Raw genomic sequence first — 137,399 nt, 5'->3', positions numbered from 1 at the left:
AAAAATCTCAGAATCAGCAGCCATGGCAACCAACACCGAGTCGAAAGGAATCTGAAGATGGACTACAAGAAGTTCTGGAGCTGAGAGCCGATCTGAAGACCCGGCTGTCTTACACAGACCAGGACTCCACCATCACAGGAACCCAAGAAGAGATCAATAGCCATGTAATGAAATGCTACAAGTGGATCAAGGACGGCAGGATGACCGATGTTACTGCACGTGATATCATGACGCAGCAGCAGAAATAGACTATTACCGTCAGTACTTGCAGCAAGGACAAAACTAGCCCAGTAGGTGAACTAGCTGAAGAATTGAAATAAAAATTTGAAATCTACCGCCCACGGACAGGATTTCAAAATGTAATCCCTGAGGTTATAAAGGAGTAGCATTAGACGTAGAAACACAGACTTGATCGAGTGCTCTCTAGGATCAACAAAGAGCTCTGAGTTCAAGAGGCAATTTTAGTTTTCTTAGTGTACGAGCTTATGCTCAACCCAGCTTTCTATCAATAAAGTTTTAGTTTCCAATACATCATGAGTCACTAGTTCTCCCGGCGGAGCTTTAAACGGCTCCTACCGGAGGTAATTTTTTTTTTTTTTTAAGCACAAAGGCAAATGGCAAAGGCCATCATAACAGCTTTCTATCATAAATTTATTTTTTGAATCTTCTCAAATTAGTCAACTAGTTTTTATAATTAAAAGTTCAGACCGGAGGTAATATAATTTTTTTTTTTTTTTAAGCACAAAGGCAAATGGCAAAGGCCATCGTAACATGAAACCAGACAGAAAGGCTTCCATATCCTGAAAGGGAGGTATCTGTAATCATAAGCAATAAACACCCATATGACATACCAATGTAATAAGCTGGTCTTTCTACGGTCTGGTTTCCACTGGCCAAAAAAAAAAAAACCTATTTTATTACGTAATTTACGCTATAAAATAAACTCACATGTAGAGTTTGGAAGAGTATTATAAATGAAATTGGTTGACATATAATTCAAAGTGTATTTCTTTTGACATGGGCTCAAAGCCTTAACACTGTGGAGCTTATTTTTTTATTTTTCCCAAAAAGAAAAGAAAGAAAAAGTGCTGAAGTTTTAAAACTCAATGTTCTACCAATAGGGTGGGTCTAGTAAAAGGGTCAGCTCTCATAATGTGATGAACTAAGGTTCGAATCTCCTATCAGGAGAAGTGTGTCCATATTTAGTGTCCAATAATAATAGAATTACCTCCAAAAATAGAATACTTATGTTTTTAAAAAAAAACTCAAAGTTCCAATACCTGTTGGGAGTGCATGCGCATGTGAGGCCAAAATAGCATTGCGAGATCTGTGCGCTCTTACTGTGACATTCAAATTCAAGAAACAATAATAATAAGAAAACAAACAAACAGACAAACATTACATTATAAATGTCAAACGAGAAGTCGCCGTATCTACGGAGCTTTCGTACAATGGCTGTGCGTGTTTTTTTGGTTTCTGTCTAGGAAATTATTTATAGCTCCTAACTAATTAAGAATTAAATACGACTCTAAAGAATTTATTTTTTTATAAGACACAGCATATTCTTTTGGTTTTTTTTTTCGGTCTTACAATCTCACGCTCAAGAAAAAAGACTTTAAGAAAGAAAGAAACATGCACATTATTTCGTGAATTAATAATTAATTAAGGTGTGCATAATCCCTTCTCATTGATTTTTGTTTTTCTCAAAAGAAGCCCAACCCCTCAAAGAAGACAAGACAGGGAAGCAACTACTACTAACACCCCGCGCTTAACCCTCAAGCAGCAATCCTTAGTTTCTAATTGTGGCTTCTTCTTTTTTTCATTTTTGTTACCTATTCCATGTTAAATTTGCAACTTTAAGTTTAAAACTTTAAATAGGATTTAAAAAACATGTAGTGCGATGAGGACTTATTAGGGACACAATTTTCCAAGAGTGAAGGCAGACAAAAAGATTTACTTTGTTGTTGATTAAATATACGAGCCCAGTCTATTTTATATCCTAAATTTATAATTTTTTAAAAAAATATTTTTAATTATTACATATATTAAGGGATTTATTTATAATTAACAACTAATTTAACTAAACTTTTATTAAAAAAAATTCTCATATTTTTTGTTGGCAATGACAAAAACAGGAGGAAATCTTTGACAACGAAAATAAGCATGGCAGGAAATATATTGTGTGGGAAAATATACCCAATATTATGATGTTATTTTTTAGATGCACTTAGCATGTGACGTATTAGCACCATTTACTTTTTCTTGTAGCAAGCACCTTAATTTTATCTATAATGCATGTAAATACCGGATGTAACTAAAAAATAATATAAATGAGTTGGATGTATGTAAAAAAATAAAATCAAAATATTGGATCATAATAAGATTAAAATAGCGAATACGCTTGAAAGATAAGATTAGCTGCCGATTCACCTTTACCATGGACTTCGGCCCCGTTTGTCATCAGTTTCAAAATTATTTATAAGTTTGTTTTACATAAGTTGAGACAAATATTTTCTCACATATTAATCTTGTACTACCTCATGTCTTTGATATAAGACTTAGTTGACTAATTTTGAGAGATTAAAAAAATTAGTTAAATTGATTATTTGTAATAAATATATATTATCTTTTCTAGAATACTCTTATTAATTTTGTGTATTATCTAAAATTATTATTTGATGGAATACTTAACATATATAATTATTATAAAAACTATTTTTAAAATAATAAAAAATAAATAAAAAATTAGAAATCAAGTTAAAAATTAAATTAGTCTTTATATTAAGAAGCAAATGTAGCGTTGCAGAAATAACGATTGCTTCATGTCCACCGCTTCATCTCGGGCAGACGATGATCCAACGGTGAGCATTGAATGCTTTCACGGAGCAGGAGCATCTCCTAAAACGACAACGTGACTGACACAAAGGGAGTGCCCACCACGTCATCCACTGGAACCCTCAGAGCTTAATATCCCACTGCGTGGCTCTTTCGCTTCCCCAAAAAAACGCGGATCTAAATGCACACGCCAAACACGTTACCAAGACCCCTCTGCCCTTTTCCTTTCCACCCTCCTTTAATTAATCCCAAATTTCTCAGTTAATCGCATTAAAATAAGGTCAGCCTCCCCACTAAATGCAGTTCACGTGCTCCCTCGCGCGGGCCCCACACAGGCATGGTCCCCCGCTGGATTCACGTGCATATCATGTGATCCTCACGAGTCTCGTCCCGCTCGCCTCTTCCGATGGGCTCAGATGGGGACACGTGGAGAACATTGAGCGGACACGCGGCACGTGGGAAGTGTGAGGCTCTGCTAAACGTGTTGGATTTTCGGAGAGGGCAATGATGGGGGGATGCCGCCCATGATGAGTGAAGAATGAGAGGGATTTATTGCACGCTCAGGGGAGCGCGTGGCAGAAGTACGGTTTCCTTAGCTTTCTTTCTTATCCGGAAGCAGCGGAAGGAGCGTGCTTTTTATTAAAAGAAAAGCGGTGAATCTTGGTATTACGTTAATCTTGGTTTGAATGTCGTTTCTGGCTTTTGTGGAGTGCGTGGTATCATACTCGTAGTTTCATACGTTCCTTTCGTATCCTCGTTTGCTTCTCCAGCAAGGACTATTTTCAGTGTTCCTTTTGTATTCTAGGAGCAACTTGTGTCACAGACTAATATCAGCCGGCTGTGATTTTTATATGTATAAAAAGAAAGATTACTTTTTTTCCTCTTGATTTTACCCGCATAAAGTAGATAGGGGTAGAAAAAAACAGTGAAATTGATCCTTCTTCTTTTAGGGTTAAAATAAAGCTATAACCTTTGGATTTTTATTTATGATTTTTAAAAGAATTAAACTGATCTAGCACTTTAAAATATTCTTTTAACCATTTAAGGGGGTGTTTGGCAAGCTCCAAACCACGGTTTCATAAGCATTTTTTCGTAAAACGAGACAAACTCCTCCGCATATTTACTTCGTAAACCGTAAAAGCACTTTTAAAATCATGATTTGGTTTCTATCCAAACACTCCCTTAATATCTTAAATTGTGCGTTGGGTACTTTGAAGAGTTTTTTTCATTAGCACTCAATCTAGTAAAGTAACGAGCACCCTAAACTTTGAATACTAAGTGCTACTAAAAATTAGACTACAAAAAATTATTTCTGATACTGAATGTACCAAAACTTAGTTAAATATATTAAATGTTACTGAAAAATGTTTTGAGAGGATGGATGTTATTTAATCCTATTTAGAATTTTCATAATTTTTAGAATTTTTGAATTTCAAGTCAAGCTTAAATTTTTACTCTTATTGTTTACTGATGTTATTTGCAAATAATTGCCTTAAATTTGATAACTAATTGTAATTAAATTGATTTTTGGGATCTAATAATCACTTCATCTAAATTCTAATGTAATTTATGTTATCCAATTATTTTCTGAATTGTTGTAAAAATGTCGTGCTTTTTAGTTTCTGAACATTTGCAGATAGATTTGCACAATTCACTCTCTAAATTTCATCAGCGGTCTAACTTTAGTATTAAAAATTCTGATTTATTTTTAACTAAAGGATCTTCGTGTCACACACAAGACATTATGATAAATCATTCTATTTAGGGCCTATAAATAATTCAATTTTATTACAAAAGCTATATTTCACGTTGATTTATTGGAGTATTGCTTATTAGTATTAAAAAAATACTTTTATTCTTCAATCATCCAAATAAAAGTAGTTCTGTTAAGGTAAAAAAAAATTTAATCCACAAATCGAACTCAAGATTTTGGGTTTATTTGGTATAAGGAAAATGGAAGAAAAAGAAAGAGAAGAAAAAATTTAATAAGTTTGTTTTAAAAAATTGAAAAGGTGTGATTATAAAATTTTGATAAAAAGAAAATGTCAAACAAAAGAGTAATTAAAATTAATCAAAAAATTTCAGCTCCACTTCTTCAATTTTTTAAAACAAGCTCTTTAAAATTTTTTCTCTCCTCATTTTCCCTCATAGCACACGTACCCTTCATTTCTAGGATATTCAACGTTGTTATCGTATTTAAGTATTTAAAAAAAACACACACACACACACACATGTTTCATCAAAAGACAGCCTACAAATTTCTAAAAATGCAAGTTTAAAAGCTAATCCTAACTCATGATTATTCTCTTGAGCAAAAAAGCTTTAAACTACAAAATGAAACAAGTCTCCTTCAATTATATTTCTATCTGTCTTATGATGCACTCCAACTACAACTAGGGCCACTTTTATTAGTACAAGGATCTCTGCTTTATCCATTAAATCTCTAATTAACTAATAAGTAATCACAACGCTTTGTAAGTTAAACCTCAAACAAACCAAACCGGCCTGCTTGGTTTCCCAGGAATACTTTCTCTCCACCTTTCAACATAATCATGATTTCATTAATTAATGATTAAGGAACTGTGATTGTTTTTCTTTTTGCTAACAAAGGTGTGATCATGTTAACATTAATCAAACAAGTTGCTAGCCAATTAACCCCACCCTGCATGTCACCCCTTTTACTTTCCATATTATCGTCCTTGCACCTTCAACTTGAGCCACAACTAATAATAACAATACAGAAAACTAACTGAAAAAAAAAAAAAAAAACTGCATGGTAGTTCAGGAATGCTTAATATAAAACCCCTTTTGATTTTTATTTTGATATTAAATATAAGATTATAATTTACCTTGTCTCTCATATTTATTTTTTTTAAGATAGTCCTTCTAATAATAGTAGTTATAACTAATAAATTTGATTATCAAAGATATTTTAGAAAAAACAACACATATTTATTACAAATAACTAAATCTATTTATTTTCTTAATATACTGAAATTAGCTAATTAGTTTTTATATTTAGAAGCGGAGGTAGTATAATGAAACATGGCTCCCAATGAAGACATTATTTTGACAAAATTAAACGATATTGTTTATATATATTGCTCCAAATTTTCTTGAATATTAATATTTGGGGTTCCCACGAAATAATTGTCTCTTGCGCGTGGCTATACGATTGTATTTTAGTACTACTAGTACTGGTTGGTTACTATTAACAGTAGTTAATAAATTAACCTTTCGTTATGATAAGTAAAATTAAGGATAATATTAATCGTTTGACATTTTTAAATGGGTTCATTCTGGTCGTTAATGATCAGTGATCAATTCATCGTACAACGAGTTAAAATTTTTATTGCTTAATTAATAGCAATAATGTTCAGAGAATTATTCATTAAGAGAAATAAAAGTATACAGCTTACATTTTGAGTTTTACGAATAATGTCGACTATCTTGTTAACTTTATTTTTCCCAATATACTTGGCAGTTAAAATTAAAGTTTGTGCAATTTATTTTATCATTACTTGATTCAATAGTTGGCAAAAACAAAAACTATTATTGACTCAATAAGTTTAGGTTGAATGATACAGAGCTTTCAAATATTTTCCTGGACCACCGAAATTGATTTAAAAAAAAAAACATAACCCTCGTGGACTTTTAAATTCATGCCTATAATCTTCTGCCATCAATTATTCCATCATTTTCTTAACGAAGTTTTGTATGTTATCTAATTAATACTTTCTTAAACTTTTTTTTTTCCCCAAATCATCCTCTCGAATCTTTTGTCATGTGTAGATAAGTATCTACACTTCAAGTTACAGGTAAATAAGTCTCTTATTATGTTAAATTATTTTGTAAGATATATAATAGATAAATTAACAACTTACAAGAATGTTACCTGAATATATATATAATAATTTGAAGTCTTAAAAAAATTGTAAATTCTTTTAAATGATTAAAAATTAGAAAAAGGTTATTTATACACAAATTAATTTTAGGGACGCATGCATAATTTAAGCATGAGTTAGATAGTTCACAAGACGAAAGGGAAAGTATTTTTTTCCCCAATTAACGATTAATGTATATATTTATATATTCTGCAAATGTGTTTTTAATTTTCAATTTTTCGTCGGTGCCACCCATTTTTCACTAAAAGGGCGAGTATTTTTCTCAGTGAAATCTAAAAGCAGTGCTGATTTTTAATATTGCTCAATTAATGATTCACATGGTCTCAGAGTTGGGGAGAGTTGAACGGAAGTAAATTACTTTCCCCTAACTGGCCTCACATCCAATTTATAGGTTTATCCACAAAGGAGGGAGACAGGTGAAAAATCCATATCACTCCCTGGTGTGATTTTTCCCATTTCTTCGCGTTTTGCTGCTAAAAACATGATATTTTTCGAAAGTTTTATTTTTGAGCAAATCCGTTCATTACTATATATTATTTCTCATAACTAATATAATTGCTAGACAATTAACTTATGACTATTAAAAAAAATTAGTTAAAGTAGTTATTTGTACTCCATTCATTCCTTTTTATAAGCAATACCAGATTTCATCACGTAAATCAAAATATTAATTAAAATTGGTTAAAGATAATAAATGTATAGAAATTAGAAGTTTTTTTTCCTCTCTAAAATGCCTTTATTTGTTGGGGGGAGAGGGTATAAAAAAAGAATAAGAAAATTATTATAATAAAGAGAATCATGGAAGAGAGAATGTGTGATGGAGAGATGATAGTTTGTGAAATGAGATAATAAATATAATGAGTATTAAAATAAGTAATAAGTGGGGGCAAAATAGGAAATTTACTATAAAAATTTAAGACAACTTGCAAATGTTGTCTATATTTAGGGACAAGAAGGAGACGGTAGTTATTGCTTATAAAAAAGAACGGAGAAAGTAATAAATATATGATGTTTTTCATAAAATATTTTTATTAATTACGGGCATTGGAGCTGCTCATTGATTGCAACTCATTAAATATGTATAATTACCTCAAGAATTACTTAAAAGCAAAATAGATAAATATTGAAGACAAAATAAAATAAATTATTATCTTTATAACCTACGTAGTAGTTATTTACTCCTCCGGTCCTTAATATAAGACCCATTTAACTAATTTGATTAGATTAAGGAAGTTAGGTAAGTTAGTTAATAATAAGAAAAGTGACACATTTTTCCTAAAACATCATAATTATCTTTTTTAATACCCCTCTCCCTTTTTTACTTGATTATGGTTGAGAGAGTATCCATAAGGGTAATTTAGAGAAAATTGATAAATATGAGAAATGGGTTTTATATTTAGGATCAAAACCAACTCAAGAATTAGGTCCTATATTAAAGACCGGAAGAGTAGTATATAATTAATTACTTACTCGTGTTGGAATAAAGTTAGTTACAATGGGAATTCACCATAGAGGGATGCATGAAAATGGTAAGAGAAAGGAGATGAAAATAACAAAGAATGTTCATGTTCTTATTACAAAAATACTATCCCAGTCCTATTATTTATAAGAATTAGTTGATTGATTTGAGGAGATTAAAAAAAAGTTAAGTTAGTTATTTGTAATAAATATATACTCCTCCGGTCCTAATTATAAGACCCAATTGACTTATTTGAGGAGATTAAGGAAGTAAGTTAAGTTGGTTATTTATAATAAATAAATGTTGTTATTCCTAAAATATCCTTGCTAATTAAGTATATTGGCTAAAACTATCATTATTAGAAGGATTATCTTGGAAAAAAATGCATAAATATAAGAGACAAAATGGATTGGGTCTTATAATTAGGACCAAATAAAAAGTCAAATTGGGTCTTATAATAAGGACCGGAGGAGTATTGTTTTTTTTAAAAATATCCATACTAATCAAGTGTATTAGTTAGAACTATTATTGTTGTTAAAAGGACTATCTTGAAAAAAATACATAAATATGATAGACAAAATGAATTGGGATTTTATATTTAGAATCAAAATAAAAATTAAACAAAATCTTATATTAAAATATATTTTGTTGGTAAGATAATTTATTTCACCTACCTGCAAGTCACATGCAGTACTTGGTGTACAAGTTATTGCGTGCAACTATTACACACGAGGATCATGAACCTATATAATAATAATATGTCACCCATTTATTGTCTTGCCAAATCTCACGCACATTGAAGTGCTAGTAAAGTAATTGTTTCATTAACCAAAAAAAAAAAAGAAATAGTAAAAAAATTCAACAACTCAAACCCAAAAATCTCCAGTCAAAGAAAAACAGACACAAGTAAATTTGGTCCCATTATTTATTTTTAAATTCTGGTACATAAGATTATAGGAGTCTTTGACACGGATTAATTAATTTTGTCCGGTTTCTTCTAAAAGATCTGGAAACGTTGAGTTTAGATGATAAAGAGGAAACCAGGAAACCACCAAAAAAAAAAAAAAAAAACTGAAATCAACGTACTCGTTGCCGACTTGCCCTCTCAACATCCAACCTAGTAACTATGGTTAATTCTTAACCTCGTTTGACCTGACCATGGTTTAGTGTCTTGCAGTTACAAGTCAGATTAGGGAGCGCACTAGCCGCAGGTTCTCTTCGCGTTCTGTTCTCACTCATTGCGTTTCGTTTCATTTCATTTCCCTCACAGTCTTCTCTTCCTTCTTCCTTTTTCTCTTTGGACATCCAAAGGAAGGAGCGAAATTAATAATATATAAAAAGAAAAATCGTTTTCCTTTTCATTTTTGATTCCTGAAACACCTGCTGTTTTTCCTCCTTCGCGAAATGTCTCTTTTTTAAGTTTTTGGTTCCCTTGAGACTGTTGCTCTCACTGCTGTCTCTTTTCCTGTCATTGCCTCGCCTTGCTTCCTTGTTCTGAACTTGTCGGTGTGAATCCCAGTTCTGAACGCAGAGTTCAAATGTTGGAGATCTAATTGAGGCGTCGTCATAAGCTTCATGTGGGTTGTTCGATTTGAACTGACATGGAAACCGGGAAGATTTTCTCTGGCTGGCTGGGTTCTTACTCTGAGAGGTGAGAATCAATCAAGGGGTTGAATATCTAGAGATTTTGTTTTCTAGGGGGTGATTTTATTTCTGATGGAACAGATGAAGATTGAGGTGGGATTAGGAGGTATGTTGTGGAGCGAAGACGAACGAGACATGGTCGCGGCGGTTCTGGGCGCTCGAGCTTTCGATTACCTGGTGAACCACTCGGTTTCGAATGATAATCTGTTAATGGCCGTCGTCACCGACGAGAATCTCCAGAAGAAGCTGTCGGATCTCGTGGAGCGTCCGAACGTATCGAATTTCACCTGGAACTACGCCATTTTCTGGCAAATTTCTCAGTCGAAATCCGGCGAATGGGTCTTAGGTTGGGGCGATGGGTGTTGCAGAGAACCGGATGAAGGAGAAGAAGACGGATTGAAAGGAATTCTGAGCCTTCGCATGGAGGATGAAGTTCAGCAAAGGATGAGGAAGAGAGTGTTACAGAAGCTTCACACAACCTTCGGTGGTTCCGAAGAAGACAGTTACGTATATGGATTAGACCGTGTGACTGATACTGAGTTGTTCTTTCTCGCTTCTATGTACTTCTCTTTCCCTCGTGGCCATGGAGGTCCAGGTAAGTGTCTCGCGTCCGGTAAACATTTATGGCTCACAGATGCACAGAAATCTGCAGTTGATTATTGCGTCAGATCATTCCTGGTTAAATCAGCCGGAATCCAGACCGTCGTTTTGATCCCCACTGATATGGGAGTGGTGGAACTGGGTTCTGCCAAGTTGGTGAAAGAGAACTTAGAATTGTTGCAGGCAATCAAATCGGAGTTTTCCGTTGAATCCGCCAAGTCGTCCATTGCACCACCTCTTCTTCCTCCTCCTCCGGCTCCCGTGACGGCGGAGAAAAGAGATGAACTCACCATCTTCCCGGTCTTAACAGTTTCTGACAAAGCCGAAGTAGTACCGAAGATTTTCGGGCAGGATTTGAACAAGACGAACCCAGTTCGAAGCACCCAATTTAGAGAGAAACTTGCTATTAGGAAAATGGAGGATAGGCCATGGTTAGGAGCATCAGGTCATCATCACTCCAATGGGGTTCATCTTCATCCTCGTAATGGTGTTCATCCTTCAACCTGGACAACGACATCTAACAATGGCGTAAGGCAAACCAGTCCTGTTGAAACTTTTCCTTCTAGATCGTCGACGAGCAATGCGCCCGTTCTGGACCTTGTTAATCAGCCGCAAAGGAAAGCACCAATAATGCAGATTGATTTCTCAGGAGCCACTTCCAGGTCTGCCGTGACTGCCGTGAGACCAAACGGCGGTGAATCAGAGCAATCTGATGCCGATGCTTCATTCAGGGAGGACCTGCCAGGCGGAGCCACCACCGACGAAAGGCGGCCGAGGAAGCGAGGAAGAAAGCCGGCAAACGGCAGGGAAGAACCTCTGAACCATGTGGAAGCTGAGAGGCAAAGGCGTGAGAAGCTGAACCAACGGTTCTATGCTTTAAGAGCTGTGGTGCCTAATATCTCCAAAATGGACAAAGCCTCTTTGCTCGGAGACGCCATTGCTTACATCAACGAGCTTCAGGCAAAACTCAAAGCAATGGAATCTGAGAAAGAGATCAGAATGGGAAGCTGTTCAAGTTCAAGGGATCCATCAATGGAGTCCAACAATCAGCAATCTCCTCCTCCTCAGGTGGAAATCCAAGCTTGTCAGGACGAGGTGGTTGTGAGAGCAATCTCCCCAGTGAATTCCCACCCAGTTTCATCAGTGATCAAAGCTTTGAAAGAAGCACAAGTGAACGTCGTTGATTCAAAACTGGCCGCTGCAAATGAAGCTGTGTTTCATACCTTCGTGATCAAACCTCAAGGACCTGATCAGCAGCTGACAAAGGAGAAGCTGGTTGCTGCATTTTCCCGCCAATCCAATTCTTCATCGCCGCAGCCATTATCATTGACCGGTTAAGGGAGAGCCCAAAAAGTAAGAAAAAATCGCCATTAACGTAGGTCCCCGTATAGGCATGATGATACATAGAGAAGAAGAACAAGAACAAGAACAAGAAGAAGCAGTCTCCTGGAAAGCTTCCTCAGAAATTTTGTTACAGCGGGGGGGGAAGTAAGTAGCAGTTAATTAATTAGAATGATCCCTCTCAAAATTTTAACCAAGCAGAGCAGCAAATTTAAGTCTGTCTATAGTTTTCATACACAGGGTTATTAAATATTGTAAGCAGTATTCCTGCAAGTTCTTTCTATTTTCTTCCTTCTTTCCCAGTTCAGCTCTACATGGTTAAAAGCTTCGTTTTCCCTTTTCAGTTCTAGATGCTTAAGTTCTTGTATTCATCCAAGATCTGTGCATAAAAGTATTGGTAAATTCTTCAACTGCTTGTGTCACCTTAGATAGAATTAGCTAGATCTGAAGTACACTTGAATCACTTCACAGAGATCTTTTATTCTGGTCATCCTTGATATATATATATATATATTTATATTTATATGTTGCCCTTTTACCGGTTCACCGCTGGTTTGGTTTCCTTGAAGGAGGGGACAAGAAATTAATTGTAAAAATCGTGTTTTTATTTATTAATGGTATACGCAGTTTCATGGATGGAGGTGCCATGTCATGTTTTGTCTTGTACCAGATTGCTCTCTTGCTTCCCTGAGCCTGTCTCTGCGATCACATATGAAAACCAGCACGTGCACTAACCCTAGTGATTGAAAAAACCAAGGAAAATTATTTTATCTATTTGCGTGTAAATTCAGATATGTCTTTTTTTTTTTTTAATGTATATACTTTAACAATTTAAACTCGCTCCTTTCATAGAGAACAGACTCCACATTACGCGCATATCTACCCACTTTAATGGTCATCGTGGGTATATATAACTCATAAGGATGCCATTGTTCTTAGCGTAGCTTATGGTAACCTGCTCTAACCCGTTGAGGGGAATAAAAGTGGATTTTTTTAATTAGAAACGAGAGATATGGTAATTTTGAGATGAGCCAGGCTTTGCTTTTGTGAGCTTTTATAAGTACAACCTTGGTGTCTTCAAATTCTAGGAAAGGCTATCATCTGCTCAAAAGTGAGGTTTCCTGCAATGGAAGTGTCAGTCCTGTGGGCAGCCTTTTTAACCTCTCTTTCCTTCTCTGTCATTTATTTAGCTCACCGTTCAAATCAACAATTGACTACTGATGACAAAAATATGTGCATGAAGAATTATTTGTAGCCATGATTAGTGCGGGACATGAGCCATCCATAATCTAGGAAAATGTGTCTCAGATTGTATTTTATATTTTCTATCGAGAGAAATATATTTTTAGCGAGATTTTTTATGGCCCGCCCACTCATAAACAACAAATTCAGGCAAAAAAAAAAAAAACTCATAAACAACAAACGTTTTTAGTTTTTTTTTTTCCATTTAAGATAAGGTGCCAATTAAGAAAGATTCTCTGGTAAAAAAAAAAAAGATGGTAATAACTAATCGAACCAAGTAAAAATCCTAAACCTGAACCTAGCATTTTATGTAAATCAGCATATCGTAATGTCTAGAATTTCTAGATGTTATCCTAATACTCCTCCGGTCCTTAATATAAGACCCATTTAACTAATTTGATTAAATTAAGAAAATTAGATAAATTAGTTAATTATAAGAAATGTGACACATTTTTTCTAAAACACCATAATCAACTTTCTTAATACCATCTTTCTTTTTTCTACTTGATTATGGTTGAGGGAGTATCCATGGGGGTAATTTAGAGAAAATTGATAAATATGATAAATGGGTCTTATATTTAGGACTAAAACCAATTCAACAATTGGATCCTATATTAAGGACCGGAGGAGTATAAAATAAAAGGATATAATATACTTCTAACATATAGTAGTATTTTTTTGATTGGTTTAGGATTGTTCCCAACATCTTAAGCAATCGGGAGAGAGACCTTTACTTTGATGATGCGCGTGAAAAGAGAATGGGGATTAAGGAAGGGGAAAAGCATAAATACTAAAACTCATCTCAAATTGTAGGCCGTTGCTTTAATTTGATGTCTGAGGCATCTCCTTCTTCTTCAGTAAAGAAGCTTATGCCATCAGAGCACCAGATAAAGCCAAAAAGTTGGCCTATCCTTCCTGTGTTACACATTAACAAGCAATAATTTATGGTTTTAATGCTCCAAACCTGTTAGGTTAGAGGCTTAATTAAGCAGTTGGTTTTAATATATTTTTCGTTGCTGTTGTTTGGATTAGTTTTTAAACCACTCGTGGCTTGAGGCTTTTGTATCAAAACACAAGTCATATTATAATAATCACATTTTATCATAATTTAAGTATACAAACCATAATCCGTGGAAACATCAGTTTTGTATATAAAGGGATGACATGCGCATAAAGTAAAGATAGCTTGGATGAGAATATTAAAATGAACGTGTGATCATGTAAAAAAAAAAAAAAATTGGTAACGAGCAAATTCATAGGAGAATTGGCATGGCATCTATTGAAGAGAAAATGATAAAAAATCATTTAAGACATTTAAGATATATTCAGAAAAGCTTATTGAATGTACCAGTGAGAATGGCAGATTAAACAATACATGTCCTTGGAAAAGAAGTAGATAACCATCTAAGATAATACTCAGTGAAACCATTGAATAAGATATTTTGGTTAACAATCAATTTAAAATTTTAATTATTAATAGAGTGTAACGACATCATCATATAATTCATATAGCCCGTCATATTTAGTGGGATAAGATTCGTGGTAATCATCGTATGCCTAGAAGTCAAATTTTTAATGATCTCGTGCGATTCATGTAGTTGACTCTATTTAGTTGGATCGCAATCACGCGTAAAAGTAGAATTATCATGAAAAATATGATTATATAAAAGGAAATCAAGAATTGATTCAAGAAACGAGTGAGACTTTTCATTTTTGCAACGAATAGTGAAAGGGGTGGTCCAAGAGGGGGGTGGGAAGGCGTGAGGTCGCGGTCATAGGCATAATGAAATGCAAAAACGTTCACGTGCTGGCACCTTTCATCCAATCAATCTTGTCATCCCAAACAATCATGTGGTGCATGTGTTCCCATTTATATCTCCTTATTTTCTTTTCTTTATTATTTTTTTTATATTTATAAATTACAAACGAAACTTTATAATTAAAATCGAAAATAATATATGTATAATAAGAATAAACATTTGATGACAAAAACCCATCTTGCATGCCCTTTGTTATTTGCCTGGGGAATCCAACACCCACACGCTCCCGTCTTTTTCTCTTCCTCTCCTTCCATTTTCAGGTCTCTGCTTCTTTCTTTTCCGCATTTTCTCACCCTTATTATTTCCTTCAACTTCACGTCCCAATCTTCTTTCTCTCTTCTATTATTGTTTTTTTTTTCTCGCCATGTTTTCTTTTCGAGATATATTCCATTCTCAAACCTTAGTACCTTTTTAATCATATTTATAAAATACTTTTAACATGTTTTGTCATCAAAGTAAGAAAAAACTTAAATGTTGTTGGTTTTGTTTTAAAATCTAACAACTTTTCAATTTTATTCCTATTCAATATATACACTTTTTAAATAAAAATAATAAACCGCATAATGATAAATTAAGGGTAGAACTGTACATTCAGACAATATAATAATGTTACACGGCTGTTATATATATGCGTGTGCCTTTTTTTCCCCCCTCTCTTGTCCTTCCAAAGACTTGTGCAAAATTGGTATCATAATCAATTATTTCAACACTCGTCATAACTAAATTCTCGTCTTCTCGCCATCCAGCAAAAGCAATATATAATTGATAAAGATATAAGAAACACCCAATTATATATATAAGTAGGTGTGTGCATGTAGCAGAAATTGTTGAAAATAAAAATGAATGTGGCAGAAATTAAACCATTTTCCTATTCATGGTTGACTTGGATTTTATTTTATTTTATTTTTAAAAAAAAGTCTCAAAGAATCGTGGCTTACAGGCCACGAGATATATATGAAGCGAACATGTTTGACAACATTTGGTGTTGAATTTATAATACAAGAATAATGTTTTTTTTTTCGCTGAATAACACTGCACGCCTATGGAATTAATACTGGACGATATTCATAGTAATCAAGCTTTTTAGATTTGATAAAAAGTGTTCAGTTCTAACAATTTATCATGATTGATGTATTTTTAATTATTTTTTAAACTCCCGAATATAAATACATTCCCGGTTAGTGCTCATGTGTATAAATACTGTCCGAGTGGTACACATTTCGTAATCTTTCTTATTCCACGGTCTTGCTTAATTGTATTTCCTTTGTCCCTTATTGTAAGATCTATTTTTTTGAATAGATTTGTCTCTTTTTATAAGATTCTCTTTAAGTTTGTCTGAGTATTTAATATATTATTACTTATTTAACTCCTAATTTGATGCATTTAACATATGCTTTTTCTTTATTTGTCTCACTATTACTTTCTCACATTTACTTATTTATATAGAGGGGTGTATTTGGAAAAAAATTGTATTTGCTACATATTAATTGTTTTAAACTAATTTTAACAGTTTCTTAAACCGCATAATTTAATTAAAACGATCTTATAATAAGGGACGGAGAGAGTAGTTATGTAGCATAAATACCGTCCACTAATCCAGATTTAAGCATTATTAGATCCAAAAGTTGGCCACGTCCCACCTCTTAACGATCAAGTCAAGCAAACACGTTGCACAATTATCTGCACAAACTTATCTACAATGAACTGTAATTACTCAAAAAAACGAAACACTTGGTCCCATCACATATATATATGCCAATTCAATTTATATATTAAAAAAAAAAAACTCTATCCGGTCCTTCCCATCAGAGTTGCTGATTAATTTAGAGAGATTAAAAAGGTCAAATAAGTCAGTTAATTACAACAAATGCGACATATGATTTAATTTCTCTGAATTCGGTAAAAGACATGATGATGAGTTTACAAGGTAATTAAGAACCGGAGAAGAGAGAAAAATATAGTTAGCCAGCCTAAAATAAAAAGGAATATTGCTCACAATATAGCAGAGCACGTACAAGTTCAGTGGATTGCTGATATCAAGTTGAAGCGCATCATTGTTGAATTTGTACAAGCTAAAAGGTCCACCGCTTCTGGATAAGATTAGATTACATATCAACTAATAAGTGAGTAGATAATTTAATTTGAGAAAAAAATGATAAATGTAATATACCGGGTATATTGATGTCTTATATTTAAAATTAGATGATTTAACTTCTTAACCAGTCCATATATTAAGAATCGAAATAACTCACAAAAAGTTGAGGAGAATGAGGGGAACGTGGGAATCATGTTGAATGTGAGGCAGCTAACCAAAATACACACAAGGCATAAGAACCAAAATTTTTAGGGGCCACGGATTAAAGAGGGAACACAAGCCATAGTACACTGAACATGGGAGAAAAAGGTCAAACACACTTGTGTGGGCTTTTTTTTCTTGGCCATAATATCTTCATCCCACTTTTTTTTTTATGTACCCTTTCAAAAGAAAAAAAAAAGAACCTTGTGTGATGTCTGCTCAATAGTAATCAATCATAAGATGAGTAATAATAATCATAATCAAGTGTTTTTGGTGGGGTTTCATTTGGTGCTTCTTTCTTTCACAATTCACACGCTTTCTTATTTGAAGGGCTTTCCTTCTTGTGTCTTTTGCCCTTTGGAGGCTGTGAAGGATCACTGCCTCAGTAAGGGGTGTGGGGTCTTTTTTGTCGTTAATGCTAAAAACGACACCCTTGTCCCCACCATTTTGTCTCGTCATCTATCTCCACTCAATTCTTCTCCCTCCTCTCTTTTTCACAACGCAGACCAACGTTAATTGCTCTTTTATGAGCAATAAATTGATGTCAGCTTTATCTTTCAAGCCTCAATTGCTCCAAACAATATTTTACCATGCTCCTGATAGTAAAAGGACGAACATTCCAATACGCAGAATGAAACATAGATTCTTCTCCTAATCATTCACAATTATCCATCTTATCCTCTACCTCCTATTGAGAATTTAAACTTGCAACATCACACATTCACACTTAAAAAAAGGTTTCAGTTAAAAAAGCCTAATCTTTTTTAAGATATGGATAACAAAAAAAATATAGAAGTTTACTAATACTATCTATCAGTTTAAAAAGCCTAATCTTTTTTAAAATATGGACAACCAAAAGAAAAAAAAAGAAGTTTACTAATACTATCAGTTAAAAATCCTAATCTTTTTTAAAACATGGATAACAAAAAAAAAGGTTTACTAATACTCCTCTGGTCCTTAATACAAGGCATAATTAATTAATTTGAATAAATTAAATATGTTTGTTAAATTAGTTAATATGCATGATATATTTTTTCTTAAATACCCTAAGCATAGTAATTCTTAATTTTCTTTCCTTCCTCTCCTACTTGATTATTATTGAGGGAATATCAAAAGAGCTAATTTGCAATAAATTGCTAAACATGTAAAATAAGTCTTATATATAAGACCAACATTAACTTTTTAATTAAATTCTACGTTAACAACAAGAGGAGCAGACCTTAATGACCGGCCAATAGAATTTAATTAATTTCAATTTTATCGGACATTTCATAATATTTTGGTCCTTGAAGATTTCTTCCCGGTCCTTTAATTTCATGATATTCCCAGACCTGTTTTTCTTGTATTGTGAGCCGGGTCAGGGTCAGCAAGGAATTATCGAATAGAAGCAATTATATTATAAAATATAAGATAAAATGTTCCAAATACAAGTGTACTAAGAGAATTCCTTGAAGATAAACCCTTGGAAAATAAAGAAATGTCATATGAAACTGGCTAATTAAGAAACATGATACAAAAAATATTAGATATGAACAAACATCATAAGCAAAAGGAAGGAATTTCCCAACAAGTATGAAGTGATGAAGAAGAAAGAGATATGAGTGAATTGATGATGAGCAATAGAAGGGATTGAAATGGTGGGATAAAAAGAGGGCCAATTCTTGAAGACGACACCTATGGTTTTGAATCCGATAGGTGTTGGTTTTGAAACCAACAATGTGTTGATTTCAAAGCATGTGTTTCTCATTTTCTCTTTTCTAAATCACAAAACGATGCTCTAAACATATGGTGCATGCATGCTCTCCCTCTCCCACCAAATAGTCCGTGATTGGATATTTCACCTAACCCCTCTGATTTTAAAAACAAATCTGATATATACGAACAACATGTTTCACTACTTCCACAACACCACATGTTTTTCCACTCTTATAATCTGTCATATGTTTTCAGAAATATCACGCGCTTTTCAAAGTCCATGCGCTTAGAAAATATTACTCATACATGCATCTCAATCATATTATGTATTAATTATATATATATATGTCTGTTTGTGTGAGAGCTACTTTTAGGTGAGTTTGCATTAAAAGTACTTAGGCCCTCCTATACATTGTATGTGGTTTGAAAGTGAGCATTATGGCTTGAAGTGTGTAAATTAATGAATCTTGCATTTTTTTTATACAATTTAAATTCACATGCGCACAAAGATATTAATGTCAAACTTAAGTCTGAAATCTGATCCAAACATAACAAGTATCACTGCCGTTGAGATTAGAGTTGGGAAAATGGGTCAAGCTCATTTAGGCCCAAAAATTGTGATGACTGAGCTTAAATGGGAAACGGGTTTAAAAGGGCTAACCCTATAGGATCGAGGGTCTAAACGGGCAGGCCTGTTTAGGTCATTTATTTTTGTTTGTTTTTTTTAAAATTTTTTGGTGTAATTTTAATATTATTAATTTTTTAATATTGTTAATGATATTTTGAATATTTAATTATTATTATCATTTCAAAATTAAATTTTACAAAATGATTTGATTTATTTGGTTTTAGACAATAATTTGTCCAATTAAATTTTAAAAAATGAGTTAATTTGGACTTTAATAATGATTTGATTTATATTATATGTGTTGATATTTTTAAACTAAATAATTTGATAAGAGAGTATTTTTATGGTTATATTACTTATGATTCTATAATTTGAATTAGAAATTTATGAGTTTTAACAATAATACTTCTCAAACTAAAGTAAAATAATAACTAGATTGTAAGAAAGAAAATGCAGCTACAAGTAATTGTTTTATGATCTGGTTGCTGTTAAATTAGAGATGCCACGACCACGTCATAACAAGACATCATAAAAACCTATATAGATTAAATTTTCTTAGAAAGGAGAATATACAAATGTAATTTTTTAGCACGCGAAAGGGAAAATGCTTACAGAATGAAAGAATTTATTGCCCGTGTCATTTAGACTAAAATTAAAAATGGGTCGAGCCCATGTGTTTAGGCAGTAAAATAATTGTTGTCATGGATTTGGGCTGGGCTTCAATTAGATTTGATGGCCTTAAATCATCAATGCATTTCTTCTTCTTTTTTTTTGAGTAAGAAGCTGCATACTATTCACAAATCAAAAGGACAACTAATAGGAGTTGGTTCAAGTGGTAAGTAGCTTGATACTGCTTAAGTGAGATCTCGAGTTTGAGTCTCAATGTATGCAGAAATCCCTGTTGTGAGACTCACAAAACTCCGGTGAACTGGTTAGGCAACCAAAAAAAAAAATCAAAAGGAGAAAAATTCCCCCTCCTCCTTCTTTTTATTTTTTATTTTAAAGGCAAGAACAATTTTATTCAAAATAAAATAAAACAGTAGTATTTAAAAAAAACAATACATATAAAATTAAGTGCCATTACAGAACTTGAAAAATGTAATGGGGTTTAATGTTTTGTACTGGTTTCATAATTTGATAAGAAGCTCACGACGCTATCATGCTATGTATCGTTTTACTTAAAATCTGATTAGTGATTAATTTTTATAAAATTTCAAAGTTCACATATTTAAATAATTTTTTTATTAACTTCTACTTTTCAGAATTTCATATTAATACCAAAATTCATATTAATACCAAAATTAAAGGAAAATTATATGCAATCCATTCAAGATATACAATAGAACTTATGGCAAATTTTATTGTATGACTTAATTTTTAAATTATTTTGAAAAAAACACATTTATGCACAATAAAATTTTATAATAAGTTAAAAACTTATTTTCTATAGTGAATATAAACTAACATAAATGTAAAAGCATAATAAATAGCGCTCTCTTTTAGCCCGAGAATCCGACCTTTTGGCGCTATTTGTCCGTCGCACTTGTTTCTTTTGGCGCTAATATAGTAACACTGCCCATGACAGTTTCATGCATTAGGTCCGACGATTTATGTCTTTCGTCAATCGCTGTTTTCTCACGTCCCCATGGAGTCGTCGGCCGTTCGGCGGTGCAAGCGATGCGCAGGTTCTTGGCGGTGCTCCGCGGTGGCGTCGCGGGGAAAGTCGTACTGCAAGAAGCACCTGGCGCAGAGGGAGAGTTACGACCTGAAACATAGAACCAAGGAAAAAGGAGGAGAGGAGGTGGAGATATACCATGATTCCAGCTCCAGGAAAAGGAAGAATGCTGTAGTCTGCAGGGAATCGGAGGTGGCAGTGTCAGATTCCGAGTTGAAACGAAAATCGGTCCGAGTTCGAGAGTTGAAGCTCTCGGCTAGTTCGAAGCATAACAAAATGAGTGATGGTAGAAGAGTAAATAACACCATGAAGGCAGCGTTGAAGGTAAATTCCGATGAAGAGCGGGGGCGGAATTATTCCTCGCTGGAGAAACATTCCATGGTTACGGTAGGTCTTAAAGAAATGCTGCTAATTTCGGTTCCGGTACGGGATTGAAAATATGAGCTATTTTGTTCGCATTTTTACGGGTTATATTCTACAGCAGCATAATGCTCCTACAAAATAGGAGAGGGGATTTTCTGACGCAAAATTCCTTTTTGAAAGAGTGCTTTTAGACCTTTAGGTGTAGTAAGATGCGACCACATGCTTCGCCAACAAAGCATGTGATCATTGCTTATTCCGTCTTGAAAGCACGAACTCTTTAGTTGTATTGAAAAACTTTTTAGAGCGGAGGTTTGTTCAAATTTGAAGAGGTATATTCACCCTAAGGTGAGAGACTCTGGTCATCGAAGAGATCACAGGCCGGACTGAAGCCTCTTTATAAGACTGAAGTGATCAACTTGTCAATAAAGTTCAGTCTATCATTTTCAAATCCTGATCATGCATAAATCCCTACACGGCCCAAGGCTCTTGAATAAGATGATCTGGCTTTTTTCTGCCCGCACGGTCATTATATTTGAGATCTGTTCTTTGGTGGGTATACTTCCCAAATCACCTAAATATCTTGCTTTGCTGTCTGGACGATGTTCGAAGGCAAGGATTGAAATCGGGTTTAATCCCTAGTTTACATCTATACCAATGGTTCCCAAGAGTCCAATCTATGAAGACACATACTTAATAAAAATCGTGTTAGTTGCAGACCCGCGTCCCCACGTAGAATCAATAAAGCTATTCAAGATCAGAAGACCCCGTTTAAATTTAGACAGAGTTCAGAATCTATAGGAAGGATGAACTTCTTGTATCCTGTCTCTCAGTTGGGAGGATTATGAGGAATTTTCTTTATTCAGGGGCATGAGGGGCAACATAGTTCCTCTAGTGATTAGGAGGTACTGTTGAAGACCTAGGATCGAGGGAGGCTTGGGTCTCGGAAATATGGTGTTGCTTTGTCAATGAAACAAGTGAGGTGCTTTTCCTTGAAAGGTGAATGCAACATGGAATAATGTAGTATAGTATGAAATCTGGTTAAATCTGAATGGTTGGATGCCAATTTGGGAATTAATGCTTATGTCTCAGAATATGGTGTTGCCTTGTCAACTAGATGTTCAAGGTATATTCCCGTTAGATGTGAATGCATCATAGCATGGAGTATGCTTGGTTGTGATGCCAACCTAGGAATGAATGCAACTGAGTTATTGATTCTCCTAACTAGATATCTTTCTAACTAACTACTAACTAATTCATTGACTAACTGAAACCAATTGCTGTTACAATAATTCCCGTGTCAAATTGTAAATCTTCATGAGGGATGAAGAGGTGCTATTGAGAGTTGTCCAGTTGATATTTGGTTGGATGAAGACCTATTTGAATAAGCGTTCCTTGTTGCCTGGTAAAATTTTATCATTGCTTTACATGCTCAAGTAGGATGATAAATATCATTTTTATGGCAAACATTGATGAGTTATACATATGCTGGGAGTCATTAATTGCAATAGTGACGAATTTAATTTTGACTTTCTCCGTAATGTTGGCTTCTCAGGATTTGCTCAGGAAAACAAAGGAGGGTGGAAGTTTGATGTGTCATCAGTGCCTGCGGAGTGACAAGAATGGTGTAGTCATCTGCTTAATGTGTGGCAGAAAACGCTACTGTTTTGATTGCCTCAAGAAGTGGTAGCATTTATTCGTATTAATCTTAATTTTTACATTTCTTGTTCATACTGATGAGTATTATGTAACTGTAATGAAGGAGTTGACTAGTTTTTTTGCATTAATGTACATTAAAAGCTTTAAGCCTTCTAATGTAGCTAGCTGCTCATTGCAATGAGATTAAATAGGTACCCAGGAAAAGCAAAAGAGGAAGTTGAGAATAGATGTCCATATTGTTGTGGCAATTGCAATTGCAAAGCTTGCCTGCGAGAGGTTCCTGTGCCAAGGGTAGATGATTTCCTTTCTTATCGTGGCTTCTTTCCATATGATTTAATCAAAATTGTGAGGTTGAAAATGTATCATCTATATGCTCTCTCTTAATGTTGTCTAACTTCGCTTCTTCCTTGGACAGCATCCAGAAATGGATGACAGTGCCAAAATTGAACGACTACTTTATTTGCTATACAATGCTCTGCCCGTTCTTAGGCATATTTATAAGGAGCAGAGCTCTGAGCTAGACACTGAAGCAAAAATGAGAGGTAACTTATTTGGGGATACAGACATATATAAATATAATTTTTTATTGATTTTTTGTTCTTGTTTCTGGTGTTAGGTTATCAACTGCAAGAAATTAACATAACAAGGACTAAGTTAGATGGAAGTGAGCGTATGTACTGGTATGTTCATTGCTGCTTTTTTTTTTTTTTTTTGGGGGGGGGGGAGAGTAATGACGCTTTGAGGAAAGAATTTTGTTATTGCTTTGAACTTGTACCTGTATCTTTTTCTTCACCTTTGGTTTTATCTGGGTTCTTGTGCAATGGAATGCTTTACTTGCCTCACCCATTCAGCTGATTTGTGGATACTGATGCAGTGTTTTTTTTCCATTAAGCAACTACATTTGCATAAGAAAAGGTGTTGATGTAATACAATCCATGTAAAAACTTGATACACGATCAATGAAGCTGTGAACAATTTCAAAGAGAAAAAAAGTATTATAAGCTTTTGGGTCCATTCAAAACTTTGGTGAATTCCATATATTACATTTTTGAATTGCAATATCAAATTTAATGTTCTTGTGCCTTGGTTGTGGATCTATGATGAATGGCAGCGACAATTGCAACACATCGATTGTTGGATTTTACAGAAGCTGTCCCAACCTCGGTTGCTCTTACGACCTATGTCTTGCCTGCTGTCAAGAGCTTAGAAATGGTTGCCAACCTGGAGGCGTAGAAGCTGAAACATTGCGTGAACAGTTTGCAGAGAAAGATGGAAACCAAGATTCGATAAGTAGCAAGACTCGTACGGAAGGATATGGTTGGGAAAGCCAACTCTTACCTAATGTGTTTGATGTCCAAACTGATGGAACTTCTCCATCTCCTGAATGGCGAGCTAATAGTGATGGTAACATTCCATGTCCTCCAAAACAGCATGGAGGTTGTGGCACTGCGTTGCTAGAACTGAGACGCACTTTCAAAGCTGATTGGGTGGTGAAGCTGTTAAAGAATGCAGAGGACCTCACAAGAGCCTACAGACACATGGACGTTGATGTTTCTGCGAAATGCTCTTTATGCTGGCCAAATTTGGTTGAAGGGAAATCCAATTATGAGGTCAGGCAGGCAGCATCAAGGGATGATGCTCAAGATAATTTCTTATACAGCCCGAATGCCCTTGACACGTCTGATGACGAAGTTGAGCATTTCCAGAGGCACTGGTTAAGGGGAGAACCTGTGATTGTGAGAAATGTTCTGGACAGGACATCTGGCCTTAGTTGGGAACCAATGGTTATGTGGAGGGCTTTCAGAGAAACAGGTTCTAGAATGAAGTATAAAGAGGAAACACGAAGTGTAAAGGCCATCGATTGCTTTGATTGGTGTGAGGTATGCCAACGGATGAAAATCAATCTGAATAATCTTATTATATATTGACAATTTGATTTATCAACATCTCACTGTTACGCAGGTGGAAATCAATATTCACCAATTTTTTGTAGGCTACCTAGAGGGTCGAATGCATAAGGATAGATGGCCAGAAATTCTGAAATTGAAAGATTGGCCTTCATCAACCTGGTTTGAAGAGCGTTTGCCCAGGCATGGTGCTGAGTTTCTCAGAGCTCTGCCCTACAGGGACTACACTGACCCAAAATCAGGCCTCTTGAATCTTGCCAGTAAACTTCCTGATGGCTCACTAAAACCAGATTTGGGACCCAAAACGTATATTGCTTATGGGTTTCTTGACGAGCTTGGTAGAGGTGATTCGGTGACAAAACTCCACTGTGATGTGTCTGATGCGGTAATCTCTGCACATCTTAATTTCTAGAGGGAAGCCAAGGTGTCTATGTTGTATAGTTTCTTTTCCTTTCCTTTATGCCTTTTACGTATTTAAAGATTCAAGAGTGGATGTATTGTTGTGTTGCTTGTCTATTAAGTCTGCACGTGTCAGTTGTCCTCTGCCAATCATTGATAACTCTATTTGCTGGTATTTTGACTGAGCACCTCGGTTGGAAATTGTCGGTCTCTTATGTGCTTGTTGCCAACATAATCAGGGTTTCATTTGGATTCCTCAAATATTAATTGCATAGGTTTTATAAGTTTTATGGATTAGCTTTTACATGAGCCTGAGATTAATTTCTGAATTATGTTGTCATCGGATGACGGAAATGTCAATGAAATTAAAGAAATTCCTTTGGGTGAAGAAAAATTTATAGGGTTGAGCATCTTCTAAACTTTACGCTGGGGCAAATAATAATTGAATGAAAGTTGGAAGCTGAATTTACTGGTTGTAGTGTTTTAATGGTAAATTAATTGATGGAGCCTAAATTCTTTATTTAGAAGGATAACTGGGTTATTGATTGGTGGTATTGACATATGTTGGATTTCAAGGTTTGTTTTTTAGCCATGCAACCATGGGGCCTTGAAGGCCTTATTCTAATACTTGTACTAAAATGGATGAAACATAGCACCCACACACTCATTCTCTGTCTGTGCGACCGCGTGCGCGCCTCAAAGCGTCCACTACTTCTACCTTCATCTACTAGTTGACCAATTTGAAGACTGTTTAGTTATCGTAACTTCCCGAATCTTCCGCGTCATAGAAACATAACATCTATTAAAGAGCCCGTCTGTATTCAGAGTTCTTATCTCATTCAGCTAGCTGCGGTCATCTGTATACAATTGTAGCTGATATCGCATTATAATTTTGTGATGGAGGTTTAGGTTAATATACTGACCCACACAACCAAGGTAAATATAGGTGCTTGGCAACAAGAAAGCATAAAAGAATTGCGGGAGAAATATGCAAAAGAAGACATGCAGGAACTATCCTGTGAAGCACGCAGTGATATTGATGAAGAACCCAAAGCAAATGATGGGAAGCCTGAAGATGGAGTTAACAGTTTTTCTTCTGGTCGCCAAGTAGATGAACATATTTCATCAGCATCGGAAGGCTCAACTGTGAAGCCAGAAATTTCATCAGCAGTGAAAGAGTCAACTATGAAGTTAGAAAGTTCATCGGCATCGGAAGACTTTACTGTGAAGATAAACATTTCATCAGCATCAGATGGCTCAACCGCGAAGTTAGAAACAACAGACACAGAACAATGTGTTGAGAGCAGAAACTGCTCCGCCTCCTGCAGAAATGTTGCCGAAAGAAGTTTCTCTGGAGAAGATGATGTTAATATAATATCTGCTGAAGTTTCAGATCATACCAAGACTTTCGGACGGAAACATGAACATACTCAATCTGCGTGTAATTTAACCTCTAATTGTAAGAGCAATGTTAATGACAGAACGAAGACTGATTTTCTTGGCATTTTGTCTGATGATCCAGAGTCCCAAAAATCAAAACAAGGTCTGGTGAAAGATTCTGTAGAAACTAATCATAAAGCTGCAGTCGTCTATGGTGGTGCTGTTTGGGATATCTTCCGTCGTCAAGATGTACCAAAAGTAATGGAGTATTTGAGGAAGCATAAAAAGGAATTCCGTCATATCAGCAATCATTCTTTAAGTTCTGTGAGTAGTATTGCCTCTCTGTATTCACTTTATTAACCATATATGAAGAGCTAAATCCTTTTATGATGCTGGCTTCAGGTTATACATCCCATTCATGATCAGACATTTTTCTTTAATGAGAAGCATAAGAAACAATTGAAACAAGAGTTTGGTATGATGGCCATTTGATTTGCCCGGTTGAAAAATCAGAAAATTGGAAAGCATTACCGCATCATAGTTATTGTCCCATGCTCTGTGCTCAATGTAGGTGTTGAACCCTGGACTTTCGAGCAACATCTTGGTGAGGCCGTTTTCATTCCCGCTGGATGTCCCCACCAAGTGAGAAATAGACAAGTAATTGATCTTCTAGTGACAAGCCGTATATTTGGATTTCGTGCTAGTATAATATACACTCTTACACATTTGAGGGTAAAAATTGATTTCTCGGTCTACCTGCTTTGGGACCCTCTGATCGTTGGTCTCAACACCATAAGCAAGCATATAATGTCACTAAGAGAAGCTAAGATGCATGTCAGAGGGTGGGAAGTTAAATAACTTTCGGTGATTTCTTTTATTTAATTAATTATAAAAATACAATAGTTACTGTAGTTTAATGAAGTATTGGAAAAAATAATCAAGAGAAAATTGGTATTCACTAACGTGGAGCGACAAAGTATTTTGATTTTTTTTATTTCTTCATGAATCAGATTAGAAAGCCGGAAAAAAGAGAGATTCCTATCCTTTTTGTGATCAAATACCTCTTAACACAAAATCTAGGGGAAAACTAACAGCAGGAATATCTTCGTGGGCAAAATGAATAATTTGCTTCTGTTGAAGTGAATTGCAAACAAGAGCAACTTCTACTAAAATAAATGATAGCATTATTTTTTTTTTCATCCGTTGTGCATTTGAATGTTATTTTCTCATAATTACACTGCTTTTAACATCATTCTTTTTCATCAACCAGTCTTGTATAAAAGTGGCACTTGATTTTGTTTCCCCGGAAAATGTTGAAGAATGTTTACGACTAACTGAGGAGTTTCGTTTGCTCCCAAAGAAGCACACAGCCAAGGAGGATAAATTGGAGGTCTGCTTGTTTATTCGCTGTCTCATCTCTTAGCTTTGCTTTTAAGTGGTCTGGTTTTGCATGTTCTCATATTGCCGCTTTTTCACCGAAAATGCTTGTATTATTATAGCTCTTGCGCTGTGAAAAGAAGTCACCTACTAAAATATCTTGCGCCTTTGAAATTGCATTGCATCCTACCCATTTTTCTTCGTTTCCAGGTTAAAAAGATGACACTTTATGCTGTAAGTTCGGCTGTTAGAGAAATCAAAAGACTGATGAAGTCTGCCGAGTAAGATTGGTTCTATGTCCTCAACATCAGCTGTACTTCTAATATCTCGTGTGTTTACGGATGGCTGTTTATATGAATTTTACTCTCCTATTAACAGTTGAGTTCGTGGTCTGGTGATGGATATACAAGACTACCAAGTTATCCACTGCTAAGATAAGGTGAATAAGTGATCTAGAATCTTCCACAGTATTGCCACATGCAAGGATTTGTTTCATGTATAGAAGTATTCTATCAACAGAATTGTTATGCAATGTCAATCAAATCATCAGAGCATGTTCTTACTTGCTGAAGTCCCTTATCAACACGTGGAGTATTTGCAGGTGGCAAATAGATAGGAACTGACCACAATAAGCAGTTAAACACATGCATGGCCCAAAAGAATTGTGAATGATGAGTGAATTTGTAAATAAATAGATGAACTTTACCCGGATTGTAGTTAAAGATGGACACGAAAATGGGATCTACTCTTCACTATCTTATTCTGTGCTTTGGATAAACTGCACTTCAGGACATTCTAGCCCTTGATGAATATGGCACAATGATGTCCTTGCAATTTTTCTCTTTGTTAAAATATTAATCTTGAAACTTGCTTGGCAGTGAATAGCACGTATTGAATGATATGGAAGTTTATAAGGCTAGGTACAGCTGGAATTTCTTATTGTGCAATTGTAGTTTGTTGTTATTTTAATAATTCGATTTGATCTGTTAATGATAAAGAATTTTCTTGTAGTTGACCCTTTTTCTTTAAAAAAAAATTGTGCAGCAAATTGTTGGATAGTTATGATTAATTGAAGAAATAATACGGTAATTTGATCACTAAGAATAATAATAAATTATTTGATAATAATAAAACAAAGATGTCTAAAGATATAAGAAGTTAAAATTTTGCGATCAAAATTTGAAAATCAAGACATTACTTGTTCAATTTAGTATTTAACTTTTGTGAAAGTATCTTTCCCAAAAGTTCTCATCGAACAGCTTATCAGCTGCTATTTATAAGCGTTGGTCCTAATAAGAATATTGCGCAAGAAAAGTTTTTAAAATCAAACAAATATTTTTCTAAATCTCTTGAATTTGAAAAAAAAAAATTATCAGAGCAAGTCTCTTTTTAGAAACTTTCTTTTAAATGAGAAGTCTTTGAGAAGTATACTGAAATTTATTTACATAAACTAAATATTTGAGAGTTATTTTGCCATAATTAAATGATATAATATTTTATAAAACTATAACCAGCTCAACAATAATTTAGGACGTGATGCAGGACGGACCTGCAAGATATTTATTTTTTAATTCATTTTTAAATATTTAGATATATTATTTTATTTTTAGAAATAAGCTCTAAATCCCTAATTTCATTCTTTCTGAAGCTTTTCTCTTTCTTGAATTACCACTCGCGCACTCTCGCATCTCCCTCATCAATCCTTGACGATTGCTAACAGGTCGCGACACTCGCCTCTCTTTCCCGGGTACTTTTTCGGTTTCCCCCCTCCTCCCTCTCCTGTTCTTCCCTTCTTTGTTTTTTTTAAAGAAGAATCTCAATTAACTCCAACCAAAATACCTAAATCCAAATTAGGCTTACATTCTTAATAAATTTTTAATTAGGAATTTGTTAATATTATTAAATAATGAGAATTTTTTTAATTAAAAAGATTGATTATTTTATCCCTTTCAAATGACCTTTTATTTATTATGATTATTCATCAACAACAAAACATATGAGTAATTTTATAGTATTTCAAATTTCTATACACACACTAAAACAATTAAAAACATTTTAATAAAACATTTTAAATTACAGATATAAATAGCCTTTAAATAAATATTTGTTTGTTTTCAGTTCTTATAATTTATATTAGTTTTATCTATTTGATTAATGTTGGATCCAACCGAAAATGTAATTAAAATATTTTAAAATCTAAGGATAAATATATACAACCTAAAAAAAATTCTTTAAAAACTATATATTATACTAAAAATGGTTTGTTAAAATATTTTAAAGGGTTAGTTATAGATACATAATTTCAAATACTGAAAAATTATTTATATATTTTTATCTAAATATTAATAATAAGAGATGATGAACTATTTAGGAGGGATGAACAAAATAGTCAATTTTTAATTTTAATTGAAGAACCGTATTCTGATTATTCAACAATATTAATTTTAATTAGGCCTCAAATCCTGATTAAGAATTTATTAAAAATGTAGGCCTGAATTTGAATTAAATTTCAAACACCAAAAAGTTATTTATATATTTTTCATCTAAATATTAATAATAAGAGATAATAAACCACTTGAGAGGGATCAAATAATCAATTTTTATTTTTAATTAAAAAAAATTCTAATCATTTAATAATATTAAAAAATTTCTAATTAGACCTCATGTCGTCATTAAGAATTTGTTAAAGGCTTTAATTATTGGGATTTTTCCTATTTTTTAATTTATTTGGCAAAACAGGATCAAAATGACGTCGTTTCTCGTTCGGTCAGTTCACCATAACATATATCCTCGAAGACCTGCTTTTATCTTCGTCGTCGCATCGGGAGTAGTAGACGCCAGCGGAGCTCCGTTAGCCGCCGTCGACCACCCAGGTTCTGTTATATATTTCCCCATTGCCTTGCTTTTCTTCTTCTCCTGTTTTTTCTTGCTGCCCCTCTTTCTTTTTTTTTTGTTGTTTAATTCTAGTCTTCCAGATTCCGTTTCGGATCTCCTCTCACGATTTCTCTATTGAGCTTCCTGGTCTCAAGTTCTGTTGAAACTTGGAACTTTATTTTTTTTAAATTAAAGATTGATTGCTCCCTCTCGATTTCTCTATTTCATATGCAATTGGTTTTCCTTTCCAGGTCGGTTAATAAATGCTTTTGTTGGTTACGACCCCAAGAAGCTGAGATGAGTGTTGCAGAGCCTTCGAAGAAGGGTTCTTCTCTTCCCCGAATTGTTAAGTTGGACAAGGCATTGAAACTGGTAAATGCTTTTTTTTCATTTTTAAATTTCACCGTAACATCCTTATGAACTATAATGATTTGTTATATATTTGTGTTGTATGCTTGTTGATTGATATGTTTTCCATATCTATATTGCATGTTCATTGAAGCTATAATTTAGGCATGAGTAGAATCGCGCATTTCTGACCCTTAAAAGTTAATAATGAGATGGCATGTTCAATCGATCATATGTTTATGTATTTAAAATTTCACTATGTATAGGTAGCGGTTCAGCATCATAATTGTAACTGTAACATATTAGCCTTGAAAATGGACTTATATTGCTTGCTAGTGTACACTACAGTTGTTTTGACAGTCATTGCAAAACCTTGAAGCTTTTGATATTACGGGCTTAAGATTCGCAATGGTTTCCAGGAGTTTTGCTGAATGATAAGCATGGAATTGGTAATGACATTGTTGGTATATGATATTTGGATTCTTATGACTTGTGGGAAAAAGAAATCAAGCAAAAATACATTTCAAATATCTAACATTTTAATAATGTCACAAACTGCGGTCAAACATTTTTGCTTCCTAAGTTCCTTTTTGTGAAGGTTGAGATTTGAGGTTCAGAGGGTTTGATTATGGTCAGATGTTGTGTGAAATATTGTAATTTGCTGGGTAATGCTGGTGATTAATTGTTAATCATTCTAATTGGCAGGCCGAGGTATGGGTAAATAACATGAGCAAAGTTGAAGATGATGAACCAACAGATGCCGGCAAAGAGGGTCGGCCTCCTAGGTCTGTGCTCAGTATGAGTTCCATCTTTAAATTGTTCACCATGTCAACTTTTGCAAGTTTGTATTATAAACGTTCTTTCACCATTATAACTGTTGTTGCAATCTGTATAGGCTTGGCCTTGGTGCAAAAGTTGTCCGCCAATCCAAAGTGGTGCCCTCAGATGACCCTGTTGAACGGAAGTTATATGCTAAGTTGGATGCCAGAAAAAGAAAAGCTGCTGAGGATTCTAGATCATCTCAAAGAGATGTTGAAGATGAAGACGACAACGCGGACGAAGATAGCAGAAGTAGTTCATTTATGAAAAAGGCAGCACCACGTCCTTTGCCCTCAATGATTCTGGGAAATAAGAAGAGGAAATAACGAAACATTTCATAGTTGTTCCTTGCTACCTTTGATGGCTATATAACTTGTTAACTACATTCGGCTTGATGGCTTCCACTGAACGCCTTGCATTTAGAAACTGTATAGGCATTTACTGTAATTTTTTGGGTAAGGTAATGATATTTCATGTAATTTAGGTTATATGCTTCATGAGATTAATATCTAATTGCAGTTTTGCGTCCATTTAACTGATGAGCAATACATTATGTTCGTTTATGTTGCAAATTCCTTAATTTAAATATATGTATGTACATATTTCTTTTCTTCGAAACTAAGCCAAGTTAATCCCTTGTGGCAGCCTTGAGCCCCGCATTGGATAAATTCGTCCGCGTAAGTGATGTGAGTGTGTATAAGCATGTGTCATGATTATAAGCACGTGACTTGTAAATTACATACTTATTTTGTATTTTGTGAATTACAATAAAAAAATTATTTGTAAGCCATTTTAAATGGGTTTTAAGTGTTTATAAAGAGTTTTATATAAATGAATATTAGAATTTTTGTTATATATTTATCTCGTATTTTGCAAATTACAATTAAAAAGTTGCTTTTAAAAACTCCAATCTTCGTTTCAAGCAAGTCTTCAAGTCATTCAGGTTGTTTGGGTATTATTGGCATTTTGTGATTTTTCTCTTCAACTTTTGGTCTAAAAACAAGAACCCGAGCTAAATTGGACTCGCTATTTATTATTTCCGACCTTGTTAAAGCGTTGGGAAAATAGGGCCAAAAAGAGTGCAAAGAGGATTCCCACCAATTTTAAGAAATGCAAAATCATGTTATCAACATATGAAACTCTACAAAATCTACAATTTCACCAGCAATTCGACTCACGCTAGATTAAGTGAAGCACAATGGACAGAAGTATAAAAGTGTTATTCTGTATTTTTTTCAAGCATTCCCAACTAAAATTCTGTTTGCTTATTTGAATATCCACCTTCGCACTATTCTAACCACTAATCAGAGAAGTCAGACATGGCCAAGAGAAACACTGCTTAGGAATCTCCAAAATTCTCTAGCAGTCTTATCAAATTCTTTCCCTTGAAGCATAATGTATAACTTCCCTACGTTCCTTTACCTTCACCAGGGAATTTATCTGTTGGGATGAACAAGTGGTGATCGATTATCCTCTACATGTTGATGCGGATTTAATCTTCCTGCAATTTAGATTGAAGTTGAGAGGATTCACTTTCTAGGCTTTCACTTACACAACTGAATACAGTGTCTTCCATCAGTTCTGCAAAAATAGCATCACCCATCTCAATAATAACTGTTGCAGCATCACCCCGAAGGTCCATCCATGTTTCACTTCTTGCCACGTCTTTTTGAACGATCTGATCCAAAGTATGTGGCCGAGGAAAGGGAAGGAGATGCCAGCACACTCTTTGCCAGACCATAAGAACAACCTTCTTCATATCTGGTTTTGGCCTCATGCTAGGTTTCAGGAATGACGCCCAAGGGAGTATCCCAAAGTAATGCCGACAAACATCCACAAGCACTTCATTGATGCAATCAAATAGGAGTTTCTGATCATGACAAATGTGTTTAGGGAAAAACCCTGCCTCATCAAACAAGGATTGATCCAGTATTTGGTTTGAGGAAAGGTCCTTGATTCTCAGTTGATCTATATTTAAGCCAGAGGAGTGCAGAACTGCTTCAACGTAGTCAAATACCAACTTGCTTTCTTCAGTACAAAGTTTTCCTCCTTCAATTTGATCCAAAGGTGAAGAGTTATGATCTTCAAACTGAATATGTAAGGGCTGCACTGGTACTTTATCTGAAAATCAATAGTGAATCTAACGTTAGGTTAATTTTAATATAACAATGAAGATATGCAACGGAGAAGTTTACGGGCTGATTGGCCATTTTCTTAAAGCAATTGTAAGTTTTGTTTGCCTGCAGGGGAAAAAAGACTTCATGCAACCAAACAATTTTCTAAAATATACTTAGAAGTATTATGAAATGAAATATGATATAGAGTTTTCACTTGGAAACCAGCTTGCTATTTTCTATCTCGTATTAAGATGGAAGTCAATGAGACAATTAGAAATAACATATTGCCACAGTTTTACAGATTGAAAAATAGTGCTTTTTGTGTTTTTGCTAACTTGTTTAAAGAAGTGTTCTAATATTATCCTTGTGGCTCTTGCGTGAACGCATACCAGGTTCAGATATGGTATTCCCAGGGCTGATATCAAATGGTGTCTCAAGAACGGACACAGGGCTCGGTCGCTCAGATTCATCTGAACCACTTTCCATCCCTGCAACTTTCCTTGTGATTGAAGAGTGAGAAGGAGATGATGATGGAGAAGAAAATAGCTGTTGATTTTCTTCTGAGATTTCCTATAGAGTGGAATAAAAGATAGTGAGACAGTCAAAATGGCATCTTGCTGTGATGGAATTGTTCCGCCAAAGAAAAAGACATGAATTTTTTTTCCCCCTTGCTAGGAAGCCTATCATCACTTATCCTTACTACACTTCTGGAACGAGCATAAAATTAACCTTGATTCAAATGAAATTTTGATTCAGCACAAATTCTTGTAACTAGCATAGCAGGAATATATATATATATATATATATTTATTTATATACATAAGTTTTATGCAAAGAAACGTTAAGACGTTACCTGATTCAAACATAGAGAAGGTCTTGAGCCATGAGAAATCTCAGAGTCACATTTTTGGTCCTTTCTTGTTATTAAATCTACAGATTTACAGGGAAAATCCAAATTATTAACCTCCCTAGTAGATCCAACAATATCTGCCCTAACTTTGTGAAGGAACAAATAATATAACATTTTAAAAATAGGCGCAAAGTGAAGTTTTTCATAGCATCCATCTATCACTTAAATATATGTACTTTGAACACCATACCTTCAGGAACTATCTCATTCCTAACAGGATGACAACAGGTTCCTTCCACTTTATCATCATGAGTAAGAATAGCTGGGGGATTTAGATTCATAATGCACGACGGCTTCTCTGGATTGTTTGTTGCTTGATCTGGATGACCAAGAGCAACGGCATGAAGATCCTCATTAGCCTCCTGAATGTTTTCCGTAGTAGAAAATCTTGTCTGTGCAGTCACAAAGCGATGTTCATGCTCCCTTCCAGGGCTTCCAATGGGAGAAAGGTTGTACTCAGGAAGAGCTAGAATTCTCCCCAGGGTTTCTGGGATCTGCCGACTTGAAAAATCCATGTTTTCATCTCCGTTACCCAGAATCTCATGCAGATGTTTCTTGGCCTCAGTGTACAAGTTGGAATCCTTTTGCTTGAGACACCTGTCATTTTTCAGTTCCGTGGTCACCTCAGTGTCTCTCAATTTACCAGCCTTGTCTCCTTTCTTAGCATCAGATGTGGGTCTTGCTATTTTCTCAATGAAGAAATGGTCCTTATTGGGAGATTTCATTCCATTGTTGTCTTTTCCAAAGACTTTGCTGCCTTGTTCCATATTTTGACACTCAATAGAGTGTTTTTGGGAGATCCCTCTAGGGTATCCATGCCTCTCCTTTCCCATAGCATGTTTCAATTTCCTTTTTATCTCTGCGAGAGAAAAATGTGAACTAACTCTAACATGGTGACCTTTGGGATCGTTTATATCATGAGAATCTAAGGATGAGGCAAGACTGTTGTCAGTTTCTGAATATGGCAGGTCCATGTGACTGGGTTTGAAGATAACAATTCTCTTGGAAGACCCAGTGTTGTCATTTCCTTTTGCTGGGCTTTTTTCTTGAGGCATTACCTTTTTCCAAAAAACGTTACGCTGCTTGTTGTTGACAATCTCTGTGGTTTGTCTCTGATTGCTAGGTTCTTGTTTGGACATGTTGAAGCCAGTAATGGGTTGTATTCTTTGAAATCTGTCCCCTGAGCATTCCCCAGCTCTTGAACATGTTTCCTTAAAAGTGAGTTTGGATCTTGTAAAAGCCTAAGAAATAATTCCTTATCTGAACTTATAACCTGAAGTACTTGCATGAGTTCCTGTGAGCAAACGAGTTTTTCATCTTCTGGCAGATTTTTTTCATCATATATGATCCGGTTAACAAAATCATAGATTGCGTCTTTGGCATTGTTTTCGGCCGTAACATTCTCATTCGGTTGAGCAAGAACTTCGCCATCATGGTCACCCACCACAGAACAAGCATCTTTAAAACGAGAAAAACCATCCATTATATTGTCCAAATCAAGACTACTTTTGGACTGATGCCTTGAATGCTGATTATGTGAGAGCTCTGATTCAAAAGCTGCATCAGACTTCAAACTCTCTGCATCCATATCATGGCTTTTCTTGCGAGATTTCTTTTTTCTCTTGGAATCTGTCTTCAGGGGACTTGGAAGCCTTAATCTGGATTCTTTTGATTCTGCTTCAACACTACGTATATTCTTCTTCATATCCTGGTTAATCAACATCTCTTCTTCTATGAGTTTCTTCACGCAAGGCTTAACAGCATCAGTTGTAACCGTTGTTCTCTTGCTCTCTCTACCATCCTGACAGATTCATGATTCGTAATGTCAATGAATATATAGACATCCTGTAACCAAATTACTTAATATTTTATTAATTTCCTAGAAAATTTTCAATTTTCTGTGAGTTTCAGGTTTGCATAAGAATATGGATGTAAAGACTTACAAAGTCGCTCTCACAATCTTCATCCAAATTGCTTAACATCTCAAACTTATTCTTCGAATGCACAATACCTGTGTAGTAAGGAAATAATGAGGTTCAACAATTATTTCAACTCCTTTTCATGAGTTTAAAGAGGATGTACCAAAAATTATTCACCAACCATGCTTCAATTTTAAAGAGTATTCTCCACGAAGCAGTTCACTTAAAATAAATTGGAATACAGAGACTAGAAACAAAATTGCTTCTAAAGGCGAATGTGACTCTAGAAAACTTGTGAAATATAAGACAAGGTCTGTCAAATCGTTTATCCAGCCCAAATTATCCACCATCTTATATATACAAGTCTTGCTTGCTATATATAATATATTCTTGGCGGAATAATTCTCAGGTAATTTAGAATATCTGTCCGTTTTGGAACACAAACACATAAATTAAGTACAGTTCTCACTTTTCTCGCCAACAGCATGCTTGCTGCTGTACCGAGCATCCGTAATCAACTTCTGAGCCGGGCGACCATGGCGGAAATCAAATATACTAATCAAGCCCCACATGCATCCCGAATGATCCCTCTTATTCCTCTTAGGACGTTTTTGAGACCTCTTTCCCATTTTGGTCTCGAACACAACTTTCTTCTTTATCACTTGGACCCTGCTCTTGCAAAACCTGTTTGATTGACAAAATCATGAAGTAAATACACATGACTGATCTGTCTAACGCCCTAAAACTATAGGACTGTGGAAAACTGCCATATTGTCCGTGAAGGGGAGGAAGAAGAAGAAGAAGACACTCGTATGGACGCAGACAAGGTAAGTTCGGTGCATAAACATGTTTTTTAAATTCATCAATTGATTGCTCAGAAACATTATGATAATTTTCAAACTCGATCACCCGGCTGACGGGGAACAAAGATATGGATTTGCACACAAAATGGTTGTAGCTGGAACTAGAAGTAGAAACTGATTACCAATTTTAGGCATTAGATTTGATGAGAACGGAAAAATCATATGAAAGTTGAAAAATAGAAATATGAAATGGGAACCTTTGACTCAACAGTCAACATGGTAAAGAAGTAAAAGACGTATGCTGATGAATCTGCTAAGAAATCACCTTGTTGTAGCTTCCTTTGGAATTGAAACTGTCAGCAATCAACCCTATTCCATCTGAAGATAAGCCCGGGCAAGATCACAACATCGTCTTCAAAGCTTAATTTGTTCATAAAAATGATTAGCACTCAAGAATTCTGATCAACCAACCAAAACAAGGTTCGATAATTACATCGAAAGCTCCTATCATATACGATTCCCACAATCGGCAATCCAAAGCAGATTTTCTTCTGTGCAACCTTCTCGATGACCGATGAATGGGGCATTCAACTTCTTCAACTACTGAACAAACAGGGGATAGAGCAGCGGAAAACTCCAACTATTGCATCATCCTCAGAAATTCTAACACATACGGCCAAAAAACATCATTTTAATCCTTGACATTAGCTCTCTCCTGCTTGAAACTTAAAAACCCGGGTTGAAATATGCCTTGAGAAGTACCTCATGACAACACATTCTTCCAGAACAGCAAATTCAGTACCATACAAGTAAGTTTATCCCCTAAAAGAAAAAGACTAAGACTTTAGCTTTTGGGTATCTTTTGACAGCCAAAAAGAGATGGAAATGCTCATCTAGCACCGACCCCTGATTTCTTTACGCAAGATTTTGATACGGGTAGCCATTGAAGACTCATAAAACCAAAGCAAAAAGAAGAAAGGAGTATACATGACGAGAAAGATAGAGAGAGAATTGGCGATGGTGAGAAAGAGGGAGGCATTAGAATGTCGTTGTGGGTGACAGACAGTAGAAGAAGAAGAATACGTGACAGTTGGGGAACGATGGATTGGTGGGCCCATCATGCGCATACGAAAAAGTTTGAGGTGTCACCATTTTCTGTTTTTGACGTTTTTGCAATTTCCTTTCATTTCATTCATACGTGCTCCACCATCGGAGAAGTCACCAGTCTCCCCCACCACAAAACATCGTCCCTGCTATTAGTGGGGGAATTGTACCCAACCCATTTCAAAGAATAGGCAGGAAAATTTGATGGTTCTGAATTTTTTTAAAATATAGTTTTAATTTTAAAAAGTCATTAAAAATGTAAAATTACACCATTTTATGATTCTAAAATACCAGAATGTCTACTACTTCAACAATCTTTTGGTATGTCAGGGATCCGAACAATATTATTGTACATATTACATATCCGTGTCAAAAATGAATGTCAATATATTTATATTTATATATTAATAATAATTGGTGAATAGCCCTCCGGTTGAATAATTAGATATATTTTCATGCATATTACATGAAATTTGAGGTGAATACATGGCTGAGAGCTGTAATGATGATATACTTGAGAAGTTATTTTATTCCTATAATTTATTTTATTTTTATAAATAAAATAAAAGTATTAAATTAAAAGGAATAACTTTTTTTGCCAACTAGAAGGAATAAAATTTAAAATCTAAGATATATTAATTCATTTTTTTGGATTACATTGTACAGTATATGAGCTAAAATACATCATGCGTATCCATACCAAATTTAAAATAAATATTATAACTTACCATGTGTGAATAATTAATATGATTTTTATAAGGAAAAATATTGTGATTTTTTTTCATATTTTATATTGATGATGATGATTTGGAAGAAATGCCTTTTTTTAAATTAAAAAAAAAGTCATGCCTATACAAGATAATACCTTTTGACCCTCATTCGTTTTTTTCACTTGAACGAAAGAGAGAGGATAGAGACAAGGACGCCAATTTTGATGAAAAATACATTATTTAATAAAATCATAATATACAGACTTGTAAGTATATCGTAACGGAATAAATTGTACAATTTTTTTGCGATCAAATAAACTGTATAATGTTAAACTTAAGGAAACCTTGTTATTTTTATAACTTAATTGTCAATAATTTTAATAAAAGTATTATATTTGTACGCACGCGTGGGGTGTATATGCAATTTTAATGTGGCCTTGTCACGATTTTTGACTTATATTACCGACTTTTATAATGGAGATAAGACCTGGTATTATAATTAGTGTAAATTGATGCAAATATTATATATATTTTTTTAATCAACAACGAACTAAAACATATAAATATGGTCCTTAGTGATAAATGGTAAGTCAACCATATTAATACTATTCGTGATAGGCGAATTAATAGAAATTTAATGATTAATGAGAGTCTAAACACATTTTTTGGGTTTTCTTAAACATGAAATTAATAGGTGTGTGAATCATGAGAACTTCAATTTCATATCATCAATCATCAATTAACAACATATCTATGCTATGTATACAAGCATATACTACTTCCGATTTTATTTATAAAATCTCGTTTGTAGACTACAAACAAGATCTTATAATTAGGATCGGAGATAGTAGTTTGAAATGTCTGTATTCTATTCTATTAATCCAAAATATTGGGGAAAAAATAAATTTAAAAAATGAACATAAGTAGACATCAGGTGAGATTATATATGCCAAAAATGTATTTTTCTACCATAAAAAACTAAAGTTAACACAGCTTAGAAAGGGAGGGAGATCATCTGGGATACTCAACAATAAAAATGAAATAAAATATGAATATTGCTTAATATTCAAACCATGTTGGCATAATTGAAAAAAAAAATAAGGGAAAAGAGGTAAGTGGAGTTTAGTGTAAATCAATATACCATAATTAAAGTTTAGACCCAATTAACTTTGTGAGGTGGGCAGTATTATTATGATGTGGGTGGTAATGTAATGAGTGGGATTTTGAATTTTCATTATTGCCGCCTTCATATTTTGAAGCAATTTCATTATCTCTTTTTTAATTTTAAAGATCAAAGAAAAGGTGAAAAGAAAAAAGAAAAAAAAAAGTTTGATGCTGTGATTTTCTTGTATGGACCATATTCATTATGCCTGGTCCTTTTTCTTTTGAAAGGATAAAATATAAAGGGTTTTCCACTTTTCCTTTGTGTTTCCCTCCTCAAATTCTTTGGGGAAAAAATCCCTCGATGAACATGAGAATTGATGACTGATGTTGAGGTAAAAGCTAATTATTATGATACGATTTATGTTCAGATTAATCATTTAAAAAAAATATTCAACTTAATACAAATTTATTTGAGTGATATATTAAAAAGCCAATTTTAAATTGTTCATAGAAGGGCCCAAGAAGGGACTGTAATCTTCTGCTGTTTTTCATCAATATCTTTTTATATTTATTTCTCTTGCTATTTTGATCTCTACATCTAAAAAAGAATTTGGGAATACCTTAGATCCTCTTTAGTATGAAATATCATAAATGAAATGTAAGAATTATAATTGGGATTGAGAAAATTCAGCAAAAGAATATTAAATATAAGTGATTGTTGTTACTTTAAATTAGGAAACTCATATAGATGAAAATAAGAAATAGCATGGAGAGGTGGTATTTTGGTATTTCCCAATTTCTATTTGTGTAGGTTTGTTTAATTTCATGTAATAACTAATCTCGCATACTAAATATTTTTTTAGTAAGCTGTCTTTATTCCTATCACAATTATCATCTCTCATTTTTAATGCTACGTATTTGGAGGCCTTAATACAAACGAGATATAAGTTAACTTATTTTTTCTTGACAAAGGATTTGATAGTCAAATATATGCACAGCAACAAATCAAAACACGCTTTGAAAAATACAAATACAAAACGAAAACTCAACAAGAGAACAAGAATATATCACGAACTTTAATGTCAAGTTCAAGCAATCTCTTCATAAAAATGGCATACGTATACAACAAACTTAAGGAACTAAAAAAATTATTATAATTATTAGTTGGCGGAAAAATAATTTATTGTAGTTGTGAAAGTCAAGTTAGCAATTATAAAAACAAACTATGCATACAAAAATCTAAATTTTGCAGCCCATCCAATGCACTGGGACACCAATTTTCTGTTTAGTTGGTGGATATGGGAAGTGAAAGAAAACATTTTAATGAGTTTAACTTAAAAAATAAATAAATGGGATTATAAAACTTTAATAGAAGAGGATGTAAGAAGAACGGTAAGGAAAATTAATGAAAACTCTTAACATCATTTTTTTTATTTTTTAAATTAAAATCATTAAAAAAAATTCTATATTTCTCTCTATTTTTCTTGTAATAAACATGTCATAATAACTACCCATAAAAGTTAACGCTGAGTAAATATTAGTTGGATAATTTTACTCAAAGGCAGGTGGGTGGAACTGGAAGGTGCATGAAATAGAATGGTATAAGTAAATACAAATATATAATTATAACAAGCTAGACTATAATACCCTCTTAAAGGTTAATGAATACTGATTTTCAATTTTGGAGCGATTATATTCATCATTTTCTACCGACAAATACGAAAGGTGTGGGGCACACACTTCTAGAACGTTTTCCAATGCTAATATATAAATAAAAATAAAGAAGAAAAATGTGTGCCTGTGCGTGTGTGTGTGTGTGTGAGGACCATTTGGACCTTAAAGAACAGTGAATTGGGCCCCCCCGGCGTCAAAGCATGTGGGCCCACCCATATGGGCCCCGCGTCGATGCCGATTTGTTGTCCAATCCTAGGACGTGGTCCACTGCAGGACAAAAGTTGTCCTTTTTTCCCTGCGTTCTATTTATTTTTCATGCTGAATAAATCAGAGAACCTCGAATTGTTAGCTAACTTACATATTTCTTAACCGAAAGAATTCACTTGTCAGTAGAAAGATTTGGATAAAGTCTTATTATATGTATATGATATTCCTTTTTGAAGGGAATTGGTACCCATTTGCCATTACAATTAAAATTTTTCTCATATATTTATTTCATGTTCTGTAAAATCATAATTGAAAAATTATTTATAAGTCATTTCAAATGAGCCATAATTCCTTTTATACTCATTATAAGCACTATTTAATAAATTTGAACAGATTAAAAAAATTAAACAAATTATTTAATTTTAACAAGTATCACCTAAGTTTCCTAAAATATATTTGTAATATTATATTATATATCAATTTATATGCTCAATAAATCAGGTTGAAAAAATAATAAATATAAAATGGACTAAGATGCTTTAATTCAAACCACTTTTTTAATAAGTTCTTATATTCTGAATCAGAGGCGTTTTCTTTTCGGTTGGCAAGAACTAATTTCTCTCTTCTTTTTTTTTTAACTAGCGATGGAGATTGCTTTGATGAGAGTATATATGGATTAAAATATATGGAGTGGGTAGTATTATTTTGTTGGCTTGTAATTGTACTTGTGTGCGTGTGGTAGGGAATACATATTATATATATTTGTCAGAACCTAGAAGTAAATAATAATAATAAGAGTGCCAAGAAGGAATAAATTATAGAGTGATACATATTTTGTTTTGTTGTAGGCGTGGCAGTTACATATTTTATGCTGCTTCTTGTTTTCAGCAACAATGTCTTTCATTTGGGACCACTCCTATCAATCATAAATATGCAGAGTTTGACCTTTCAGTCTTAATTGATTTTAGTTTTAGTTTCTCCGATATATTTATGAAAAAAAAAACATATTTGCTTTGAGTTAAACTTGGATATGATCCATCACCAGTAACATGTGTGATTTATAAGATAACGAATATATAATAAATGTCAACAAAACACATGTATATAAAAAGGAAAATTAATATGAAGTTCCAAACAAGAAATGTGATTACTAAAAATGTCATAATAACAATAGAACAGCATGTAATAACAAGTTTCAATATAATAAATGACAACTATTTATTTATTATCAGGACTCATTGATAATATTTTTTTTTGAAGCCTCGTTATGATTCTTCTTAAATAAAAAGTGGAGTGAAAATATGTAATTATTTGGTGGTGCAACCATATTCGAGCCTAATCTCAAAAATTTAGAATTAGTTAGAGTTTTTATTTTGATCTTAAATGTAATATCTTAATTAATTTTTATCTTCTAAATTTACAAATTTTTTAAATTAGTCTTATTAATTGTGTGTACAAAAGGGGATTTTAATCAAGGAGACAATAATTAAATAAGATATTGGAAAAGTGGTAAAAAAAACTGCAGAAATAGAAAAATTACACACAGGAATCGGTTTATAAAAATTGTAGTCAAAACTTATACTATTATCATCAAAACACATACTAATGTTATCACAAGTCTTCATTTACAGTTTTTCTATTTTGACAGTTTTTTTTTTCAATTTTTGATAAGATATTTTTAAAAAAATAATATATATTTAATATAAATAATTAACTTTAAAAAAAAAGTAACAAGTTGGAAATTGAAACGGGACTCGTGGTCAGCCTTTTCCATTAAATTTAATAGCTTTTTGAAGATATAAATTAATATCTTAAATCGCTGGTAAAAAAAAAAAAATCTTAAATCAAAGAAGGGTTCAAATTGTGACGCGAGATAATGTCACATCAATATTCAATAGGTCGGGTGGGCAAGATGGGGCAAAGATAAAACGATGATATGTCCCTCCGGGGACATCCGATAAAACGGTGATATGATGGCCTAACCAATGCCTAAAGGCCATGGCCTCATAATATATCACAAATTCAATGAGGTCTTTTGTTCTTCTTTGACAAAGTCCATCTGTGCCCTCCTTGCCCCGTCTCCATCCCTTTTTCAGACTTTATCCACACAAATCATGACATTTTTTCAATTGCGCTTTGTAATAATTACATTAATTTAGTACTAGGATATTGCACCGTATTAAAGGAAGAACTTATCAAATTTATAAACTACTCCCTCTATCCTGGATGTTCCTGATTTGATGTGAGAATTAGTGTTAATAATATATATATAAGACGTTATTTTTTTAAATTAATCTTATTGATATTCTCTGAACAATAATTAAATAGAAGAGAGAGAAAATGAATTAAAAAACATAATTAAAATATTTTAGGAAAAAATATATCATATTAGTTAATTTAATTAATATTATTATTAATTATATTTTATATTAAAAAAGTTAGACGAGTGTATTTTACTTTTAAGACTTCTCGACAGGGAACATATGACAATGATTCGTCGCTCAAAACTGCAGACTACGACACTTTACTTGCAATGCGTTTCAATTTGAGCCTCATAACAGATACTCCCATCATATAATAAACTGCCTGGGAAATGATTATTAAAAAATAGTGCCTTTAGAAGTTGGATAATTAACTTGTAAATATTAAAAAAATAATTATATTGGTTATTTATAATAAATGAGTATTATATTTTATAAAATATCATTACTGATAATATGTATTAGAATTAAAAATCTCTTACGGGAATATAAATATAAAAGGCAAAGTGAATTAGGATAATATTTTTATGAATAAATTAAATCTTTAACTAATTTTTATACTTAGGATAAGAGATAGTATTGAATACATCTTATTTTATATTAAAATTTATTTTCTAACGATACCAAAGCAGGGTATATAAAGAACAAATACATCTCATCATCAAACGGAAAAAGCAAGAAACCGAGAATAAGTAAAAATAAATAAATGAAGCATACCGTTCCAGCAACTAATCGTTCATTATAATTTATTTTTTTTTTGTGAAAAAAGTGAGAGAATCTTTTTTTATTCAATGTTACTTTATCCGATTGGACTTTGCATCCTATGCCATTCCAATCCCACCTTCCAAGCACTTTGATAAAGACACTGCCCCTGCCTTTCCAAAATTAATACACAAAAAGCCCACTCTTTCGTGATTAGTCTTTCTTTTATTAAACAAATTTCCCCGTTACTCTCCTTTGCAAAAATAATCACTCCGAACCAAATTAAAATTTTAATTTTTTTAATGTTTTAAGTATATTTTATGGTCAAATTATATTTTCTCTTTTGGATTCATTGAAATTAATTACGCAGATTATTGGTTTATTTATTGAAACTACAAGTTTGAAAAACTTAAATGCTTTTATTAAAAATAAATCTTATTATCAAGATATTATTGCCTTTTCAATTAGAATATTAAGGGTTTATGTGGGTGGAAAGCAAATTATAATTTTAAAAATAATTTTACAGTATATGAAATAAGTATATGAGAAGAGTTCTATTTAAATTTGAGTGAAATCACTTTAATTTTGGTGTATCTCAAACACACTCTAAATAAAATATATTTTGATATTGTAATATAAAATTAAGTGAAGTAAAACATATAAATTATTATTATTTATTCACATGAGTTTTGTATATATAACATATTTTGTCTTGCCAATAAAAAGAGGCTGGATCAGATTCAGATCAATGGCAATAAAATCTGAAGAAAATTTAGAATTCACTTTAAATTATTTTATAGTTTCTAAAGAACAATGATTAGGTTATCAGGATTAAAGGATACTGTACATGATACTGGTGATCAGGCTTTAGGTGGATTATTTTCTCTCTCTTTTCTTTAAAAATAATTTAATATTCGGCCGACGCTCTTGTTTTGTCTTCTTTTCTTGTTCTTGATGCTTCACCGAAGCGCCTTCGTCGTCAGCCTTTAAAAAAAAAAAAAATATTTCGGTATTTCCTGTCTTTAGTCTTTTGATTTGCGGAACCAAACCAACTATTGCCAATGATTCTAATAGTACCTCTTAAAGTACAAAATCAATTAAAATAAATTAAGGGAGTGTTTGGAATTTTATAAAAATATTTTTAAAAAATATTTTTTCACCAATCAAGATAAACTACTCTTTATGTTTACTTCATGTGCTGTAAAATCATTTTAAAATTATAGTTTTATTTCTATTCAAATATCTCCAAGATCAAATATGTACTTAATTTTTAAAGAAGGTTTTAAACACATATTTTTCTTAAAAAATGAAGTTTATAGAAAAATGACAAAAATGCAAATTTTAAAATGATAAATGGATAACTGTAATGTATTTTAATCTATTAAAATTATTATCAAAAAGACCTATTTGTCTTTTTTAAATTCAATAGTTAAAAAAATTTAAGCATGAAAAGTACAAAATTTTTTTTCTGGGCTTTCATTATTTCCTTTATAAGCACGTATTTCGTCGTACCTTAGTTTCTGAAAGGCACAATTTTTTTTTTTCCCTTAAGAGCCAAGAAATTGATCAATTATTCCATATGAACGCAAGCTGTGTTGAGTTTATATGAACAAGATTTTGTCATAAAAATTGAATTGAAAAATCTGTAGTTTACAAAGTCTTATGAGCTTATCTGTCAAATCAACTTCTTCAATGATGGACATAATCTTTTTTCCACGGACAAGAAAGGGAAAAAAATGTAGAGACGAAGAATTTTTTTTAAAAAAAGAAATATTCGTGACGATGTTGTGGTCAACTGTGGGCTTTGCTAAGCCCATAGTATATTTGGGCCCTTGTTTATTGACTCCACAGACCCAATCTACCCAAATTAGGCGGTCTTTACTTTCTCCAATCTCCATCATCACATTAGATAATGATAGTGTTATCATCAACAATGCTTTCCTCAGGCTGTCAAAATTGATCATTGCACCTGGAAAATTTCACACCGGCATGGTTTATAAAAATAAATACATAAATATTTTCAAAAGATTATGTCATGCCAAATAAAATATATTTTTCTAAGATGAGCTTTATATTTTCTATTATTTGAAATTGACTAAGGCGGTTGAAAGAATAATATAGATATTGTTCATTTGTAGTGCAATTTTTTTTCCAACCAAAATGTAGTGAGGGTTTGAAAAAAAGGGGGAAAAAACATTGGGTGACTGAACTGTCAAATTAGTCATTTCGCTCTTTATTTTATGTTGTTGTATATCCTTCTTCCAAGCGTGGCCTGACCTAACAAAAAAGCAAGTTACAAGGGGGCATTGGTTGTCTTCCTATTCCTCACTCTTTTATGTGGTATCTCCGATATTAATTATAAGATTTCATTTATAATCTACAAATGAGATCTTATAATTAGTATCAGGATAAATATAATATAATATAATAAAAAATGAAAAAAATCAAATAAAGAGACTCAAATTTTAAGGGGAATTATGGTTTTTTCATTAAAATAAATATAAAAAATAATTTAATTTAGCATGTCTAATATCATACTCATAATAATTATTACATTATATTATTCAAAAATAGTTAAGTAGATACTGTTCTGGTACTTAATGTGGGCTCATTTGGAGAGATGATATTGGTCATATATACAAGATCTATTTCATATGTTTATCAATTTTTTTCTAAATTAATATTATTGGTATTTCTCAATAATAATCAAGTAGGAGAGGAAAAAAGGGAATTAATAAAAATGCTTAGAGTATTTTAGAGAGAACATGTCATATTATCTAATTTAACTAACGTTCTTAATTTATTTAAATTCGCTAATTAGGTTCTACATTAAGTATCTGATGAGTATTATGTTTTGAACTAGGGGTAATAAATAAAGATGAGTATGGAGGATAAAATGGATTGAAATATTATATTTTCAAACTTAACGCCCAACTAATTCTTATATAATTACTTAAGGCAATATTTAAAATACAGCCGCATATACGGCAAGTGGCAGGAAAACTACTCTTGAATAGTGGCGCTCCCTGGCGAAATCTATTATTGCATTGTTAATCCATAATCATTGACCCTTCGCCTCAATAAAACTCTACTTTTTTAATTTAAAAATGGAAAAATTGTTGGCCACTAACCACAGCAAATAAACCCAAATACCCAATTAATACACTAATACACGCACATTGTTTTTGTCCTTCTTCCCTTCCAACCATGACCTGACAAAACAAGCAATTTACAGGATGGCATTGATTGTCTTCCGGCTTTTTTACCAATATACGATAAACAGTAAAACAATATATCAAAATGCTGTACTTTTGAAACTATTTATCAATATACTGCACTTAAAATCGTTTTTGGCAAAAGCGGTTTTAAAATTACACACAAATCGTTCTTGGCGTGAACGATTTCAGAAATCGTTCACACCAAGAACGATTTTACTTTTTCCTGTTCATTCTTTCACATATAAATCTCTGTTAATTTTACATGCAAAAATAAGAATCCTTGACAATGCTCCCATGAGGCTACAACGTCTATATTGGATTAAAATTGAAAATCCTAATTTTTTTAATTTTTTAAATAGAGCTTGATGAAATTTTCTGTCATTTCCTCTTCTTTTTATTTTTCTTACACCAAACAATATGTAACAAAAAAAATTATGCTTTGATTGTAAATTTTTAATTGTAGCAATTAAGTTGTAGGACTAAATTATTATTATTATTATTATTTTGGTCACGGGCATAAAAGTTTCATGCCTAATACTTGATGTCTCGTCAATCGAACAAATGTCACACAACTGGCTTTTTTACCAAAATACTACAAAGAGTAAAATTATATACTAATAGGTTGCACTTTTAAAAGTATTTACTAATATGCTACACTTAAAATTGTTCTTCAGGGAAATAATTTTTAAAGTCATTTATCTGCTGAACGACTTCTTCATTTAACAAATGTTTACGCCAAGAACGATTTCTAAAATTGTTCACGCCAAGAACGACTTGTGTGTAATTTGAAAGTCGTTCTTACCAAGAACGATTTTAAGTGCAGATAAATGCCACACAAGCTTTCATGCACATCAAGGATAGATTATGAAGAAATTGTTCAGCAGATAAATGACTTTAAAAATTATTCACCTGAAGAACGATTTTAAATGTAGCATATTAGTAAATACTTTTAAAAGTACAGCATATTAGTATATAATTTTACTTTTTGTAGTATTTTGGTAAAAAAGCCTATCGTGTGGCATTTGTTCGGTTTAACGAGAAATCAAGTATTAAGCATGGACCTTTTATGCCTGTGACCAAAATAATAATAATAATAATTTAGTCCTGCAGCTTAATTGCTACAATTAAAAATTTACAATAAAAGCATTTTTTTGTTACATATTATTTGGTATGAGAAAAATAAAAAAAAAGGAAATGACAAAAAATTGCATCAAGCTCTATTTAAAAAATTAAAAAAATTGGGATTTTCAAATTTTAATCCAATATAAACGTTGTAGCCTGGAGCATTATCAAGGATTCTTATTTTTGCATGTAAAATTGGCAGAGATTCGTATGTGAGAGTGAACAGGAAAAAGTAAAATCGTTCTTGGCGTGAACAATTTCTAAAATCGTTCACCCCAAGGACGACTTGTGCGTAATTTTAAAATCGTTCTTGCAGAAATTGTTCACGCCAAGAACGACTTGTATGTAATTTTAAAATCGTTATTGTCAAGAACGATTTTAAGTGTAACATATTAGTAAATAGTTTTAAAAGTATAGTATTTTAGAATATAATTTTATTATTTATCGTATATCGGTAAAAAACCCGAATAATATTATATCTTTCGAGTGAAGCGAAAAGAATAAATTAAAAAAAGTGAATGGACAAAAAGTATTCAACGGAATGAATGAACAAAAAGTGGGGGGGGGGACACACAAAGGAGGCCCACGAAAGGATTAAAGTGGGCCAGACATGCATACTAATGATATGAAAAAAATCTTATTAAAAGAGGCAAGATCTGCTTTTAAGAATTACCCAGTCCAACTTTTATAATAGGAAATGTCATTAATAATCTCTAAATTTTTTGTTTATTTATATTTAAAATCGCTCACAACTTTAACTCAGTCCTTTGTGAATATAAATACCACTTTTAATTTTTAGTTTTTAGGGTTAATTAATCCGCAAGTCCTTATAGTTTCAACAAATTTTGAATCAGGTCCCTATAGTTTTTTTCTTTTTATCAGGTCCTTATACTTTTACCTTTTTTTAATTAGATCCTTGTATTTATTTTTCTTTTAATTAAGTCCTTATAATTTCACTAAATTTTTAATCAGGTCCATGCAGTTTTAATTTTTATTTATTAATTAAATATAAGCTTAATTAAATAGATTAATACTGAAATATAAAATATTAATAATTAAATTAAATTAATAACTATGTAATAAAAAAAGTAATAGAATTAATTAATTCAGGAAATTTTTTTAGAACAATTAATTTTTTTGCTGAAAAAATTAAAATCATTATAATAATTCAATATCTTTATAATATTATTGTTTATAAACTAATATTAAATAATATATACTATTTTATGTTTATATAATAGTACTATTAGAATTTATAAAATAAAAAATAAAAAATTCAGGGACTTAATTAAAAATAAGGTGAACTTATAAGGACTTGATAAAAAGAAAAATAAATAGAAGGACCTAATTAAAAACAGGTGAAAGTATAAGGATCTGATAAAAAAAAAACTATAAGGACTTGATTCAAAATTAATTAAAACTATAAGGAGCTATGGATTAATTATCCCTAATTTTTAATATAACATATAATTAACCAATTTGGAGAGATTAAAAAATTTGAAAAATTATTTAATTATAATATATATTACACGATATTTCTGAAATATTATAACTTAAAAAATTAATTTGGAGAAAATAATAAATATGAATATTTTAAAATATTTTTTAGTTTTTTTAATTTGTTTAAATTAATCAATTGTGTTTTATATTAAAAGCCATGATAGTATAACTAATATTATTTTGAAAAAAAAATTACTTATAATTGTTGCCGGAACGTTACGCGTTCCCGCTTTGCACTTTCCCCAAGACCTCAGCCATACTCTTGTTTAAACGCAAAAATCAATTTAATTTTGTATACAAAACCCTATACCAAAATAATTACCTATACGATTATAAGATGAAAGGAATTATAAGATTATGTATTGGTTGGAAGGCAAATGTATATTGGGGATGAAGTATCCCATAAAAATTGATAGAAGCACGGTGGGTGACTTCGAGGATGACGAGGGAACAGCATAATTATAGAAATCAATAAGGATGCATTTGCCATGCTTAATGAATCACACGGTTGGAAATAAAGTTAGTGATGTGTTGTTTTGTCGGTTTATTAGGTTGTGGAGGTTGGGGATTGGATTTAATTAGGTGGTGTCCTCATATTTTGTTGGGAGTGAGTTTATTAGGTTCTCATTATATTAATATGGTCTCGGATATCCCATGCTGGGAGCTTAGGTCTCGTTTGATAGGAAAGATTAAAAATTAGAGATTGAGACTGAAAAAATCCATTAAAAAAATGTTTAACATAAAATATTACTTGTTATATGGGATTAGTCAAACCCATACATGTGGGTTGGGGAATACTATAGAAGAAAGTGGTATTTCCCAATCTGACTTTTATGGGTTTGTCTAAACCCATGTAACAAGCGATTATTCATACTCAATACTCCCTCCGTTCCTTATTATAAGAGACAAATAACCGAAGTACGTTGATAAAAAAAACAGTTAAAATTAGTTGAGAACAATTAATGTGTAAAAAGTATAATTTTTTTTCCAAAAATGCCCTCATTAATAAGGAGAGAGAGCATGAGAGATAACAATTAATTTATTAAAAGAAAAAGAAGTGGGAGGGAGAGAGAGTGTGAGTTGGAGATAATAAATATAGGTAAAATAGTAAATCAACACAAAAAAGTAGAGACAATTTGTAAGTATCTCTTATATATAGGAACATGTCATAAGCATCAAATGTCTCTTATAATAAGGAACGGAGGGAGTACTATTTTAATAATTTTTTTCAATTGTAATCCTAATTTATATCCCTCATTTTTAATGTTTTGTACTAAATAGGATCTTAGTTTATGCAATATTCATTTGGGGGGCAGTAAGGTAAGTAACTGGTTAACTCAAATCAAGACTTTGCGTTCAGAATGCTTCTCCTCTCTCTTATCACTTATGGATCGTTTTTAATAAGATGAAATTCGATGGTGTGATTTTATCCTCTTATTATTAGGTTCGCGTGGCCCCCATGCAAACACGTTGCCGGACACGTGCTTCTCGCAGAAGGTTGTCCTGCCGAGTAATCGTTATTATTATTATTTCTTCAAATGGGCAAGAACGGATTAAAACAAAATTAAAATGAGATTAGTGTTAAAAAAATAGATGCAGCCAAGGGTGGATAGGTTGTAAAATGGTTTAGGGTGTGTTTGGATGAAATCAAACCGTGGTTTGGAAAAGTGATTCTGGAGAATAGATTCTGGGAAAAATAGATTCTGTGAAGAATAGATTTTGTAAAAAAGTGATTATGAGAAGTGAGAGTGTTTGGATAGTTGTTATCAGAAGCACTTTTTATATATACAAATTACTAAAAAAAAGACATAAGTTAATATGATAATTACAGAAAAAAAAGATTTTATGATATATTTTAATTTGAATGAATAAAATTGTTAATAATATGTTTTTTACCAACATAATTAATAATACATAAGATAATATAATTAATAAATAATTAATGTGCATATATATTTATAAAATATAAGATTAAATATATTTATAAAAAAATATGTTTATAAAAAAATAACAAGATACATATCATATAGGCCCTCACACTCTCCCTTTTTTCTCCAAAAGCAAAAAAAATTTGCTTTTTCCAAAACCATGGTTTTGGAGTCAAAACCATGGTTTTGGTTTTTGGAGGGGGTGTTTGGGTAGATTATTCCCCAAACCATGGTTTGGATCCCCAAATCATGGTTTGGGGTGTAACCCAAACACACCCTTAATCAAACGTCTCACTATCAAAATGACAAAGGTAAGGAGCTGGCCTAGCCCCCACATCTGCTACCTTTTGTAATCCCAAACTAAAAGAGTTGTTATTATCATCTCAGGTTGTTCTCTTATTTTATTTAGGCACCTTACCACAAATGGATGAAGTTGTATTAATTTGATTGGAAGTTTTGAGTTCAGTACTAAGAATGTTAGTGGTATTAATAGATATTTAGTAGCACAAGATGTTAACCTCTTGGTAATAAGTTATACAGGGCAGGTGGATCAATTCGAATTAGAAAATTAAGTTTTAAAGTAAAATATTCTAATATCTCCTTTATATTTTTATCTTAATTATATAATTAAGCTCTTCTTTATTTGAAATATATATATCCAAATCTAAATTTTATTCTGTTAAAAAATTCTAAAAAAAATATATTTTAAAAAATTAAGATCCATGTTAGATAAATTTTACTTGCTAATATACAATTCATCTTAACATTTTTCTCATCTTAGGACAGAAACTCAAATAATTTGGTTAATATAGACATAAAAATTTTTGATTAAAAATTTAATTAGTTTTTAGTAAAGTATTTGATTAAATTGTTTACAAATGTTTGTGGTAAAAACATATGTTAAAAAATTTTAGATTTTAAATTTAGATTATTTACATAATCCCTAAATCTCACATCGTTGGTCAGTAGAAATATGAGTTTGAAATATGATTTTATCTTTGCCCAAAAAATAAAGATTTTATCCATTTATGATTATATAAAAAATTATTTTTTTTAAATATATAAATATTTAAATAATTCTTATATTAAGTAGGAGTATCTTTTTCAAAATAATAATTTCAGAGGAAAACTCAGCCACCAAACCAATAAATAGAAATAGAACCTCAAATATATAAAAAAAATATTTGTAAAATATCTATTTTGATTTCAAACGACATCTATAGACATTTTTAAAATAGAGGGAGTTTACGTAACGTAAATAAAACACAAAAATGGTTGGTGTATGCGCTCTAAATTTTATTTTATTTAGTCTTTGCTGCATGATGAAGAGAGTATTTGGATGAAATTAAAACTATGATTTTAAAAATATTTTTACGGTATACAAAATAAATATGTAAAGAAATTTATCTCAATTTATAAAAAATTATTTTTTAGAAATATTTTTGATACTTCCCAATCACCCGAGGAAGAATAAAAAAACATTAAGATGAGGCCAGAAAGGCCAGATCGCACAGTCAACGTTTTCTGCCCTTTTTTTAATTATTAATTAACTCTTCCCCTTGTATATAAGGATGTTCAACCTCGCTTTTCTTCTTTGAAACTCGAAGGCCTTTGTCCCGATGAGCTTTGATGTCTGTCTTTGATCTCTGCATTTCACGGGTTTTGTTTCTGTGGCAAAAGTTGCTCAATCAGACTTCCCGAACTCGAGCTCAACGTGTCCAGGTAGATTCAGTGACCCCAAATATTGGTAATTGATCTTCTCTTGACCAAGTTTATGGATGACACGTAATCTGAGTTCTGAGGTTTGGATAAAGTTTGGTGTTTTCTCTTCAGTAAACCCACTTGTGAAATGCAGACAATCAAAGCAGTAGAAATAAGGACGGTGCTTTAACCACCTTAAGTACCAAAACAGATGCAGGAAATGGAGATTTTTTTTTTTTAAAAAGAAAAAAGATTAACTAAGAGTGATCGTAAAGTTGGCCTTTTCTTTTTTTCGGGTTTCGTTGTTGGAGGAGATTCAAGCACCGTCTTTCTCTTGGATTTCCTTTCTACTGCTTTCCTTTCATGAGTTTTCTGCATTTCACTTGTTCAGATCTTAGAATTTACTGAAGAGAAAACGTCTGACCTTCTTCTTTTTTTCAATAAGCATGTTGAGATGGCTGATCATGACCAACTTGCTCATATATTCTAGAACCTGTAGTAGTTTATAATGCAATGAATGATTAACTTTTCGTTGTTATGGTGGGTGATGGCAAATTGAAGAAATTCACTTAAAGGGAAGTTCAAATTTCACGTTGACGGAATTGGCTTAGGGATAAAATGGGTTGCAGACCCTCGAAGGAAGCGAAAAACAATCTTAGACCTAGCCATGAAGAATTTTCTCGCCTTGCTTCAGAAACACCATGTGGGTCAAGAAAACTTTAATATTTTATACTGTTAATTTTTGCTTGTACCATTCTATGGATTAATATGATTCTTTATGATGATTGGAAATATTTTGGTATGTTGGCTGATCTTGATGTTGTGGACCAGTAGTTTGTGTTCGACAATTCAGGAGGAATAACATGAGCAACACTTAGATTGTTTGGACTGTAGCCCTCTGATATATTTGAAGTGTCCATGTGTAATTGATGATGTCACGTAATGTTGTCCTCTTTCTTTAGAGTGTTAGTGATTCATGGCTTATTGATACAAATGCCAGCACCTTTATGTATTAGCTAGTGTTCCCCCTCCCCCCACATATTAGTGTTTTGGTATAATGGGAAATAGTTTATGGTGTTCAAGAATCTTAATATGTGATATCATATCAAAACTGATAATCATCTCTGTAAAACAAAGGCTGATTTGAAATTATTTTATGTTTGACAGTTACTATAAGTGACGTGGAATCCTTGTATGAGTTATACAGAAAATTAAGCGCTTCTGTTGTCAAAGACGGTTATATTCGGAAGGTAATTTTTGAATTTCAGTCTCATCAATGTTCATTTTGACTTTTGACTTTTCATTGGACAGGAACAGGGCAGTGCCAATATATCCGTGCTTCTTATCTGTTAATGTTGCAAATAACAATGACCTTAGCAACTAGATTTACAGTTCAAAATAATGACATATTTCCATTATGGGGGCATACAGGAAGATCTTCACTTCGCCCTTTTCAGAAGCAGCGACAAGCGAAATCTTTTTGTGGACAGAGTATGTGAATTTACTTCCACCATGTTATATTTAAATAGGCTCCTGGAAGAAATAGATGTTAATCTGCATTGCCAATCTTGTTTCCAAAAGTCATTGCTAATACTTAAATAAGGTTAAAAGTTACAAATAAAGTGTTCTCTGTCTTGCTAGGAGAAGTAAATGCTTTATGAGAATATGTAATTATTATTTCTTTTATAATGCAACAGCATAAATGTTATTTGGGAATTAAGGTTTGTAACGTGAGGAAATTGGAGGTAACTTCAGATTTAATACAGCATTTTAGACTTCACCTTATGTTTGCTTAGTGGGCCCTGGGATAATGTGCTTGCCTTACTTTTTTGTCCACATATTCTCTGTCTAATTCTTTAATTCGGTCAGCTTATGTATTTTCTCTTGATATGCATCAAGTCAGTGGAAGTTGTTATATGTTGATTATTGAAATATTGAATTGACCTTTAGGTTTAGATTTTCAGATTTTGTCACTTTCCACGTTTTATTTCTACCAGTTATGCATCAAAGTTTGTGGTTGTATTTTCAACAAATATAACTTGAGTATAGTGCTGTGCTCTCATCATTGCACTGGACATTGGATTGACTTTATAAGCGTATATCCCTGCCAGAAGCCATATGGTTGGGCTAACCGCAAAACCATCTTGATAAAAGCCATGCATGTTCATTGAAGAATCTTTTTTTAGGTTGAAGCAATAAATCAAAGTTGTGCAATTGCAACGCTAACTCAGCTGGTACGATGATTAGCTTCACTCTTTCTTATGAGATATTGACTTTGTGCAGATGTTTGATCTTTTTGATGTTGATCGCAATGGTCAAATTGAATTTTCAGAATTTGTTCGATCCTTGAGTGTCTTTCACCCAAAAACTCCGGCAGCAGTCAAGATAAATTGTAAGTAGTTAATACAAAAAAGGTGTAAAGTGTCTAGAAAGTCATGATGCTGGGGCAGTATTGACCGTGCCATGTTTAATCATATTTCAGTGAAAGATAAGACAGAAGGCATCATTCATATTCATATTGGTGTTCCAACCACATTTATGACTATGTCATTACTCAAGTTTGCAAAATTTTTTTCACAGATGCATTTAAATTATATGATCTGAGGCGCACTGGCTACATTGAGCGTGAAGAGGTACCTTTCTTTTTTGGAATTACCGTTTGACTGCAAATTGATGTAGGTCTTGCATATGGAATCTTATATGAAATATAAGAAAGTACTGATAAACATACTGGGGACAGAACTAGGAACATAGTTATAACATTAAATTGCAACTTGACCATTTGGCAGATTGCTCCATAAGCCAAGCGACCTACACATTTGCTTCTTTGTAGATAGATATGCTTTATTTTTGCACAAATCTCATGAGACACGTGTTGGTCATCGTGCTTTTCTTGCCTGAAAATTTGTCTCTGTATTGTTGTGTAGGGCAAAATGGCTTTACTTCTGTTGGCCAAAATAAAAAATGACTATTCCGGCCTTATGCCAGATTACCAACATCTAAAGAGGTTTTATATGTTGGTTCTTACAAGATCCTTCCCATGTCTAGATTCTGTTTCTTAAAAATCCGGTGATATGTTAGCTCGTTCTGATTTCTTGGCGAGATATGAGTAGAACTGGTAGCCAACTCTTAATAAGGTTGAATATGTGACTTACGAGTAGGAAGCTAGCTAAACCCCGTAGTTCTGTTGCTTATGTTCTGGATTTTGATGTCATTTGGACATAGTGTCCACAAAATGGTTTACATGGACAAAATTATTATCTAGGGTTTGTTTTTTTTTGGCTGATTGTTATCACAGTTGTGAAGGAAAACATTAGGAGAACTACATCGAAGAGATGTCTTGTTTCTATATAATTTTTTGGTTTTATTTTGTTGTGAAATTTTGTGATACTCTGAACACACCAATTTGGTCTTATTTGATAAACTTTGAAAACTTGTTCTCATGAATACTCTTACAGTTGAAGGAGATGGTGCTGGCAATCTTGACTGAGTCTGATCTGAAACTCTCTAATGATGCGGTTGAAACAATCGTGGAAAAGGTTTGTGTTGTCCTTCAAACTCAAATTATTAGACTAAAAATCCTTGGCATAAGGTACTCACATCAGTTGTACTGGTACTTGAGTCATTGACAGACATTTGAAGCAGCAGACACAAAAGGCGATGGGAAAATTGATCCAGAAGAATGGAAACAATATGTGGAAGACAACCCATCATTACTGAAGAACATGACTCTACCTTATCTGATGTATGTTCGAGAATCTATGGGAAGAGACATGCCTTTTTGCCCTTTTGTTGTATACGGCTCTGAATTGCTTTCGGTGAAAGTGTTTTCCTGCAATATCTACGAGTTGCCAGTATTATTAACATAGGCATGAGTTAGACTTTATTATTAATGATAAAGAGAATGCGAAAACTTCATCACACAACATAGATATGGTCAATAATGATACAGAGAAAGTGAAAACTTAATTAGCAAATTATTTGTTGCTCTTTATGATGGAAAAATTTTATGTCCATTTTGATCTATAGCACTGATCTAACTAACTAGTTAATTTCAGGGACGTGACTGTTGCATTTCCCAGTTTTTTGATGAACTCAGAAACTGAAGAATCACAGTTGTAGCTCCGACATGTAATGCTTAGCAGAATTGGCATTCCTTGTGGCTTCAGTTGCTGAGATATGAAAAGGTGGCAAAAACGCAGCAACTTTCTCAGAGGCAAGAAAAGTAGACAGCTCGCAAATATTTGACTCTTTTTAATCTCTGTGTTAGTGTATTTGAATGTAATTTGCTGGTCAAAAAAGTGTATTTGAATGTAATATTTCTGAAAGATGATATGAAGCATGAGAGCTAAAAAGGATTGACAAATTCAAGTGAAAAGTTGGCCCAATCCTTAGATGGACTCTGTATTGTCCTTATGTTTCACAGAATATACAATAATAAATAAATAATAATCAAAAGTCAGCATTAGGGCTGATCAATTGGAGGAAGAGATGAAGGCAAAGAAAAGAAAGGTCAGTTCCCCATGACAAATGGGCTATATAAATATATATATATATTTATATTATGGTAGAGGAAAGAACTTAGTTGTATGAGTAATGGGCCTTAACCTATTTTTGGACAAAGTAATGGGCCCTAACAATATTGATTTTTTTCATCCTAAAACAGTATTGTTTAATTTTTTTGGTTATGTATTAGAAACAATCCACTGTTGGATGCGAAATATAAACATCTCTTTTGATGTGTATTTGAATCTTGATTTGCTATGGTGTGAAGGGTTAACCTCTTCCATTAGATTCAAAACCTGTTGATATCTTAAACCCTTTCAAAATAATGTTCATTGAAATTATTAGCCTTATTTTGATCAATAGCCATATGTCAACCAGGCAGCATTTTCATCTTTTCATGTAACGATAAAAGGTTTAAAGCTCATTTGGTAGCGGGGAATGAAAAGAAAGGAAAAAGAAAAGAAGGGGAGCCATTTTGGTTTTTTTCCTTTTTTTTTGGGGGTGGGTTGTGTTTACCAGAATTTTGGTGGGATGAGTTATTTCATTGTTTCACTGGTTCCAATTCCTAAAAATCATTTTTCATCCTCTCTGAACAGGCATTTATGTTTTTTTTTTGTCTCTATTTTCTAATTTCTATCATATCAGGTATCGTACGGTAAAATATTTTCTGGCATAAATACTAAACATCATCTTCCCATATTTTGTTTTATTTTATCAAAATATTTTCTGTGAACCAAACCCAACGGAAGCTGAAAGATTCTACGAATTGTCAATATTTGGATCCATTTCATAATGTGCAAGACAAAAAACTTTAGAAGTTTCTTAAATCCACCTAATAATTAAAAGTCGAATTTTTACAAAAGCCCTTTTCATATGACGAGGCAAACAACGTTTTCTCCCCTCACAATGTTGCTTCCCCCACCCGCCCTTATTAATATTATGTGATCCTTTTTCAAAAAAAAAAAAAAGGAGACAAGGTAACAACGTCGGTGCCTCGGTGGCCCCATGAGAGGTGGCCACGCAAATTGATTGGATGACAACGGTCCATTTGCGTGTCACTCGCTGACTGGACCATCACTTCCGATATTTTCAAGTCTTTTTTTTTGGGAAAATTTCATTGTAGGACCGCAGAAGACAATTAATCTCAAAGAGCTCCCAAAACTTTCTGAAATCTCACTGCAGGACTAAGGGGCCAATCTGATATTAATTCCACAAACGAAATGACGCCACTGCCCCTAGTAGAAACTTATTTCCTTGAGGGAACAAGTGCGGGAGAGCGCATTTGCAAGGGGAACTAGCCAATTTGCAGAATAAATACATATATTCACACGTGGAATCAGTCCGTTCACATGTAGACTGGTTCAGTTGAAGCATGTGTCCGTGAGGAAACAAGTGCGGGAGAGCGCATTTGCAAGGGGAACTAGCCAATTTGCAGAATAAATACATATATTCACACGTGGAATCAGTCCGTTCACATGTAGACTAGTTTCACCTGATGCATGCGTCCGTGAGGGAACAAGTGCGGGAGAGCGCATTTGTAAGGGGAACTAGCCAATTTGCAGAATAAATACATATATTCACACGTGGAATCAGTCCGTTCACATGTGAACTGGTTCACCTAAAGCATGTGTCCGTGAGGGAACAAGTGTGGGAGATCGCATTTGCACGGGAAACTAGCCAATTTGCAGAAGAAATACATATATTCACACGTGGAATCAGTCCGTTCACATGTGGACTGGTTCACCTGATGCTAAGGGTAGTGGCGTCATTTCATTTGTGGAATTAATATCAGATTGGCCCCTTGGTCCTGCAGTGAGGTTTCAGAAAGTTTTGAGAGCTTTTTGAGATTAATTGTCTTGTGCGATCCTACAGTGAAATTTTCCCTTTTTTTTAATAAGATTTTCCACTTCTCTCTGTGAACTGAAGCTTGGAGGCCACTCCGGCTCGTGAGTCATAACGGCATCTTCGTACGAAATGAAGATGTCACGAAGCTTCCTTTTTAAAAAATAAAAATAAAAAATAAGAATATCGACCCTCGAAAGGGTTACTTCTTCCTTGTAAGACGCGCCTCTGTGAACAAGTTGCTGCTTGCTTCGTCATTGCCACAAACGCAAAAACGGGATTAGGTGACCCATTAATTTAATTGTAAAGATTTGATTTTTCGGGAAGCGGTTTTGGGATTGGCGTTCTACGTATGCATATAGAGCTAGGCGGCTACACGCGTCTATACCGTCTTCCGTATTTGTGCTTCTCAGTCAGAGTCAAATGGGATTTTTTTCCTTCTTTCACGATCTTTGAATGAGAATTCTACCTTCAAAACCTTTGGCTTCGTTCCAATCTGTACCAAATATACAAAACCCATTTCTGTTTGTTTTGCTATAATTGGTGATCAGCCTAGCCTGAAGCTTTCCATTTTCTTGGCATCAATTTCGTCTGGTAAATTTCTTCTTTCTTCGGCCTTGGAGGGTAAGAGTCTGCTCTCTTCTCCTCTCTGCGTTTCCGTGTGTTGTTCGATTCCTGATCTAATTGCGCAAGAAGTCCCTCTAGTTATTTTGGGGTTTCTTTTGGGGAAGAAATGAGGAATTAGGTCTTGGGAGTCTGAATATCTATTCCCCCCGGCCCCCCAAAAAAAAAAAATTCATTTATATCGTTGGAAGTTTCTTCTGGGTCGTGGTGATTATCACCCAGCGTCCCTAATCTTACAAACATGGCTGTATTATTGTGTAACTTATTGTGAATTTGAGGTTCAGGCTTAAATCACAGCCTCAACTTCGTTTGTTCAATCCTCTTGTTCATCACCTGTGAAAATGTCGTCCACTGGTGTGGCTGCTCTTAGTCCGGTTCGCATTGAGCTGTTGGCTCCAAATGTATTCCGTTGCCCATCACACTTGTCCCTGGATGATTCCATTTATATTTTTCTCTGTTTCTCGGGATCAGTGACTCCCATGCGTGTTCTGGAGTGTGATACTATTGAGTCTGTAAAACTCAAAATCCAAAATTGTAATGGGTTTTTAAAAAGGAAGCAAAAATTGGTCTGTGGTGGCCGGGAACTGGCCCGGAGTGATTCTTTACTCCGGGACTATGGGGTAACAGATGGAAATTTTCTGCATTTGGTCGTCAACTTGTCGGATCTTCGGGCGATCAGTGTGAAAACTTCTTGCGGCAAGGAATTTACATTTCATGTGGAACGAGGTAGGGATGTCGGGTATGTGAAGCAACTGATTGCCAAGAGGGAGAAACAGTTCTCTGATCCTGAACAGCAAGAAGTTCTGTGTAATGGGGAGCAGCTTGAGGACGAGAGGCTTATTGACGATATCTTTCTCAAACATAATGATGCAGTGTTGCGCCTGGTGATAAAAAAATCTGCCAAATTTCAGGCAAAGCCCCTTGAGAAGAATATTGAGTTGTCTGTTGTGGCAACAGGGTTGAGTGATAGGAAAAATTATGACACTGTTAGAAGCAGTAACAGATATGATGTTGATGAAGAAGCTTCCAGGGATATTGTGCTAAGAAAAACTCCTGATAAACATGTTCTTTTGGATCCAGTTATCCTTAACCCTAAGGTTGAATTAGCTTCAGTGGTTTGTGATATGATAAACTCAACATATGATGGCATAGAAAAAGGAAATTATCCAGTCAGATCTGCTGAGGGTACCGGAGGGGCTTACTTTATGATGGATTCAACGGGGCAGAAGTACGTATCTGTTTTTAAGCCTAGGGATGAAGAGCCTATGGCTGTGAATAACCCTCGGGGTTTGCCTGTGTCATTGGATGGGGAAGGCTTAAAAAAGGGTACAAGGGTTGGTCAAGGAGCATTCCGGGAAGTTGCAGCTTACATCCTGGATCATCCAATTAGTGGGCGTCGCTTGTTTTTTGGTGATAAGAAGGGCTTTGCTGGGGTTCCCCCCACAGTTCTAGTTAAGTGCCTCCATGATGGATTTAACAATCATGGGGACCTGACTGCTAAGATTGGCTCCTTGCAGATGTTCATGGAGAATAATGGAAGTTGCGAGGATATGGGCCCGGGTGCTTTCCCAGTTAAAGAAGTGCACAAAATTTCCGTGCTGGATATAAGGCTGGCAAATGCAGACAGGCATGCTGGGAATATTTTGATTGGTGCTGAAGGAGAAAATGACGGGGCTGAATTGATTCCAATTGATCACGGATACTGCTTGCCTACAAGTGTAAGTACATTATTTCATGCTTTATTTTTGGGTTTTAATGCATGTGGTGTTTATTTATCTGAAACCACCCCCCGGGGGGGCCAAAAAAAAAAAAAACACTGCAAGGTGGAAACTTTTTCATTCTTCCATTCTGGGTCATGGACTTTGTTTTTATGGCCAAATGCTGGATTATGGACTAGTTTTACTTTCCAGAATCCAGAATCCAGAATCCTATTGTTTCCAGCCTTACATGACATGTTAGTTCAATTTCTATCGTAACTTGGAGGGGACACGAGGGGTGGTTAGATCGATGTAAACTTCATTTTCTGCTCAAGAAATAGATACCTTAGTCTGATTTCTATTGTTATTTTCCTAAAACATTTATGACAGCCAGATTCCCATTTGCATGTTCTAAACCTTTTCATTAATATTCCCATGTTCTTTAGACAAAAGTTGGAACTTTGGAAAGGTCCACCAAACCCATATGATTCATTGGCTTTTCCAAGTCCTGTTTGAACTAACATATATGACATGTTTACCATTTCTACAGTTTGAAGATTGCACCTTTGAATGGCTTTATTGGCCCCAAGCTCGCCAGCCATACTCCCCAGAGACTATTGACTACATAAAGTCACTGGATGCTGAAGAAGATATCGCTCTTTTGAAGTTTCACGGATGGGACCTCCCCATTGAATGTGCTCGAACTCTTCGAATCTCGACCATGCTCCTGAAAAAAGGGGTGGAGAGAGGGCTGACACCCTTTGAAATTGGAAGTCTGATGTGCAGAAAATCCTTGAACAAGGAATCAGTGATCGAGGAGATCGTGCAAGCCGCGCACGATTCGGTTCTACCTGGAATGAGCGAAGCAACGCTGCTTGATACTGTTTCCCATATCATGGATCAGCGCCTTGATGAGATTTCCAGTTCACTCTCTTGATTGTAGTTAAATCATGTATCAGGCACAGGGTTCGTACACAAGTTTATTCTGTACATGTGGTTTAGTACATACGTATTACTCATATGATTTGATTTTTTTTTAGGTCATGACAACATTCTTTCATCGCAATGACTTTCTAGGTCTGGAATCTTTTATTTCCCACATTTCACATATATCTTCAAGTTTGTGTGTTTTTTATTTCTTTCCCAACCTTGAATTCCAGAGATGCCTGAGGAATCCTTTACGTTTGATATTTGTAGTTCAATATGATTATGTTAAAAAAATTCCCGTGCGACTCTTCGTGTTAGGACTTGAAACTCCAAGGTTGGGAGAAAAGTTGCAGTGTTGTGTTGACAGATGGATGAGGCAATTACATCACAAAATCGGCAAATTTCTTTCTGTTGTGTACCAAAATGCCCACGGATGCACTGTAGCAACTTAAAAAAAAGAAGTAACAATAGTGAGTTTTTAATTATACATTCACCACCAAGTTATTGTTTTTCTGAAGAAAATATGGAAGTAAACATTTTCTATAGCTTTTTAATTTTGCTCGAGCCCTGAACATTTTTTTTGTAGTTTACTATTGCAATATTTTACTCTAACCAAATTCTTACGAAATGTTTTTTAATTGAGAACATAGCGACAACAAATGCCGAAGGCTGCACAAATTTTTTATGCAAAAATGCTCTTTCAGAGTGCGGGAACAAGGTTGGCAAAATGTAAGACTCTTTCCTTCTAATCAAGGAACAAAAATCGGATTGGATACTAAACTAGCTGAAATAGTGGTTCAAGGGTCAGTTGGTCGGACCGGTATCAATCCGCAGTCCAACTGATCATATTAAAATAATATAATTTAATTTAAAAATAATAAAGTATAACAACATTAACAATCACTAATAACAAAATATAAAAAAAAATATAATAATAATTTGATTGTAACAATCACAAAGTATAACAACATTGAGAATTTTGATCTTTATGATTCATCATTAATTAAAATTAATAATCATTGATACTAAAATTATCATTAAAATTCATTTAAATCTATAGGGGTTGATATATTAGAAGATGCATAAGAAAAAATAGGACTAATAACAACCTAATCATACAAATCGGTTTATTACCGATTCACACCGGTTTGACCGGTTTTTTACCAGTTCAACTTCCTCCTGGTTTAGTATCCAAACCGAACCGATCCACTCACTGATTCACCAATTTACCAGTTGAACTAGGTGGTCCGAATCGATTTTTTGTTCACTGCTTTTAATAGATACCATTTTGCTTTCTTATTAAAAAAAAAAGAAGGGGGTGCAAGAAGCAGGACTATTGCTTGTAACATGTCACTATTGGCAAGAGGCTACTAACGATGGGTAGAATGGAAGTTAAAAGACCCATAGCTCTTATTACTAAGAAATCAACCCCTTATGGCGAAATAAGAAAGTCAATCTCTAAAATCAAGACTTTTTAAGGACTAATATTTTTACGGAGTAACCTTCCATGCTCTGAAAAGTTACCATATAATCTTTTCAATGTCGTAAAGGTGTTTTAAAATTTATTGCTGCCTCTAAATAAAAATCTTTGTAACATCCAGAAAAAACAAAAAATTTTGAAAAGTATGAGTAGTAATTGAAGACATTATTATAATTGATTTTTATAATTTTTTTTTAAAGAGTTACAATCTTTGAAAATTTTAACTGTAATTAACATAAACCATGGGTCTTTTAACTGTTATTTTTCATTAAATGAGACTGGAGAACGAGGCAACTTGCTTGGCTGCCAGCCCCTTTGCAGTTTTGACTTCTCCGCCTTCCAGAAACCATGCATGCACCTGGGACTCTGAACAAAACTGAGACTATAATATTATTAAACTTATTATTCGGGGACAATTTGTCAGGTCAACGTATGTGCTGGAAACAGCCTCAAGAAAGCAGCCAGGCAATTACGGTACGGATGAAAATTGCAAAATAGGTTTTTCCATGAAGCGCGAGTTTTAAACAAGTTCAAGCACCAATTCAAACAACACATTCAAACCTCCTTGGACGGTTAGTGAACTACTTTTAGTTTTTTCAATAATCAGATGTAGATTTTTTTTTTTTTTGGCCTGGAAAGAAGCAACTTGCTGCAAATAACTTTCCCTCTTGTATATGAGCACAAGTATCTTTGGATCCACCATAACACAAGCATAATCCCTATGTACAAAGACAGAAAGTAACTCCATCTATAACAACAGCAACATCTATATAGGACTTATACAATAGCTAATTAGCCATAATTTTCTCAACTACAAACAAATACAAAAAAGCTTGAAGGTTCATACCATGTCTTCCTTCTTCTCAGCCATTGAGCAACTGATGATCTCTGTTTTGCAGCTCCGCCAGGGTCTAACATAATCCAGAGGAAGACCAACAGGCCACGCAACTCTATTCTCCATGGGACTTGATTGAGTGTTTAGGCATTAGGTTCTCTCAGAAAAAATAATGACACGTGGAAAAACTTGTTTAACAGACTCAACATATATAGTGCTAAATTGTTATAAGATATCCACTTGTCACGTTTTTATTGGAGAACCTCATAGTAAACATGTGAAAATTGAACCAAAGTTTTGTCCTTCGCTGTGTTTATCAAATTTCATTCTTCAATTGTGAATGTTTCCCCTGTAAAACTCTGGTTTGTCTTCAAATGGCGACAACGTCAATCTCAGCCATGTCAAGAGTCGCTATCACTTGCTGGGTTTCTTCATCTTTCGCTTCAACCTTGCATTAGATTATAGACACCAAATAAATACAGTATCCACATGGAAGATACCGAGAACTTAAAGAAGCAGATCATGAGGTAGTATTTGAGGTTATACTGCCTACCAATTACCATGCAGAGTTGTGAAACTAAACTACATATAAATACCTCTTAATGGAGCGGTCATTGAAACCAAATACGCCTTTCATTAATGAGTTTATATCCACAGACTGCTCCTTCATAACCATATCATGGTACATTTTTGCTGCCAATTTCAGTAATTTGTTCTTCCACTTCTTCAAGAGGTTGATCTATATTGAGCTTAAGTTCCCCTTTCTTGATGACAGTAACACCAAATCCATTTGCTTTGGCTTCTCGGAAAGCATCCTGTGATATGTAATTACAGCTCAGAAAGAATTTCAAAATAAAAATACCTTGAAGAAAAATGAGAAAAGCTGGTTAGGCATGAGAGATATCCTTATGGACCAAAGAAATGAAAGCTGAAACTTCTAAGATCAGGAGAGATTATAAGATGCACTAAAAATATCACATTGCGAAACAGAAGGACAATAAACTAAAAAACAGTAAGAGAACTATGGCTTCCTCTATCCAAATCTGCAATAATTTCCAGCGGACAAATGGAAAAAATGGATATATGGAAACCTCAGCATTAGTATGAAAGTTAAATATAACATGATATATGGAAACGGGAAACCTGAACACTAATATGAACAAACTCAAATATAATACTTTTGGGGGTTGCGCAACAACGAAGGCCTGGCCATTTCCAAGCATATCCATATGAGCCTGAATGATGTAACAAAGACTTTTACAGTCACCAGCATCTTGGAAAGCAATCACATGAAGTGGCTTAGGTTCGACTTCAAGATCATTAGCCATCTCTAAAGAATAAAAACCTACTCTCTGTTCTCCATCATCAACTGTATACAATTCGATGCACTGGAATAAAATTTAAAAAAAAATTAATGAAATGACATTAAAAAACCTGAACAGGAGGATACGCCAGTCAATTACCTTAAAATACAAGATACATACCAGTACATAAGGAAGATCTAACCACCATAGGTAATCTTCTTCTCTTTCGTCTGCATATTCACGATATTTGCTCACCACAGCTTGTGGTCCAAACAATTCCATTTCTCTTTTAACTTTGTTGAGCTTCTTTTCTAAAATACTTCTGTTCCTATCAGGTATCCTGTTCATCAATTCAGCAGCCTCATCTATTTCTTTTTCGGTAATCCATCGATCCAAGTCCTTCCCAATGTCTTTCATTGCTGATTTAACTTCTGGATCTGTCTCAGCATTGTAAGATTCCAAAAACCCTTGGGACCATTTCTTTGTGTGCTGCCAATATTCCTTCCCTGATTTTTTGCCAGCTTTGACAGAACCATCACTCCCTTCAACAACAGTCTTTGAATTTATCTGATTCTTATCGTGAACTTTCATTAAATCCCTGGTTGCTACGTAGTCTCTAACGTTTTCATGAGAAGATACAGCAGCTGAATTTTCAGCAAAGCCATTATCATCATTCTTCACGGGCTTCATCTTGCTGGTGGAACTTTTCTTTCTTTGTTCGAGAAAGTCATTGAGGAAGTCAGGAATTTTCTCAATTGGTGGCCCCTTCCAGCGTGGTATGATTTTCTCTGGTGGATCATATAAACTAATGCCATCTAGAGGACAAATAATTAAAAAAGAAAAAAGAAAAAGAGAACCATTAGCAAGGTGCTTCAAATTAATAAAAGAAATGCTGGCTAATAAATCTTAAAAAATTGATTATGCAAAAATAAGCCTATAAGAAATCAAAGAGCATTAATTGCTACTTTCCAGTTTATGCACTAGAACTGGCAGCAACAAAAAGGATGTTGGTTACTCAGAAATCAAAAGGTTCATTAGATTCTAAATAAAATTCTCATGGAAAACTAGCTACTACCTGCTCCATAATCAAGATTTTCAATATTTGAATGAAGCCATTCGTGGAGGTAAGAAAGCTTTGTATTTTCTTTCTCCACCTTTTCTCAAGACCTCTGAAAAATGCTTCTTTATCTTTATCATTTATCAAATAAAAGGGTCACGCCCAGCCAGTTCATTATCACGGACTTTAAAGACAATGTCTCTAAGATGCTCATTTTGCATCCAATCAAATTCTCCACCATCTTCAAGCGGTTCCATCTCAGTAGTTATATCTAAAGGTTGATCAACCCTCTCTTTTGCGGCCACATAGTTATCTCTAAATCCAGCTCTGATTTTCTTAATTATGGGCTCAACTTCATCAAAGTTCTTCTCCAACCAACTTTCTGTCTTGCTGATAGATTTGTCTCCGTATTGACACCATTAACTTCACGGTCTAAAGAGGTCTCAGAATCCTGTGGATCTCCCACTTCATGTTCAACCTCAGAATCTTTGATGTAGTCATTTTTCATTATATCAAACTCCTTATCCTTCTGATTAGAATCTTCACCAGCATTTATGGAAGGCGTTAAATCTGACATCCCAACTACAGCACTATTTCTGGGCACTCCAGTATTCATCTCCAACAGTTGGCTCTCTTGACTCCTAGAATCATTATCAGTTGGAGATCTCAAATCATCCATATTATCATTAATGATTTGCATTCTGGACTCTCTTCTAACCTCTTGTTTGTCATCTTTCTTTGAAAGGTATGCCTGAGCTTCTCTCACTGATCTTATGACCAGTGGTTTATCGTTTGTAAAACTTTCTTTTGTCATACACGAATCATCAATGGTTGTATCTGGGAGCTGGCTGACTTCCTCATCCTTTGGCTGCACGGTACTTTGAGAAAGTTCTGTTTCCTGTTTATTGGGTTCTTTATCATTCGAATCCGCTACATTTGAAGCTTCCAGCTTAAATCTATCTGCAAGAACTACGTCATGCAAAAATGAACTCTCCAATTTTTCCGTAACATCTATGCATGGTGTTTGCAGAGTTGCATCTATATCCACTGTTTTACCCACAACATCATTTTGATGCTTACTTGAACTAGTATCATCTTCAGTGAGCTTATGGACAGCATCCACCTCATTAGAAGTTTCCCCATTGAGCAAGTCATCCATCTCCCTACTGGTGCTACCTAAGGACTGAATTTTTCCTTCAATTTCCCGAGCCTTCCTAGCCATATCTCTGATTTCTTGAACTTTAGAGGTCATCTCATCAGATGTGGCTGTCGTTTTAAAGGATGAATTCCCAACTACAATTTTATCAGCAGAGGCTTTGGCTTTCATGATGTTATTCTTGAGCTTTTCCTTATCTAACTTGGGCTTTTCAATGTGTAACATTGATGGCTCTGAAGCTTCTGAAATACCTCCACAGTGCCCTTCAACATCTGTTTCTCCTGTCTTGACTTTATTTTTCTCCTCATCATTTCTTTCTCCATTTCTGTGTATTGAGTTTCCTTGTTTTTGAAAGTAAATAGTTCTTTCAGTGCCCACATGAAAACAAAAACACACAACACTCTGCTACCAACTCGTGAAAGCTTGGGGAGCAAGTCCCGTTGACTGGCAAAACCTTGGATGGTGTTGACGAAACCAGTCTCCTCGCCTTGAACCACAAACTTAGCTACAGAACTATTTTTTGGTATGACATTATTATCATTCTCCATCTCCTCAGCCAATCTTTTGGCAGACAATATTTTGTAATTTACATCTGGAAAGTCCTCAATTTCTTCTGGCCGAACTTGTCTTCTCCTTAATATTTCTCCTTCATCAACTGACACCCGTTTAACATTCCCTGAAGAATCCTGATAAACTGTAAATATTGGATAAGACCCTATGCCCCAATTCTCAACATCCTTCTTGTACTGATCTACCCAATTCTCCAATTTATCCATCAAGACAGATTCGCCCAAAAGTTTCGATTTTTCTTTTTCTACCATAACGTTTTCAATCCCATTGTGATCAGACACTCCCTTAGCAACTTCTTTTTCTTCCATTCCATTATTATTCGAGTTCTCCTCTAAACTGCCTATATCACTAAATCTATCAGATTTTGGGTCAGTGAGATTCTCATTTAGACGCACCTGCTGGTCCTTAAGGAGCTTCTTCCTCAGCGAGTTGCGGCGTTTGGTGGGTCGGCCGAAGTGCGCCCAAGTCTGAAAATTTCTGCTGCTAGAAATGGATGCATAGATTGGAAATGCGTTTCTGTGAAATCTCATGCATAGCTGGATTCCAGATAGATTAAGTTTTTGGATCGAAACATTAAGAATTCTCATCGAAGAATATAGAGAAGCTATAACGAGAGAACAGTCAAGCTATGGAACTATGGCACAATCGCTTGCTTGAGTGTGAATTGAATCGCGTGACATGGAGCGATAGGCGAGAATGGTTTTGCAGAAACCTCAGAGTCGAAGGTCTAAAACCTCAGAAACGTAACATCAGCTTTTGGCTAACATTCAGGTCGCCCGTCGTCCTCCTGGCCGAGGGTGGAAAAGCCGGTACGTCGTCGTATGTTGCCTCGAGGCTCAGCCTTCGGGTTACTCTTGTTTAAGAGGTGCTCTCGGATGAAAATAAAAATATTGATTTACAAAAAAAATATTTTTTTGGTAATCCAAACCCTTTTTAATCAATTTTTCGTTTGATGAAAATCATTTTTATGAAAAAAATGGCCAGAAAATTTTTTGGCATAGTACTTCACAAAAAGTAGAATGGTAAAAATATTTTAAAATCGAAACGCTCCCCAATCATGACGTCGAGAATTATTTCAAACTGATTTTGCAAAACTGATTGTTTTAAACTGAGTTTTCCCGAACTCATTTTTTCAGGAATAGCCAAACATGCAATAAACACTAGTAACTTCTGGGGCCAAGGGTTAAGGAAAGCTTCTCCACGAATTTCGCGTATGATTACAGGATGACGGATATAAATCCAAAAGAGATGAGGATATATCATAGATGCATTATCTTTCAGGTTTATAAAACCTTCATCATCTGCTGTAACTCGATACTTTTCTTCAGAAGCACAAAACTTAAGGTAGAACTTTTACGCGTTTGTTATCAGATTCTCCAATAAGAACACAAGAAGTGAGGCTTCTTCCTCCTAATTTCATCGCTGCATAATGCGGAGTGAAAAGTTATTTTACATGTCATGGGGTTATTTGAGAATCTGATAGCAAGCACATGGGAAATTTTTCCTGAGTGTAATTCATTCCAAATTATCTACAAATAGCAATCACATCACTCCTTAATCTCTCCATTTAACTACAGAGATTGGGTATGCACACTCCGCCTTCAGGATTTTGCTGTTCTTTCCAGATCCTTCCAGTGACTCGTAGCTTCAACTCTTTCCTGTCCCCACCTGAGAAGAAAAGTGCCATGTTTCTGTACACAATGAGGCCATCATGGCTGTCTCTAACTTTCTTATGGCTGTCTCTTATGCTTCTTGGGCTGCCCTCCCATATTTGTTTACGTCCATTCCCTCCTATCTCCAGACTGTAGCTGTAGCTCCGAGCTTCTCTTTCGTCGCCCATGAACCGGAGAAATGCCATGTAAACAGGAGCCATACCAAGCTGAAAGGCTTCAAAATGGAGACAGAAGTACTGACCAAAACAGTGGAAGACCTGCAGAGTAACAGAGACAACTGCAAATTAATTTGGATCATATCTTAAGATATACAAGTTCGTTCTGCTGCCTGCATGATATAAATGAATATGAGCAAGAAATGCATAGCTGAGAACATTGTATGAACCAAGTTCAAAGAGGGGAAACTATACGCAAAATTCATTTTCCTTTTTGATTTTCAGGATCTGCTACAATATACTCACCGTTAACATCCATGTAGCATTTTCTACTTCCACAGGATTAGATTTGACATAGCGATGGTTAAATGTGCATCCTGAATGCATATCAACCCTGTGGTCATCCCGTAAATGAGCAACGAGATATGGAATATCCCCAACAACAGAACAGTCTGACCCAGCATAGGGGCAGTTGTATGGTCTGAAGTTACAAACAGACTCGTGTTTGAGTTTGCTATAATAGGGAAATATCTCTGGACAGCCAAGTGAGCCGTATCTGCAAGGCAGTTCAAGTGATTCTGCTATTTTCTCCAGCGCCAGACACCTTATATCCCAGTTCCTGTCTACAGGTTGGACATCGATTGTGTACCCTTGTCTTACAAGTTGAACAAAGTGTATGCCCATTGTGACACTGCGGAAAAAATTTTGATCAAATATCAGTGACTGCATTATGGACATCCTTGATCCCATTTATCAACCTATAGGCATCGTTATAAGAACCATAAAACATAGTTTTAAAGATAACTTTTCTCCCTTTCTGGATAGTTTTAAGTATCATTTTTACTTTTTCTGAAGCGGGCATGAGCTTTAAGTATACTCCAAAACTCACATCACTTCTTACAATACGAGAAAAAACTGACAGGAATGCACCATCAGTTGCTCATATGGACTTCAGCACACTATAAGTTAAAGAAATAACCAGAATGTTAACACACTTTAAGCTAGAGTAATAACCAGAAGCTGATTCACAACGTTGGATTCAGAACTTTGGCATTATAACCCCCTCAACGTCCACATTCTTATATCTAGCTTCACGCTCTGTACACTCCAATGTAATATTAAGCCTAACCTGGGCATGAACTATGAAGCAGGGAGCTGAAGGCCCATGTTATAGCCGCTAATTGCTGTCTCCAAAGAACCTAAGTCACAGAAAGGTACTTACCCATCACTTATAACTCACAAGATCACGACTCAACACAAGCGTGAGGTCAAGAATATTAATACATCTTGCCCATTAAACAGTAAAACCAATCAATTTTTAATCCCTTATAAGCCACCCATGGTAAACCCTTGGAATAAACCTTCTTCCTCCACTCTTTTGCAGAGTAATGTGAATACGATTGGGTTGAAGAGAGGTAAGCCTCTGCCATGAAATTGAGGTTTCTAAGTGAAGCACTCATCTGGCAGTACCAAAGGGATAATGGAACTCGCGAAATTCCACAGATCTGGATGAATGGGAAATGTTCTTTAGGACTGAAACTTTTCCCATTACTAACCATATAACTTTACCTTATCCCCGGAACATTGAAGTCGTCCAGGAAGCAAAAATCAAATTAAGGATCTTACTTCAACCAACCACAGGTATTCAAAAGAATCAAATTTTTAAAACTGAAATACCAGCAAACACAAGTTTTAATTGCGAATTCCCTCCATCACAAATACCTAAGATTTCCAATGCAACCATGATCCAAAAATGCTAAGCTCACAGTTAACATAAAAGAAAATTTATAAAACTGCTATATACATAACCTAAAAAAATACACTAGCAAATAAGATGGTAACCACACAAATCGCATAAATGGAACACAGAAAGCAACAAAGTATCAAGTCAACAGAAATAAACAGCAGGATCGGAGGAACCCTTTGATGCAGATGGATTAAATAGAAGACCTGATGGATTGGAGGATACATTGAACTGGTGCAAACAGGGCATTCAAGCAGCTCGTGGACACTGGTAGTACCAGGACCATTGTTATGCAGCTTCGTGATCGAAGAAAACTGATGGGGAATATGCTCATCATCATCCATAGTCAAGGATGATACAGTACTATCAAGGCTACTGGATTCCATTCTATCACCTAAAAACATATGATCAGTTCGATCGTGGGTATAACTCCCCCGAATCGCCCAGCCAATTCAAACACCAGAGGACCAAAAAACGATATCAAGAAGAAAATCGAAGTGGGTCCGAGAGCTCGCGATACTTGAGGAAAGAACACGAATTTAGAAGATGCCCGGGGGGGGGGGGGGATTTTTTAAACTGATTGATTTAAAAAAAAAAAAAACCAAATAGGATGCTTTTCTTCTTGGGTTCTCCCAGCACCCGAACAGGGGTTTCCAAATTCAAGGGATTTGAGTAAAAGCAGAGAGGGCAAGGTTAGAGAGGAGAGAGAGAGATTCAATAGGGAGAGAGCGGAAGCAAGGGAGGGAGGAAGGGAGGGAGGCAATTATTATTGGGATTGGCACCCATAGGAGCAATAAGAGCAGTGATTTATTAGTGGGACAGGCAGATGATGGAGTTTTATACTTTTACTATTATTACAGTGATAATAAGTGGAGGAATAACTTATTTAATTAAAAATTAATTGCCTAACACTAAAAAACAAAGATGCCAATTAACTGCATTTTTTTTTTCCGGCGACAAAGATGCCAATTAACTGGATTTGGTTCCGAACTTCTGCGATAGATTTTCCACCTTAAAACTCATAAGCATAGCCTTCGCTCGACGGCACGGCTACTCCTGAAGAGCGGGCATGGTTCCCCCCCCCCCCAATTTGAGTGTCATTAAACATGAAATACTTCTAAAAAATTATATTAAAAAGATAGCTTTTTATTATAGTACGAAGTTTTTGTTTTTGCCACTACTTTTAAAATTTGAACTTTAGATCCACTAACAAGTTCATTATGTATTTTTCTTATTTTTGATAGTTTGATTTAAAGTTACTAAATAAATATATTTTTAATATATTTTTTCATTTCTCCAACATTTCTTTTCAAATTATCCTTCTATTTGAATATGATAAGTTTTGTAAAATAAAATAACTTTATAGTAATTGAAGAGACATGATTGTAAAAGAAAAAGAATCCCCTCTTTCTTGATCTTATACAGCAACATCTCAGAAGCAAACATGTAGAAGAAAATAGAAATGAACAAATCTTTTGATCAATTTCAATTTATTTGGAAAAGAAAATTAGGCCATTAATAATTAATTATTTAATTGCAACTAAAAAATGATTAGATAGAATAAACTAATTAGTAGCCCAACATTGTCCCTCAGAATAGGATTTAAATGTTTAATTAGCATAACTAGCTTGCTAATTAGTGCTCCAAACTTGATCCAAGCCAAAGCGTAGGTCAAAATGATCGGCTTATTGACTTTGAATTGGTATATATGTAACTCAATTCAAACTTTTATTTAATGAAATGTCATCAATTTTAACATTCTTCCATTTTTTTTATTTGACCAGAGACATTCTTCCATTTATCATAATGCTCAAGACTATTTCCAAATGGTCATCGGGATTTTCAATCAACTTATTATGTAAAAATAGAAAGAATTATAACTGTTATATCACAATACATTTACTATTTGTTTATTGATGCCACCATCAATTTGTTTTTCTTTTCTTTTTTACAGTTAATTTACTTTTTTTTGAATTTTGTATGATTTTATAAAATTTGCTTATAGAATTTCAATTTGCTTATAGAATTTCAATTTTTTCCTATGTTCACTTGACTACATTGTTTTAAATTTTAATCATTTTTATGGGTCAATTTTAGAATACTCAATCCATCATTATTTTAATTAGGATCTATTAACTGTTTTATATAAATTAAGAAAACTGATTAAAATTAGTTGTGTCAAAAATTTGTATAAGTTTGTTACAATTATTCATAATTAAGTTAGAGATTGAAAAAATTAATAAAATCACATGTTCATAAATCACAATCATAAACATTCACTCTCATGTCGGCCTCTTAATTTATATCCATGAGAACAAAAGAAATATATTATAACTAATTTTAAGAGTTACTCCTCCGATCCTTATTATAGGACTTAATTTTTAAGTTAATTTTGTCCTAAATATAAGACTTATTTCTCATATTTATCAATTTTTCCTAAATTACTCCTATGGATACTCCTTTAACTATAACTAAGTAAGTGAGGGAGGGATAATATTAAGAAAAATGATTATGGTGTTTTAGGAAGAACATGTCATATTTCTTATAATTAACTAACTTACCTAACTACCTTAATATAATCAAATTAGTTAAATATATTTTATATTAAGGACAGGAGGTCGGAAGAGTACATTTTAATACAAAAAAAAAATTAACTATCAACATCCTCAACATCAAGCAAGCAAAATTTAATACTATCTCTAGTTCTTAATATAAAGATTATTTAACTAATTTGTATAAACTAAGAAAATTAATTATATTAGTTATTTGTAACAAATATAAGTTGATTTATCTAAAGTAATTTTTTAATTATGATTATTAGTCTTAGATGAAAACCGCTATAATATATGTAATTAATAATGATACTTTAGAGAATGAATTATAAATTTAAAAAACAAAGTGAACTGAAATATTATATTTAGGACTAAATTCAATTATTAACTAGCTTTTATATTAAAAAATAAAGGTAGTAGTTAAAAATTCAGACCTTTTCACACTTACTACGTCTTATATACAAGTAACGGCATAATATTCTTGGTACATGTGATTCTTCAACAACGTACCTTGTCTGAGGTGAATGAATTCTTCTTATCTAGCATTTCTCGTAAATTTGTTCCCTTAAATATAAAATCAATAAGGATAATATATTAAAATTAGATCACATGAATTAAGGATTAATCTTCTTCATGTGCAGGCATATGATCTCAACAGTAAGAGAGGTTTGCGACAAAAAACATAGGCATCAGATATGACTTGGAATCAACGTTACTTGAGAGCCAAAAATCAGGACACAAGAGTACGAAAGATTCTATAATATAAAATCATCTACTTTCGGCTCTCGAGGCAACGAACTTCCCAAAGTAATAACAAACAAATACCCTTGTGAGCCACCACAAGTGATCCCCAAAACCACCAAAAGCTTCAGTATGGTGCCAACGGGCAAGGGCATATCACTATTTCCCTATTTACTCTCCACCATTCTCTTCATTTTTGTTCGCATCAAACATTATCCTGCTAGATAAGACTAGTTACAATTTCTTCATCGATCCATATAATAAAGATTTGACAAAGTTTTAAATTGATTGTTGAAAATCTAACACAACCCTCCTCTTTTATTCCTCCTTCATTCCAGTTTGGGATTAGCTATAATATATAGGAGGAGTTACAATTAAGTCCTAGAAAGGATTTAATTACACTGAAGTCCATTGATAACTGAAGAGCATGTAACGACAAGTTTCAGAGTAAAAAATGATAACAAGTTCATGATAGTCATTTGTCATTGAAACTTCTTGGTAATTAAATTTCTTTCTTAGGACCTTACGATAATTCTCCCTAAAATCTAGGTGGAGTTGTTTGGTAATGTAATAGATTAAGTTAAGATTTAGAAAAGAACACACATAAAGTATTGGAATTAGGAGATGAAGTCAGACTACAAAATGAAGTGAATTTCAAAAAGTTTTGGCTTAAAGTGATCATACATCAGGTAAATTTTGAGATCTGCACAAAAGAGAAATAAAAGTGAGAATAGTGAAACCCACTCATAAGCCTTCTTTATCTTCTTGCACTCTTCTACTAGAGTCCCTTATTCAAAAGAGAATCCTAACTTGATTGTATGATTGGCTAGCATCCATCTGACGGTGGGATAGGGGAAGCAATTTAGCACTAACTGAACTCATCAAGTCCACCACCACCAGTACAGTTGGGATGCTTATAAATGTGGGATAAACTAGGTGAGAAGCCCTTATGTTATCATTTAATTTAAGTACTCTTGGCACTGCTAAAAGCACCGCCCCAAGAATTTCTCAGTTCAAGCTACATTTACTAATTTGTCATTTAACATGGCTGAATTAATCAGATTTCTTTTCTTTTCTTTTTTTCGCCCCTTAGATTAGTTAAAGAGACTTGGCATTTTGCAGGTGTAAAGTTTGATTTTCCTCTTGCTAATTTTTCCTCATAGGTATCAACAAAGGCATCTCAATCTCCGTTCATTCTAAAGATGGGCAAAGTAAGCCAAGACTCACAAGAGCCTCAACTCTTGTCAAATGGCAGTTTGAGGTTCAAAGAGTTTCCCTAAAGGCACAATATGATATCAAAGTATAATTTTGTAACTCGATACAATTAGTCCAAATCGTAGTCATCTAGCACTGGCACCTATTATGTACAAAAGGTTCTTACAAAAATTGTGGAAATATGCTGAGAAAATATCACACCAACTAGCCCCAGAATGGCTTATCTTATTCCTTGGTGAGCCAAAACCAATCTCTAAAGTGGAATGAATGTACAGATAAGTAGTTGCATAAATGAGTAAATTTCCTTAATCCAACAAGGCAAGGTTTTACTTGACGTATCCGACCCTGACTTTTGACTACAAGTAATCCTACATGCTCAAATTGAACCCAATCTACCATTGGTTCGGGAAGGCCTCTCTGTATTTTGCATCCTCACTAGCATCGTGCTGCCTAGTGGTAGCATCCCTAGCCCGCGAACTCAGAAGCTTCCCGGCTATTCTGTCTTTTGATGTTACTTTCTTTCGAAGCATGGATGCAAGAATTCTCTTGTTGTCTCTGGAAGATAAATTCCCTTCATTAGTCACATCCCCATCTTGTCCAAGCGATGCAGATCTGGAAGTAGAAGCCAAAGCGGCATTGCGTAAAACTGATTTGTTGTGTTCCCGAATTTTGGCAAGTTTTGCACGCTTCATCGTCTGTTTATCAATTTTTCGCTTCTTTGCCACCTCTTCATCTATTTCACGAACATTCTTCACTGCTTGTTTAGCCAAGTGCTCCGCTAGATCAATCCCCAAATCAACATTTACCTTGTGTTCGGATGTGCTCTGATTGAGTGGCTTTCCTCCATCATCCATCTTGTGTTCAGATGTGCTCTGATTGAGTGGTTTTCCTTTATCATCTATCTTGTGTTCGGATGTGCTCTGATTGAGCGGCTTCCCTTCATCATCCCGAGGAAGGATAGGTCCATGAAATGGACAAACTCTCAAGTCTCTTCTCTGACATAGCCCTCCTTTCCTCAAAGGAGCACGACATGGTTGGATCTCCTCTTGCTTCTCTTCATAAAGTGCAGCATGAACATTCAATTCAGCAATTTTATCAGCTGGGATAACAGCATCAGAGTCCACCCTCCCCCAATGATTTTCAAGTTCCAATCCACGCTGGTTAGCCATAAAAACCCTGCTTGAACCCCAATCATCCAAGTGAGAACTCCACCTTACCACAGGAGCTTCAGCCAGAAGTTCGCTCCTTGGAGAGTTTGAGTCTACTTCATTCCTTCCATGAGCTAGGCGCTTGGCGTTAGAGCTGTTAGACTCTTTATCTCTTGAACTGAGAGCACTGCCATTCACTTTATGGGTAGTTGATGCCATGTCAAGATGTATGTCTTTATTCTTGGGAGCCCTAGATGCAACTTCATTAGCTACAACATTACCCTCCTCCCAAAAATCTTCTTCCTCACTATGTTTTGATGAGTTTTGAAGAGAACATCCAGCCTCTTCACATTTCTTTTGAACTGATTTCAGATGATTACGAATGTCAATGAATTCCTTCAAAGTGGAATCTCTAAATCTATTGTCAGCTACTTCAACTCTTACTAGAACAGAAATCCATTCTTGGACAGAAATCAAATGCTTTGTCATTAAAAGCTTGTACAATTCCCTCAATGCATCAAAAATCACCTTGTTATCACTGTTCTCATGAACTTTCTCTCCTTCTTTTATGGCATCAAGACGCATCTGCCGCAGCTCAGAAGAACCGAAGAACTCTTCCACTTCATCATCTAAGATATCATCTTGCATAAAATCCTCTGTTGAGTTCAAAATTTCCAAACATTCTCCAATCTCATCCACTGTGGATAGTATTTCTCCCTTTATTGATGATAGATTCTGTCTCAAATGTTCATATTTGTTCAACAAAATTTCTTTCGACCTTCTCTCTCTTTCCCTCCTCTCTTGTTGCATCCGCTCCACATTGGCCTGTATGTTAGGAAATTGAAGCCTAAGGGTATTCTTTAGGTAATCATGCCCTAATCTGAGCTGTCTGTAATGAATCCCAAAAGAGTGGTTCCATTTTTCTAAGAATTCAATGGCCTTTGAACGTAAAACAGATGCAACAGCTGGGGGAGCAGGTAGTGGCAGATTTCTTCTGAATCCGATGCTCAAACTCAGTAGGTGGTCCAAATTCTCAACAAGAAGGGTTCTAAAAAGCTTTGATCGCATGAACAGTTCATCAATTATTAGAAGTGTGAGGTACCTAACCTGCAACATGCATCTATCAAGGTCATAAACTTGTTTTTCGTTATTCAGATGATAAAGGAGCCTCAAAAGTTAAAGCCTTTAATATGGAGAACCACTTAAATGTCCCTAAGAAGAGCACCAAAGGGTTTAAGCTAAGTACTACCAATCTCCGTAATTCTCATCAGTGACTTGAAAAATGATTGCAATGATAAATGGCAAGAACCAGTACAATGACAAGAAATCATCTTTTATTGACAACCTCACATGATGAAAATTTCCTGACGTTTGAAGATGGCAGATGGAATGCTCAATTCATGAGTCAAATGAAGACTGCCTAGCTCAAACTTGTTTAAACTTGTTCATCCAGTAATTCAGAACCTCTGGATTGTCAACAACAAATGATGTTTTAATCATATAAACGCACTCGTATCTCATGTCATATAGACGCATTGAGAATGATAAACTTGTTCGTATAGCAATTTGAAAACGGCAAACAAAAGACCCAACAAAAAAAATTCAAAGATTCAATCTCCCATAACAGACATGATTCGGACGTTCACGACTAAAGTTGCAAATTTACGGAGCATTTTCTCGGTATTTAAAGTGCCAAAATTGAATCAAGCCCAAATTGAATAACAAAAAACCAAAAAAAAAATTGACTAACAGAATCAATTCATCCACAAAACTGCAAAATTAAGTGTAAGAACCTGAGAGTGATCTCGCTTCATGAGGTCTGTAAGTGTTTCGGCAGCAATTCGGAGCTCCGAATCCGAGAATCGGACCACCGACTTGATGGCCCGAAGGAGACGGGGATCGACCTCTGGCGAAGTCGAGGTTGTGGCCTTCTCTATCAAAGACCTCACCTTTGTTCCCCGACCCCTTCTCTCCTCCTCTTCCATTGACGATCAAATCCAATCGATTCAAAAATTCATTAAATTTCAATTTCTATGACAAATTTTATTCCCGGAAAAAAAGCCCTAAATTTGAAGTTCGCAGATTCATTGACGTTTTTTCGCGGCCAAACGCCGTCCGTGCGTAAGAGGCATGTGAAAATGTGACGGTGTGGAGAACTGCAGAGGACTTGAGCTGTTAAAGCGGGCAACTCCTGGGTTGATCCCTTGACGGGCCCATATTCTAACGCTGAGCCCGTCTAAAACTAGATTGGCATTTGACAGACAAACCCCTTTTTTCTTTAAACAAAATAATAATTACATTTCTAAATATTTTAATTTTGGACGATATTTACATCTAATTCTTTATAGTTATTATATCAAGTTCTTCAATCATACATGATCATGTGTCCTATTTTTAAAATATTAATATGTGATTACATTTAATTATAAATTCATATAAAATAAAATAAAAAGACACGTACTTATGTGATTAGAGAATTTAACATAATTCATATAATGAACTTGACCTAAATTTTTTTTATTATTTTAATTTTTATAATTATATTATAATTTTTATAAATTAAATTTAAATTTTTTCTATGCTTTCGTGAAGTGATATAATTAAACTAATTTTAAAACATACAAATACAAATATATAATCTGTTTTATATAATTCTGTTTTATCACTATTTTACATATAATATATTTTATACAATTAAATAAAATGAAGAATCAAACATCTAATCAAGTGACCAACATAAAATAAAGATATATTTAAATTATGTGTAAAATAATAAATTCTTTTTTATAAAATTTAAAAAAAAATCATTGATTGGCAACCTAGCTCTACATGACGGGTTATGGACTGACACTTGGCACGTATCAATTATAAATGCCGACATCAAAACGGACTCTTATTTTACCAATGTGAATCCGTCATTTTTTACATCTTAGCACGTCAAGTCTACCATTTCTATGTTAAAGTGGGTCACACAAGACAAATTAGAAGAACTACACGGAAGAATGACTCTAAAGAGAAAAAAAAATTGACAGCAAATAATTACAAATTTGTGAAATAACAAGGTAGAATAGTGGTTTTTTTTATTAAAAAAACAAAAATAGTTAGTTGCATAGCTCAATTGTAAATTATAAATTCTCAATTCCTCGCCTTAAAAGACTTGTCGTGAATAAGTTACAATAAATTTTGAAAAATTTAGACTCCCAGTTCATTATATTGGTTTTTTCTAATTTGACATATATATCTATATATATAAGCAAATCCACCTCATTTGAGGAAATTAATCCGATTTGAAGTGGACATCTCCATGTAAATTCTTGCTTTGAGGTAGAGATTATGAATGGGATGATCCTGCAAAGATAATCTCACCTTGAGAGGTGTGTTGCAAGTTGCCTACCTTCATTCTCTTCAATAATTGAACCCTCCAAATCCACATTTTCACATGCCTGTATGAACACGCCAGAGCACTTCTTAACAGAAAAAAATTAATAAATTTGAAAGAATATGTGTGAATAATATATTTTTTTAGGGGTTAACTTGTACAAGTAAATTGAAGATCTGTAAAAGTTTTCGTGTGGAAATTGCTAACGTTTACCTCTTGGTCCGCTCAGAAAGATTAAGGGTGTGTTTGGATGAAATCAAACCGTGGTTTGGAAAAGTGATTCTGGAGAATAGATTCTGGAAAAAATAGATTCTGTGAAGAATAGATTTTGTAAAAAAGTGATTCTGAGAAGTGAGAGTGTTTGGATAGTTGTTATCAAAAGCACTTTTTATATATACAAATTACTAAAAAAAAGACATAAGTTAATATGATAATTACAGAAAAAATAGATTTTATGATATATTTTAATTTGAAGAAATAAAATTGTTAATAATATGTTTTTTACCAACATAATTAATAATACATAAGATAATATAATTAATAAATAATTAATGTCTATATATATTTATAAAATATAAGATTAAATATATTTATAAAAAAATATGTTTATAAAAAAATAACAAGATACATATCATATAGGTCCTCACACTCTCCCTTTTTTCTCTAAAAGCAAAAAAATTTTGCTTTTTCCAAAACCATGGTTTTGGTTTTTGGAGAGGCTGTTTGGGTAGCATTTTTCCCAAACCATGGTTTGGGTCCCCAAACCATGGTTTGGGGTGCTATCCAAACAGAGCCTAAAATAAATAAATTAATAGGTCCATAAAATATGCAAGGAATGTGGAAAGTAGGGGCAGTGAGGGAGGCAAGTGAAAAATTAGGAATCATTGTGATTTCAATTTCTAAAGAAAAAGAAAAGGAAGGAATAGTGTTGGGTGCACTACAACACTATCATCATTTTACTTAACAGCTAGAGTCCAAACAACAAGTTAACTTTTTTGTTTGAAAAATGCAAAGGGGGGACTAGAGCAGATGAAGTTTGATGTTCCCGAGGCCAAAAACGCACGGGAGTATTATTTTGTTCCCCTCCCACTTTGACCCGTTTATGGACAAAGTGCTCCTCCTATAATATCACTAAGAAGGTGGGGATTTAATTTAGCACTATTAACATTGATTAATTAATATTTAAATTCTCACTAAAAAAAATATTCACGTTTAAGCTCGAATACTTTGAACAGAATTATCTTTCATAAAAAATACATATGCTTCAAAAAAAAAAAAAACAGCATGCATGGGCATATATAAACGGGCCTACCGGGTGCTCACATATTTTGACCTTCCACCCCCTTCTCTCGTTTTGCATCTTCCCTGCGTTAACTTACACGTGCCTCCCTCTCTGTTTTTCTTCTTCATTGTCTTGTCTAGATAAAAACCAAACCGTAATTTTAAAAATATGATATACAAAATAAATATGAAAAGTTTGTCTCAATTTTTTTAAAAAAATATTTTTTAAAAGCACTTTTGGGTGTCCCCAAACACCTCTTTTTTTTCTCTCCATTTTTACTTATGTGGGCTCCATCTACTGCAAGTCTTAAATAAACTATACTGTTTATAATTTTAACCTTGAATAGTACAATTTGTTTATGGAAACATGGGGGATGGGAATAAATTAAGCAATATGAAATCCTCCGAAACATGGTAGATGAAGACGTAAGGAAAAACTTCATAACATTATTGAGATGAAATTTTTGATTAATTATATATTTAAAGATTTGGTTATTGATAGAATGTAATAAAATTATAGTAGTACTACCTCTGGTCTTTGATATAAGATCTTATTTAACTTTTATTTTAGTTCTGAATAAAAGACCTCAATCTACTTTGTCTCTCATATTTATGTATTTTTTTCAAGGTTTTTAATAATGATAGTTATAGCTAGTACATTTGATTAGCAAGGATATTTTAGAAAAGACAACACTTATTTATTACAAATAATTAACTTAATTTATTTTTTTAATCTTTTCAAATTAGTCAACTAGCTCTTATAATTAAGACTGGAGATAATATGATCTGTATAGTTGACCTCGTTAAGTACGATAAAATTCGTTATTGTTGTTATTTCATGCCATGTATATATATATATATATATATATATCTTTCAATTTTATGCTCTTTTTCAACACAGAACACTAATGTGCATCTCTAATTAAAATATTTTCAATCATTTAGTCGCCAATTAAATGAAGATTGAGGTCAAAATAAAATGAAACCTCAAATTAAATTTATTATATATGATGAACCAATCTAGATTGCTTCTCCATTCACAAGAGATGTGCATGATTTGTCAGAAATGTTTTTATTTACTTGTAGAGATAATTGAGAATCTAAATTCCACACACAATTGTGATCATGGGCCCGTGGTGCCAAATTTTCCACTAACAAATTGATTTAAATCTTAAGCGGGGAGACCTTAGGTTAAGAAAAATCGTAATTGGAGAAACGAGACAAGGTAACTTTATTTAAGGTGTGTTTGGATTAACGTCAGGTAAAATTGACTTATAGTCAAACTGACTTTTGTAATTGAGGTTAGAGTAAAAGTCAGCTAGTGTAATGTGATTTATGTTTGGATAGGTGTTTATAAAAAGTCAGTTGAAAAAATTAAAAGTTGTTTGGATGATTAATGAAAAAGTTAGTTTAGTTATAAAATGATTGAAAAGGACATAGACTTTATTAAGTAGTAGTATTTGAAATCTTATGTTTTTAACGTGATAATAGTTTAAAAAATAAGTAGAATTATTATGATAAAATATAAATAGTTTATTTGTGAAATTATAAAATAAAAATATTTGTTACGGAAAAAAATTTGAAAACACATTATGGATAATTAATTAAATACACGTAATGGACAAACCTGAATATAAATTAAAATTCATTTAGTCTCTAATTAAAATAAATGAAATCACATAACTAATTAGATCATAAGCTTTGCATAATTTTCCTATAAATCAGTTAGAAAAGTTGATTCAAATTGTGTTGGATAAGTCAGTTAAAAAAGTTTTTTTTTTCTGATAAGCCAATTAGAAAAAAAGACCTATCCAAACAATCTTCTGAACCACAATAAACTGCAAACCTCAGTTTCACGTTTCTTTATGTATTTTTACAATCCAGACGAGGCCTTAGAATTGGACCTCGCCAAAAGTAAGAGAATATTGATCGTTGAATGTTGATTCTCAAAATGAATGATGACGATGATGATATATAAGTGGTCCAACAAGATTAAAAGTATGCGGACAAGGAGGATATTTCTAGCATAACACGACCCCACTTGAAGGGTACGATTACTTTAATCCTAGGTTTCTTTTTATTTATTAGGTAGCCCTCAATATATACACTTTTTATATGAAATTTATTTTTATCCTCTGCTCGTTCAGACTCTTAATATTTAGTTATACTAAGAAAACTAAATAAATTACTCCTCCGGTCCTTATTATAAGACCCAATTTGACTTTTTATTTGGTCCTAATTATAAGACCCAATCTATTTTTTCTCTTATATTTATGTATTTTTTTCCAAGATAATCCTTCTAATAATGATAGTTTTAGCCAATATACTTAATTAGCAAGGATATTTTAGGAATGACAACACTTATTTATTATAAATAACCAACTTAACTTACTTCCTTAATCTCCTCAAATAAGTCAATTGGGTCTTATAATTAGGACCGGAGGAGTAGTTAACTATAAAAAATATGATATGATTTTTCTGAAATATCAATGTATAATTTTGGAGTCATATCAGTTATAAATTATTTTTAAAAATGATAAACATGATAGATAAAATAAATTTAATCTCATACTTAAAATTAAATCAGACTTGCAACTAACTTCTAAGAATAGGAGAGAATATAAATGCATAATGTTTGTGATTTAAAATTTAGAAGGTGTTTGACAACCATTAAAAATGTTTTTCCGCAAAACGATACAAATTCTTTCATATATTTACTTTAAGAGTATTTGTCCAAACACCCAATTCAAATCAGTAACCATGGTTTTAGGTTAAAACTATGGTTTTTGTTGGCCCAAAAACCATAGTTTTGTCAAAAGTGCTTTGAATCCGCTTGTGGCAAAAAAAATAGGAGTGTCAGATGGTTTACCAATGGATATGACACATATACCCTCAATTATTCATTTCTTTCATTCTCTTCCGCCTTCGGTCCCTCGCTCTCCATTCCAAATAGCTGGTTCCTTTCTTTTATGCTTTGCCTTGCCTTGCTCTCTCTCTCACTGCTTTCTCTCTCTTCCCAGGTAAGGGACGTTTAGCAGAAGTGAGAAGACACGCTAATTGTCCCGTTTTATGCTTCTAAATTCATTTTTGTTACATAAATAAATAAATTTAATGGCCAATTCTCTTATCTTATAATATATATTCACCAATCGGTCATTTTTCTCAACTCTGATGTGGCCTTGTTTCTAATATCTTTTTTTTTGACCAAGCTTGTTTCTAATATCTTTAATCTTATATCTTATAAATGTTTTTACACATGTAGTGACAATTAATTAATTATATTAAAGATAAGAGGTAGTATGTTGTTATAAAAACCAGCTGTGAAAAAATATTATAGAATTTCATGTTTAAAATCTTGAAAGCAAATTAATATTTTTATGTTAGAAAAAGAAGTAATCATTTTTCTATAAACATATTTAAACTTATAACTTATAAATATATATACATATATTAATTATTTATTAATTATATTATCTTATATATTATTAATTATGTTAGTAAAAATTATTTTATGAACAATTTTATTCCTTCAAATTAAAATATATTATAAAATCTATATTTTATGTAATTATTATATTAACTTATGTCATTTTTAGTAATTTACATATATAAAAAGTGCTTTTGATAATAACTATCCAAACACTTTCATTTTATCAGAATCACTTTTTCACAAAATCTATTCTTTACTAACCATGGTTTTTTAAGAATTTATTTTCCAGAAGCTATCCTCCAAACCATGATTTGGTTTCATCTAAATATCCCCTTCGTAAAACATAAAAACACTTTTGAAATCATAATTTGATTTCCATCTAAATAGCCTTTTAAACTATATGGGAAAAAAATAATACTCTCGCGATTAATTTTTACTCTCTCAAGGAATAATCAAAAAGCGTGAGATGAGGCTCGTAAAGTCGTACAAGACCCCTACTTTTTTCTTGGTCAAGACCCCTACTTTTTTCTTGGTCAATCTCTCGTCTAATGTACTGGTATAATTTAATTTTAATTTACGAATGTAAATGATTCGATCCACAACTGGTCATATCACTATGCTCCAAAACTTACAGCTAAGTTGTTGAAGTTTCATGAGCAAGTGTCGGATGTGATCTGTATTTAAAGAAGAAGAAAAATTGCTGACTCGCCACGTTGAGGAGGATGATTGGTTATAAAAAAATACTGGATTATTTGGGTGGACAGGAAAATCCAAACGAGCCACCGGAAGCCGCCACGACAGTAACATCTAATAGCTTTCATTTCTGTTTTCCTTTTGTTAATTAAATGGACAAATATTAACAATATGAGATTACAAGAAAAGAGACGGAACATGGCACAATATTTTCAAGATATAGACCTCCCAAGTAATTCACATTATCTATTTTCTTAACTAATAGCCGCTACCCATCATTTTAATTTTACTTGATACATTGACTGTGCCAATTTTCTTAATTCCAACTTATGAATCAATAATTATATTTTCCAAAACTGGAAAACTAACCTGGAGTCCTCACAATTTCTACTGATATTGGTTCTCATACTTTAATTTTTCAAACGGATACATTTCAGTTTGGACCGCTTGGGAAGATGGAAATAACAACAACAAAATAATAAAGTGCCTGTTTGGGAGGACTTAAAAAATTCTCTATAAACACGTTTTATGTAAGTCGAGACAAAATTCTTCTCACATATTTACCTTGTATTCTGTAAATTATTATTAAAAAGCAACTTATAAGCTATTCCAAACGGGTCCAAAATCACTTGGGCTGTACAATATGTGACATTGGTGCACGGTGCTGCCACAGTCAATGAGAAAATCATACTCTCCTCTTCTATTGATGCTCTCCATGATCCCCGTCAGCCACTTGCTTTCATTCATATCATTCCATTTTTTAATGTATTCTTTTAAATTAGAGGAACAAATAATAACAATATGAAATTACAATAAAGATTAGTAAAAATTTTGCAGTCTAGTGTGGCATTGACCTTCCTAGTAAGTAGAAGTTTGCAGGTTCTAATCTTTTTATAACCTCGGTCATTAATATTGGCTCTTTTAATTAAAAAAAAAGATCAAGTTCAGGAAAAATCTCAAAAAGAAATATCTTTTAAATTTTAAAATTTTAAATAAATTTTGTTTATCTTTTTTTTGGTCATTAACATCATTTTTGTTTACTACACTTTAATGATAATTGACTACATTTAAAAAACAAATTAACGATGTATATTTGTAATAATTCCTGATTTTAAAATTTAAAATTCAAGATATATAATTTTTTAGATTTTCCCTTAAACTTATGAGCCTTCTTATCATTAGGGTACATGATTATTTATATAGTTTTTTTTTTTCCGGTGAGCTTGATAAAATATTACTCTCTCTGGATATTCTTACAAATGATGCTAGGATCTTGCTTCATAGGGATTGGGTAGTACAAGTTTTTCACGTTCACAGGCAGGACAATCATACTGCTAATTTCCTTGCTAAACTGTCTCATAAGATGGAGAGCAATTTTTGTATCCTTCATCAACCTCCATCTCTGTATCTAGGGGAGGACAGTGATGAGGAAGGATAGCTGTAATTGTTTTACTTGTTGTAAGTAACGTTATCCAATTTTTAATTCAAAAATTGACAATATATTTTTATAATAATTTCTGATTTTAAACTTTAAAATTCAAGATGTGTTTATTTTTAGATTTTCCCTTAAACTTGTGAGCCTTCTTGTCATTAGAGTAAATGATTATTAAGCTTTATAAAAGATTACTCTCCCCGGATATTCTTACACTCGCATGAACTTAATTTCATGACATTATCTTCATTATCAAACAACATTAACATCTTTTTTTATATAAATTTGTTTAAAACTATCCCTATTTTGAATGTCTTTTAAATGATGTATACTTTAAAAAATGTCAATATTCGTAGCAATATAACATCCAAATGCAGCATTTGATGCAAATAAGCAAATTAATAATTCGGTAGGACCATTATGCGATAGAGTAACGAGTCTAGTTACTCTCAATTAGCTAATACTAATAATTAATAATAGTACAACAGCAAACACAGTGCACGTAAATTGCAAGAAACTTCCAACTCGTTCTTCGCTCCTCTCTCTTCATCCAAATCCGAGGAAGATATTATCTCAGCTACTCCAATCTAATTTCGTTTTTGTTTAATTCAAAATAGACGCCAGTAATTCAAGGGAAAAAAAAATAAAACTACAGGGACGATTTGTCCCCATTAGCCACGTCATAGGTCCGGCTTACGCGCACCCACGAGGAGCAAACCCGACCCTAGAACCCGCCAGATCGTACACGACCCGGAAACCTTGTTGCTGGATGTTCCCGATTATCGACAAGCTGCCCATCGTTCCCGCGAAGGCGAAGCAGAAGCTTCCGTGGGTGTCCACCGGAATCAAATAGTTCGTCGCCGGAAGTGACATGTCAGCACCTCGGAAATGCAGCACCACCGTGGGCACCTTCACCTCCGTCTGCCCCGACAGATCGAAACAAGTGTCGAAGAGTGAGAACTCCGGCGCCTTCTTCAGATGCGACGCTCCAACCCTGAAAGCGTTCCTGAGGGCGATGTAGGCGGGTCGGGTGAGCCGGGTCACCGACGTGCCGGAATCGATTATTACGCCGCCATTCCCGGTGGGATCGAGTCGAAAGAGCGACGGCGAAATACCCCGAACGGGTGTTCCCCCAACACTGATCCCGAGGAGTTCTACAAAGTAGAATGTGTCGAGCTTAGGGTGACTGAGGAGAGGAGTGAACCGGGCGGTTCGAGGAATGGCCATGTCGCCAAATATAACTGAAGACGGTTTGGCCGAAGAAGAACGATCCACTAAGCAATACGAGAATTTCTGGCCGAAACGACGTCCCATTTGTGCCGGAAACGACAACTTCCCACGGCCGAGACCCAACAGTCCCGCCGCGCCGATGAAGAGTCCCTCATTGTCGTGACCGCATCCGAGGGCAACGCCGGGGACTTGAGTGCGCCGAAACGTCAGAGTTTCAGTGGAAAAATCCCCCACAGTGAACGAACCGTCACCGTAGGAAACCTGATAGAGACAGTTCTTTTTCTTGTTGCATCCAGGAGAATCCAATCGCCGGCAGAGAGGGGAGGCACATGAGATTCCAGCGAACGACCGAGATTTAGTAGGGTCGAATACTGGGTCTGTCTGGGAGTAGCACTTCTGGCAAGGAGAACACTGGAGCCAAACGACGTCGCTTCCGGTATCCAGCACCATGTACACGTTCCTCGGAGGAGTGCCGACGCCCAAGCGCGTAAAGTACTCTCCACTGCCCTGAGTCAACCCAGATATAATGGAGCTGCTGAAACCCGGCCTGCCCAGCCGGCCAACGAGGCTCTGGTCCACAGAAGCAGCATTAGAGGCCATGGAAATGAAGGATTTGACCCTAGCAGCATCTCTTTGCAGCCGGAGGTTGAAGAGCTGTTCTGGGGTTTTGTTGAAAGACATAGAATCCACATGATGCAGTTCAAGAGAGATCACAGATTCGGATTGTGGATCGGATTCGGATGTCTCTACAACATCGGATTCGGACCATGAGGGTGCGAGTGGGGGGGAGAGAGAGTGGAGGACTAGAGGTTGGGTCTGCAAGGGAGATGAGTCGACGGAGGAAGCGGCGGGGAGAGAGAGGAGCAGGGCGGCGAGGGAAAAGAAGAGCATGAGATTTCCTGCCCTGGGTTCCATTATTGGGGAGACGAGAGAGAGTGTGTGTGAGAGAGAATGGTGGGAGAAACACACAGATGGCAGAGAATAAATAGTGGAAGATAGGGGCAAGAAAAGGGGTAAAGCGGCTCCAAAAGAAAACTTAATAAAAAAAGTGACCCTTGGTAATAAAGAGAGTTTGGTGTCAAACTAAAAAAATAAATAGTGGTAGTTTGGTGAGTGGTGTTTTAACTCAATTATTGCCCGTTGTATAATGGCTTTAGATTTTTCATTCTGATCTGATGGATATATAATTGGATTTAATTGCGGGACGGTTGACTATTAACAGTTAACAGTCCAGTAATTAATGCCATGTTGTTTTATTATCCAAGGAAATTACTGGTCTAATTTTAGTTTTTTATTCAAAGAAATAAATAAAAAAAAATTAACTATCGCTCTGTTACTTTTTTTTTTAATTTTAATCGTGACTGTGGCAATCTACAATGTGATATTGGATGACGGCTCTGAACTGAATTTGTCTCATGCATAAAAGTGGAAAATTAAATTCGTAACACTTACTTAACATATGAAAACACATGGCGTTTACAACTTTACACTAACTTGAATTTGTCATTTTGAATTTATTTTATAAGAAATCAAATAAATAATATTCATCAAATCCTAAATATAAGATCCATTTACATTACAAAATGGATCTTATATTTAGAATTGGAGGGAGTATCTGTTTGTGAGCAATGCACAACATTCTCATACGACTAGCTTTATGTTTAATCGGACAATTACAAATATTATCATAATCCTCAGTGAATGTTAGGAATTTTACCATGCTTTATATATGTGTGCGTACACGTGTGTATGATTTGTCTTGTAAAGCAGTAATTATAGAGTTAAATAGTGATATTAATTGTTTATTCGAGGAATGTGCTTTTATTTCGTGATATGAATTTTTGAATTTCTTAGATGAAAAATTGTTTATAGGAAAAATATATTAAAAAGGTTGAACAACGTGTTGCATTTTAAATTAATCATAGATGAACAAGAACCAGGGAATTAAACAGTATAATTTCTTTAATCAAGCTCATAATTTATCATGTCATTATCAATACATAAGTATCAATGACACATAATTCGTAACAAATTTTATTATTCGTACAGTATGAACCATGCAAATGTAAGTTGTTCTTAAAAATTTTGTCCAGTACACGTGAAATTAAAACATATCTGGCATAATATAAAATTCATAGGAAATCATTCTATATATATATATATACTCCTCCGGTCCTTATTATAAGACCCAATTTGACTTTTTATTTGGTCCTAATTATAAGACCCAATCCATTTTGTCTCTTATATTTATGCATTTTTTTCCAAGATAATCCTTCTAATAATGATAGTTTTAGCCAATATACTTAATTAGCAAGGATATTTTAGGAATGACAACACTTATTTATTATAAATAACCAACTTAACTTACTTCCTTAATCTCCTCAAATAAGTCAATTGGGTCTTATAATTAAGACCGGAGGAGTATATATTATGTTCAATTCAAAAGAAAAAGTTGCAATTTTGCTTCCGCAACAATAATTCAATTATCTGAGTGAGGGTGTTATGCTCTTATCTGCGAAGTCACGAGTTGGAATTGGCATAGGACCGAAAGACGATTTGGTTAGTTAATAATATAAGTATTATTATGACCGAGGGACAGGAGAACAGTTGACCTGAGCTGTCTAGCAAGACATGGAGCACTAATCACCTGTGCGCCTCTCCATAATAGGCTTTCAAGTAATCATATCCATGCGCACACAACATAACATTTATTCATGAAATCTAATTAATTAATTTGAGTGGATTAAAAACATTAGTTAAATTAGTTAATATGATATATTTTTTAAAACATCCGTAATAATCTTCTTTAATTTTCTTTATCTCTCTTCTATTTGATTATTGTGAAAGAAATATTAATAGGGTTGATTTAAAAAAAATTGACAAACATATTAAATAAGTCTTGCGTACACGACTAACATCTACTTTTAAATTAAGTTTTATATTAAAGACCAGAGAAGTATATCTTAAACCTCATATAAAGTAAGAATACTCTAGAAAAGACAATATATATTTATTATAAATAATTAACTTAACTAATTTTCTTAATTTATTCAAATTAATCAACTAGCTTTTATATTAAGAAGATAATGTAGTGTAAAAGGTAGTTAAGGAGATTATTTTGTTGCTAAATCTTACACTGAAATCCACTCTACATTCTTTGGCAAAAAAAAACTCTATATTCTAAATTTATATTCGTTATAAAAAAATTATTCTTATTATTACACACATTAAAAATAATTTTTTTAATATTCATTATAGTTGCTCAATTTTTATATTTAGCATGGATTATAAATAGGAAAAATGATAAAAAAATAAATTGAAAATTATTAAATCTCAAATTAGGTTTGGTAACAACACTTTATTTGATATTGACAACAACAAATTTGTAAATGACAGTAAATTTTTATTAATTTTCTTTATCTAATATTTAGTACTCCTCCGGTCTTTAATATAAAATTTATTTAACTAATTTGATTACATTAATGAAGTTAGATAAGTTAGTTAATTATAAAAAATATGACATGTTTTTTCTAAAATACCACAATCATCTTTCTTAATATTCTTCCCCTTCTTCTAGTTGATTATAGTTGAGGAAGTATCCATAAAGGTAATTTAGAAAAAAATTAATAAATATGAGAAATAGGTTTTATATTTATGACTAAAATCAAGTCAACAATTAAGTCTTATATTAAGGATCCAACTCATCCAAGGAGTAATTTCTAGTTTCTTTTTTTTGTCATTTTTTTATAAATATATTTCATTCTCATTTTATGCGAAGGCTCATGTGAGTCATGATGAATAATGGTCCAAGAAAGCGAACTTTCCCAACAATCTTCCTACAATCAAGGAGGTATATTTCCTTGACAGATTCTTTGCTTAGCCTCCTTCTATGTCCTGAAGAGGACCCTTGCAATTATTACCGCAGAAGTCCCTTCTCAGAAAAAAAAAAATGAAAAAAGAAAAATCACATGATTGTGTATTGATTTTTATTTTATTTTCCACAAATAATTAAGAAACTCACGAAGTTGGTCTCCAGAAAGCATTTCAGAAATTATGTTGTTCATGATTCTAATGAGTCTCTAACGCCGCCTATATACATACAATCCCGTGATCATTATTGATTTCTTCTACCCACCACACCTGTAATAATTATTTTATTCATTTATTTATTTATTTTGCTTCCCCATGTTGAGTAACCATTCTCTGCTCTATAACAAAATTATTGAGTGAATACTGAAGCAAATGATACACCCGATCTTTTTGCCAAATGACTTTGAAAACGATATCCTAATTTTCCATTCCATGAACTTGGATTTTTTTTTTGCCAGACATGAACATGGATTCATCACACTTTTTGAAAAAAAAAAGTTCGTATTTATTATTTTAAAAATTAAAAAAATCTAGTTTTTTTTTTCAAATACCTTTTCCTGCAACTAAAATTTTTCTTCTTCTGTTTTTGTCTTCACTTCTCAATCCCAGCAGTCTTCACTTCTCAATCCCAGCAGTCTCCACCGGGGGAAGCGGAGTGAGACGAAAGGGCCCCACACGACCAAGACTTCTTGGCATGAAACAAGTTTTATATTTCAATGGACAGCTCATAATATTTCCCCCTCAACAAAGATACTCGTACATTGCGGAAAGGAAACAGTAATTTGATGTTCTTAATTAATTACTGTTTCTAATCTTTACTATAAGAATTAATTAACTAATTTAAATAGACTAAAAAAATTAGTTAATTTAGTTTTTTTTAAATAAATAGGTATTGTCTTTCTTAAAATATCCTTACTAATCAAGTGTATTGATTAGAATTACTATTATTGGAATGACTACTTTGAAAAAAAAAGATAAATATAAGAGGTAAAGTGAATTAGAATCTTATATTTAAAATCAAAATAAAAATCAAACAAATTTTTATATTAAAGACAGGAGGAGGTAGTGTCATACTACTAATTCTTATTATCAAGACTGTCTGATGCCCAAAAAAAAAGTTTCTTATTGTTAAGACTGTCATGTAAGAAACAGTGTGGCTTTTTATTTGTGTGAGTGTGACACGTGCTGAAATTTAGTATTCATGTCAAATTCAACAAGAGATTTTGGGCACTTCAATTTTTTCATACCAAGCACCTTAAGAGTTAAGACAAGGAATCAAAAAATCAAAAGAATTACTCTTCCGGTCCTAAATATAAGACCTTTATATACACTAGTATAAAGGTTTTATATTTAGGACCGGAGGAGTACTTAAACCTACTAAGTTTTTTTTTTTTTTTTAAAAGAGTGACTCTCCAAATAAGGTTGACCCAGCAGATATTAATAAATTTAGAGATGTTGTAGACCCTTTTTTTTTTTGCCAACGAGACATTTTAACTTCGAAAGGTCTAAAAATCAGTCAGTCAAGTTTTTTTTTTTCTAAGTACAACATTTAGATATTAGAGATAATCCTATTTGAACTAGTGGGATCTCTTCTAATAGAAACTTTAACTCGAGTTCGTTGGTTGAATCAATAAAGGTGATCACAAGATGACGTCCTCCACTTTTCTTGTGGGCCATCAGTTTCGTCCTCTAACTTAAATGTGGGCACATTTTCTGACATAAATTCTATCTTCAATTTGTCATCTCTTTTGCTAGAACTTGTTTTTATTGGTTGAATCAATGAAGGTTATCACAAAACGACGTCCACCACCTCTCTTTTGGGCCATTAGTTTCAGCCTCTAATTTAAATGAACCTCTTGGCCCAATGTTATTGGACCATTAAGTTTATTGAGTCGAGTCGTATGCGGCCCATAGAGAAGGGTTCCCTAAAGGAACAATGGAACATGTTGGGCAATGGACATGAATAGGAAATATAGATTTCATGATAGGCAAAGTTATGAATGTTTCTTCCGGCAAAAAAAAAAAAAAAATGAATGTTTCAATCAACGAAAAAATTACTCTCTAAAAAGGCTTATATAATTGCCCTGACACACACACACACACACACACGCACACACACACATATAGAGACACACACATAGTTGTTATCTTTTTCGCAAGCTATAACAAATCTAAATTTTTTTCAAAAATTATAACCATCTTTATAAAATTTAAATATACTGAAATATAAACATTGAATGAATAAAAATAAAATCGCACAGTACTTCAAAAATTATGTTGATGAAATTTCTCTTATGTATTTATCTCATAGAGAATAAAATTACTCAAAATAAGCTTATCTATATTGGCACCAAGATTCACCAAATTCTTGATAGATTTCTTGCTTTGCAATATTTGGAGATTTATGAACATTCTTCTGCCTTCTGTTTTTTTGTATAAGCATTCTTAGAAAATTTTAATATCATAGGATATTTCTTAACCAAGATGCCCAACCCAAAGATGTGCAGTAATATATTATTAATACTTAATATCAGGTAAAAAAAAATCCTAATAATAATTTACTTCATAGAATTTGTGTGTTATTGTTCTTTTTAACTTGACAATCTTAACACATATATTATCTTCGATCCTAATTATAAGACATCGTTTGTAATCTACAAACGAGGTATTATACTTAGAATTGGAGGTAGTACTTTCAAATATACATCTAAACAGATAAGCGCAAATTTAAATACGTGACCTCCCTCACAGAAAAGAAGGGTTTTGTGCCATTGAATCCATGAAAATAAAGAAAGGTATTAATAAATTATTTGTTCATTGAATATAAAAAGAAGATGCACTCATTCTTTCTTCTCTCAATGAATGACTCAATGAACATACATTTTATTATAGATTCATTAAAACAGACACATGAACTCGTTTATTGGATGACCTAGTATAACTGTTGAAGTGGTATATTATATATAGCAATTTTATTACAAAAAAGTTTAGTGCACTTATCAGCTTTTTAAATTAGTAAACAGTTATCATCAAAGAAAGTGTTATTGACTATTCTCTAATCTTGCATTCATTGTATTATATGATTGTTATGTTACGATATTAAATAAGAAATCATTCTTATTTGTCTAGTAAATATCAATTTCATTTTCTGGTAAAAAATATCAATTCCATTTATTTATTATTTTGTTAACTTTATAGTATTATATACGGTAGTTTATTACGGTAAAGAAACCAAATTCATGAAAGAAATGCTAAAGTATATTACAATACATTTGCAAACAATAAATTTAATAAAATCCTAGATTTTCTTTCTAAACTTATGATTTGTGTACGATGTTCAAAACCTATACTTGTATATATTGCGGTACTATGTGCAAGTGCTGGAAGTAGAGGAAACGTAAACCATGGCAGCATCACCAAAGTATTTGCTTTTCGTTTTGTCTTTGCTACATCTTTTTTTAAATTCTTATAGCTTTGTTTCTATACACCATGATGCCTCTTCCGGTCCCAATCCAGCCAGTAACAAGTCTCCGTTTTCTGTGAAAAGTCTCAAGGTTTACAATTCTTTAAACTATGAGACTAATAGAAAAGTCCCATCAGGTTCAGATCCTATTGAACCTCCACCAACTCCTCTTTTGAAGCAAGCTTCAGTTTCTAATGATTATAACTCTTTGAACTATGAGATCAACAGAAAAGTTCCATCTGGTCCAGGAGTCATCGAACCTCCGGTTACTCCTCCTTTGAAGCAAGCTTTCGTTTCTAACGGCTACAACTCTTTGAACTATGAGGTTAATAGAAAAGTCCCATCTGGTCCTGGGGTCATTGAACCTCCGGTTACTCCTCCTCTAAAGCAAGCTCTTGTTTCTAATGGCTACAACTCTTTGAACTATGAGATTAACAGGAAAGTCCCTTCTGGTTCAGATCCAATTGAACCTCCACCTACTCCTCTTTTGAAGCAAGCTTCAGTTTCTAATGGCTACAAGTTTTTGAACTATGAGATCAACAGAAAAGTTCCATCTGGTCCAGGAGTCATAGAACCTCCGGTTACTCCTCCTTTAAAGCAAGCTTCAGTTTCTAATGGCTATAGCTCTTTGAGTTATGAGATTAACAGAAAAGTCCCATCTGGTCCAGGGGTCATTGAACCTCCAGTTACTCCTCCTCTGAAGCAAGCTCTTGTTTCTAATGGCTACAACTCTTTGAACTATAAGATTAACAGGAAAGTTCCTTCTGGTTTTGAGCCAATTGATCCTCCTATTTTTCCTCTTATAAAGTAACCTTCAGTTTCCAATGATTATATACATGTCAATCTACTGTGTTTATGTAGTTATGAAAACTTGTATGCGAAATAGAAGGCAATATCATATGCCAATGTGTATACCTGATCTAAATAAATGAGATGCTTGCATTTGCCGAAAAAAGTTATATTCCAACAAATGTTAAATAGACCCTGTTCTCTGAAACATATAGTTTCTCTATTTGTTTTATTGGGGAATAATTTCACCTTGCACTTGCAAAAATAGAGGGATGGAAAAACCTTTCTTTTGTTTACGTGGAAGATGGTCATAATATTTAGTTTATTATTAAATGCATAAAGTCGTTTCAAATTATTTCCATAGGAGCGGGAGAAATAATGGCGAAAACAAACAATTGGAAGTTGGATTCCACAAATATGATACAAAGTGTTATATATATAAATATATATATTGACAAGTGAGAAGTCAAAGTGAGAGATTAACGATGCAATTTCCATCGGGAAAAAAAAAATGCTATTTCTAATATAATGAACCATTTCAGATATAAATCAACTTTATATCATCCACTTAGAAAATGTGTTTTTGCTAACGTAATACGTTTTGAAATAATAATAAGTTAATAATTATAAGGGTGATATGTATTTTAGTTTATTTAAAATAAAAATAAAAAATTTGGACCCCACTGAGAAAAATGACCAGGCTAATTAAACAAACAATCTCAGTTTCATACTACTTTCGGTTCTATTTATAAGACCTCATTTGTATACCATAAACGAGATCTTATACTATGAAGGATTTTTAAATAAACTCAAGAAATTGATAAATAAATCAAATGAGTAATTAAATATTCATAAGCATATCCTGTATAAGTCTCACTACTTTGAAAACGTGATATTTAATTCTGCAATTGATAGTACTATATCCGAACCTATTTATAAAAAATAAGTTAAATTTAAATAGAATTTTATCTTTTGTAATTAAGCTCGGATGCAGTACATAATAACTATGAAGGGAAATTTAAATAAATTCAATAAATTGGAAAAGAAATGAAATCAATTAGACAATCCTCTTTTCCCCGCTAGTAGGATTAGAAAATTGTCAGCTTGATTATAGAAAATTAGTAATATCAAGAAATTTTTTTAGCAGTCTTACTTATAACCTTTTATTTTTTGGGTAATAACATTTTATAAAGAATATGTTTAATATTTTAAGATATTCCACAACCAAAATTCATAAAGACATCTATTTATTCAGAATTGGATTTCTTCTTTTATGGATCGTCATTTTTTTAATTAATATGGAGATATGTAATAAATTATTTATTCATTGAATATAAAAAGATGAATTCATCTTGTTTACTTTTGAATGAATCAATAAATATCATACACCGACACCCCTACACACACTATAATACATAATCGTATAATTTTTTTAATTTAAGCATAAAGTGACTCTACATTTCTTTTTGTTTATTCATTAAATCTTACACGTAAACCTAGTTCATTCTTTGAACTTGTACATCACACAAAAATTTAGTGCATTGGTTAATCAACTTTTTAAATTAATTAATTGTCATCTCCGAATACCCTGATATCAACTCTTCTCAAGAATCTCACTTTCTGGCAACAGTAATATTATTATGTATGTTTCATATAAAAATATATGAACACAGAAACATATTATATAATACTATAGTAAATAAGAAATAATCACAATATAGAGTCTAAAGAATGCGGTCTTTGTTAATTTTTCTTCTTTACAGTATTATATGTGGTAACTTAATTATTGCAGAGAATCCAGAGTCAAAATAAATTGTGAAATAGTAAAAATATCATATAATAGAGTCACAAACAATAAATTTATTAGGCTATTTACATTTTGTTTCTAACTCAGACCAGAATATCCATATCTTGATAACTAATAGAGCAGTATATAATGGGATCTATATGCAATAATTACTTCAGTAGAAACATAAACCATGGCAGCATCACAAAAGTATTTCCTTTTCATCTTCTCCATGCTTCATCTGTTTATAATTTCTTTGCAATATGATGTTTCTTCTGGACCAAATCCAATTGAACCTCCTGCGAAGCCATCTTCAACTTTGAATAGCTATAGCTTTTTTAACCATGACATCAAGAGAAAAGTTCCTTCCGGTCCAAATCAACAACAACCTCCTATTTTGCCTTCTATGAAGCTATCTTCAAATTTGAATAGCTATAGCTTTTTTCACCATGACATCAAAAGAAAAGTTCCTTCTGGTCCAAATCAGCAACGACCTCCGATTTTGCCTTCTATGAAGCAATCTTCAAATTTGAATAGCTATAGCTTTTTTCACCATGACATCAAAAGAAAAGTTCCTTCTGTTCCAAATCAACAACGACCTCCGATTTTGCCTTCTGCAAATGCTTTGAACTATGGCCTTGATAAAATGCCTCCTTCTGGTCCTAATCCAAGAGGACCTCCTTCTGGTCCAAATCAACAACGGCCTCCAATTCTGCCTTCTGCAAATGCTTTGAACCATGGCCTTCATAAAATGCCTCCTTCCGGTCCTAATCCAAGAGGACCTCCTTCATCTTATGGCCTTGATAAAATGCCTCCTTCTGGTCCTAATCCAAGAGGACCTCCCTCATCTTAGATTATAAATCATAACGATTTTGTTATTATAAGTTGTGCCTAGTTCTTTTACCAGTGCAATCTATTATATTGATGTAAGACTTCCATGCAAAATAAAAGGCAATATCATATGATGTCAAGCTTGATCTAAGTGATGCATTTACAAATATCTTTGTGCTCATTATTGTTTTAGTTTCATCCTCTCTCTATCCCCTAAAGAAAAGAACACAAGATCACCCAAAAAAAACCCGTCCGTTTTAAATATACTTTTGGTTCTTAATATAAGAGTTAATTAAATAATTTAAGTAGATTAAGAAAATTAGTTAAATTAGTTATTTATAATACTTAACTATTGTCTTTCTTAAAATATCCTTGCTAATTAAGTATATTAGCTAGAACTACTATTATTACAAGAACTGTTTTGAGAAAAAATGAATAAATATAAGAAACAAAGTAGATTGAGGTCTTACATTTAGAACTAAAATAAAAGTCAAACTCTTATATTAAAGACCAGAGGTACTATATTTTTAAATAAAATACCCTAACTAAGAATATGACAAATAGTCAAGCAGTTAAAATTTCAAAAATTTTCTTTAACTATACTTTTTTTTAATATTTCTAATTATTTTTGGCTTAAAATATCGCGGACCATCGATTATTTGTTAGGTAAGAGGTAAAAAACTTTGATATGCTCCTAAGAGCATTTTAGATTAAAAAGTTGTTAATTACTTTTAAAATTCCGTAAAATGCCTTGTATATTCAAAGACAGGATTTCACGAAGCATAATTTATATTTGAAATAGGGGATGAAGCATGCTCATTACATGGTGAATGCTCATAATATTTAATCATATTATTGAAGAATTTTAAAAGAATTGCTTAAGAGTTAGGCTAATTACCATTGAACCAATTCATTTTAACTTAATTAATAATTTTTTAATTAATCTTTTTTTTTTTTTAAATCGAGCGAAATGCCGGTTTTCTGGACATTGGTCTAAATCAAGCTCGATCATGTACGGACTGTCACTTACGCCAACTCATTCATGAAAGAATCTCAGCTTCATATTTCATTCCGCAGTGAATAGAATACAAAAACTATGGAGAGACGCTGAAATAAACTCAATCAACAAAATGATAAAAATAAAAAAAATCAAATTTCTCTCCGCTTTCTCCTATTCTCTCTGCTTCTTACTTTCAATCTCCACCGGTCAAATTAAACTTGAACAACTTGAGACCTGAAACTATTCAGAAGCAAAGCAAGATAAGAAATGACGAGAGAAACAAAGAAGAGGGAAGCTTAGTTGAAGATTTTCTGACACTATACCAGAAAGCTACAACAGTATAAATAGGAAGATTTCAGTACAATTTGAGTAAAAGGCTTAGAGATTTTAGCTAAGTGGGGACAATGCAAGATTGGCAACAGAAGCAGGCTACAACAATGCCAAGCAAAGCACCACCAAAAACTTGAGATGGTGTGTGACCTAAAAGTTCCTTGAGCTTTCTTTCACTAATGGGATGCCCTTGGAACAAATCTGCAACAATCAGATTAAGCACCTGCATCAAGCCAAATCAAAAAATGTTCTTCAGGCTTCAGCATAACCTTTTCTCAGAAACTATCATCGGTTAAATCTCTGAGCCGAGCTAACTTTGGAAATACGCATAACTATGTCAGAAGTAATTATCCCAGAAAATATATCAGTATGCTTGTGAATATACAACTAATTATACAAGTAATTATTTTGGTTTACCATTTTTTGTGAACTGAGTCCAAGAGTTTTGGACCTTAATAGAGAATACAGTATAAATCTTATGGAATACTCAAGTCTTGTATTGAATGTTAGGACGTACTGCTCAATAGAACACTTAATTGGGACAATTCTCTCACACCAACACCGATCATTAGGTATTACAACTAGTTGATGACAACAGTGGAAAGGGCTACTTGCAAAGGGTTTTGACGGAAGAAAAGCTAGTAAAGTGTAACAAATGCAGTTACCAAGACATGACTTTTCCAGACCAACCAATTGATAGGATTCAACATGGCATGTGATGCTAAAATCTTTTACTGAGTAGTTTAGGTTAATCAATGAAGCACTTAGAAAAAGTGATTCTTTCATCTCAATTATTAGATTTAAGAGAGAGTCCTCAGCACCCACTTAGGTGCCTACCAAAAAGATCCTGCTAAGCCTAGGGACGCTACTAATCAAATATTGAACAATGCTAATTCAGGAATTTAAGTAGTGGTTTGTTTTTTCCTTTTCCGTTTTTTTTCCCCCAAACGCTTCTAATAAACAAGGATCAATATAATTTTTTTTTAAATACAGACATGTTTCTAAAAATTCTGTATGGCCCAATCATTATCATCAATATAAATCATAAAAAAATGCAGGAAGCTACACTGTTCACCACTCAAGTCCCCTGAATCTAGATACAGCGGGGAAAACAGAGAAACCCTGAAACCGGATAGCAAGGGCTGCATTAATTTAGATGTTCTGAATATAGAGACAGCAGAAAAAGACGAAGATGCAAATATACCATTACAGAAATACCAATGTCACAATATCACAAATTATTAATGAAAACTTCAAAACTATAAGCGTAAAGCCTCTTATTTCGATTAAGCTTCTGATACACATATAAACTTCTAACAGATATATCTGTTGGTCATTCTCAGACAAACGTGATATCCTTCCCCTCTTTCTCCATTCCTTCAGGCCAGTATAAAGCAGTGCAATATTGTGTTCAATAAAAATCACAGAGGAACTATATCGTTAAGGGCCTAAAACAGTGCAGAAAACCTGAAAATAAACAAAAACCAGGACACCCCAAAATCACGTGGATTACATTGAAATCTACTCCTCAATGTCCCAGGAGAAATCTTTCAGCAGCCAAGCTATACACACGGCATTCACAAACTAATCTGACGATAAATCAACTATATGAGGTATTCAAAAAACACCAAACAATTGATCAACAATGTCATTTTGTTGTCCCTTACACTCAAAATCAGTTTCAAATCCTAAGAGCAGCATCAAAGCAGCTATCACTACCAGTGGCATAGCCTTGTGATCAAATGACTTACTAAGAGCGAAACTAACATCCCATCATCACGAACTAAGAGCATGACACCCCCAGTGCAAAAGAAGCGAATGCCTCAATCGATCAAGATGGCATTTAATTATTTAAGAACATAAAACTAGATAATAAAAGAAAGCCTATTAACATAGGGTCATGGATAAGGTCCCCAGCGTTTACACTTGCACCAACTATAGCCACATTTAACCGTTATTGAAGCAGCACTTTTAGATTTCCTGCAGTTATCTTTTAAAACATTTAATCTCATAAAAGATATAGTTTTTAAATTGGTGGTATAAAGCATGTGCAATACCAGGGATGATGGTGCGTCTCTGTTGGCTCATTCCTAACAATCTGAAGGTAGAATAACCCAGCAATTTACTTGAAGTGCACTTGATTTATTGCGCGCAAGAGAATTGGATAGATGGGCATAACAAATAGCGCCAACCTATCCAATGGAACTTCAGTTGGTTAAGCATTAAACTAGATGGACATAAAGATCCTCACTAGATTCCACCTCTATGACTAATATAGAACCATGTTCTAAAGTGATCAACATACTTAATTAGATGATGTTCGTGACTTTGCTGTTGCGAAACTCGTTAAGCTCAACATGGCAGTGGCAGTGTGAAGGCTTTGGTATTGCAATACGAACACATCTCATACCAAGACGAAGATCATAGCCTTGTTTATAAAGTCTCATATTATAAGCCACAACTTTGAAAAACAATAGGCATTATAAAAGTAATATGCACTAAGCTAGAGTGCTAGACAAACAGGAGAGAGATTCAAGGATCGAGAATTTTTGACCAAGTTAAAAAAACGCAAAGGAAGACAAACAAAGACAGACTTAAGCAGCACTAATTAGTACTAGTAGATTGACCATGCAATCCAAATCCCTTGCACTTAATAATCTCCTATTACACCAAGCACTAATCGGAATGTGTTGCAATGGTTAAGTGACACACAACCTATGAAGCACCGCTACTTCCAGGAGCCATATCAGTCCGACACTTCAAATTGCTCCTAAATACAACATAAACATACTTCAATATCCTTTCTTCCAAGGATGCAACAAAAGGACAACTTCAACAAGTTCTTATGAGGAATCATTAACAATAAAAATGTACTCATAATTTAAGGGTCAAGATATTTCAGAAATGATAAGATGTAAGAGAGACATCAATTTCAAATAAAGAAGTAAAAACCAATTATTTACCTCAGCCTGCATGCCAGCATGTCGCCGAACACCAATTGCATCATACATAACAATAAGACTAAACCCCAAACACACAGGAAATAACGAATCAGCCACACCATGGCAAAGCGCTACAGAAGTAGTCAACGCGGTGCACAATGCCGAGTGCGACGATGGCATGCCCCCTGAAGCAAACAATAGTCTAAAATCCCATTTCCGTTCAACGAAGAAGTTCAGAAACACCTTTAACGATTGCGCTATAATCCACGCAAACAAGCCCGAAACAAATGTTGGGTTTGCTGCCAAGGTAGCAAAAAATGGGCTAAACCGAAGCTTCGCGTTCGTAGTAATGCTCAATAGAGCAACTCCTAACCCTCCGTTCTGTAAATAACACCCATTATACTCGTCTACAACCTTCTGGGCACTGCTATAAACTCTGAAACTCGAAATCCATTTCTGGGTTTGCAAAGAAGCCAACTTTTTTATGGTTTTCAAAAGGGGGAAGGAAACCCATATGGGGTTTACCACGGGGTGGCTGTGATTAACACTTCTATGATTTGAGTTTTTCGGAGGGTTCGAAGGAGCTGTCCAAGAAGAAGAAATCAATAACGAAGTTCTGTGTCGCCTGAAGTGCGGGAGCTGAAAAAAGGATAAGCTTGTCGTATAGAGAGGCTTCCTGTTAAAGCAGTATGATCTAAATTTTGGTGTTAGAGAAGAAACAGAGTCCATGGAAGGGGATTGCGGCTTCTAAGATCAGTCAGCATTTCAGAGGAACAAGAGGAAGTTCTGTATTCGCTATTTCAAAACTATATGGACATTCGATGAGGCTACTTTTATATGAAGATAAGAACGTAGGGCAGAGAAAACTAATAAGAGACGCACACACCTCGTCTTGTTTTGACGTAATATGCCAACGAAGGCCCATTTCAGGAAAAGAATATGCTACCCTCGCTTTCTCTTTACGTTCCTTGTTCTGTAGACCCATCCGTGGATCGCTCCATCAATCCTTTATCAATCAACCTATATACAGTAAATCGTACAAGGAGTAACTGTTTTTTTTTTTTTTTAATCACATTAGTGAGAGCAAATACATTATTGTTAAAACAAAAAAACCTCTAATCACACCTCAATGCTCAAGCGGCTTGAGAGTGTGATGATATAATATAATTAATCAATCAGGTTATTATAATTTTTTAATTAGGAAATTATATGCAATTTCTTATATTTCATCATTAACTATTTTAATTCGAATATACAGATATGTAATTTTTAATGAAAATTTAAATTAAAACACTCAATTATACGCCTAATGGGTAAGGTGAGAGTTTTAACATCAAAGTTTTGACATTTTGGAAATAAGAAATTGATAAATTGTAATATACTGTAACTATTTTCTTTCTAAAAAAATAAAAAAGGAATTATTAGCTCTCATCAGTTTTCACTACAATCCATCCCATCCCTACCCAAAAGCTAATTAAGGATCATTAAAATATCTTTTTCTTCATTTTCTTTCAATTAAAATCAGATAAAGAAATGTTAAAATCTCACATCTCCCTTTCTTTCGGTTGAAGGGAACGCATCCTTATGTTTAATCCAAGAGTAACATCAGCGCAAAGTAATTTAATCAAAGAGTTTAAATTAAATAATCCATGATTTGTATAATATAACTCATTTTTCAGATTTTATACAAAGTATACAAGCAAACATCTCAAGCTATAAACGGGTCACAGTATTATTAAAATCTAGTATAATACAAGTCATACAGAAAAACTTGAAATTTTGATGAAAGACTAAACTTTTTTTTTATTTTTTTGAAAAAAAAATAAATTGAATGTAGGCTAATGAATTATGTGGAGAAAAACGGAAAAAAGGAGGAAATAACATAAAACATAAAAATAAGTTATTCAATGGCTGATGAATTTTTTTGGCCAAAGAAAAAAAATGAATGATGAATTTTTTTTATAAATTTTATATGATCAAATACATATTATAAGTCTAATATTGGATCTCCTTGAATTTCATCAATTTTTTTTGCCTTATTGAAAAATTTGCCCAATTACTAATCCCCATCTTATGGGAAAGACGTGTTGGCCAAAAACATGACACTAGTGCAAAAGAAGTGAGGGCAATCTTGTCAATTGACAATAACGGAAGAAATGGAATTTCAAACTAACATTTGGAAAGTTTCCATAGTTTGCGAGTGACATCTTCTCGCTTCTTTTTTCATTCCCGCTTTCTTCATCTTCGCCCATAGCCTCTTCCCTTCTCTCTCGCTCGACAATGGAGAATCTGATTCAGCTTGTGAACAAGATACAGAGGGCGTGTACCGCCCTTGGCGATCATGGCGAAGAGAGCGCGATGCCCACACTCTGGGACGCGCTGCCGTCAATCGCCGTCGTTGGAGGACAGGTTTCATTTTCCTGCCTCTTTTTCATTCATTATTTTTTATTTTATATTTTTATTGAATTTTGATCCATTGCTGCAGTATATCAGAATCTTTTTTTCTCATGTGAAACGCTGTCTATCTGATCTATAAGTTTTCCTACCTTTTTCCCTCTCTGATTTACGTTATCATTCTACTAGATTCTATTTTAATGATTATAAACTTTTCATTCTAATGTGAACAGAAAAAGGAATTGAACTTCTCTTCGTTTTTGTTTAACTCTGCTACGAGTTTTCTAAAATCCTTTTTTTTTTCCCCTTGTGTGCTAATCTATTTGACGAGCGGAGTGCTGCTGCGGTCCACTTTCACCATTGGTCATTTTGCAGTTTGACTAAAAGAATGAAATGCGAAAAGTTTATATATTTTTGTGGGTCACTTAAAAGAAAAGAATCATTGAACCTCAGCATGTTGTCTTTCCATTTCTGCCGTTCCCTTTGTGGCCGTGTCCAACACTTGGATGCGTCCTGTGACATGCGTATTGAAAACAATGGTTATAAGTGATCGATATCCATATCTTTGATCTTGAGATGCATTTATTACAGAATATGATAATACAGTGTCTTCAAATGGTTTTATTGTCTGTTATGGCCTGTGAATTCCAGTTTTTGGTGCAGAAAATGGTGTTGGAAAAAACACCTTGCATTGATATACTGTCCTTTTGATTATATAGTCGGAAGTTTATTGCTCCAATTATTAAATCACATGCTGATTGACATTTACTCTATACTGCTCAGGGTGTTGTGTCTCTTGCTAATGTTTAATACCATCTGTCTTGGCTAAAAGAAATTCAAATTCTGTCAAAAAGAAGCCCTTAGCTAGGAATTTTTCGACAGATCAACCGTTTTTTTAATTATTCAATATTTCCAATGGTTGCATGGAGTCATTGTTGTCTCCATAAATGTTTACAAAATTTTAATTTTTCAATATTTCCTAGAGCTCCGGAAAGTCTTCAGTGTTGGAGAGTATTGTGGGAAAAGACTTCTTACCACGTGGATCTGGTAATTCTGGCTATCTATAGTTAGTCACATACTCCTTTGTGATTATTTTTCCTCTTTCTCTTCTTGACTTGAATATCTGGATAAGCGAACCAATTTTTATTTGTAGGTATTGTCACTCGGCGTCCTCTTGTTTTACAGCTTCATAAGATCGATGAAGGAAGAGAATATGCTGAATTTATGCACCTTCCAAGGAAGAAGTTCACAGATTTTGGTATTCTGCTATGGAAAATTTTTTCTTTTCCTCACATTACTTCTTCATCCTTAATATCACACATATAACTAGCCTTGTTGCGGGCAAATTTCATTTAGCATTTTTTTCATAACTGTTAGTGTTACTTATTTACGATTTTTAGATGTGTTGACAAGTTAATTCCCTTGTATTTTTTTATTGCTGTTTCTCCATGGAGACTAATTTTGCATGTTCTCTAGCTGCTGTCAGGCAGGAGATCTCTGACGAGACTGATAGAGAGACGGGCCGAAGCAAGTCTATTTCTTCTGTTCCAATCCATTTAAGTATCTACTCCCCTCATGGTGAGAAAGATGCTAACTGGTATTTCCATTATCAAGTTAGTTCATAAATGGTCTTATATAATCTAAATGGTAAGGTGGATTGGAGTGTGGGCAGTGAACAGGGTTTAAACCCTCTTGATATGATAAAAAAAATGAAGAGCTATCCTTTTGATGTGTTATTTCCTATTATTTATCAAAATCACGGCCTGTTATTTTCTATATTCTCTTATTATTCTTTTTCCTCTTGCTGAGCAAAACATACAGTGACAATATCTTGTTGCCTTTTAGATCTCTATGGATCCAAGTGCATATATATTAAATATGTATTTTTCATGTCAATAATGGTGCATAATTTTGATCTGAGTTGCTGAGCCCGGTACGTCGGACAATATGTTTTCTCGTTAGTATAAATATCGGAAAGTATCATTCTATAAACATAAAGTTGACTAGGAAGTCATATTTTTATTTGAGTGTCTTGCATTATTAGTTACCATGTCATGTCCATCGCGGGTGTATGTGGTACTGCTTTTATTTTGTTATAAAAATATCAACTTAATTTTTTATGCATCCATTCCATTTATTGAACTTGTTGCCCTTTGCAGTTGTCAATTTGACCCTAGTTGATCTTCCGGGACTCACAAAAGTTGCTGTTGGTGCGTTTCTAAGACTAACTACTAGCATAACAGTTAAAGATAATTTGAAATTTTTAACGGTTTTATTATGAATGGACAAATTAAAGGCATTTTGTCTGTGTATTGCAGAGGGTCAACCAGAAAGCATTGTACAGGACATTGAAAACATGGTTCGTTCTTATATCGAGAAGGTAAGTGTTCTTATGCTTTTGAAATACACGCATAAAAAGACTTCGACCCATAGGGTGACGTTTTTTTCTTGTGACGCAATATATTTTGCTACATTGCTGTCGCTATATCAAAATGAATGGTAGGGATAAAAGCTTGAACTGGAAAATCATGAAGCCCTATGTTGCAATTTGAGTTGTTATCCAGATGAAACTCTGTGATGAACTCCTCATACTGATAAATGGTTACATAACAGATGGTTCCATGCATATAGTTGTATGCATGTCTGCGGTGCAAGCCAAATTGTCTGAGCATGTCAGTTAGATACTGCATCCTGTCCCCTTTTGGCGATTGTTATGATGATTTGATAAAACTGGCGGTAGATGAACTCATATGATGTCACTAAAACCTGTCTCTTGCAGCCCAACTCTATCATTCTGGCAATATCTCCTGCCAATCAAGATCTTGCTACCTCAGATGCAATTAAGATTTCTCGCGAAGTAGACCCTAAAGGTGAGATGCGAAACAAATTTGTGTTATGTAGTCTTGCGAATCAGTATCTGAGTTTAATGTTTTGACTTTGGTCCTTCTAAGCTTTCTTTATTTCTTAATGCCGTATCACTTTTCTTTGACCTTCACATGAGGAGATGACTTAAGACATGTTATACGAGCAATTGAAATGGCTGGTTTCTGGATATTTTTCTTCTTATGTTTAGTCTTCATGGCTTTATTTCAGGGGAAAGGACATTTGGAGTTTTGACAAAGATCGATCTCATGGACAAGGGTACTGATGCAGTTGATGTAAGTATGTAGTCCCTTTCAAGACCGAATTGGTAGGCTACTAAAAAGGTTGGACTTACCGAACCATCTCTTGGTGCCTGCTGGAAAATGTCGTTTCCATGGCAAAAATTAATTCGTAATTAATGCCTAAGGAGCATGTTTCAACTACAGAAGATGGAGTGGATTTCCCATTATCGGGTATTTAATGTCAGTTTAATGGTTACTTGCCGATTTACAAATTAAAGCATTTTCCCCTTATATTGGATGCATACTCAAGATTGGAAGCTGGAGATAATTATATTTATCTACCATTCAGTAAAATTGTTCTGGCTTACACATGCCTTTGCATGTGTTAACGTGAATGTTACAAGGCTTAGGATCACATAATCAACCATTTCCTTGTAGTTGAGATTTCATCGAGTTTCCTCTGTTTTTACTTAAAAAAAGTCAACGCAGTCAAGTTGTTCCTTTAACGGTTTGTTTCTCTTAGATCCTTGAAGGAAGAGCATATAAGCTAAATTTCCCTTGGATTGGTGTTGTTAATCGTTCCCAAGCTGATATCAACAAAAACGTTGATATGATTGCTGCGCGGCGTAGAGAAAATGAGTATTTTGCTAACACTCCAGAATACAGACATCTTGCTAGCAGAATGGGCTCTGTCCATTTAGGAAAGGTGTTATCTAAGGTATACTGAAGAAATATCCTAATCTTGATTTTCTATATGGCAACGCGTTTATAATCTATTTGAATGCTCAAATTAACTTCTATATCTGTTATGTCAATCAAATTTTCAGCATTTAGAAACTGTCATCAAGTCTCGAATCCCAGGCCTTCAGTCACTTATAAGTAAAACTATTTGTGACCTAGAGGCAGAATTAAGCCGTCTTGGAAGGCCTATGGCTACTGATACTGGAGTAAGCCCTCTGCCATTGGCTTTCCCAAAGCAATTTTTTTAATTATGTATTAACTTGGTTGTAGAAGATAATTGATATATAGCCTCTATCTTCTTTCAGTTGGTAGTTTTCTTCTTCATGAACTATAGAATATCAAGAATTTGTTATTTACTTTTTTTTCTTCCCCTTTTGCAGGGAAAATTGTACATGGCAATGGAAATCTGTCGAAACTTTGATCAGATATATAAAGATCATCTTGATGGCGTGTATGTCCTTTTTCCCTGTTAGTTAATCTACATACTGAATGAATATATTATTGTTTAATCTCATTCTTGGATTTAATGATTCGATGTTTACAGGAGGCCTGGTGGTGAGAAAATTTACCAAGTATTTGATTCTCAATTCCCTGCAGCTATGAAAAGGCTGCAATTTGACAAACATCTCTCAATTGATAATGTGAGAAAGCTAATAACTGAAGCAGATGGATATCAACCTCATCTAATTGCTCCTGAGCAAGGGTATCGCCGTCTGATTGAATCTTGCTTAGTAGCCATCCGTGGCCCGGCTGAAGCAGCTGTCGATGCGGTATATAATTGTACTACAGAATTTGTCTCTTCTAATAATTTGCTATATATTAGAAACGGACTTCTTCCTCCATGTTATTCACTTGCTTTATCATTGATGTTAATGATACTATCGTAGTCAACATCATCTATATATTTTCACAAATAATTGTTTTCATATACTCTTCCGGTCCTTAGTGTAAGGCCCATTTTGTAGTGCAAATTGCACCGCAAAATTTGTCTTATATTGAGGACCAGAGGGAGTATCTTCCTTTTTTTTTTTTTGTGAGCAATTGTTTTCATATATCTAGACATTATTTTAATGACCCCTAGTCTAAACCCCTTTTTTCTGCAAATCCTCTCCTTCAACTTCCCTCTAACGAAAAATCCTATGCTGTTATCTTTTCCTTTTGTCGTAAAACATCCACTTGATGTCTTACTTTTATGATCTTTCAGGTTCATGCAATTTTGAAGGATCTAATTCACAAGTCTATTAGCGAGACAGTGGCAAGTAGCTAGCAATATATTTTATCTTTTGTATCTTTAGTTCTATACATGCTTATTTGCTTTGAGACGCTTTAGCAAATAAGCAGGTACCAAAGCAAGACGTTATCATTCACAAGTCTAAGTTAACTGATAAACTTCTCTGTTAATCGTAGGAATTAAAACAATATCCCACCTTGAGAACAGAACTTGGAAGTGCAGCTGTTGAATCATTGGAGAGGATGAGAGAAGAGAGTAAGAAAGCAACTCTGCTGTTGGTTGACATGGAGTGTGGTTACCTGACTGTTGAATTTTTCCGCAAACTTCCGCAAGATGCTGAGAAGGGTGGAAATCCAACTGTCTCACTTTTTGACAGATATAATGATAATTATCTTCGTCGAATCGGTAAGTAAATGAAAGTTAACTATATGTTTGGTTTCATGTTCAAAACCATCAAAATCATGTTTTGTTGGAAGCGACTTAAAGGCTGTACACCAAAACATAGTTTTGATCATTTTCAATCGAACATGCACTAAGACTGAGGGAGACTTTTTGGTTTTTGAAAAAAAAAAAATTTAGAATTGGAAGAATCTGCTAATCACGTAGCACGCGTATGCGTTACTCAACTAAGCGATTTTCTTTGCCCGAGTTGTTCTTACTGTGAGATTCCTTGAACGTTCCAGCTACCACTGTCCTGTCATACGTGAACATGGTATGCGCGACCCTCAAGAATACTATTCCCAAGTCTGTGGTTTATTGTCAAGTGCGTGAGGCTAAGCGAAGCTTACTGGACCATTTCTTTACGGAGTTGGGGAAGAGAGAGGTGAGCTTTCTATGTCATATTGTGAAGTTTTCTTGCTGAAGAACGCAATAATAGCCAAGTGAGATAAAATTGAGTACAGGATTGCTTGCATGTTCTATTTGTTTTATAAAACCATGAATGTCATGTGCCATGTCTCCAACAGGTGTCAAATTAATTTAATAAATAAAAGTCTGCATTAACGTGATATGAATGTCTAATTAACTGACGAGGCACGGTGATGCAGAGACGGGCCTCACTGGCAAAGAGGCTGGAGCTTTATAGAAGTGCTCAGTCAGAAATTGAGGCTGTTGCCTGGGCTAAGTAGAAAAGAGCAATGCTAGTTCTCCTTAGAATCTTGCTTTTTCATAGGACGTTACTGGGCCTTTTTGAATAATTTATAAGTGATTTTTTAATCATAATTTATAAAATACAAAGTAAGTATATGAAAAGTTTTATCTCGATTTACATAAACGTATAATAAGTGATTCACGATACCAAACAGGACACTATTGTGTATTATTACCATTGAATTGAATTCATGAAATTAATTCTTTTTCTTTTAATTTAAGAGTGAGGCAGGAAATTTTGTTCCGTCCGGGTTTTGGGGATCAGTTTCAGGTTTTTTTTTTTTTTTGGGATACACGGATCAATTTCAGCTTTCATTGTGTATGGTTATTCACTTCCATTCACTCCAATATCAGTTATAAAATATTACATTCTTTGTTTATACTCATTCATTCATTTTATATGGATTATGGAGTGATAAAGACATGAATCATGATTTGATGGGACGAGCAAAGGAGGCGTTTGGTATATAATATGATTATACAATACATACGCGCGCGCGTCAATGAAAAATTATGAGTATTTATCGTCATCATCACAAACAGTAGCTTCGGGGAAAAAACCATGACATTGGTATTTTCTCAAAACATTTAGGAGAAAAAAAGAAAAATATAAGAAAATTCATAAGACCTATGTTAATGAATTAGACTGCAAAAATTATAATTTCCCGGAACACTGTTTATCACTTGCAAATCATTCCAACGTTGTGCTCACAATCCGATCAGGCCTAATGACTTTTAGATCCTGCTCTACTTGAACATGAAATATCTGTCCTTTGATCTGTTGTTTTCATTCTTCATATCATAGGTAACCTCTACACTAATACCCCGATCCGTGTAAGATATTCTAAAACATTTCCAGTGTCATAATCTATCTTAACATATTTGAATATCTTCATTAATGGATTATGTATGAAATCATGATGGGAAAAAGTTTGTGACAGTGCAAAATGCTAGTGTGGTAGATGTTGAGTTTTCAAGAATAGAACATGATGACTTAATGATTATCTCTCTCTACCAAACACTATTCCCACCACCAAACTTCAATGCAACCTTCAAATGTAAGAGACTAAAACCTTTCAACTGCCTCGGCTGTTATCTCTTCCTATTAACACTTCCTCTCATTTTTTTTGACTCTATAGAGTCTTGTAAGCCACATATTCTTTTTTCCTGGCCTTAAGTCTCATATTTGTCTGTAGTCCATGAATGGCAAATTTGAGATCTTGGATTCAGATATGGCCATCTTTTGTGAGCTTTTGTCTTCTGAATCTTGTCTTGGACTTCAAAAGCATAGCATTTGCAGATGATAATGGCCGAAGTAGTGGTTTTGCATCAAAAAGCACTTGCAAGAACACAAACTATCAAAGTTTCCTTCCGCCACCATATCAGAATATATCCAATATGATATGCAAACCTGTCTGGCATACTTATGAACTGAGGGTAAGTTCAGGTCAGAATTATTATATGCTTCGTTCGCTATTCTGCCATTTTGTATTTCTTTCAAAGAAAGTAATTTAGATCTTCTACAATCAAAAAAATGCTTATATATGGTACATATGAAGAGAGATTAAAACGACAAAAAGATAAGTTTGAAAAAGAATTTCTCTGTGGTTTATAATTAACAATTTGAGTTGTCTTTATCAAGAGTTGCTGTATCTTGAATAACTGCTTCATGCGTTTGTTTGGGTATTTTAGACATGTTAGATTTTGTAGCCTATTCATCGGATTGCTAGCCATTGGGATTTTGACCTTTCCTCTTACTAGCATTTAGTAGGATCCCATGCAAGGGTTAGATCCTATAAAGCGACTTTATGGGAAGTGACGAGAGTGATAGGCCATATTTCTAATGCTCGTATATCAAAATTAAGTTGCTTTCAAAGCTATTATTGAATGTCGATCGTTTTCTTTCTGGTTCTGTACTAATTCTGTATATCCACCAGTATTAAAATCACGGCCAGAAATTCATGTTTGGTCAGTTCATGAATTTCATGGCTGTCCATTTGCATAAACTTTGCAATGAACTTCTGTTGTAGTGCATCGTTTTATTACCTCTAGAAGCGTAAAATTGAAACAACTTGAGAATACCAGAGATATGCCCTTTGCATCTAATTTGCTGAGTTTTCTGGTACAGTACATCCAAGATGACCATACCACAACCATCATCTTATCTGCTCCCTACAATTGGGTGGGTGGGAATAGGATTCTCTAGAGATGGTATGATGGTGGGTTCAAGTGCAATGGTGGGGTGGATCAATAAACATGGTCATGCAAAGATCAAGCAGTTTTATCTTCAGGGTAAGAAGGCTTCAGAAGTGATAGCAGACAAGGTGAAATCCCTCTCAATAATAGCCTGCACTGGCCCTACGATGGCTAGAGCGCAGCAGACAGCATAAGACATCCGATTTTGGAAAAGCAACCGATTTGTTGGCTTTTGGCAATAAATACCCGAAGAACCACCATCTCTCTCAAGCTGCTGACAAAACATCAATCATATTTGATTTCTCTTCAGGTGCAAAATCTTTTTCCTCTGACTTTTTTAGGGAAGATTGATAGGAGATGCTCTGTTTTACTCTATCTTTGTTAACTATGTGATGACTGTTTCTGAATATCTATCTTGCTCAAAGTTTTATGATGAAAAGTTACCGTTCAGTTCCTCGGAATAAATACCACTTTAAGAACAAAATGAACACCTCTCTGTTTAAAAGATAAAACCTGCGCAGGGGAGTGAGTCTACGGGCAAGGAAAAAGTATAGTATCTTTAAGATTCTCAGGAAAAATATGACAGAATCAGATAGATGTGAGAGAATGCATCCTTGAGATCCTTTGGGAAAAAAAATTAAGTTCGGACAAGGATTGAGAACAACCATGAGTATAACACCAGAAAACGAAGAGCACCCAACTTTGAATTCCTCCTTTTTTCAATAATAATAATTGGTATGCATTTGTCTATGTGATTTGGTGAAAATTTTAGCATCTCAAGGTGTATAATTTAATCCGGAGCGACAAAAAAACTTGATCAACTAAATCTCTTACAGGTTCCAAAGGTTCTGGATCAAAAGAGCTGATTCAGATGAGGAAGAGTCATGGAATAGTGGGTATAATAGGATGGGGACTCATCCTGCCCGTGGGGGCAATTATTGCTAGATACTTCAGGCATAAGGATCCACTATGGTTCTATCTCCATTCAGTCATTCAATTTGTGGGATTCGGATTTGGACTTGCCACAGTCCTTCTTGGATTACAACTTTACAACAAAATGCAAGCTCACGTACCTGCTCACAGAGGCATTGGAATCTTCGTCTTTTCTCTAAGTATTCTTCAGGTTTGACACTGACCATTTATTACCTATTGCTACTTTGTTAAGAACAATTTTGAAATGACTTTTAAAGCTTTGATGAGTATAGGCATTGGCATTCTTCTTAAGGCCAAACAAGGATTCCAAGATTCGGAAGCTTTGGAATTTGTATCACGGTTGGGTTGGAAGATTGGCACTTTTCTTTGCGTCAGTGAACATAGTGTTGGGGATGCAAGCTGCAGGGGCAGGTAGTGATTGGAGAATAGGCTATGGATTCCTTGTTAGTATAGTAATTGTTGCAACTATCATCCTGGAAGTATTGGCATATCTGAAAAGGTCAGAGACACAATCTCTGCCTCCAAGCTTTCCCATGGATCCTGTTCGAGAATCCCCCTTCCCAAGTCATCTGACTAAAGGTATACATAATTTGTGTTAGATAAGTGATTTTTAATAGCTTATTTTAAGTGATTTTGTACTGTACGAGGTAAGTACATGATAAGAGTTTTGCCTGTAATTGTGTAAAAACATTTGTTTAAAGTAGTGATTGGAGAATAGGCTATGGATTCCTTGTTAGTATAGTAATTGTTGCAACTATCATCCTGGAAGTATTGGCATATCTGAAAAGGTCAGAGACACAATCTCTGCCTCCAAGCTTTCCAATGGATCCTGTTCGAGAATCCCCCTTCCCAAGTCATCTGACTAAAGGTATACATAATTTGTGTTAGATAAGTGATTTTTAATAGCTTATTTTAAGTGATTTTGTACTGTACGAGGTAAGTACATGATAAGAGTTTTGCCTGTAATTGTGTAAAAACTTTTGTTTAAATGCTTAGAGGAGTTTCCCAAACAAGTTTAGATAGAACAAATTGATCACCAATGAATATCACAAGTGAATCTCATTAGAAGTTTTTGATCATATTCTAGGCTTTTCTAAAGAGATTCTTTCTTTTCCTTTCAAGTAAACCCATGAAGAACTTTACCTTTTAAATTTATTGCTGAAGTCAAACGTGCTTCTTTTGCTTGTACTATTTCTTTTTCATTTTGTTTCCTCTTGTCTTCTCAATATCAACAAGAATTAACTATAAACTTCTGCTTTTATTGATGACATCATCGAAAACGCAAGTCAACAAACAGAGAAAACAAGCAATAAATAGAGAAGATATATACAATTGAACCAAATTAATTAACAAAACAGTGATCAAAAAGTAATTAAAAATAGAACTCCTTTACTCATGTAATTTATTATATCAAAATTTCCTGACTACATATGAATCAAAATTTTCACCTTGAAGGTGACACTGAATCTTTAAAATTGAATAGTGACGGTAGCGTAGGGGGCAAATATGTGGTAGATCGATCAATGAAATAAAGAGGATCAAGATGGAGGGTTGAAACATCAAAGTCCCATATATGAATTGACTTCAGCTGCAGCAACTGTTCTACTTCCTGTATGTGGTCCAAATGCAAAATATTATGAAGCTGAATAGTAAAAACAAAGTTCTACGTGCAACTTATCTTATGAGAAAATTTGTCACATGCCAACTGAGCAACAAATCAAGAGTTCAAATAAATTCTACAGAAATGTGAGTTGGCAGAACAAATGACCGTAAAAAAAAAAAAATTAAAAGAGATAAAAATAAAAAGCTCTAGTTTTGTAGATGAGATAGTACCTCGGATTGATAAACAAGTCTCCAGTCCTCCATCTCAAGAGATGCATCTGAAAAATTTTGTAAAATAATATGATTCAGGCTAAGTTAAATCTAAATGGCTAATAAATAAAAGTCGAATCCATATAGTATACTGTGTTACAGCACTTTATGAAAAACATACGACTATATTGCACTTATTGTCTCCTTAGTTCACTTGAGAAAGTAATCACGTTTCTTTACTTTTAATCAGAGAAACATTACACCGATGTATTAGAGCAAATTTAGTCATTCTAGTGTAAATGAAAGTAATATTAGCTCTCTAATCATTAAATAAAAACAATACTTAGAAAATATGATAGCTAAATCTCATCAAGTCTTAGAGTCACAAAAGAACAATTTCAATTTGTTTAATTTATTTTTTTTTTAAAATAAGGGGTGCATGATTGATCTAACTGAAACTAGACTAGTAAAAATATCTATCTTGAGGATATTAGAGAAATTGTAAGCACAAGTAAAAACTTAAAAAAAGGAAAGAAAACTTAAGACAGAAAGGGAGATTTGAAAGTAGAAGTAAAAGACCTACCAGATTCTCCACAAAAGTCAGCGCAGCAACAAAGTTGACAAGGCAGAGCATTCTGTGATTCAAAATGCTAATAATAATCGAACTATCACTTCAAACTTTGTATCTGAAATTACAAGGCCTCTTTCTTCTCTGTCTGCAAATTATTCTGCCACACTTCCATAGAAACACCTGAGAACATAGCAGATTATGCAGTTGCTGTACAATCTTTACTGGAAGAAATGTTGATGGACTTGGGGGAATCACTTCCTCTAACCACACGGTTATAAAAAACTTTAAACGATTGTGAGCCATAGGGTCGATTGAGCAAACTTATTGGCATTCTCAGAGTCTGCTTCCGGTTTCTCCTCCCCCTCATCAAAATGCTGAAGGTTTTCTCACTCTCTGTGTTCTTATTGCTACTATTAGTGCAGTCATTTGAGCCAATGTTAGGACCTAGCTTGTTCCCTCCAGCTTCATTCCCATTGTGACTTGGATTACCATTTTCCTGTATACTTTCTGAACCTAGTCTGACCACTTCATCTTCTCTAGTCTCTGGAGCAAGAACTGTCACCTCTTTCTTAGATTCCCTAAGATTATCAATATCTTCTGGCAAAACTGAAGCTGAACTTGGACTCTCAGAACCATGAAACTGCGCTTGTTGTTCCATAGTAGATTCAGGTATTGGTTGAACCACAGGTGCTGGATGCGGAAATTCCACAGGATGAATACCAGGCCAAACAGCATTGGGGCTGAACTTGGATATGCTAGGGTTCACGTTACATTGCCATGTGAAATGATTGGCATGAAACGCACTGCTTGTGACTGGAAAGGTGCTAGTTGGCACTGGTTGAGGTTGAGTATAAGGAGGATATATAAAAGGCAATGGTTGAATCATATTTGGCGTTGGAGGAGGCGATGGGTATGCATGATGAGGAGATGAACATATTGGGTTAACTGGTGATAACACGGTTGCAGGCCCAGGGTGAATATTCATGTTTACTGGCCAGGGGCCAATTGTTGGAACAGCACCAGGGCCAGAAGGAAGGGTTATGTTCATGGGAACCGGTGCAGCCCGTGCAATGGCTGGTGATGGGTTAAAAGGAGCCGCAGATGCAGACAATTTCTTGTATGGGATGCCACGGACATCAGTTGGGCTTGATGGTGGTATGTTGAGCCTCAAATCTTCACCTCCTTGTGAGATGACATTTGTACTATCATGGGATTCTGATGGAGATTGTGGGCTACACAATTCAAAGCTGCCAGATGAATCATTTGCATCAGGTTCTTGACTGTGAGAATCCACAATATCATTGACTACATCAATCTCTATGGTATTATCTACTCCTTTATGATCATCAACATCTCTGGCTTCAAGTCCCTCAATACTCTCACAGTTATCTTCCACAGCATCAGTCAGTTGAGTTTCCTCTTTCTCCTTAGTAACTTTATTATCCTTTTGTGAATCCCCCACTGAATCTGATAAGGAATTGTCCTTCTCTATTTTATCTTTTACCTCTTCTGGGGTTGTGTTAACATTTGAATTTGCTTCAGTATCCTCTTCCTCGTAATGTTTGCCAACATCAAGTCCATCACTAGCAGAAGTCTCACTCTGGGGATTACTGACCTGCAACAAGGAAATTGTACCTGGTGGAGCCAACGCTACTTCCTTGTATGAAGGAGATTTTCCAAGACTAACGATTGAAGCCTTCACTGGATTTGCATCATTAGGTGCAGAATTTGAATCAGGTTCTGAATGAGAACTGAATAGCTTGTCACCAGCTCCCGATGTATCCTTTGTACCAGATGAAGGTGTGGACTTCACCCTATATGTTACAGCTTTGACTACTTTCCTTCCATATTTATTGCCTTGGGTTATGCTCACATTTTGGTTCTCTGTGTGACCCCCTTGGGATATGGTTCGTTTTTTCAAAAAGTAAATCCTGCTATTCTGATTCGTACCCTTATTCAAAGGATAATCCATGTCAGCCTCTGCATTCTTCTTCTGATAACAATAAATCTTGCTAATTGCTGCCCGTCTTTGCTTCAGTCTCCGGCCATATGATCCAGCTGATCTTGGTCTTTGAACTGGTTGCCAACCATCCTCCCCATCAGCGTGTGCATCAGGCAAAATTTCAACCGAACCTTTTAGCTTCTCGTCTGAAGTCTTCTCTAAATTTGACTGTTCTGACTCAGGTGCAGAGTTGATCTCCTGCTCGGCATCTGCCCCACCTCCTGGTTCAGTTGTAGAGGTCTCTTCATCTGAAGGCTCTTTTGGCATTTCCTTTGAAGACTCATCAGAACTTGCAGCGCCAATGTTTTGGTAGGATTTCACCCTCAGCTGTCAAATTAATGAAAATTCATATAGAGCGATATTACAGAAGAGATGGGTGCAAGTTGCCATATTTCAATAATTCAAAATGGTATGAACCTTCATGCATTGTATAGATTTGCAGTACTCAATAGCTTTCCTTTTTGCCTATAAACTAATCTGGTCCTATCTCTCATTCCACATTGATTGGAATTGTTTACGTCTTACAACTGTGTTAAAAACAAAAAGTAAAGAGGGTTTAGTCATAGCAGCTGTGTCTTATAAATTTATCCTTGATATAATAATTCCCATCAATAATAAGGATTAATCCTTCCTAAAGAAGCGTGTTAGCCGAATATCTACTCGTTCCTTTTTCAACTGAAAGTATGTCATCTATTTGACCAAGGATTTTATTATTACTTTTACAGAATTGTGCACCTGACAACATATTTAAGACAAAGCTTACTTGTTGCACCTCACATCTTACAGACTTACGCCATATGCAATGCTTAGATCAGAAAGGGGAACCAAAATCAATATTCAGATAAAAAGGGGCCTTTTGTTTACTTGATTTATTCTAAGGTTGCCGTGTATGATATTTCTCGTTGATGCATTTGAGCATTTGAATTAGTTAAAGAAGTTGGATTCAGAAGATTGCACATTGATCAATCAATCAATCAATCAATCAAAGAACTCAAAAGAGCCCCAGTCAAGTAATAGCAGCGATGACAGAAAGAATGTAAGTAGGAGGTGGGAAATGTGATCATAGATCAGGCAATCCTTCTATATGTGTTCGAAAGCAACTCAAACTGATTAGTCAAAATTAGTTTCCTGCAAATCTGCAACATACCTTTGTTGTATGACTTCTTCTCTTCATTGCCATATCTCTCCCTTTGGCATCATTATTGGGATTGATGTAGTCAAGCAGATCTGACACACTGACACATTCCATGGGAATATAAGAAATCAGTACGTATGTTACACGTGCATTTTTGTGTCTCTATGTGTGTGGAGTATGTACATCAGTTATCAACGTGGAACCACAAAGAAAACATAATGTAGCAGCACCATAACCATTTAAGCAGATCTCCGTCCATGATCATGCATTGTTAAGAAGACAGTTCACAATATATAAAAAACATGTCATGTTCCCGAAAGTCATAAGATCACCAATGGAACAATAAAATGATCTATTGGTATTCAATTAAAAGAGACATCAAAGAACGCAACAATCACATCAATCCCCAACGAAATTAAATGAGACAACTTTCAGTACAATAACTTGATACTAATATTATGAGACAAACAGCAAATAAAAGTGGCAACCAGGCTTCAAAACACAGAGATCAGCCAAAGAAGTATGAGATCAAGATTGACTAAGAAGAGTTAGACATACCTTAGGTGGCCTTTACTAGCAATTGAAGCATCAGGTTTCCTAGTACCATTTCGTGCAGCTTCTTGCTGTTCAAAAGCCTTGGACTCAAAATATTCAAGCCAAGCAGCTGCATCCTGTAGTGTTTATCAGAAAACTCAGTATATGCAAAATTGAAAGTAGCTAGCTATCATACCTGCTGTAGACAGAAGGAAAATAATAAGTTTAATTGGTGCACCAGGGTTCAGTTTGCCCCGTGTACCCAACATGCTCTGGTCAATTTGGGCTGGGCCAACAATTAAAAAGGGCCAAATTTGGGTAAACCAGGACAGACATCCTAACCATGCAGCCAGGTCCATGGGGTTTTTTATTATTATTATTTTTTCATAATATTTGTATAAAATATTCATATCGCTTTAGTTATTTTGAGTAGTACTCATATCACATGATTGCATTCTAAAAGACTGGTTGATATATAGAATATACCTGTGTGCGCAAATCATCTGGGCCAAGTTTTGCCCGCAGAATTTGCAAAGTTGTTTGCTCATGCTGCACGCTCAATGGGTATGCCTCCATCAATGAGAGTGCTATAGCTATGCATGATAACTTGCAGCTGTCTGCAGATAACCATCATTCAATGAATATGCCGATGTCATTATACAGTTCCCTCCTATTTTTCACATGAACCTTGGCAAAGTCGAGCAACAAAGAGGAACTTATCAAACCTGAATATGATCTGGACCAAGCAACCGTTTGTTGCACTTTAAAGCTTTGTGAAGATATCTTAGAGCAACATGCACATTTCCGAGACCTTCCTCCATCATAGCCACATTAATATAAGTGGCAGCAGTATTTGGATGAGATGGGCCACATGTCAGATGCAGAAGATATAAGGCACGTTTTACGTACCTATTAATAACAGTAGAAGAGCCAAGTTGAGAAAAACAATCAGGACAAAAAATGAAAGCAGCGTATTTTATATATAGTTATATATAAATATGAAATCCAGAAAACTCTTTATGCAGTCAATACAATACTTGTTATCATTACTACTGGTTTTACTGTGTAAATGAATACTAGATTATCTTGTCCGGTAGACAGCAAGAGGTAAGGATATAGGATATTTTAAACTTCTCTCCACCTTTTAATAATTTTTTTTTTTAAGTTAAAACGAAGTAAAAGTAATTCATATCAGGTCAAAACCCGGACTATATAATTGAAGCATGTAAATTATTCACCATCAGCGTGTTGCACCCAAAAAAGAAAAAGAAACATACTTCAGAGCCAGCTCTGTGTGTTGAAGTCTGTAATAGAAAACTGCAAGATCCCCATAACTCTTCATCGTATCTGGGTGATCCAGGCCTAATTCTCTCTCATTGATATCCAGGGCTTTTTGTTGATAAATTGTGGCCTGTCAATAGAGCGAACTTCTTAATCTTAATTATATCTCCAATGGGTATAAGCAAATACTCTCACTTGTGCATTTGCTAAAGTGCTTCTCTGACATGTTTATAATAAATGTTAACAGATTAACTTTCCGCTTCCCCTCCTCTTCCAGTACTCCGGTTACAACATATGTTCATTTATATAAATCGGCTATGCATTCTATGAAGGCAACAAAACGTAACAAAGTATGACAAGATGAAGGATCACAAAATCCTAATAATTATAGATAATGTTTAAAATAAAGATATAGATATATATATATATCCACACACACACACATATATTCTTATATTAAAGCCACAATTAGTGTTAAGATTAAAGTCATGACATCAAACAAAAAGCCACAAGCGAATACAATCCAAGAGGATGATAATGTCAATAACACATGTAGTCATTTCATAAAATTTACATAATGATGCAAGTCAGTACTTGAATTAACGCAAGAGAATGATAATGTCAATCAGACGTTTTATGATCTAGATCTAAATTGTGACTGCTGCGAAAGCAACTTTGGTTTCAGATGCAACAATATCTTACTAACACCAAAACACGAATGACAATATGAAAAACCTGATTAAAGTCTCCGGTGTGATATAAAACTACAGCAAGGAGGCTATATGCTCCCGCCGTCATCCGATGATAAGGGCCACAAACTGCAACCAGCTTGGCAAGAGCCTGTTACAAACAAATTATATTAGTTGCCATACAACAAGACTAACATGAAACAACTACTGAAGCAGCTTGCCGATTTTTCACAGATATCCCAGCAAAGAGTTTTGAAGATGCATACCTTTGTCCCATAGGTAACTGCGTCTTCAAGTTTTCCCTTGTCTAAAGCTGTTTTGGATGACTCTAGTAGCTGCCTTCCGTCTGCAGAAGAGCAAGCTGCTTGCTGCAAAGGATCAAAATACCCATCACATGTTAAATATGGAAAAATTCAAATAATTTCAAGACATGCAAAAGAACAAATATATATCTTGCCCTGTCCTGTCCTTTACCTTGTGAACCGGGACCAAGCTGACAATATCAGATTTATGGAATGGAGTTGGGGAGTCCATATCAAAATCCCTTGGAACAAGCTCAATGCCCACCTAGCATAAGATGTTAAGCAACAACTTGTCAATGATAGACTGCTTAAAATGACATCTGATAAATGTATTACATATTTAAGTATGTTTATTTGTTGGACATGCATGCATAGATATGACATCATTGAAAGTATAAATATTTATTTTTATAAAAGATAGGAAAAGGAAATATGATACAACATATCTCCAAGAGCCTAACAATAATAAATAGAGTAAAATATTCTGACTACTTTTTTAATTTGTATCAATTACATAGACCTCCCCTCTATTTTAAAAATATACAGTTTAGTTCAATTAATTAACACCATTAGGAATATTCTAAAAATATTCTAAAAATATTATTTTTAACTGAAATTTATATAAAAATAAATTTGATTTACTATTTTAACCCCATTCTAATAAATTCCTAAATTCTACTTTTGCAGTTACACGAATTTTACTTAGTTAAGGCAAACATAAAAGACTCGATTAAAAATTTAACTAATTTTTTCAATAAATATATATACTTAACTAAATATGTTTATAAATTTTTGCAATAAAGATGTACTTAAAATTTTTGAATTATAAATTGAAATAATTTATAAAATCTTTCAGACTTGTATCATTTAAACTTTACGATAGACAAAAACTATGTATTTGAAATATGTTTTTATAATTTAAAAGAAATCAAAGTAAATAATTTCCAATGAATGTGATAAAATATTAAAATTATAAAATTTTATGATTTGGATTGAAATTAATAAATTTTCTAACATATTAGAAATTTTAAAAATATATGTATTAGAATTATTTTTTGATTTTATAAAAACATTTTTTGGAAAATATAAATATCTAAATAATTATTAAGTTAAAAAGGGGCATTTTGGTCAAACAAATAATTTAAGGTCAAACTTAATAGGGTGGAAATGGAATCTTAAATATAGGAGGGAGGTTTGTATAACATACATTTTAATTTTAAAGAGATTTACATACGTTTTCAGAATAGATGGGAAGTTTCTGCAACTGAGGTAAAATAGAAGGGCGATCAGTGTATTTTGCTCTAACAAATATCTATCAGACAGTACAAGAAAATGGGTCTGCTAAGTTCATGACAAGAATCACATATATATAGGGACCACTTTCTCATGATATGATTACTCTAATTGTGTCGGAAAAGCCATCAAGATATCATATGCAACAAACAACTGCCCATACAATTGGCATATCAATGTGAGAAAACATTTCAATTTCTTCTTCTTCTTCTTTTTTTTTTTTTTTTTGCGAAGAGAAAACATTTCAATTTCAGATGCACGGCAAGTGACCACCAAATTCAAATAACCTCTACAAGTCTTTATCTGTTTCCAATCCCTATAATAAGAGTCTATTAACAGTCTGTAATTCACAAGAAATTACAAAATTTGGACATCTGTATAAACAAAATTGCTTCAAATGAAAAAGGTGCAGCTTTGAGACTCCATGCGTAATGAAATCTATGCAAACCACATCAGAAACTATAAGTCTATTGTGTATGATTCAGTACCTTGTGACATAACCCACGTAGAATTGCAAACTTCCTCACATCTTCGTAGTTTGAGCAGAAACTATAAGCCAATCTATATGTGTATGATTCAGTACCTTGTGACAGATAACCCACGTAGAATTGCAAACATCCTCACATCTTCGTAGTTTGAGCTGCTAAGATGCCAATCATATCGCTTCTTCAGAAAAACCTCCAGCCATTCCCATACCAGAGGGTGGATATTGCATGATTTATGTAATTCTTCATTTTTGGGAACACCAAGCAGCACATTCAGTGCACCAGCTATTGATACAGCCAATTTCTCTTTATCAGTAACAGCAGCAATAACAGCCTGCAAGATGTGTTTAAAAGCTCGAACTATCATCTCATGAATACAGAGTGATTGCACATGTGACAGCTTTTCTGAAAGTTTCACCTGTGAAGAAAACCAATAGACAAATTAGCATACGATATTGTAAAAACAAAAACAAACAAACAAATCCACAAGTGATTCAAATCCCAAGATACAAAGTCCTTCTGCCTTTTAGTCCTTGGATTTAAAGCCCTTGAAAACCAAAGCGACAAGCAAAATTTAAGCATGAGTGAAAAATTGATACTTGTAAAATCACTTAAAGAGAGCCTACATTGATTGGCTGATTAAGTGATTAAAATCCCAAGAGAGTAAATTGCTGGGTACCCTCATTGGCTTATTAAGGTTGTCCTTAAAGAAATAGAAATATTATAGTAGATGATGACACTAAAATACAGCCTACATTTCATGAAGAGGATCCGTAGAAGATTGAAGCAGGACTACGCTCAGCTCTGAGAAACTCAAAAGAGCTTCTTTTCATCGACATTTAAAGTGCAGTTATATGCAAAGAAAAGTTTAGAGCACTCACAACATGTCCAAGAGAACGCATCTTTAGACCCCTAGTATGCATAAAATCAGTCAGGGTGCGGCCATCAACTGGAGAAAGTTCCAATGAGCCAAAGTCTGCCACCTGTTTTGCGTAATACATAGTGAAATCACAATCAACGTAAATTTATAAGCTGGAAGAAAAATCAGAAAATTAACCAATTTTTCAGTCATTACCAATTTTGGGAGAGCAACATCTGTGTAATATTTCTGAGACATGTCAATGAGGTCTTGCATAGACTGTTAGTAACATGAATAAGTTCAGTTAAGATGATTGATGAAACAACCTAGTTCAAATGTTAAAAACCTCGATAATGCCTTATGAGACCTAGGTGACAGTACCTTGCAGTGAAGTCCAGTTCCTGATTCCTTTAACCGAGAAAAAGCTTCTTCAGGCAACATGCCTTCAGCAAAAGCTCATTTTCTGCGGCTGTAGCTTGATTCTGGGATTCTATTGAGGGCAACATGGTACTTTCAACCTCCCCATTAACACACGCATGAGATCTCGAGTTCTCAGATTCCAATTTATGATTGGTTAAATCAGATTTCTTTTTGCTATTCTTGAGAACTTTAAGGGGTTTGCCAAGACCCTCGACCTTCATTTCATTCTTAGCCTTCTCAGAAGATGGTTTTTTATCTTTTTCTGTATTGTTTTGGTCCTGCAAATGCTGTATCCAACAGGCTCCAAGTTCCCATCTCACAAAATTGTCCAAATTAGGCTCCTCTTCCTCAAGCTTGGCAAGGCTTTCTTTAATCAGTCTTTCCACAAAAGCTTGGGAAGCACCAAGTTCTTCACGTGCTTGAATCATCAGCCTATTGTTCTCTGATTGTGTTGCGTTGTGAAGAAGTAATCTCAAACTGCAAGGAACAATATAATAATTATCACCCCTGTGATTTTGTCATGAACAACAACTGGATCAACCATCCTACTAACGAAGAGAGAACAATGCCAGCGCACAGCTCAGTCCAACAAAGAACAACCGCTAGATGCATCTATTTAGAACTGGCTAGTTCTCAATTTTAGCCTCAAGCTAATTAAATAATCACAAGGAAAAATGTACATGAGAGGAAAGACATAATAAAGTGGAAAAGATAGAGAACATATATAATTGATCATGAGTATTATGTAAACTGTGTTAACATATCAGAATTAAGGGCAACCTGTTAATGTTGAGTGCATTGGCACCACCTTCTGGCTGATCAAGCAATTCAGTATGTTGAGACGAAGAATTGACAATTCCACTCTCTCTTCCCGCAACTTTCACAACAACTATGTAACCGCAATATCTCACATTGATGACACTTAATGTCGTAATATCCTGCAGTCAAGAAACAGTTCATTAATTTTGCTAGAAAAGAAGCAGGCATACTGACCAAGTTGACCAATCATTTTCAGCATCAAATAAGTATCATACATGGGCAGCAGTATTCTCATCAGCAGTAATCCCTTTCAGAAGATTTCGCTCTACCAGATCTTTTTGATTCACACCAGTGGCTGCAACTCCATCAATTTTAGTATCAATCTTAGAGCTTGCAACAGAAGCATCTTTGAGAACCCTGATACTCAAGTCGCCTATTCTCTCAGTGTAAAGAACATTATTGTTTACATCTGAATAGATTAAATGTGGCTGTCCCATTACACGCTGAACAGCCTTAATAGCTCTGAAAATGGCAACATCAACGAATAAGCTGTGAAGAAGGAATGCCTTTCTGTCTCGAACCTGCCTTTCTTCTGCTGTTTTGCAAGGCATAGATGCAATAAATGAAAACTCATTTGCCCATGGAATCAAATCACATTCTCCATCTTTACCGAGACCACCGCCATTTCCGCCCCAATTTTCATCCTCCATAGGAAGAGGAGGGAATGCTGCTGGCGATTGTGCTGCAACAGGAGGAACAAGCCATGTGTTGGCTCTGAAGCCATATGGGAGGTTCCCAAACTGAAGAGACCACGGGAAAACAAGAGAAAAATAATTGAATTTGTCACTATATGGGCTAAGCAGAATTTATAGCTTACAAAAGGATAAATTAGATTAAACGTGCAATCACAAATTATATAGCAAGATATAAATAATAGTATAATAAACGTAAAACAGGTGAAGAAACCCAAAATATATATATATATATATATGGGGTATTACCTTGTTACGCTCCGAAAATGCCTTCATGAGATCGTCATAGGCCTGAAATTTGAGAAATAAGAATCATAAATTGCGGAGTTTCATTAGCTGAAACACAAGAAACATGATGGAATATATTCAGTTTAAATGCTGAGGTCTTGTCGTGGAATTTCATCTTACGGAATTTGAAATTAAAAATATACAGCAATCAAAAGATTTGTATTTTCACAAGACTGACTAGTAATTATCGGAGGATAGCCAATTCATCTGTTGTGTTCCTGCGTAACTTAGGAACATAACGTAATCCATATCAATCAGAAAATAGGAAATAGCAACTCTGCAATTTATTCGAAGAATGAGAGCCTATTCTTTTTATAGCAGACAACGTATTAAAAGTTTGAACTTTGAACGCCTAAACTCGGGTTTCACAGGAGAAGCAATTCAAGATTAATCAAAGGAATACTGACATTTTCAAACGCTCTACTTAGCTGTCGTAACAAATCAACGAGATTATGACTCAATATCCGCTGCTTTCCAACACTGTAAAATCCCTTTCTGCATGCTTCAACGTGGACCACTTTTCCATTACACAGCTTGACCTGAGTATAAAAGAATATCATCATTATAATTTTCTTCGTAATCTTCGCTCTAAAGCGAAACACCAGAGTGATGAGAAAAACGAGGTCTTACATCAAGTGAAAAGAGATAATCAGCCTCTGATATCTCTTCAACTTGCCGTCGTGCTGCTCTCTTTATATCTGTATTGATAACTTATTACAATGTCTAGCTCCTATAGAAAACAGATAAATCTAAAAGAACAAGTGAGATTGAAAGGAGTACATTGGAGAGGCGGAATGAGATGGGAAAGAGAGAAAAACTCGTAGAAGTTCCCAAGCTTAGGCATGGAATAGCTCATGTCGCCGTCTCCGTCAACTGCCGCCGCGTCTTTCGATGTTTGTTTGGTAGTATCGACGTTGTTCTCTGCCGCCATTGGCGGCGGCGCTGGAGACTTCGTGGACTTCGGAGTGGTGGAGGTTGCATTTTTCGAGGCATCAGGCTTCGGGCTATCCTTGCTCGGCGGCGGCGACGGGCCGAAGCTGGTCGTGCATGCCACGATGTCAAGCAATCGTCTGACGTGGGCCACTGCTCGCTCTTCATCGTAATCCTCTGCGTCAGAAATTCAGAAGTCAGAGGAAGAAGACGACCCAGACGACGTCGTGCAGCAAACACTTAATATTGATCAATATAAATCATCGATTAAAAAAATTAATATTAACCTTCGAATAAAGTTAGGACGCAAGGCTTCAATGCAGAAACGTCCACCGTGTGTCTTTAGCCGTGCGCCTCTCGCCTGCGTTACCCCAATGAGATCAGCAAACATCAACAATTATGCAAGGCCTAAAATACCCTCTTATTTCAAGTTCCAAAAAAAAAAAAACGCTCTTATTTAGTGGGCAAAACCACGGTTAAAAAAAAAAATAGTTGGCAAACAAAAATCCTCTTATTTATATTTCCCCACTTTTATTCTTTGACCTTATTATTTCACCACTTTAGGCTAGTTTAAGTAATAGAAATAAAAAATAAGGCTGGATAAAAATTAAAAGTTTAAGGCTTTAATTAAAAGTTTAAGGCTTTAAGCTTTTCCAATGTAAATAAATCGATAAAATAACTATGATCTTTTTTAACATATATTGTAAGAAATTGGAAGTTGGAAATCCTCTGATTTGCATACTCTAACGGTGATCACGTATTACTAATAATTATTGTTTGATGAAATAGAGAGTGTGTCAATTCTTTTTTTTTTTTAACCAGAGGCAGTTGAATAATATTCAGTTGTTCAAATTTAATCTTTCTTTTAAAGTGTTAAATTCACATTTCGTAAATGAAAATAAAAGAAAGAAAAATTTGGTAAAAAGTACATATTTAAAAATTTTATTGGGCAAGGTATCTAATATGTAACTCATTTTTAATAAGTGCAACTTATTCATAGCTGTATTCAAAACAAAAGTTATTTGCACAAAAATAAAGATATATTACATAAAATTAGGGGGAAAATTGCACTTATTCAAATTTAATAAAATTTCTAAACAAATATTTTTAACCAATTTCATTTTTAAAAAAATTATCATGGAAAGAATTCCCGATGTCCGGTCTAACACGTACAACACTTAATGATATTTACCAAAGAAAATTTCTAATTCCTCAAGTTTTAACAATAATAACAGCGGTGAAATTTTAATTTTAATTTTGATTCGCATCTGTTTATATCATCACTGTTAAATTTTCTGAGTAAAGTATGGATTAATTGAATTAAATTGAAGAATTTTTTTTCTTTTTTGAGGGAAAACAGCTTAAATATATGATAAAAGCAAAACATGTCTGCAATCTTTCTTTTTTTGAAAAAAGAAAAAGCAACATGACTACGGCATCGTGTCTTGTATAATGTCGTTATTGAGTTTATTTTTTTAGCATTAAAACATAGTAAAGGAAAAAAAAAAGAAATATATATAGCAAATAATTTCTAGGAATCAATTTTTTTTGCCAGAGAATTAAATTATTTAATTTAAAATTGCAAATGCCACCCAAATTTTTTTACCTCATGTGATAGGGAAAAATTTGTGATGTAACAGGTCTCCGTGTTCACTGATAGAAGCCGGCGAACATCTATTATCCTGTCCGTTGATATTCCCTGCAATTAAAAATCCTCAAACATTATTAGTAGTATTTTTTTAACTGAAAAGAGTATTAACTATTAATAACTAAGTATATTATAAACTAGAACATTTTCTACCAATGCCAAGCAGCACTAAAAATAACTAAATAATTTATGTTTTTATAGTTTAAAAATAAAATAAATCACTCAATTCTAATTATTATTAATATGTTGAATATTTTATTACAATTATCATTTAATAGAATGTCAATAAAGTATTGGCAATAAACAATAAAATACAAGTTTCAAGTTATAGAAAAAATAAATAAAAATATTTGTTATATTTTTATGCAAATTTATATTACTTTAACTTATAAAATATAAATACTAATGTTCCGTGGCGGGAACTATCAACTCATCAGCTAAATATTAGATATTTTCGTCAAAGTAACCTGTGCACCAGAAAATTATTGAAATTAAGCCATCAATTTCTAAAATATAATTATTTTAATTTGTCATATATATGAAAATTCAGTGTTCCGTGAATAGTTGAATAAATGTGGGATATTTTGGCAAATTGTTTTTTAGCTAAACAAATTAGTAACTTCTACGCAAAAAACTCGTGGGTGAGGACATTAACACGTGATTGACTGAAAATTAGGTCCAAATAATAAGCCGAAAAAATAAAGCAGGTTATCAAATGAAGACAATATTGATTTAGTGGTTTGGATGCTAATTAAAGGCTACCACTTCTTCACTAATATTTCTTTAGAATCATTAAAAGTGATGTTTGTTCTAATCTATTCTGAACTAAATAGTAATAACAAAAGTAAAATTTGCTCCTATGTTTACTTAAATTTTATAATATACAATTTTTTACCGGATTATTTTACAATTTTAGACAAATTGTGAGATGAAGGTAAATTATATAAAAGAATGTAAATTGATATAACAAAAAAAATTATAGAATGTCTATATAATATAATATATAATATATATATATAAACACACACACACACTTTAGTTTTTATCTTAAAAGAAGAAGAAGAAAACAACTTTGTCCTGAAGACTACAAGGTGCATATGTTGAGCATTAAAAAGCACAATTGGCGAAAGATTCCTAGAAGGGTCTTGACACAAAAGAGACATGGAAGTGGCTAATTAAATAGCAATTAACTAATGATGAGTGAAATGCACCAATTAAAATAAGCATATTAAGCATTTTTTATGTTCTTCCTTGATAAAATAATGGTTTAAATAAAAGGGATGGACTTTTGTGAATAAAATTTCAATTTGATAGCAACAAACCTTGAGAGTAACATGAGTTTCATCAGGAAGGTTTACGGTGACATCCAAGACAACTGGAAGAACTGCGTAGTTGTTGAACAAAGCCAAATCAAATTCAATTAATTGGAAGAAAAAAATTGAGGAAACTATTATTAAGATAAGTGCTTTCATTGAAAAATTAACCAACAATGATTAATTCATATAATAAGAATTCTATCGCACCTTTCTCTTCCTTCTTCTTTTTCTCTCCCTTGGCCTTCCCACGGCTGTTTCTTGGTGCCATTTTCTAGTTTTGATGTTGAAAAAAGTCGAAAATCTTGACTTTCTGGCACTGTACAACCAACACAGGAGGATAAGTTATTAATTCCTCATCGGTGTGAATATTTCAAGTTTCATAAGAGAAATTATGCAAATTCTCACTAAACCCAATTCAGACCAGAGAAGTTTAATTGATACAACACAGAAGAAAAGAATAAACATAACTAATTAGAGCTTTATGACACAACAGAAACAGAGAAGCACAGCCATATGCAGATTAAAAAGCCATGGCTTAAAATTTTAAGACTGGTCAGAAAATTTGAACTTAATCTTCATTATCCCAATTCAGGATAAGGTAAGCCCAAAAGACAGAGAAGAAAAGAAATGCATGAGAATAATTAAAGAACTAGAAAATTGAGGCTTTATAAAGCTTTCTGGAACGGTGAAAACACAATAAAGTCCATGAAGCAAAAACCCAGTATTTCAATCTGAAAATTTTGAGATTCTCATTAGCCCAATTCAGGATAAGAGAAGCTCGTAACTCAGGGAAGAAAAGGAGGGAACTCAAGAATTTTAAGCAAATATGCTTAATTCTCATTAACCCAGTTGAGGATAAGAGAGGTTCAGGACACACAGAAGAAACGAGCAAGAAGATAGAATCTAGCCCAATTATTTGAAACTTCAGATTTCCAAGACCAATCAGAAAATTTATCCTTAATCCTCATTCAACCAACTCAGGATAAGAGAAGCCAAGAATCAGAACAAACAGAGGAAAGCAAATGCAATAGGCCAAAACAGATAGCAAGAACATGAAAGCGAAGTATTTCAAGCTTAAAACTTTCAAAACCAATCAGAAAATTTGTCCTCAATTCTCAATGACCCAGTACAGGAAAAGAGAGCGAGGTTCGAACTCTGTCGCAAAAGAAAAGAAAAAGAGATAAAGGGCGTGACAGTAACCTAACAGAAATAAAAAAGATAAGTGCTTTATTTTTATTTATAGATTGAATGAAGAAGCAGGAACAGAATCTATATTCATTACCAAAGTGCTCCAAAGAATGAGTTTTCAACAGAGAGAAAGAGTTCAGATGGAGGATAATGGACGGTGAAGAATAATGACCATTGAAGAAGAAGAAAGTGATGTTGGTCTGTGAGGAAACGGAGGTCTCATCCACTTGAAGGAAGAGAAAGGGAAGACGCAGGCAAAGATATAGAGGAGAGGATGGTGTGATAAGAAAGGAAGGGCTGAGATTTAACGGTCAGAATGATACAATTTGGCCTTTTATGGGACCTCCTGGCCTTATAATATTGAGCTCGTTTGGATGGAATCGAAACTATGATTTTAAAAGTGATTTTTTAATATATGAGATAAATATATGAAAGAGTTTATTTCAATTTGTGAAAAAATAT

At 34.0% G+C, this 137,399-nt stretch overlaps 12 protein-coding genes and 2 pseudogenes across 15 annotated transcripts; 7 read left to right on the top strand and 7 right to left on the bottom strand.

Annotated features, from left to right (window-relative positions):
• The first annotated feature begins 9,457 nt into the window (after positions 1-9,457).
• On the top strand, positions 9,458-12,194 carry LOC114750339 (transcription factor bHLH13-like). The gene is made up of 2 exons (XM_028938909.1): positions 9,458-9,850; positions 9,925-12,194. The coding sequence occupies exon 2, from the start codon at positions 9,925-9,927 to the stop codon at positions 11,779-11,781; it is 1,857 nt and encodes a 618-aa protein (XP_028794742.1). The 5' UTR covers positions 9,458-9,850; the 3' UTR covers positions 11,782-12,194.
• Positions 12,195-21,110: 8,916 nt separating this feature from the next.
• Positions 21,111-28,933, top strand: LOC114750332 (lysine-specific demethylase JMJ25-like). The gene is made up of 13 exons (XM_028938896.1): positions 21,111-21,527; positions 23,056-23,186; positions 23,351-23,450; positions 23,575-23,701; positions 23,776-23,839; positions 24,271-25,039; positions 25,122-25,451; positions 26,375-27,169; positions 27,248-27,320; positions 27,417-27,502; positions 28,116-28,235; positions 28,433-28,503; positions 28,601-28,933. Exons 1-13 carry the CDS (start codon positions 21,111-21,113, stop codon positions 28,602-28,604), a joined length of 3,087 nt encoding a protein of 1,028 aa, XP_028794729.1. The 3' UTR covers positions 28,605-28,933.
• Positions 28,934-31,059: 2,126 nt separating this feature from the next.
• On the top strand, positions 31,060-32,798 carry LOC114750340 (uncharacterized). 2 transcript variants are annotated; one of them, XM_028938911.1, is made up of 4 exons: positions 31,060-31,095; positions 31,348-31,468; positions 32,150-32,229; positions 32,340-32,798. In XM_028938911.1, the coding sequence occupies exons 2-4, from the start codon at positions 31,394-31,396 to the stop codon at positions 32,587-32,589; spliced, it is 405 nt and encodes a 134-aa protein (XP_028794744.1). In that variant the 5' UTR covers positions 31,060-31,095; positions 31,348-31,393; the 3' UTR covers positions 32,590-32,798. The 2 variants fall into 2 exon arrangements, with proteins under 2 accessions (XP_028794744.1, XP_028794743.1); XM_028938910.1 differs by lacking the exon at positions 31,060-31,095 and having other exon boundaries at positions 31,266-31,468.
• Positions 32,799-33,341: 543 nt separating this feature from the next.
• Positions 33,342-37,838, bottom strand: LOC114750331 (uncharacterized). The gene is made up of 7 exons (XM_028938895.1): positions 37,670-37,838; positions 37,234-37,301; positions 36,573-37,091; positions 35,481-36,501; positions 35,234-35,310; positions 34,770-34,950; positions 33,342-34,384 (listed from the first exon to the last, which is right to left on the bottom strand). The coding sequence occupies exons 1-7, from the start codon at positions 37,836-37,838 to the stop codon at positions 33,756-33,758; spliced, it is 2,664 nt and encodes an 887-aa protein (XP_028794728.1). The 3' UTR covers positions 33,342-33,755.
• A 17,959-nt stretch (positions 37,839-55,797) lies between these two features.
• LOC114750326 (calcineurin B-like protein 7) lies at positions 55,798-59,731 on the top strand. The gene is made up of 8 exons (XM_028938891.1): positions 55,798-55,946; positions 56,411-56,493; positions 56,675-56,734; positions 57,527-57,635; positions 57,824-57,876; positions 58,702-58,782; positions 58,876-58,988; positions 59,302-59,731. Exons 1-8 carry the CDS (start codon positions 55,862-55,864, stop codon positions 59,363-59,365), a joined length of 648 nt encoding a protein of 215 aa, XP_028794724.1. The 5' UTR covers positions 55,798-55,861; the 3' UTR covers positions 59,366-59,731.
• Positions 59,732-61,885: 2,154 nt separating this feature from the next.
• LOC114750325 (phosphatidylinositol 4-kinase gamma 4) lies at positions 61,886-65,144 on the top strand. Its single transcript, XM_028938890.1, has 2 exons — positions 61,886-63,933; positions 64,463-65,144. The coding sequence occupies exons 1-2, from the start codon at positions 62,557-62,559 to the stop codon at positions 64,847-64,849; spliced, it is 1,764 nt and encodes a 587-aa protein (XP_028794723.1). The 5' UTR covers positions 61,886-62,556; the 3' UTR covers positions 64,850-65,144.
• A 1,797-nt stretch (positions 65,145-66,941) lies between these two features.
• On the bottom strand, positions 66,942-71,758 carry LOC114750349 (uncharacterized). Its single transcript, XM_028938920.1, is given in 10 exon segments — positions 66,942-67,602; positions 67,751-67,845; positions 67,847-67,969; positions 68,333-68,542; positions 68,639-69,273; positions 69,534-69,617; positions 69,620-69,664; positions 69,667-69,889; positions 69,892-70,919; positions 70,922-71,758. Coding segments are annotated over 10 exon segments (3,105 nt in total). The 5' UTR covers positions 71,550-71,758; the 3' UTR covers positions 66,942-67,568.
• Positions 71,759-72,645: 887 nt separating this feature from the next.
• LOC114750347 (E3 ubiquitin-protein ligase SINAT5-like) lies at positions 72,646-75,496 on the bottom strand (annotated as a pseudogene).
• A 3,881-nt stretch (positions 75,497-79,377) lies between these two features.
• On the bottom strand, positions 79,378-82,592 carry LOC114750343 (UV-stimulated scaffold protein A homolog). Its single transcript, XM_028938913.1, has 2 exons — positions 82,263-82,592; positions 79,378-81,576 (listed from the first exon to the last, which is right to left on the bottom strand). Exons 1-2 carry the CDS (start codon positions 82,452-82,454, stop codon positions 79,714-79,716), a joined length of 2,055 nt encoding a protein of 684 aa, XP_028794746.1. The 5' UTR covers positions 82,455-82,592; the 3' UTR covers positions 79,378-79,713.
• Positions 82,593-91,109: 8,517 nt separating this feature from the next.
• Positions 91,110-92,881, bottom strand: LOC114750345 (aspartyl protease family protein 2-like). Its single transcript, XM_028938915.1, has one exon. It carries the CDS (start codon positions 92,827-92,829, stop codon positions 91,378-91,380), a length of 1,452 nt encoding a protein of 483 aa, XP_028794748.1. The 5' UTR covers positions 92,830-92,881; the 3' UTR covers positions 91,110-91,377.
• Positions 92,882-103,931: 11,050 nt separating this feature from the next.
• Positions 103,932-107,786, bottom strand: LOC114750348 (uncharacterized). Of its 3 annotated transcripts, XM_028938918.1 has the most exons (3): positions 106,947-107,786; positions 106,041-106,175; positions 104,125-104,206 (listed from the first exon to the last, which is right to left on the bottom strand). In XM_028938918.1, the coding sequence occupies exons 1-2, from the start codon at positions 107,652-107,654 to the stop codon at positions 106,074-106,076; spliced, it is 810 nt and encodes a 269-aa protein (XP_028794751.1). In that variant the 5' UTR covers positions 107,655-107,786; the 3' UTR covers positions 104,125-104,206; positions 106,041-106,073. The 3 variants fall into 3 exon arrangements, with proteins under 3 accessions (XP_028794750.1, XP_028794751.1, XP_028794752.1); XM_028938917.1 differs by lacking the exon at positions 106,041-106,175 and having other exon boundaries at positions 103,932-104,206; positions 106,947-107,783; XM_028938919.1 differs by lacking the exons at positions 104,125-104,206; positions 106,041-106,175 and adding an exon at positions 106,578-106,753.
• Positions 104,414-119,326, top strand: LOC114750346 (cytochrome b561 and DOMON domain-containing protein At3g61750-like; annotated as a pseudogene).
• On the top strand, positions 109,182-115,072 carry LOC114750344 (dynamin-related protein 5A). The gene is made up of 15 exons (XM_028938914.1): positions 109,182-109,334; positions 110,303-110,366; positions 110,473-110,577; positions 110,796-110,897; positions 111,479-111,529; positions 111,638-111,699; positions 112,099-112,189; positions 112,413-112,477; positions 112,947-113,141; positions 113,251-113,370; positions 113,545-113,615; positions 113,709-113,934; positions 114,369-114,419; positions 114,572-114,800; positions 114,975-115,072. The coding sequence occupies exons 1-15, from the start codon at positions 109,206-109,208 to the stop codon at positions 115,067-115,069; spliced, it is 1,656 nt and encodes a 551-aa protein (XP_028794747.1). The 5' UTR covers positions 109,182-109,205; the 3' UTR covers positions 115,070-115,072.
• A 585-nt stretch (positions 119,327-119,911) lies between the features above and the next one.
• On the bottom strand, positions 119,912-137,167 carry LOC114750341 (protein TSS). Its single transcript, XM_028938912.1, is given in 30 exon segments — positions 119,912-120,282; positions 120,507-120,553; positions 121,069-123,385; positions 124,206-124,293; positions 124,752-124,864; positions 125,214-125,326; positions 125,329-125,344; positions 125,453-125,636; positions 126,005-126,138; positions 126,744-126,848; positions 126,964-127,065; positions 127,172-127,264; positions 128,781-128,821; positions 128,919-129,195; positions 129,659-129,760; positions 129,853-129,915; positions 130,018-130,079; positions 130,082-130,533; positions 130,837-130,994; positions 131,091-131,615; positions 131,817-131,858; positions 132,263-132,394; positions 132,486-132,553; positions 132,636-132,962; positions 133,073-133,124; positions 133,126-133,146; positions 134,392-134,484; positions 135,756-135,817; positions 135,957-136,065; positions 137,032-137,167. Coding segments are annotated over 27 exon segments (5,619 nt in total). The 5' UTR covers positions 136,018-136,065; positions 137,032-137,167; the 3' UTR covers positions 119,912-120,282; positions 120,507-120,553; positions 121,069-121,252.
• Between the last annotated feature and the right edge of the window lie 232 nt (positions 137,168-137,399).

The sequence above is a fragment of the Neltuma alba genome, unplaced genomic scaffold, assembly GCF_004799145.2.
Source record: "Neltuma alba isolate B1F8T4 unplaced genomic scaffold, ASM479914v2 tig00006419_pilon, whole genome shotgun sequence".
Taxonomy (NCBI): Eukaryota; Viridiplantae; Streptophyta; class Magnoliopsida; order Fabales; family Fabaceae; genus Neltuma; species Neltuma alba.
Note: the sequence above shows the minus strand (reverse complement) of the source record. Positions and strands in the feature narration are given on the sequence as shown.

Excerpts from the sequence above, each read along its gene's own strand:
- LOC114750343 (XM_028938913.1), bottom strand. The coding sequence starts at position 82,454 with ATGGAAGAGGAGGAGAGAAGGGGTCGGGGAACAAAGGTGAGGTCTTTG. Across the intron at positions 81,577-82,262 it reads TGAAGCGAGATCACTCTCAG|GTTAGGTACCTCACACTTCT; the intron begins GTTCTTACACTT and ends TGCATGTTGCAG.
- LOC114750326 (XM_028938891.1), top strand. The coding sequence starts at position 55,862 with ATGGGTTGCAGACCCTCGAAGGAAGCGAAAAACAATCTTAGACCTAGC. Across the intron at positions 56,735-57,526 it reads GAAATCTTTTTGTGGACAGA|ATGTTTGATCTTTTTGATGT; the intron begins GTATGTGAATTT and ends GACTTTGTGCAG. Across the intron at positions 58,783-58,875 it reads TTGAAACAATCGTGGAAAAG|ACATTTGAAGCAGCAGACAC; the intron begins GTTTGTGTTGTC and ends AGTCATTGACAG.
- LOC114750331 (XM_028938895.1), bottom strand. The coding sequence starts at position 37,838 with ATGGGAAAGAGGTCTCAAAAACGTCCTAAGAGGAATAAGAGGGATCAT. Across the intron at positions 34,951-35,233 it reads CTTCTCTATGTTTGAATCAG|GAAATCTCAGAAGAAAATCA; the intron begins GTAACGTCTTAA and ends TCCACTCTATAG. Across the intron at positions 34,385-34,769 it reads GAATACCATATCTGAACCTG|ATAAAGTACCAGTGCAGCCC; the intron begins GTATGCGTTCAC and ends ATTGATTTTCAG.
- LOC114750345 (XM_028938915.1), bottom strand. The coding sequence starts at position 92,829 with ATGGAACCCAGGGCAGGAAATCTCATGCTCTTCTTTTCCCTCGCCGCC.
- LOC114750340 (XM_028938910.1), top strand. The coding sequence starts at position 31,325 with ATGCAATTGGTTTTCCTTTCCAGGTCGGTTAATAAATGCTTTTGTTGG. Across the intron at positions 31,469-32,149 it reads TGGACAAGGCATTGAAACTG|GCCGAGGTATGGGTAAATAA; the intron begins GTAAATGCTTTT and ends TCTAATTGGCAG. Across the intron at positions 32,230-32,339 it reads AAAGAGGGTCGGCCTCCTAG|GCTTGGCCTTGGTGCAAAAG; the intron begins GTCTGTGCTCAG and ends CAATCTGTATAG.
- LOC114750348 (XM_028938917.1), bottom strand. The coding sequence starts at position 107,654 with ATGGACTCTGTTTCTTCTCTAACACCAAAATTTAGATCATACTGCTTT. Across the intron at positions 104,207-106,946 it reads ATGCTGGCATGCAGGCTGAG|GTGCTTAATCTGATTGTTGC; the intron begins GTAAATAATTGG and ends GGCTTGATGCAG.
- LOC114750344 (XM_028938914.1), top strand. The coding sequence starts at position 109,206 with ATGGAGAATCTGATTCAGCTTGTGAACAAGATACAGAGGGCGTGTACC. Across the intron at positions 114,420-114,571 it reads AGTCTATTAGCGAGACAGTG|GAATTAAAACAATATCCCAC; the intron begins GCAAGTAGCTAG and ends TGTTAATCGTAG. Across the intron at positions 114,801-114,974 it reads TAATTATCTTCGTCGAATCG|AATTGGAAGAATCTGCTAAT; the intron begins GTAAGTAAATGA and ends AAAAAAATTTAG.
- LOC114750325 (XM_028938890.1), top strand. The coding sequence starts at position 62,557 with ATGTCGTCCACTGGTGTGGCTGCTCTTAGTCCGGTTCGCATTGAGCTG. Across the intron at positions 63,934-64,462 it reads GATACTGCTTGCCTACAAGT|TTTGAAGATTGCACCTTTGA; the intron begins GTAAGTACATTA and ends CCATTTCTACAG.
- LOC114750339 (XM_028938909.1), top strand. The coding sequence starts at position 9,925 with ATGAAGATTGAGGTGGGATTAGGAGGTATGTTGTGGAGCGAAGACGAA.
- LOC114750332 (XM_028938896.1), top strand. The coding sequence starts at position 21,111 with ATGGAGTCGTCGGCCGTTCGGCGGTGCAAGCGATGCGCAGGTTCTTGG. Across the intron at positions 23,451-23,574 it reads GAGAGGTTCCTGTGCCAAGG|CATCCAGAAATGGATGACAG; the intron begins GTAGATGATTTC and ends TTCCTTGGACAG. Across the intron at positions 27,170-27,247 it reads GCAATCATTCTTTAAGTTCT|GTTATACATCCCATTCATGA; the intron begins GTGAGTAGTATT and ends TGCTGGCTTCAG.